At 36.7% G+C, this 124502-nt stretch overlaps 1 long non-coding RNA gene and 1 other non-coding gene across 2 annotated transcripts; both read right to left on the minus strand.

The window, feature by feature from the left end:
• Positions 1-45268: 45268 nt before the first annotated feature.
• LOC138820363 (U6 spliceosomal RNA) lies at positions 45269-45375 on the minus strand. Its single transcript, XR_011369847.1, has one exon. It is a non-coding gene; the product is annotated as a U6 spliceosomal RNA (small nuclear RNA).
• A 26627-nt stretch (positions 45376-72002) lies between these two features.
• Positions 72003-121081, minus strand: LOC138820361 (uncharacterized). Its single transcript, XR_011369845.1, has 3 exons — positions 120994-121081; positions 109446-109496; positions 72003-72174 (listed from the first exon to the last, which is right to left on the minus strand). It is a non-coding gene; the product is annotated as an uncharacterized lncRNA (long non-coding RNA).
• Between the last annotated feature and the right edge of the window lie 3421 nt (positions 121082-124502).

Consider the following 124502-nt stretch of genomic DNA (forward strand, 5'->3'; position numbering starts at 1 on the left):
GCCAAGTTCTTAAACTTATGAGCATAAAGGTTTGAGAAATATTCCCATATAATGTACTGAATCTTGGTTGTTTTTGTGGTATTGTTTCCATTCTCATCTCTGAGTTTATTTATTTGGGTGTGTTCTCATCTTTTTCTGATAAGATTTGCTAAGGGTCTGTTTATTTTGTTAATTTTTTCCAAGAACCAACTCTTTGTTTTGTTGATTCTTTCTATGGTCTTCTTGGATTGTAATTAATTTAATTTCTGATTTTATTTTATTTATTTTAATTAATTTAATTTTAATTAATATATTTTATTTTATTTCTTTCCATTTACTAGATTGGGGTTTATCTTGCTGCTCCATTGCAAGGAAGCTCAGATGTCTCATTAAATTGTTGGTTTCAGATCTCTCCAATTCGTTGATGTAGGCACTCAGACCTATACCTTGCCCTTGCTATATCACAGAGGAGCTGGTAATTTGTGTGTACATTTTTGTTGAATATAATGAATACTTGAATTTCATGTCTAATCACTTCCATGACCCACTGGTGGTCCAACAGTGTTGTTCAGCCTCCATGTGTTACAGGACTTTCTTTGGTGGATTTCGGTGTTGAGTTCTAATTTTCTTCCCCTTTTGTCTGAGAGAATGCAAGGTATAATTTCAGTGTTTCTGAATTTGGGCAAGTTGCTTTTGTGACCTAATATGTGGTCTATTTTGGGAAATGTTCCATATGCTGCTGAGAAAAACCTGTATTCTGATGCTGCTAGGTAAAATATTCGGTAGACGTCTGTGAAATCTAGTTGATCTATGCAGTTTTTTAGGTCTGTGGTTTCTTTGTTGAGTTTTTGCCGAGTTGATCTATCTAGTGGGGAGAGTGGTGTGTTAAAGACCCCAACAATTAATGTCTTTGGATCTATGTGGGATTTGAGGGAAAATAGTTTTCCTTGGATAAATTTGGGTGCTCCGTTGTTTGGAAAATAGATATTTAGAATTGTAATATCCTCCTGAAGGAGGGATCCCTTAATTAGTATATAGCGAGCTTCCTTATCTCTTCTCATTGATTTTAATTTGAAGTCTATTTTCTCTGATATGAGGCTTGCAACACCTGCCTGTTTATGGGGGCCGTTTGCTTGGTAGATTTTGTTCCAGCTTTTCACATTCAAAATGTGTTTGTTTTTATGGGCAAGATGTGACTCCTGAAGGCAGCAGATAGAAGGATCTTGTTTTTTAATCCAACTGGACAGTCTATGTTGCTTAATTGGAGAGTTAAGTCCGTTAATGTTAAGAGATAGGACTGAGAGGTATTTGGGAGTTCCTGCCATTTTATCCAACTTCATGGGAGCTATGCCAACTGGGTTCTTCCTATGGTTCTTGGATTCTCAGTTTGGGTGCAGTTTCTTGGCCTTTATTGTGGTCTTGTTGGTTTTCTATGTGTAGGACATCTTTAAGAAACTTTTGTAGAGCTGGTGTGGTGGATATGTATTGTTTCAATTTCTCTTTGCTATGGAAGGTTTTTATTTGACCTTCAGTTATGAAGTAGAGTTTAGCTGGGTACAGTATTCTTGGTTGATAGTTGTTTCCCTTTACGGCATGGCATACACCATCACAAGCTCTTCTTGCTTTAGTTGTCTGTGCTGAGAAATCTGAGGTGATTCTAACTGGTTTCCCTTTATAGGTGATTGATCTTTTCTCCTTGACAGCTTTAAGGATCTTTTCCTTGGTCTGAATTCATCCTTTGCAGATTATATTGTTTTGGTGAGATGTCCTGTTCTGGTCTGGCCTACTTGGACTTCTAAAAGCTTCTTGTATCTGAATAGGCCTATCTTTTTGCATGTTTGGGAAGTTCTCTGCTAGTATCCTGTTAATCAAATTTCCTAGACCATTAACTTTTCTCTCCATGTGTTCCTCTATACCCATTATCCTCAGATTAGGCCTTCTGATGATGTCTTCCAAATGTTGAATAGATCTGTCATATTTCTTGGATTTGTCTTGGATGGTTATATGTTCTTTCTCTATGATACCTGGGCTGTCTTCGATCCCTGAGATTTGATCTTCTGCATGATCTAACCTATTGTCAAGACTTTCTACTTTGTTTTTATTTCTTTTCCTTCTAATTGGTTGGTTTTGATGGCTTCAAATTCTGTGTTGGAGCTTTTTAAGATCTATGAACTTCTTTACTTCCTTAATTTGGTGTTTAGTGTATATTCTCAAATCACTTAGTTGATTGGTTATGCTTTCCTTGGACTCCCATTCCTTCTGTTGGGCTCCTTTCAGCATTCCCTTTGTGGTCTCCCTGATTTCTTTCAGCTCTCTGTTTATGGATTGCATGAATGCCTCTATTGATCTTAGTCTATTCTCATTCCGATCTCTCAGTTCCTATATTTGTCTTCGATTAGCTACCCCATGTTCACGCAATTTTTGTAGTTCTCTTTGAGTGTTCTCAGCCTGCTTATGTCGTTCCTTACTTCTCTTTATCTGTTCTCAGCTAGCTCACACAATTCCTATCTATCTCTTTGTCTGATCTAAACCTTCTCACGCAATTCCTATCTATCTCTTTTATCTCAACCTGCTCAGGCAATTCGTTTTTTTTTTTTTTCTCTTTAAGTGTCCTCAATCTGCTCACGAAATTCCTGTATCAATCTTTGAGTAGCTTCCTCACGCTCATGACACACATGTATTGATCTTTTTTTGCCTTCTCTCTATCCTTATCATGCTCACACTGAGACCTTTGCATGTTTTCACTCTATTCATTTACCCTGTTTACCTGAAGTGTTTGTAGAGCTTTTTGGGAACTCACCTCTGGATTATTTATTATCTGTTCTGTCCCCTGATTGTCATGAGTGGGAGTTGACATCCCCCGACTTGCCATTTTTCTTGTGTTTTTCTGGTTTGTTCTGCCTATTTGGCATGAGAGTAACACCAGTTTTGTGCTAGAACACTATTGTAAGGTATGCATCAACCAAAATCCGTAGTTGCACAGTCAAAAGTCTGCAGATACAATCTAGTTCAAGAGATACAATCTATTCAACATCAAACAACTATGTCTTAATTGCCTAAGAACAGCAAAGAAGCATTTTGCAACCAGAAATGATTAGGCTTAGCGAAAATGTGGGGAACAAAAGGATTAGAGGGATGTGAGAAGGTGAGGGAGTGTGGACTTAACCGAGTCCTGATCTCAAATAGGGAAATGGATTGGACAGAATGATAGCAGAGAGAGAAAAAAAGAAAAAAGAAAAAGAAAAGAATGAATAAATAAAAAAGTAGAAAAAGAAAAAAAGGAGAAGAAAAAATGGAAAACCCAAAATTTAAAATTAAAAAGTGAAACCCTTATAAGCTGCAAGTTTGAAGAAATAGTATTCAGAGAAGAAAGGTGATGGGATAAGAGGAGGGGAGGGATCAAAAGGAGAAATGAAAAACTAGAAAAATAAAAATGATTTTTTTTCTCCTTCACTCTAATCCTAACTATGGCTAGAATCCTAACCATGTCCAAGACACTAATGATATCCCAATTCTAAAATTTATGTAAAATTCTCTTTTTGTGTCATCCTTATTGAAATTCCACTTGTAATTCTTGAAATAAATTGCAGGTTTTCCTAAACACTACAGATTTTCTCACTCTTATCTCAGAATCTATCTTGTTCCTTAAGAGGAATCATATAAGCATTGATTTCAAATCCTGATATTATGAAATACATTGTACTTCTATTATCCTAGCTTTTTCTGAATTCCTAGAAACAGGAAATAAATTCAGCTTTACTTAACATTTAACACATTTCTTTCTTTTTGTCCGATATAAGGCTTGAACACTGGGCCTGGGCAAGATCCCTAAGCTCTAGGCATGGATATGATCCCTGAGTTCTTTAGCTCAAGGTGTGTGCTTTACCACTTGAGACACAGCACCACATTTGGGTTTTCTGGTATTTAATTGGAGATAAAATTCTCATGGACTTTCCTGCCCTGGCTGTCATTGAACTGCGATCCTCAGAAATCAGCTTCATGAGTAGCTAGGATAACAGGCACAATCCACTAGTTTAACCAATTTCTTTATCCTATTCTCAACACCCTTTAATCTGAAACCTAATCCTAATCACAATCTGATTTACATTAACCAAATGGTTCATGTAAGGATAACTATTCGATCAAACATTTTTTTTGGTTCTGCTTCTTATTGGAAAGCTAAATTTTACCCTAAAACTTATCCTTCCCTAACCTAAACCAGAACAAAAAGTAATTCACACTTTAAGCCAAATTATATCTGAATGTTTAAAGTAACACAGACACTGGTTTTCATTCATTTTAACCTTGATGCCATTCATTCTTCTTAAAATATGTTTCAGTTTTACACCCTTTTATATCTTAAACCTTATATACACCTTACTTATATACACCTTTTTATTTCTTACATCTTTTTCTCATCCTAACCCCAGCTCTAACTGGAACACCTTGCCTAATCCTAAGCCTACATATAAGCAAATCATAATGTTAATAGCAAGCCTCTATTGCACATTTATTCTCTTGCTCAGAGTGTAGGTCTAAATTTTACTTGCATTTTGAGACTAAATTTTTTAAGTATTTTTCTATTTCCTGTCAAGTTTTATTTTTCTTTGTTTTTGGTCGGTCGTGGGGCCTGAACTCTGGCCTTGGGCGCTGTCCCAACGTTATTCAGTTCAAGGCGAGTGCTCTACCACTTGAGCCACAATGCCACTTCAGGTTTTCTAGTGGTTTATGGGAGATAAGAGACTTAGGGACTTTCCTGCCCAGGCTGGCTTTGAGCCATTGTCCTCTGATATCAGCCTCCTGAGTAGCTAGGATTATGGGCATGAGCCACCAGCGCCCGTCTTCATTATTTTTTCAAATTTTATTTTATAGTAAAGATGCTTTAAATAAGGATTAGCTACATGTGTAAGGTAATGAGTACATTTGTTTTTGAGCATTGTTACCCCCTTCTTTGCTGTTCTCCTACTACCTCACCTCTCTTAGTCCTCCCTCCCCATGGTGTAAAGTTTATTTTCAACATAGGGTCTTTGAGTATCATTGTTGCAATGGGTCATCCTGTTTTAAACCTAAATTTTCTATTTCTCTAACCCTAATTCTAATTCTGTCTGGGATCCTAACCCTACTCATAATAATAATAATAGTTCAATTCAGAAGTTAACAAAAATATTCAAGTTTTTTCCATCCTGTTATTCCACTCTACATCTTGACTTAAGTTGCAGTTTAGCTTAAATCTATTTTTTCCAAATTAGATTATATGTGCATATATAAAGATGTAATTTCATGTGAAAAACAGATCTTTGGAAAAAAGGGTAATGAAAAGGAAATAGAGAGAGTATAACCAAATGATTTAAATATATTATGGAATTGCCACTTCTGACAATAAATTTTAACAAAATAAATAAAAGTTAATAAAGAATACACTGCCTTCTAGTGTTCTGTAAAAGAACCATGATTTGTCTTTGAAAAAAATATTTGTGTTACACAAACTTTGTTCATGAATATTTTATATTATCATTGGGCAGTTATTTAACTTAATGAATAAAAATATATTAAATAAGGTTCCATGATAAAAAAAATTATTACTTAGTAATTGAGAAAAAGTTATAGTCATGAGTTTTAAGAAACTAAATTTCTATTTTTCTACAAAGCAATGATTTAAGTTTACTAATTTAATATTTCTAGTAAGTTAGGGAACATAATTGGCATAAAAAACAACTAACTGTACATCTTGTTTCTTTAATGAATGATATTTTAAATATTGTCTCTTATTCAAATGAGTAATTAGGATTACTTTTCAAAATGAATGCAATTATATCTCCTTTCAGAACAAGCAATTATCCTGCAATTAAATGAATTATTATATTCAGATATTTAAAAGCTAAATTTTCTATGTTTGACACATAGTTTACATATTCAAAATGCCACAATTTTTTTATTCATAAATGTCTAATCTCTGGGATTTTTGCTTCATCAATATAAATTATCTCATGAGGTTGTTGAGAAGGCTCCAGTAACCAGTGTGGTCAAAAACATTTCCTGAATTCTAAATATTAAATCTAGTCATTTTTAGCCTTTGATTAAATCATTTATTGTCTCCTCAGAGCAATTAAGCTAAAATAAATACTACTGTTTAAACATTTCGCTCACATTGTAAATAATATTAACACAGTTCACACAGAGAATATTTCAGACTCATTATGTTTTTAAACTTAGTGTGAAGAAGGTTCTTATACTCAATAAATATTTTTGGTTAAATTAAGTTAAATCTTATATCTGGATATCTAATTTGGAGGTAAATCACATGGTAACAGGAAAATAATGTTTTTAAAAAATAATTACTTTGAGTCCATTTTTCTTCTTAAAATTATAAAGCAAAAATATCTCTAAGAAATATATCTGTGAAGAAAATGTTTCAACCCTTAGTAAAGTACTTTATACTTTAATATAAAGTTTATCTCAAAATAGAAATTCTGCAACTAATCTAATTTATGTTTTCATGCACAAAATTCTGTGACTTCTAAACTTGTTATGTGATTTTAATTATATTTTTTAATTGTGACATGATCCCTACTTACATTTATTACAAACTTCTGTAATTATACAAATCATGCCTGTACACAATAACTTATGTAAAAGAATATTCAAATAAAATTATCTTTTTTCCTGTCTCCAACAGGGAAGGATGATATGCTGAAGTACAATAAATGGAAACACTCTAACAAAGAGTCTTTATGGAATGGAAATTGGCTACATGAATATGGGAACATGAGGACTTTCTACTTGACTGAACAGGAATTTTTGTTTCTACAGTACTTTCTTACCTTTTAATAACACAGGGAAAGCCATAAAATTTGAAGTTCATATGAAGGAATTGCATTCCTAAAAGATGTGGCAACCTTTCTCAAAAGCTCTATCTTATCACTAGTTCATTGTGCTTGCTGGCTGATCTATTTCTCTATCATATGTTTCATATTATTAAGCATATTAGTAATTCATCAATGAGTACATTACAGGAGACTCCAGAAAATCACAACTATTGAGGTGTAATAATCAGAAGAGAGGAAAAAGATTATATTAATTTCCAATTCCTCCCTTTGGCCTTCAATATGCCAATTAATTTTCAAAACAATCATGTACAATGTTAGTTTATTTTTCTCTTTTTAATTAGATATTAAGCAAGTGTTTTTGCAGTAAAAAGAGATGAGAGTGGTATGAGAACTCTGCTATGAGCACCTTCTCCCTAACAAGTAATGCTCTATGGACTGTAAATATGGAAGGCACATTAAAATTCTCTACACCTCTCTCTCTCTCTCTCTCTCTCTCTCTCTCTCTCTCTCTCTCTCTCTCTCTCTCTCTCTTTCTCTCTCTCTCTCTGTCTCTCTTTCTCTCTCTCTCTTACACACACACACACACACACACACACACACACACACACACACAGCTGCCACCCAGACACATCAGAGATCAGTTGCATTCATCTGTAATGATTATTGATTGATGTTTGCTCCATTGCTTTATTTCGGCTTAAGATCTTGCCTGGACCTTTATCTTTCCCCAAGATCAAGTCCCTAGTTCTTAGTTTACTGTGGGTCTGAGTATTCATAATATGTTCCTGGCTGCTTCAGGCCAATTAACAATACCCTAAATACAGTATCCTCAAACTTGATATTCAAGTCAAACTCCATGAATTTATACTACTGTTCCAAAATACTAAAATTTATTGGATCTAGGAACCAAGAAAGCGCCCACCTTGATACTTTAGTAGCAATTGACATCATGAAAGTAGAAGAATAAAATGTAGAATACTGGATGTGTGTTACAGATAGAAAATCATCATCTATAGGCTCATTTATTGGAAAATTGTCATCCTATATTGAAAGCACAATTTACATATTCAGTTTTCCACTTACTTTGCTTACCTATCACTTCTGATCATGAATTTTTTTGAATTTAATTTTATTTTTTTTGAACATACTGTATAGAGGGGTTACAATTACATGGGCAGGATAATGCGTACATTTCTTATCAAGCGTTGCAGCCTCCTCCTTTGTTTACCCTTCACATCCCTTCTCAGCCTCCTCTCCAGCCCCCAACCCAACCCTTCCCCCCTCCCCCCCAACCGTACCACCTTTCATGAATTTTTATAGTATCTGAATAAATTGCACGATATGCATGTACTTATCCTCTGAAGGAAAGACAGTCTGCTTTTACATCTTTCATTCTATATGACAAACCCTTATTTTTTTTTTCACTGCTGAATAAATCTATTCCTGGAAACAGGATATTCACATCATTTCCATTTTTAAAATTTGAAATATAATATAAATTTTGTTGTGACTAGTCATTTTCTAAAAATGAGTGATATTCATGAACACCAATATTTTGGTGCCTTTAAGTAAATTGAGACTTTATGTGGTATGATAGTGCTTGTGTCTAATTGACTTAACCATTAGATTATTCATGTATAGATATGTGAATTGTGCTTTTAATGCAAATTCCCAAGGGTTTACATTAAAGTCATAAGGGAGGTTTTGTTTTCATGTTCCATATGTTATATTTATTTCAATAAAAGTACTAGAAATACATGTTTGCTGGAGCATTATAAAAGATGAGAACGTTTCTAAAGAGAATAGATGTATTGATTAAAACATAGAAAAGAGTAAAATACTCAGGTTTCTTGCTTGAGACTGCATAAATTTTATATGAATACAGCTCAAGATGAGACTCAGAGATAAATTCATATGAATATTATGGAAATTTCTATCACAATATAAGCAATATAGGTATTTTAAGGAATTGGTCATTCAAAGCCCTGGATACCTAATGGATGAAGAATGGTATTGAAAATAGCAGAGGAAAACAATTCAACATGCAGATATTATAATTTTATAATACTATTATGAAAGACATGGAGCTTTTGCCTTTCTGAAGAAGAAAGTTTAGCCACTAATTTCAATGTAAGGCATCAGTTGCAATGAGTCTAAAGTCTTTTCCTCCAAGATATCCAAGAGTACTATACTCATCCTCTGAACAGTAAGTAATTATTTTAATTAGCTTTGTTTAATATTAATTTACTTGTAGCAAATAGGTTAAAATGTCTGCTCTCTTTCTTTCAATGTACTAATATACATTTGTTGTACCTGGACTCGAGATCCCCTGAATACCACCAGAGATCATGACCAATTCAAATAACAAAGAAGTCGTTTATTTGCAAATTCGATGTTGGTCCTCCACACACTCAGTAACCGGTGACACTAAGAGGCCCTGAGCATAGAATCAGCACAGTTTTTATACTATTGAATAAACAACTTTAAGGAAGTTTTACATGAGAAATTACAGGATTGGTTAACATTTTAAGCAAACTAAGCTATACGTATGTGATTGGCTAATATCATTATTGAGTGTTATTGATGGGAATTCTCTGGCCACTGGGTCACCATGTCCTGCATGGCCACCCAGTGATTGGTCAATGCATCTGGAGAAAATTTCTGTGAATTTCCCAAGGATTATTTATATCTCAATTGTTCGGGAATTGTTTTTCTTTTTGTGTCATTTCTTGGTCAAACCCATGGTTATTTTAATAATTCATACCTCACAAGATGTTTGCTAGCTTGTGCTGGAGTTACTTAGGCCTTCTTTTTGCCTCTTTATGCTTTAGTCTCTTCATTTCCCCCTTTCTAACATGCACCTTAAGGGCCAATCATGGTCCTTACGGACCTGCACTATGTCTTTTGTCAGGAATCAGTTGATATTGTGTTCTTAATACCATCATCTGCATGGTGTTACACGTTGCTTAACAAACATCACTAGTCGATTTACAATGCAAGGCCCTACTGTGAACACAAGTACCAGAATGATAATGGGGCCCAACAGAGTGAATATTAAGGTGGTTATGCAAGGGGAATAATTAACCATGATTCAAACCATCCTACTTGTTATTCTCTTTCTCTTTTTCGTTTTGCTAGTGCCTCTCTTACTTTAGCTAAAGATTCTTTTACAACTCCGGAATGATTAGTGTACAAGCAGCATTCTTCCCCGAGGCCAGGACATAGACCTTCTTGTTGTAAGAAAATTAAGTGCAGCCCCTATCTGTTTTGCAACCCTACCTCGGCTAAAGAGTCCTGTGATTTTTGAAGGAAGCCTATAGAGCTTTCCAGGTTTTTGTTATCCTCATGTATAGCAGCACAAAGGCTAGTGTAAGATGTTCTCTGAGTAATTAGGGATGCCACCCCAGTTCCTAGTCCATCTAAGCATACTAGGGCCCCGTTGTTACTGCTGTTATTATTTCTCTTTTAGGTTTTCTGGGCCAATAGCTTGCTGCAGACATCTTTATCATCATGTCTACATGAGAATGGTAGAGCAGTCGAGGGATATGTTGTACCATGACACAAACACTGTTAGTCCTAAAATACTTCTAAGTGGACACAGGAAGTTAGGCCAGTTGAACATGCCCACCAAGCATCTTGGGGAGGTAATAGATATCCTTCCTCTGGAATCCATTCTTGGGTCTGATTACATAAGTGAGTAAAGATAGTTTGTACTCGTCCCACATATAACCCTTGTCCTATAACTGTCTGTAGAGTAAGTTTTGCTTCCTTTTGTTCCCACATAAATGATTTAGTTGTTTTTTACCATTTGTTACATTCTGTACCACTGCAATACCCTCATAAAATGGAAGTCTCATATCATAACACATCCAAGAAGAACTTGTAATATCAGGATCTGATTGATCACATTGTAAGTTTGAACCAACAGCTGCCATAGGGAATCCTCTGGCAAGATGTTCTCCCTAAGGGGGTCTCCCTTTTTCGGAGGAGATGGGGTCACTACAACCCAGAGCTCTTTCTTGTTGTCAACTTTGGATTTTACAGCAGAGACTGGTTTTAAAACTGTGTTGGTCCCATCGCTGAAGGGGAATAACTGGCTGTGGCAAATGCTTGTAGGTTTATGAGAATGCCATCATTGTCTCTCCCCTGTACAATCTTTGTCCCCAATTCTTTCCTAATTCCCATCCTAGGGCTTGTTTGCCGATGTCTGTGAACCGAAATATCAATCAGGCATCAGAATCCTGGAAGACCCTAATTTGTTTTGTACAGGCAGTCCATTAAACTGGATGGCTGCACATTCTGGTTTGGTAAACGTAACAAGGTCTCCTCACATTCCTTTCCATTTTCCTAAGGTACTTGTTTTGCAGTCCCAGCTCTTATAGTAAAAGTCCTCTTGTCCTCCAAATTTACTAGTCTTTTTTCCCCCTGGGCATATATACCAGTGTCTCCATCTACATTTCATAAGCCTAGGTCCTTCCCATACTCCATCAGCAAACTGTAAGAAGTTAAATGTGAGCTTGTCTGGGAACCATAATGATGATCCCTCTTTCATGGCCAAATGGACACATTTACCAGTTACCTGATTACTAACAATCCAAGTCCAACTTATGGGTGGGGGGATTGCCTGCACTTACTACTATGCTAATACAATTTCCAAGTAAGTTATACATCAATAACCAACTTGTGACTAAATCTTTTTACAACTGAATTTGAGCTTTAAAAGATTGTCTTTGGAGTGTGAGACTTGCCAATCTGGGTCTGCAACGAGATCCGCTATGGGATTTTCAGGCTTCGAATGTGAATGGTGGATCCAGGTAGCAATGCCGTCGACTTTGAGGGCTGCTGTCAGTGTCGTGAAGATGACCACATAAGGTTCTTTCTACCTCGGCTCTAGGTTTTCCTCTCAGTGTCTTTTCACCAGGACCCAGTCACCGGGGCAGAAGTGATATGGGATTGGTGGATGGCCCGACTTGTATAGCACCCTCAGTCTGGCCAGACATCAAGGTGGGCCCTCTGTAGGGCCCTGAGGGAGATCAAAAGTTCAGAGTCATCATCTTTTCTAAGCAACTGTGCGACAAGTTAGGAATTGTGGAAGAGGCACTCCAAATACAATTTCATAAGGGGAAAGACCAATTTTAAAGGGGAGTTGCATACCCTGTATAAGGCAAAGGGAAGGAGAGTTACTCAGTTGCCGCCAGTCTCCATGGTCAATTTGGTCAGGGACTCTTTTAGAGTTTTATGCAACATTTCCATCTTTCCTGAACTCTGGGGTCTATAAGCGCAAGAGTACTTGCAATTCCTTGACTTACCTTGGACATGAAAGCTGGTCCATTATCTGATCCTATCATAATAAGGAAGCCAAACCAGGGAATGATCTCTTCTATTAACTTCTTAGCCACTACCTGTGCAGTTTCGCGCTTTGTAGTAAAGGATTCTACCCATCTATGAAAACTAACAGATATTTATATCCATACTTGCCCAGTTAGAAGTCCACCTCCCAGTAAGTTCCTGGTATATCTCCTCTGATTTGACTGCCTGTTTCTGTTTGGTTCTTCCTTGCATTTGTCAGTTGACATGCCTTACAGTCCCTGACAATCTGTTTTATTTTAGCATGGTTATTTTTGATCCAAAGTCCAGTATTTCTCACCAGATCTTACATCTTCCTTGCACTTATGTGGGTGCTTCAATGCAACTTAAGCAGTACTTTACTCCCTAACTGCTCTGGTAAGATATTGTTGCTCCTAAAATCTCTCCACCAACCATTTAGGCATTGTGCCATCGGCAGTTGATCAATCCATTTCAAGTCCTCTGTGGTGTATATTGGAGTATCCTGAAGAGTTCTTGTACCAGGGTCTGGGTTTTCATCATCATTATAGAGTGGCTTTGTAATGGCACCTCCTGGGCTATTCTGTAGGCCAGTGTACTGCCTTTACTCACAGCATTTTTAGGTTTTTGATGTCTAGGGCAATGAACAATGGCTAACTTAGGCAGCCAAAGAGCAGTAATTAAAGCCAAGATTCCATCTTTATTTTTGATGGTTTTTCCTTCAGATGTCAGTAATCATCATTCTTTGTAAATAGCTCTGTGTACATGAGTCGTTGCAAATGCATATGGACTGTCAGTGTACACAGTAACACTTTTGTCTTTTCCCAGTGTTAGAGCTTGGGTCAGGGCTATTAACTTGGCTCTCTGGGTTGATATGGCTACTGGTAGAGGTTCAGCCCAGACCACTTCAGTTTCAGACACTACTGCCACTCCCGCATATATCTGCCCCTGATGAACAAAGTTGCTTTCATCTGTAAACCACACGAGTTCAGCGTCCAGCAATGGCTGGACCCTTAAGTCCTCTTGGATGTTATGGACTTGTGCCAGGATTTCTGAGCAGTTATGTAGTGGCATGTTTAGATCCTGATCTAGTAGGATGGAGAGCCGAGGGAGCCTGGAAATTGATTCTGAGAGGGTTGAGTAGCATTCCTTGGTAATGGGTTAGTTGGGTATTGCTGAGTCACCGATCTGTTGGTTGCTTTAACACACCCTCAATAGTGTGGAGGGTGGTCACATACAGTTCTTGTCCCATGGTTAATTTATCTGTGTATTTTACCATCAGAGCAGTAGCTGCTATCATTCTCAGACATGGTGTCCATCCTACTGTTACTGAGTATAATTTCTTTAACAAGTAGGCTACTGGTTTTCTTCATGGGCCCAAATATTGGGTTAGGACTCCTTTTGCTATTCCATTATGTTCATCAACATATTAGTTAAAGGGTTTACTGGCATCAGGGAGTTCCAACACTGGGGCTTATTATAAGGCAGTTTTTATCTGTTCAAAGGCTCATTCAGCTTCCTCTGTCCATTGAAATAGTTGCTTCTCCTCGTAAAGAGGTTTAGCCAGCTCTGCAAACCCTTGGATTCACAGATGGCAAAAGGTGGCAGAACCCAAAAACACCCTTACTTGGTGCTGTGACCGTGGTGTTGGAATAATTTTGAAGGACAGTTTCTGTTCTGTCTTTGGTGAGACATCGCTGCCCCCATTTCAATAAATATCCCAGGTAAGTTATCTCTGATTTGCAGGTTTACGCTTTCTTGACCCATGCTCATTAACCAAGGTTTCCCAATATCTGGGGTAAATCTTCTTTTCCATGGATGCATTCTCTTTCAGTTGCACCAGCAGTTAATAAGTCACCCACATATTGCAACAAAGTCAGACCAGGGTGGCTTCCCCTAAACTCACCCAAGTCCTCATGCAGATATTCATCAAAGAGTGTTGGTGAGTTTTTGAATCCTTGAATGAGACTTGTCCAGATCCATTGACACCTCCTTTGACATCTGTCCACTCAAAGGCAAAAGGAACTTGATTTTTGGGCACCAAGGGTAGGCTGAAAAAGGCATCTTTTAAATCTAATACAATGTACCACTGCCTATATTGATGCAGGGTGCTCAGGAGAGTGTAGGTGTTCGGTATGGTAGGGTGATTGTCCATTACCCTTTTATGGACTTCCCTGAAGTCCTGTACTGGCTTATATTCATTAGATTTGGGCTTGCAGACTGGTAGCAGGGGAGTGTTCCACTCTGACTGGCAGGGTTGCAATACACCCAGGTCTAGCAGACGCCTAATGTGGGGTGTAATTCCCCCTGTGCCTCCATGGACATAGCATACTGTCAAACTCTAACTGGGTCCACCCCTGATTTTACTTTGATGAAGAGAGCTGGTCTATGTTTCGCTAGTCCCACTCGCCAGTCTCTGCCCAAGCTTCTGGATACCTTTCCAGCCAATAGGTGATTTCTTGGTCAGGAGTCTAGGGTGGTTGGAGCAACCGGTCCTGATCTTCCAGGCCCTGAGTCAATACTTGTATTGGTCTGCCTTGAGCATCCTCCACCTGGGGACCTTCTGGATATAAGTGAATCTGTGCCCTGACCTTGGTTAACAAGTCTCTTCCCAATAAGGGATAAGGGCTTTCTGGAATAACGAAGAATGAGTGAGACACTCATCCCATCCCCAGGTCCACTGTTCTTTCAGTGGTCCATGAGTATTGTTTAATGCCCATTCCTTCTTGCACCCAAGAGGTGTTTTGTTGTTATTTGGGTTTTTTAACTGTATTTTTTGTCTTTTCTTTTTGGTACTGGGGATCGAACCCAGGACGTTGTACTTGCTAGGCAAGCGCTTTGCCACTGAGCTACATCCTAGCCCAACACCCAAGAGATTTTATTTGAGACTTTTCCTTGGGGCTTCATTAAAGCAGAGTACTAGATCCCGGTATCCACTAGAAATTTTACTGGAGTCCCATCCACTCTCAGTGCTACCCTGGGTTCAGGGAGGGGAATTGAACCTTGACATCTCTATTCATTATTAGCAGTACTATTAGCCATTAGTGTCGAGGTTCTATGGGGCTGCCACTGCTTTGTTCAGTTTCCCTTTCTTAGCACATTCTTTGACCTAATGCAATATTTCTTGGCAGTAAGTGCACTAAAGTCTGTGTAGACCTCGACTATTTAGGCATCATAGGGTTTCCTTCCCTGTACGACCATGTATACTTTAGCCAAATTGGTATGTTTGCAGGCTACTTCCCTGAGATCCACCATTAGAGTCTGGAGATAGACCCTTAATCTCCCCCTACGTTCTGCCGTGTTGTAGTCCCAACCATCATTTGGAGGCCTGGTTAATGGAAAAGATACATTGGTGAAAACAGGGTTAGCAGTAGGCTACCCGTCATCCCCCAGAACCAGTTTCCTAGCCTCCGTTTGAATCTTTTCTCTTTCTTCCGTGTGGAACAAGACCCGAAGTAACTCCTGGCAATCATCCCTGGTCAGCTGGCACATGAACATTACACTATCTAGGAGATAAATAAAATCCTTGGGGTTATCTGAAAAATTTGCATTTTGTGTTTTCCAATTATATAAGTCACTGGTGGAAAGGGCCAACACTGAAGTTGGGGGTCTCTGGTTTTGTCCAGTGGCCCAATTTCTCTGAACAGCACGATCATGGTGGTGTCAGGGAGTCTCAGGCTGGCAGCTCTCTGAACGCTACCACGAGTTCTTCCTGCTGGCCCGTCCAAGTTGCTGCTGGCTCCTTGCTCCTCATCTCTTGCTGCCTCCCCTTCCTCTATGAGGAGTGGAGGATGCTGCAGTGAAGTGTATGGGAGGAGATCAGAGGCTAATGAGAGAAGATCTTCACTCCCTTCCTGTAAAATGGTATATAAGGATGCTGAGGGGGTAGTTGACACAACCTTTTCTAATGCTAAAGTCTTGTTTTTATCGACAGAAAGGGGTGGAAAGGGCAACAGACACTTTGGAGGTTCCTGCACCAAATTCTGCCATACTAAAATATAGGGAATCTGATTGGGGTGCCCTGCACTTCCTGGGAGAAAAGCACTACATTTAACCTCCCAAATGGTGTTTAGATTAAAAGTTCCTTGGGGGCGGGCATCCAACCTCAAAAGTAGGTCACTCTGACTTGCACAAAGTAAGTAATTTTCCTTTTTTAACTTCAACACCAAAATTGTTAGCTCTTTCCTTAATATCTTTAAAAGTATCTGTCAGAAAGGTAAGAGGTGTACTTTGGTTCTGACTCATTTCAGCAAATATCAATCCACACACAAGACAAGAAAAAAGGAGGAAGGCAATTACAAATATCACAAAATTAAACAACTGGTGCTTTCGGGGATTTAGGATAAAACCACAACTCAGAGTGTCCCAAGGAGAAAATTGTGGATTCGCTGGCCTGTTTAAGATCCCAAAGAGGTAGACGGAGACACTTGGTGATGTTTCAGCAGTGTCATCCGGTAAAAGACTACTCGACCCTAGCTTTGCTGCAAGTGGGCCAACTTTCTAAGCCAAATTTCACCCTTCGAGGCAGAAGACAAGAGAGTCTGAAAGAGAAAGTAATTATTGTTGGACAAGAAACTGAACAAAGAATAACAATTTTACATGGAGGCAAACAGGCTTTCCAGGCATCTGTGTCAGGATGAATATGAAAGAGGTAATGTTCCACGAAAGCCACAATACAGACAGACACACAGATTTTAAGAGAAGACACATTAACAGCATGTGGGTGATAGACTGGGTGGTAGACTGTCAGACATTCCAAATGTCCGCACTAGTGGACAGTCTACCCTGTAAACTATCAAGCAGACAGTTCAGGACTACAGATGGGCCCAAATGTCCGCACTAGTGAATAGTTTACTTTCCCCGGGCATCTGGGGGAAATCTCCCACTGGTCCCATTGGCTGCCTTATAGCACGTCCGCAAGGTTTTCTTGCCAACTCCAAGACCCAAACTGAAAACTACACAAATATCACAGTTACAAAACTTACCGGCTGTTCTTTGCTACTGCCTGATCAGGTTTCTGGGTGAGCTTATGAGGGAGGTCCCAGATGAGCCCCTATTTGTTGTACCTGGACTTGAGAAACCCTGAAGACCATCAGAGACAACGACCAATGCAAATAACAAAGGAGTCGTTTATTTGCAAGCTCGAAGTTGATCCTCCACTCACTTGGTAACCGGTGATGCTAAGAAGCCCCGAGCATAGAATAAGCAGTTTTTTTTTTATAGTATTGAACAAACAACTTTAAGGAAGTTTTACATGAGAAATTACAGGATTGGTTAACATTTTAAGCAAACTATGCTATACATATGTGATTGGCTACTATTATTATGGATGTGATATTGATGAGAATTGTCTGGCCACTGGGTCACCATGTCCTGCATGGCCACCCAGTGTTTGGTCAATACATCTGGAGAAAATTCCTGTGGCTTTCCCAAGGATCATTTATGTCTCAGTTGTCCAGGAATTGTTTTTCTTTTTGTGTCATTTCTTGGTCAAACCCATGATTATTTTAGTAATTCATACCTCACAAGATGGTTGTTAGCCTGTAATGGAGTTACTTGGGGCTTCATTGTACCTCTTTAAGCCTTAGGCTCTTCACATTTCATATTATTACTGTCTCTTCATACAAGCCTGGAATCACTATTTCAAAGTAACACAAATATAAAAACAAAAATAATCTGATACAACCATCACAAATCATAAATTATGTGAAAAAAATCCACAATATAAATAAATATAACTTAGAAAGAGTTAAAAACAATGGCAGAATAACAACAGAAAATTACCCTAGCTCTCTCTAATGAAACAGATATTGAGAGTCCTAGAAGATATTCCAATTCTAGAGGTTCACACCAAGTGAGCTATAATTGTATATAGATATAAAATTCAGAGGTAGATTTTATACTGTCTTCACAAGAAAACAGAAATCTATGAAAAGTTACCCAGCCAGGCAGGTGACTGCTGTGACTGTGTTTGCCAACATATTCAAAAGCACAACTACAGTTTGGAAACAAAGGGCTACATGGGAAATAAATCATGAACAGAGACAGTCACATCTAAACACAGACTCAATTCACCTTACCACTGGACAGTCCGAACTGTCATTGTAAACACAAGTATTAACATGACAATATCTCACCACAACTGATCTCTTCTCCTACACTTAATGGTCTAGACAAAACCCTAAATCCAGAAAAAGAAATCACAACAGAAGATCAAATCCACACCTGGCAAAAGACGGATTATTTATAAAAGATATAGAGTCAGAATAAATACAGATTTCTTAGCTGATATGGTAAAAAGGAGAGCCTGGCATGATGTATGACAAACATTAAAGGCAAACAACTACCAACCGTGAATACGGTCCCAAGCCAAACTATCCTTTTTATTAAAAGGATATATAAAAATATTTCATGACAAAGAAAACTTGAAACAATGTATCTCCACCAAATCAGCAGGATAGAAGTTAATCAAATATATCTTACATAGAGAAGATCAAGAAGAACAGCAACTAGTCACATAGAATGCTCCCTACCAGAGAACAAGGTAAATATATTAAGAGTAGATGAGGCACAGCTCCTAACAACAGGTGCATAACACAGCAGGACTTATCAAATATTTCAAAGTCTTAACTCTCAATATCATTGGACTTAAATTTCCAAACAGAAGACATAGATTAGGTACTAGTATCAATAAACAAGATGCATCCCTCTAGTATCTACAAGAGACACATTTTATTGACAAAAACAAACACATACTCAAACTGAAAGGCTGGAAGGAAAAATTTCAAGCAAATGGACACCATAAACAGGCCACAGTAGAATTACTAACATAAGATAAAATAGAATTCAAATTAAAAATAGGAGGAAGTGACATTATATATTGATAAAAGCAACTCTCCATTAGGAGGATATAAAAAAGTCTAAACACCAATGCCCTGAATCCTGGAGCACCCCCACTTCATCAACCAAATACTACTTAACCTAAAAACACATCTCAACACATCATTGTTATCCTTGGATAGGTCATCCAGGAAAAACTCAACCAAGAAACTGCAGGCCTAAATAACTACATTGACAGCTTAGCCCTAACAGACATCTACAGAATATACATTCAGCATCAATAGAAACATTCTTCTCAACAGCTCTTAGAAGAGTCTTCAAAATAGAACATATCCTATGTTACATAGAAATTCTATCCAAAATGAAAGAAAAATAAATTGACTTGCCAAATCATGTCAGAGCACAACAGAATAAACTTAGAATTAAACAGCTAAAGCAAAAAAAAAATTCTCAAACACATGAAGACTGAACAACACATTACTGAATGACCAGTGGGGCACTGAATACATTATAATGAAAATCTGAAAGTTTCTGAAATTTAACAAATTGAACACACAAAATACCAATTCCTCTGGGACACAGTAAATGCAGTACACAGAGGAAAATGTATACCTCTGAGTGCCTACATCAAGCTCAAGTCTGTATTTTAATTATATACCTGAAACTTCCTGAAAAGAGGAACAATCCCAAACCCAAAGCAGTAGACAGAAACAAAAAAGAAGTAAATCAAAGACATGCACAGGTGGTGGCTCACGCCTGTAATCCTAGCTATTCAGGAGGCTGAGATCTGAGGATAGAGGGTCAAATCTAGCCCTGGCAGGAAAGTCCATGAGACTCTTATCTCCAATAAAACAATAGAAACCTGGAAGTGGCACTGTGGCTCAAATGGTAATGCTCTCGCCTTGAGATGAAGAGCACAGGGACAGTGCCCAAGATCAGAGTTCAAGCCCTACGATCTACCAAAAAAATTAAATCAGAAATACCTATAGACAAAATAAAACATAAAAAGATCAACAAAACTGAGTTGGTTCTTTCAATAAATTAACAGAATTGACCTACCCTTACCGAATCTGACTAAGAATAGAATTTATATAGATAGAAAGATAAATAGAAAGCCCACAGATTGGGAGAAGATCGTTACTTGCTCTGCAACAGACAATGGCCTCATATCTCAAATATATTTAGAGTCCCAAAAGTTAACCCCCCCAAAAAAACAAATAATCAAAAACCAACAACCTTCTTAATAAGTGGACTAAAGTTTGAAAGAGAGACCTCTCTGAAGAAGAAATATGAATAGCCAATATACACATGAAGAAATATGCAACACTTCTGGCCATAGAAATGCAAATCAAAGCAACATTGAGATTCCACCTCACCCCAGTTAGAATGACCAATATGAAGAAAATTAATAATAACAGATGCTAGGCTGGTGGGGATATGGGCAAAAAGGAACATTACTACACTATTGGTGGAAATGTAAACTTGCACAAATATTCCATAAAGAAGTGTACAGGTTTCTAAGAAGAGCTCCCCTATGACCCAGCAATCCCACTCCTGGTCATTTACCCAAAAGACCACAAACAAAGCCACACTAATGTTACTATCAAAACTATGTCCAATGTAGCATTATTTACCATAGCTAAGATATGAAACCAAAACAGATCCCCTCAGTAGATGAATCGGTCAAAAAATGTCCTATACACTCACAACAAAATTCTATGGTTCCTTTAGAAAGAATGGCATTGCCCCATTTGTAAGGAAAAGAAAAGACTTGGAAAACGTAATAAGTCAAAAGAGCCAGACACAAAAAATCATATGCTACATGTTTTCACTCATTTGGAAAAACTAGAATATACCTAGGATATTCTTAGAAAAGAGCACAATAGCTCAATAGCTATATGCATATCACCATAGAAAATGATGCTTATTGAAATGAGCTCCAAGAAATGGATACAAGATAATTGTATAGTGAACTGTTTTTGTTATTTCTATTTACTTTTTCCACTTTGGTTTATTCCCTGTAGTCACTGTTTTAGATTTCCATACCCTTTGTCTTATACATAAGTTAATCTGATTTGGGGAACGAAGGGAAATCACAGAAATGGTGGGAAAAAGATTAACCAAAGCCACAGTGATATACACTAGACGCTATGTTAGAAATGAACTTTATAACTTTGTGGGGATGGGATATCAAGGTTGGGGGTAATGTACTCATTACTTATTTTAATGAACCCCCCCTGTGTAACACCTTCATAATAAAAAACCCCTGAAAATACAATGAGAACTCACACAAATAGAGAAATTAGAGAAAAAATTAGGCATCACAACATAAATAAGCAAAATTGAGAATGTTATAAGAAAGTACTTTGAAAACCGTATGCCAGTCACCTGGAGAATTGTAGAGAAATTTATGCTTTCCTATACTCGAACTGAACCAGGAAGTAAACATAAGAAATAATGAAAATGAAATGTCAATAAACAATTTCCCATACCAGAAAAATCTAGGACTCAATGGATTTACCATGAAATTAAGGCCTGCAAAGAGCTTGGAATACTCAGATCAGATCTAACTCTTCAATGGAATAGAATGGGAAATGAAATTTTCAAACACATTCTATGAAGCTAGAATTAGACTCTTCCCCAAATCAGATAGGGACTCATCAAAGAAAGAGAACTATGAATTGAACTCTTGGTATGCATTGATACAGAACTTCTCAATAAAATTCTCACCAACCAATTTCAGCAACTAACAAAAAAATTGTATACTATAATCAAATAATATTCATTCTCGGATCCAATTGGATCCAATATACTTGTCAATAAACATTACATAAACCATCAGCAGAAGCAGGGACAAGAACCACATTATCATTTATACATAGATGTAAAAACAGCTTTTAACAAACTCCAATACCCCTTTATGATTAAAGGTCTGAGAAGCTAGGAATGCATAGAATATTCCTCAATAAAATACAGAGTATGTATATGACAAAGAGATAATAAACATGTACCTAATGGTGGAAGCATGAAGACATTAAAATCAGGAATGATAAAAGGATGTCCACTTTCTCTACTAATGTTCAATATAGTAGTGGAGTTCCTAGCAAGAGCAATAGGCAAGAGAAAAACATAACGGGGATCCAAATAGGGAAGAAGGAAAAGTATCCCTTTTTACAGATGAAATGATCCTGTATTTAAAGGACCCTAGAGCTTCCTCCCTCAAGTTAGTAAAGGTGATGCTAACCTTTAGCAACGTAGCAGGGAATAAAACCCACAAGAATCAGTAGTTGTTCTGTGTTACCAACAATGGGAAGATCCAGGCTGGAATCCAAAAAACAACCTCATATATATTACCTCAAAATCAAATCAAAACTAAACAGAAGAAAACAACAACGAAACTAGGAATTAATCAATTTAACTAAAAATGTGAAGGACCTCTACTGTAAAAACGTTAAAACTCTAAAATGGGTAATTGAAGGAGATTCAAGGAAATGTAAAGTCTTTCAATGCTCCTGGTTGGAAGAATTAACATTGTGAAAACTGCAATATTACCCCCAAACAATTGACAATGCAATACCCAGCAAAATCCCAACAATATTCTTCAATGCAGTAGGGAAAGCAATCAAAATTTCATATGAAATTACAAAATTACAGATGAAACAGAAAGCTTAGAAATGAACTCATGGGCCTAGAGTCATTTTACACACACAGGCACACAAAGACACACACACACACACACACACACACACACACACACAATGGAATTCTATTCACCCATCAGAAGAGATGACTTTTCACTAGTCTTAAGGAAAATGAAAGGCTTGGGGAAATTATACTAAGAGAAAGGAATGCACACTCAGAGCAATATAGGTTTCATGGATTCTTTCATTTATGGTAGCTAGAAGGTGCCTAGAAATCTACAATAACAAGACAGATTCTACCTCGTCCCAGTTAGGAGGGCCATTATCAAGAAAATTGACAATAGTAAATGCTGAGGTGGATGTAGCCAAATGGGAACTCTATTACACTGTTAGTAGGAAATTGAACTTGTTCAACCAGTCTGGAATGCAGTATGAACTTTCCTCAAAAGACTAAATATAGAACTCCCTATTACCCAGTAATTCCACTCAGGGGCAGTATTCCAAAAAATAACAAAGAAGTTCACATTAAAACTACCAGCATAACCATGTTCAAGGCCCAGACCCAGAGTTCAAGACTGGAAAAAAATTACATTGCTGGTATTTGTTTCCCCAAATATGAATCTTTTGACATAAGATTCCAAATCATTCTATTTGTAACAGCTACGATAGGACTTAAATGTAGTTGGTGATAAAATGGCTTCTTTATTGAATGTTAGGAAAAGCTGTAAGCAGTCCAAGAAATGGGAGATTATTTTGTTGTTGTTGTTGGTTGAGGGGCTTGATGTCTGGGCTTGGGCACTGGCCCTGAGCTCTTCAGCTCAAGGTAAGGGCTTTTTATCTTGAGCCACAGGGCCTGTTCTGGTTTTCTGGTGGTTAATTGGAGATAAGAGGCTCAGGGGCTTTCCTGCCCAGGCTGGCTTTTAACGGCAGTCCTCAGATCTCAGCTTCCTGAGTAGCTAGGATTACAACTATGAGCCTCTGGTAGCAAGCTAAAAATGGGGGGTTTTTATAAAAGAAAATCCTCCTCTTCACCTGTGTCTAAATATCAGATATCACTATTAGGACACGGCACCCTCAACTCATTTCATCAGACATTTGTAAATTTTCTCTTTTCCTTCATGTGGGAACACTGCAGTCAATATCAATTCAGCTGTGGGACTGGATCAATTGTATGTTAATTGCTAAGATGTAAATCAAGAACTGTTACATTAAAACAAATAAAACCCTCATTTGGAATAATTGTTTTCTCTTTTTATTACATATCTGTGTTTGATTACTTCCTACTGTGATATTGGACCTCCTAACAGAGTGATGACATTTTCTTTCTCTTCAGCAATTGGCCTTCTCCCACATGTGGTCAAATATTTAAGAATTCAAAGATTTCCATTGATAATTCATTCAGCTGATCTCTAAGAAAATGTTTATTTCTGGAATTGGTCTTATGTCTTGTTCTTACATGCACAAGTATTCTATGATTTATTTGTTCTACAAGGAATTCTATTATCCAATCTTTGTGTGATCAATTTTAGTCTCTGTGATCAGTCTTTCTGACCCTCTCTCGGGAATCTCATTTCAGTCTGCCTCATAAAAAATATATTAATTATTAGCTAACTGACTCTCAGCTTCTCTTTTTTGCCTGACTTCATGTAGGCTGTGATAGCAGCCCTGACTGGCTGTACTTACTGGAGTTTTCTGTTTGTTTGTGTGTTTTTTAGAGATCTAGGATTACTATTCAAGGTAGTAAATTCTCTGGGCCCGAGTGATCCCCTGGCCTAGAGTCAATGGCTTTTTTCCTAAAGATACAAAAACAACTGACTAAATTCCTGTTTTAATTGTCTCAAAATGAGGCAATCTGGATCTTTGCAAAGCCATCAATGAGCCTCTGTAATCACTTACAGAAATAGTCTATCAAGATGGCTTTTCAAGGTTGACTGTGAAAAATGTTCATTTCCAAGTGACCACCATAAAACAGATCACATCACTGGGAACGGACTTTTCTATGGAAGGTTGGCCTTTCTTCCTTGTTTTACGATAGATAAAAACATAATATTCTGTAGTTTGGGCCATCCTGCAGCACATTTTCCCAAGAATATTATCTATTGTAAAAGAGGACCAATTATCAAAATAAAGGTGAAAATACTTGTCTACTACAGACTGATTTATCTGGCTTATATCTATTGTTATTTTCATTACTTCAAACACATGGATAATTTATATTGCAATTAGACAAGTGGCAAAAGATTAATGGAATAAACATTTAGTTTACTTTCATATATCCAATATAATACACTTAACCCCTTATGTAATATTCATTCCAAGAATAGAAGCAACGTCAGGAATATAAAATGAACCTCAAGATGTGTAATCTGGCACATATACACCATCATCTACTCAAAAATTCAGTCTCTCTATAAATACGTATTTGGTACAAAATAATAAAAATTTAACTAATGAATATAACTTTTAAGAATCATCTGAAATGCTACTCATGTATCTAATTGCATATAACTGTGTAGATGTCACCTAGAAAGGAATTTAACATGAATGAAGAAATTAAATTTCCACAATTTAAGCTAGATGAGAGGAGTCATACCCTCATGTACTGTGTGGTGTGTTACCACAGTGCTGAACTCTTCCACCTAATACCAAGAGTCATGTGCAATAATTTATTATTTGATGTCAAGATGAGTGATAAGTGTAGAATACACTTTGAATTATTCCATTAATTCACATAAATGAAACAGTAATGATATATTATTTTTTAAATTCTAATTCTTGTCAATTTTACAATTCATGAAATGTATTATTAAAATTAGTTTCAATTTCTTCTTTTGTAAATTTTAAATTATATATTAAATTCAAATTTAATTTATATATTAAATTTAAATTATATATTAAATATTTAATATTAAGAAACCTGTTATTAAAATGATCTACTATTAAACTGTGATTTGAATTATAGTTCTAACAAATTGTGATGTAAAAAACTTTTTTGGGGGGGTCGGGTTGTGGGGCCTGAACTCTGTGAATGGACGCTGTCCCTCAGCTCTTCAGTTCAAGGCTAGTGCTCTACCACTTGAGCCACAGCGCCACTTCTGGCTTTTTTCTTTCTGCTTATGTGGTGCTGAGGAATCAAACCCAGGGCCTCATGCATGCAAGGCAAGCGCTCTTTACTGAGCCACCTTCCCAGCCCTGATGTAAAAAACTTTTAATAGAATTGTAGGTAATAATTTTTAAACTTACCAGCCTGTTATTTGTTTTCTAATTGTTTCATTTCTTATTCTTGGTCCAAGTCATCTCCTCACCTTAGTTATTTAGTTTTCTATTTTATCTCTATTCGTTTGCTGATTGTGCATTTTATTTTCCCTTTGTAGTGACTGACATGAGGCTGAAAATCTGTATGCTAGTTTATTACTTCCTATGTTAAAGCCAAACTACTGCTCCCAACAGCTGTTCTAATCTTCTTTGTATACTATTGTATTTCCCCCACTCGCATCTCCTGTATTTCTGCTCTCAAGTATTTTATTTCATTTTTTATTTAAATTGTATTGTCAAGGTAATGTACAGAGGGTTTATAGTTACATAAGTAAGGTAATGAATTCATTTATTTTATAACATTTTACCTTTCCCCCATTTTTCTCCCTCGTACCTCCCAACATTCCCCCCAAGATTATTTCCAACAAATTGTCTCGTGATTTTCACTTTTGCATAGGTTCCCCCTTTGTCCTTTGTCTCACCATTTTGTTTTTTCTCTTACCCTTCCCTAGTTCCCTAGTTGTGATAACCTGAGTATCAAAATCAAATACAGTGACTAGAGGGGATAAACCATATGTGGGGAAAACACAAAAGGATGAAAAGTACATAGTACATTAAGAACAACAACAAAGAACATGTCTTGGAGTTCATTTCACTTGGAATCACCTTTTATGGTCATATGTACATAGCTATTGAGTTATTCTGCTCATCTACTAAGATTATCCTTGATGTGCACAATAATGCTCCCCTATTATTCAGTAAACCCACTTCTGGGCATTTAACCATGTGACCACAAACAAGGCCACAATGAAGCTACCAGCACAATTATGTTTTTACAGTATTATTTACCATAGCTAAGGTATGGAATTAAGCCAGATGCCCCTCAGTAGATGAATAGATATAGAAAATGTCACACAGACACACAGACATACACACATACACATACATGGAATACTATGCTTCCATCAGAAACAATGATACCACCTCATCCGTAAGGAAATGAAAGATCTTGAAAAAACATCATACTAAGTGAAGTAAGCCAGACTTAAAGGAACATAGCTCCCCAGGTTTTCCTTATTTGTAATAATTAGGTTACATCAAGGAAAATCTCATGTATTTTAATTTGAAATTTTGTTCTATGTTAAACATACAACATTATTACTATATTGTTTGTTATTCTTTCTTTTTTTGAGGAGGGCTACTATTTATTTAACCATTAAAATGAAGTTTGTAGCCACTGTATAAGGTTTAATACAATGTATCTTCTTAATAAATTTTTATTGTGAAAATACCGTATGGAGGACTTACAATTACATGGCAAGGTAATGAGTATATTTCTTATCAAAAGTTGTTGCCTCCAACTTTGTTTCCCCTAACCATCAATTCCTATCCCTCCTGCCAACTCTTGTGCAAAGGTTGTAAAGTTCGATTTTAGACTTAAAGTCCTGTACATCTCATTGTTGCAATGAGTCCACCTATTTAAACAATTTTTTTTTTTTGCTTCACTTACACAAATTATACCTACATCAAATTCAGTGAAAGCAGGGGTTATACCATGGGGGAGGGACACACAAAGCAACAAAGAAATAACTTTTAAATATGTTAGAAACGATAGCAAGAAAGAAAAAAAAAGAGTCCTTATCTTGAGGTTCATTTCACCCAACATCAACTTATCTGACCGTTATATCTTGTCTCAGACATATACTAGTTATTGTACATAAGGGAAACCATGGGACGTATGTTTCTTTGCGCCTGGCTTACTTCACTTAATATAATTTTTTCCAAGTCTTTCCATTTCCGGACAAATGGGGCAAAAGGCAGATATACTTAAAGAATTATGTTCAGCTTATCCATTACTGAAGGAAGAACAATTAAAATAGCAATCCCCATTAGGAAGAAGAACTCCTGTTTACTTATCTTCATTCCTGTGTAAGCCAGTGTTGCCCCCTGTATCCTCATGTTGTACATTACAACTTTATACTTGATCATCAAGTATATCTACTGTCTTCTACATTGTGACCTAAATGCCCCAGGAATTCCACTTCGCTTTACTTTTTAAAAAAAAATTTCTCTCTAGTGAAGATGTTCTCCGAATCTGAGGGTTTTCTATTGATCTTGCTAGCTATGTCCTTTGCCATGCAGAAGCTCTGCAATTTCATGCAATCCCATTTGTCCAACGTTTCTTTGATTTGTTGTGTTTCTGGGTCTCTATTAAGAAAATCTGGACTATTCCAAGGAGACCCAAGGTTTCTTCTATTCCATCTTGTAATGTTTTTAGAGTGTCGGCTTTGACTCAGAGGTCTTTGAAGCATTTGGAGTTGATTCTGGTGTAGAGTGATATCTAAGGATCTAGCTTTAATTTTCTACAAGTAGTTAACCAATTTTGCCAGCACCATTTTCTGAAGAGGCTGTCTTTCTCTATTCAATGTTTTTTAGCTCCTTTATTGATGACTAGACATACAACGGAGAAGTGACTCATATCTAAAATATACCTGGAACTCAAAAAATTAAATCCATCAAAAACAAATCTTCAAAGAAACAATGCCCAATAAGTAAGTGGGCTAAAGACTTGAAGAGAAACTTCTCTGAAGAGGAAAGAAGCAGAGCCAATAGACACAGAAAGAAATGCTCAACCTCCCTAGCCATAAAAGAAATGCAAATCAAAACAACAATGACATACCACCTCATCCCAGTTAGAATGGCTATAATGAAGAACTCTAATAACAACAGATGCTGGAAGGGATGTGGACAGAAGGGAACCTTACTGCATTGGGAGTGTAAACTTGCTCAACCACTTTGGAAAGCAGTATGGAGGTTCCTCCAAAGACTCAACAAAGAGTTCCCCTATCACCCAGCAATCTGATTTTTGGGTATCTACCTAAATGATCACAAACAAGACCACACTAAAGCTACCAGCACGACTATGTTTATTGCAGCATTATGTACCATAGCTAAGATGCCCCTCAAGTGAGGAATGGATCAAGTAAATGGGGTATATATACACAATAGAATTCTATGCCTCCCTCAGAAAGAATGACATTGCCCCATTTGTTAGGAAGTGGAAAGACTTGGAAAAAATTATATTAAGTGAAGTAAGCCAGGCCCAAGGAAACATAGGTCCCATGGTTTCCTTCATTTGCAATAACTAGTATATGTCAGAGTCAAGCAGAAAAGGTCAGATAAGTTGATGTTAGGGAAATGAACCCTAAGATATGTATTCAAATGTTTATTTCTTTCATGCAATTGTATCTAAATATTTATAAGATTTTTTTTGTTGCTTTGTATGTCCCTTCCCCATGGTATAACCCCCACTTTCATGGTATTTTATGTTGGTATAATTTGTGGATGGTAAGACAAAAAAAATCATTTAAATACGGTTACAGGTGGACCCATTGCAACAATGACATGTAAAAGTCATTATTTTGAAAATGAACTTTACAACTTTGGGGGAGGAGGAGGATTGGGTGAGCGGGAGGATGGGAAGGAATGGGAATGGGAAACAAAGATGGAGGCTACAATGCTGGATAAGAATGAAGGGTTAAAGTAACACCATTTTTGAGGCAGTGACTATTTGTTTCTTGTTTATCTCAGCTAGCAGAGCAACACATGGTGGTAATCCAAACACCTGGTTGTTTGCCTTCATAAGCCCTGCAAATATTTAGCTCAGGGCTCTCCTCTTAGGCTCCACTGTGTGAGAGTGTAGGATGAGGCCTGAGCTGCAGCCCGTCTAAATAAAACTTTGCTTTTGCATTTCGGAACGTCTAACTCTAGTTGGTCTTCTTTGTGGGGGTCCTGCAAAATGGTCACTACATGTTAGTGAGGGCTCGTCCAGGATACCTCAAGAGACAGACCCACGAGACCTCAGACTCCGAAAGTAAAAAGTGCTGTCAAATTGTCTTGTCCTGTCATTACTCTCTTTATGTGTTTTACTTTCATTTTTGTTTGTGAGGACGGCCACTCCAATTCGTATTGTGTAAAGGGTTGTCATAGCGGACGCACTTGCATGACAACCCTGGAGGAACTGGGAGACATCCCAGATCCTCTTGTGAGGGGGATGGTCCTTGGATCCCTGCTATGAAAATTGTGGTGCCTAGTTTGGTTTGGTGTTGGGCCAGAACTGACCAAGAGGGCCTCCTAACTGAGTCCTGACTCACTCACTGTGGGTCTGCTCCTTCTGCTTCCCTATTACAGGGGTCAGCGGACCAATTCAGGAGATCTCCACTTTGTAAACTTATTTTTTAACTGTCAGGGCTGTGTATGTTTTGTTTGTACTGTTTATTGTTTTTTGGACTGTACGACTAATGGGACGGGAAATCATGGGCAACACTCCATTTAACCCCCTAGACTTACAAAAAGAAAAAAACTAAGAAAGGGGAAAAGATATTGTACCCTTCGGTTTTTCAGGGAGATAACGTGGAAAAAAATATTTCCTACCTCATACGCAGCTTCCCAGGTTCCTTTTGCAGAGCCTGAGGATCATCAAGAGGAGGAGGTAGCTATAGAACCAGCAGCCGAACCCTCGGCACCTGCCCTTAAGGTTTCTGAGGGGCCAGTCACTAGAGGAAGCCATGGGATCAGCCCCTCTCTCCCTTCTAATGCAGCTGTTTTTTTCCTTAAGCACAGTAGGTCCTGTGGATGCAAATGGTCAACAGCAATTCTAATATTGGCCATTTTCTACCAGTGATCTATACAATTGGCACACCCAAAATGCCTCCTTTTCTGAGAAACCCCAGGATTTAATTCGTTTGCTTGAAACCATTCTCATTACTCATCACCCACTTGAGATGATTTCAGTCAGCTTTTACAGGTCCTTTTTACCACTGAAGGGAGAGACTGTATCTGAGAGGTGGCCCGGAAACAAATCCCTGGCCACACAGGAGCGCCCATCACAGATCCTGACATGATCGCTGCCTATTTTCCTGAGATCTGACCAACATGGGACTGCAATATGGTTGAAGGTAGGGAGCGACTCCTCATCTATCACCAGGCTCTGTTTGTAGGTCTCAAGGTGGTGGCTCACCGACCAACTAATATGGCCAGAGTTTATGATGTTAGACAGGGAGGAAGTGAAAGTCCGGCAGGTTATCTTGAGCAGCTCATGGAAGCTTTTAGTCAATATACCCCGTATGATCTTGAGACCCAGGAGTCAGCTCAAATGATTATGTTTTCCTATATAAATCAATCTGCATCAGATATAAAGCAAATTTGCAGGCTCTAGAAAGACTTGGTGAAAAGTCTATTAGGGATCTAATAGCCGTGGTGGAAAAGGTTTACAGTAAGATAGAGACAGAGGAGCAAAGAAAGGAAAGGAAGGGCAAAGAACGTGAAATTGAGCATGAAAAGAGAGACCAGGCCAAGGAAAAGAGGCCAGACTTGTTGGACTTGTCACTCTCACACGCCGTGCATACCTGGTTCACAGATGGCAGCAGTTCCATTCGAGATGGAAAAAGGTATGTGGGCGCAGGAGTCACCATGGACACTGAGATAGTGTAGGCTGAAGCACTCCCCCAGGGAACATCTGCACAAAGAGCAGAACTAGTGGCACTAACAAAAGCCCTATGGATGGGGAAAGGGATGGGATTAAACATTTACATGGACAGTCGGTACGCTTTTGCTACCATGCATGTCCAGGGAGCCATTTACCAAGAGAGGGGTCTGCTGACAGCTGAAGGAAAGGCTATTAAAAACAAACAAGAAATTTTAAGCCTTGTCCAGGCCTTATGGGAACCAGCAAATATTGCCATTATGCACTGCCTTGGCCATCAAAAGGGAACTGATTCAACAACCAAAGGAAATAACTTGTACAATCAGGCATCTAATGAGGCGGCCCTGCATCCCAGAGGGGGAGTACTTACTCTAGTAGATGCAGGGCCTTGAGTTTTCCTCCTGAGCCTCAGTACTCCCAAGAAAACTTGGAGTGGATAAAGAAAATTCCCATGGCCTATAAACCCCCAGGCAGAGAAGAAAATAAAGACTGGTGTAGAACTGGTGAGGGGAAACTTATCTTGTCACAAAGATTGGGCAAGGGGATTCTTAAGAGAATGCATCAGGCCTCTCACATGGGAACCCAAAGAATGCAGGACTTGCTCCAACACTCAGAAGTAAAAATTAAGCAAGGAAATCAACTCAATGAGGACATTGTTAAAAATTATAAAGCCTGTCAGCTCACCAATGCCCCCAATCAACCGGTTAAAAAAGGAGCTTGCCTCCGTGGAGATAGGCCAGATGTGTATTGGGAATTAGACTTCACAGAAATTTAAAGTGGAAAAGTTGGAAATAAATATTTGCTAGTTTTTGTAGACACCTTTTCAGGATGGGTTGAAGCCTACCCAACAAAGCATGAGATCGTGAACTTCGCGGCTAAGAAGATCCTGGAAGAAATCCTACCCATATATGGCTTCCCATCCACCATCAGGTCGGAAAATGGACCGGCCTTGGTCTCAAAAGTAAGTCAGGGGATAGCTGTGGCACTGGGGACAGATTGGAAATTGCACCGTGCTTATAGACTCCAGAGTTCAGGGCATGTAGAAAGAATGAATCAGACTCTAAAAGAGACCTTAACTAAATTGGCTTTGGAGACTGGCACAGACTGGGTATCACTCCATCTTTTTGACCTGTTTAGAATAAGAAATTCACCCTATCACTTTGGGTGTACTCCTTTTGAAATAATGTATGGACATCCTCCACCTATTATCCCTAGCCTTCAGACTGGATTGCTTTCTCATTTGAGTGACACTGAATTTCTATGTAAACTTGACTATCTATAGCTTGTCCACAAAAGTGGGTGGCCCCAGCTTAGAACATTATATGATTCTGCTTCTATTCCTACCCCCCATTTGTTTAAACCAGGGGACTGTGTGTTTGTTCGAAGGTACAACTTGAGATTTTTGGAACCACAGTAGAAGGGACCTTACATGGTACCTCTGGTTATACCCACTGCCCTTAAGGTAGACAACATTGCTACTTAGATCCACTGCACCCATGAAAGACTGGCTGACCCCATTGCCATGGATGACCATGGGGAAACATGGGAAGACTCTAAGCATCCTACCCAACCACTCCATATATAACTCAAGAAAAGCAAAATGGACTGATTGTTATTGGTATTGTTTCAATTATCATTTGCAGAACTCCCGGGAGGTGCTCACTACAACAAGGGGAACTTTGTCCTGTCCTAGGAGAAGAGTGTTGTTTTCACATTGACCATTCAGGAATAGCAAAAGACAACATGAGTATGGTCATAGACGAACTAGTCAAGATCGAGAGCTGTTGGAGTGAAGTTTGGGGCCGGAGCCACAATATTGTGTCTCAGGACCATAAGTCAAGGGGGGAGGAAGCGTTAAAGTAACTCCATTTTTGAGGCAGTGATCATTAGTTGCTTGTTTATCTCAGCTAGCAGAGAACTCTTGGTGGTAATCCAAACACCTGGTTGTTTGCCTTTATAAGCCCTGCAAATCTTTATTTATCTCAGGGCTCTCCACCTAGGCTCCAGTGTGTGGGAGTGTAGGACGAGGCCCAAGCTGCAGCCATTCTAAATAAAACCTTGATTTTGCTTTTCAGAACGTCTGACTCTTGTTGGTCTTCTTTGTGGGGGTCAAGCAACGTGGGCACTACAAGAAATGTACTCATTATGTTGTCCATGTAATTGTAACCCCTTTGTATTGTATTTTCACAATAAAAAAATTCTTGGGAACAAAAAAATCATTTCTCTCTAAATCGTTGAGGTTGGTGTGTGTGTGTGTGTGTGTGTGTGTGTGTGTGTGTGTGTGTGTGTGTGTGTGTGTGTGTGTGTGTGTGTGTATGTGTGGTTTTACAAAGATCAGAAGACATTTTTTTCATTTAAAATACATCTTTCAGGTTATTGTAAATAGTGGCTACTGGGAAAAGACTCTTGCTATATTAAAGATGAAACAAAAATATATTGTGCATGCAACACAGTGCTTTATTAGTCTGTAGTTCAACCCTTAACTTCGATTTATATCTTGGCCGTTATTGTGAATAATGTGAATAGCAATGAACTATAGATATATTTATCAGTTACCGAAAGAGAAATAAACACATGATCGGTGGGTCAGATGATATTTCAACTTTACATTTCTCTAGAAAACCGCATACTACTTTCTACAACGAGAATATTAACCTGTATTTTGACTAAGAGTGTAGAAAATTTCTTCTTTTTGCTTATGTGGTGCTTAGGAATCAAACCCAGGGCCTCAGGCATGCAAGGCAAGCAGTCTACCACTGGGCCACCTTTCCAGCCCTAGAAAATTTCTTTTATCCACATTCTCACCAACATTATTACCTTTTTTTTAAGGGCAGGTTTGTACTATGTGCAGTAACCCAGACTGGCCTTAGAATAAAATCCTATTATTCCAACCTGCTAAATGTTTGGAATTACAAGCCTTTACCACCACACCAGGTTCCTTTGATTTTTTGGATAAGTGTTATAATAGTTATGAAGTAGTATCATAGTAATTTTGAATTGCATTTCTCTAATGACTTCTGTTCCAAAAGCATTAAGCCAACATAGAAGTTGTGTTAAACACGACTTTGTAAACCCACTGGCTACTTTCATGGCTATTTGGAAAACAGGTCTATTCCGAACTTTTGTCCAATTTTAATCATTTCTGTTTTTTAATGTGAAAATACTGTACAGAGGGGTTACAATTACATGCGAAAGATAAGTACATTCCTTATCAAGCATTGTAGCCTCCTCCTTTGTTTCCCATTCCCATCCCTTCCCATCCTCCCCGTGCCGCCCAGCCAATCTTCCTCCCCCTCTTCTCCCCTCATAAAAGTTTAAAGTTAGTTTTTCAACACAATAACTTGTAACTCTCATTGTTTCAATGGGTCCACCTGTATTCCTATTTAAACGATTTTTTTCTTCCTTCCCCTCCACAAATTATACCAACATCAAATACAATGAAAGCAGGGGTTATACCGTGGAGGAGGGACATAGAAAGCAAAAAAAAAATCTTATATATACTTTAGGAACAATTGCATGAAACAAAAAAAACATTTGAATACATATCTTAGGGTTCATTTCCCTAACATCACCTGATCTGACCTTTTCTGCATGACTTAGACATATACTAGTTATGGCTAATAAGGGAAACCATGGGACCTATGTTTTTTTGGGCCTGGCTTACTTCACTTAAAATAATTTTTTTCCAAGTCTTTCCAATTCCTAACAAATGGGGCAATATCCTTCCTTCTGATGGACGCATAAAATTCCATTGTGTATATATACCATATTTTCTTGATCCATTCATCAGTGGAGGGGCATCTGGTTTGGTTCCATATCTTTGCTAAGGTAAATAATTCGACAATAAACATAGTCGTGCTGGTAGTCTTGTTTGGGGTCATTTGAGTAAATGCCCAAAAGTAGGAATGCTGGGTCATAGGGGAGCTCTATGTGGAGCCTTTGGAGGAATCTCTATACTGCTTTTGAAAGTGGTTGAACAAATTTACACTCCCAACAACAATGCAGTAAGCTTTCCTTCTGTCCACATCCCCTCCGGCATCTGTTGCTATTAGAGTTCTTGATTATCGCCATTCTAACTGGGATGAGGTGGTATCACAATGTTGTTTTGATTTGCATTTCTTTTATGGCTAGGGAGGTTGAGCATTTCTTCATGTGTCTATTGGCCATGCTTCTTTCCTCTTCAGAGAAGTCTCTCCTTTTCTTTAGCCCACTTACTTATTGGGCTGTTGTTACTTTGAAGATTTGTTCTTGGGGAATTTATTTTTTTTGAGTTGCAGGTATATTTTAGATATGAGACCCTTGTCTGTTGTATGGCTAGTGAAGATCTTCTCCCAATCAGTCGGCTTTCGATTGATGTTGCTAGCTATGTCCTTTGCCATGCACAACCCCTACAATTTCATGCAATCCCACTCATCCAACCTTTCTTGATTTGTTGTGTTTCTGGGTCTCTATTAAGAAAACTTAGGCCTCTGCCAAGGAGACCTAAGGTTTCTCCTATTCCATTCTGTAATGTTTTCAGAATATCTGCTTTGACTCCAAGGTCTTTCATCCATTTGGAGTTGATTCTGGTGCATAGTGATATCTAACGATCTACCCTTAGTTCTCTTCAAGTAGTTAACCAATTTTGCCAGCACCATTTACAGAAAAGGCTGTCTTTCGTCCATTCTATATTTCAGCTCCCTTATTGAAAATTAGATGGCTATAGGTCTGTAGGTTCATTTCTGGGTTTTCAATTCTATTCCATTGGTCCTGAGGTCTGTTCTTGTGCCAGTTCCAAGCTGTTTTGATTATTATGCTTTGTAGTAGAGTTTGAAATTTGGTATTGACATTCCTCTAGCCCTGCGCTTTCTGTTAGGGATCATTTTCACTATTGGCATCTTTTATTGTTTCATATGACATTTTTGATTGCCGCTTCTATTTTCTTGAAGAAGGAGATTGGAATATTGATAAATATCGCATTGAATTTGTAGATAGTCTTGGGAAGTATTGCCATTTTCACGATGTTGATCTTTCCAATGCAAGACCATGGGAGTTTTTACCACTTTCTAAGTTCTGTTTTGATTTCCTTTTTCAGGTTTTTAAATTTTTCATCATAGACGTCGTTCACTTTTTGGTTAATTTAATTCCTAGTCATTTTTTTGGAGGCCTATTATGAATGGAATTGCTTTCCTAATTTCAGCCACTCTTTTCTTATTGTTGGTAAACAGAAAAGCCATTGATTGTTGAGGGTTAATTTTATACCGTGCTACTTTGCCAAACTTTTGTATCAACTTGAGAAATTTGGGAGTGGAGTCTGTGAGATTCTTTAAGTACAATAACATATCATTTGCAAAGAGGGAGAGTTTTACTTTTTCATTCCCTATTTGGATCCCCTTTATGTTTGTATCTTATGATTGTAGCTAGGCATTCTAATACTAGATTGAAGATAAGTGGAGATAGTGAATATCCTTGTCTCATTCTTGAGTTAAGAGGGAATGGCTTCAGTTTTTCACAATTAAGTATAATGCTCGCTGTAGGTTTGTTATATACAGCCTTTATTGTATTGAGGAATGATCCATGGATTCCTAATTTTTTCAGAACCTTCATTATAAAGGGGTTTTGGATCTTGTCAAATGTTTTTTCCGCATCTATTGAGATAACCATGCAGTTCTTATCCTTGCTTCAGTTGAGGTTATGAATTATATTAATTGATTTGTATATATTGAGCCAGCTTTGCATTCCTGAAATGAATCCTGTTTGAGCATGATGCATGATTTTTTTGATAAATTGTTGAAATCGATTGGCCAAAATTTTGTTGATATTTTTGCATCAATGTTCATCAATCAAATGGGTCTATAGTACTCTTTCTTTGCTGAGTCCTTCCCTGGTTTTGGGATGAGGGTTATGATGGCTTCATAGAATGAGCTCGGTAGTGAACTTTCTCTTCAAATTTCATTGAAGAGCTAAAGGATTATTGGTGTGAGCTCTGCTTTGAAGGCCTTGTAGAATTCCACTGTAAAACCACCTGGTCTTGGACTTTTCTTAGATGGGAGGTCTCTTATTGCTCTTTCTATTTCATTGCTTGAAACGGGCCTGTTCAGATGGTTTAACTCATCTTGGTTTATTAACAACATGTCAATATTTGGCAGGAAAAGTTCCTTCTTTGTGAAGTTCTCAAACTTATTACATAAAATTTTGAGGATTATTCCCTTATAATGTACTGAAGCTTGGTTGTTCCTGTGGTGATGTTAAAATTCTCATCTCTGAGTTTATTTGTATGTATTCTCCTCTTTTTCCTGATAAGATTTGCTAAGGGGCTATCAATTTTTTTAAATTTTTTTGTATAACCCACTCTTTGTTTTGTTGATTCTTTCGATGTTTTTTTGGATTCTAATTCATTTATTTCTGACTTAATTTTGTCATTTCTTTCCATCTACTGGATTGGGGTTTATCTTGCTGCTCTTTTTCAAGGAGCCTCAGATTTATCGTTAAATTGTTGGTTTCAGATCTCTTCAACTTGTTGATATAGCATCTCTGAGCTATAAACTTGCCTCTGAGTACTGCCTTTGCTGTGTCCCAGAAGACCTGGTAATATGTGTGTTCCTTTTTATTGAATAACATGAACATTTGAATTTCCTTTCTAATTTCTTCCAACTCCCACTCGTGAGTCAGCAGTGTGTTGTTCAGCCTCCATGAGTTACAGGACTTTCTTTGGTTGCTTTTGGTTTTGAGTTCTAATTTTATTCCCTTATGGTCTGAGAGAATGCAAGGTATAACTGCAATGTTTCTGAATTTGGGCAAGTTTGCTTTGTGACCTAAAAAGTGGTCTATTTTGGAAAATGTTCCATGTGCTGATGAGAAGAACGTGTATTCTGATGCTGCTGAGTGAAATATTCGGTAGATGTCTGTGAAATCTTGTTGATCTATGCAGTTTTTTAGGTCTGTGGTTTCTCTGTTGAGTTTTTGCCGAGTTCATCTATCTAGTGGGGAGAGTGGTGTGTCAAGTTCCCAACAATCAATGCCATTGGATCTATGTGGCATATGAGGGAAAGTAGTTTTTCTTAGATAAATTTGTGTGCTCTGTTGTTTGGAAAATAGATATTTAGAATTGTAATATCCTCCTGAAGGAGGGATCACTTAATTAGTATATAGCGAGCTTCCTTATCTCTTCTCATTGATTTTAATTTGAAGTCTATTTTCTCTGATATGAGGCTTGCAACACCTGCCTCTTTATGGGGGCCGTTTGCTTGGTAGATTTTGTTCCAGCATTTCACATTCAAAATTTGTTTGTTTTATGGGCAAGATGTGACTTCTGAAGGCAGCAGATAGAAGGATCTTGTTTTTTAATCCAATTAGGCAGTCTATGTTGCTTAATTGGCGAGTTCCTTCCGTTAATGTTGAGAGATAGGACTGAGAGGTATTTGGGAGTTCCTGCCATTTTATCCACCTTCTTGCGAGCTGTACCAACTGGGTTCTTCCTATGTTCTTGTATTCTCAGTTTGGGTGCAGTTTCATGGCCGTTATTGTGGTCTTGTTGGTTTTCTATGTGTAGGATATCTTTAAGAATCTTTTGTAGGCCTGGTTTGGCAGAGATATATTGTTTCAATTTTTCTTTGCTATGGTAGGTTTATATTTGACCTTCACTTATGGAGGAAAGTTTAGCTGTGTATAGTATTCTTGGTTTATAATTGTTTGTCTTTAGGGCATGGCATACCTTATCCCAGGCTCTTCTTGCTTTGGTTGTCTCTGCTGAGAAATCTGAGGTGACTCTAATTGGTTTCCCTTAATAGGTTATTGATCTTTTCTCCTTGAGAACTTTAAGGATCTTTTTCTTGGTCTGAATTGATCCTGTGTGGATTATTATGTGAAGGAGGGAAGTCCTGTTCTGGTCTGGTCTACTTGGAGTTCCAAAAGCTTCTTGTATCTGAATAGGCCTATCTTTTTGCATGTTTGGGAAGTTCTCTGCTAGGATCCTGTTAAACACATTTCCTAGACCATTAACTTCTCTCTCTAAGTGCTCCAATACACCCATTATCCTCAGATTAGGCCTTCTGATGGTGTCTTCTAAATGTTGAATAGATCTGTCATATTTCTTGGATTTGTCTTGATGTTTGTACGTTCTTTCTCTATAATATCTAAGCTGTCCTCAATCCCCAAGATTCGATCTTCTGCATGGTCTAACCTGCTTCTTTATTTTGGTGTTCAGTGTTTATTCTCAAATCACTTAGTTGATTGGTTATGGTTTCCTTGGACTCCCATTCCTTCTGTTGGGTTCCATTCAGCATTCCCTTTGTGAACTTCCTGACTTCTTTCAGCTCTCTATTTATGGATTCCCTAAATGCCTCTAAAGATCTTTGTCTATCTCATCCCGCTTTCTCAATTCCTGTATTAATCTTTGTTTAGCTTCCTCACGTTTATGCAATTCCTGACTTTCTCTTTGTCTATTCTCAGCCAGCTCACGCAATGCATGTCTATCTCTTTGACTGAACTCAGCCTGCTCATGCCATCCCCGTATTTCTCTTTGAGTGTTTTCAATCTGCTCAAGCAATTCCTGTGTCAATCTTTGAGTAAGTGTCTCAAGCTCATGATAGTCCTGTATTGACCTTTGGTTTGCCTCCTCTCTCTCCCTATCATGCTTAAGCTTAGTCCTTTGCAGGTTTTCAATTTTTTCATTTACCATGTTTACCAGTAGTGTTTGTATAGCTTTTGGGGCGCTCTCCCCTGGATTTTTATTATCTGTTCTGTCCGCTGATTATCATGAGTGGGAGTTGAGATACCCGGACTTGCCATTTTTCTTGTGTTTTTCTGCTTATTCTGCCGATTTGGGATGAACGTAACACCAGTTTTGTGCTAGAACACTATCTTAAGACAAGCATCATCCAAAGTCTGTAGTTGCACAGTCAAAAGTCTGCAGATACAATCTACTTCAACAGATCATTTTATTCAATATCAAACAACTATGTACTAATGGGCTATGAACAGCAAAGAATAATTTGACATACCAGAAATTATAAGGTTTAGGGAGAGTTGTGGGTAAAAAGAGATATAGAGGGATGTGGAAAGGTAAAAAGGAGAGTTAAATTAACTAAGTCCTAATCTCAATAAGGGAAATAGTTTGGATAGAATGATAGAAGAGAGAGAAAAAAAGAAGAAAAAATAAGAAAAAGAAAAAAAGAGACAAGAAAGAATAGAAAAACAAATATTAAAAGTTATTTATTGAAACACTTAAAATTTATGCAAATTTAACAACGTAATATTCATAGAAGAGGGATAGGATAAGAGAAGGGGAGGGATAGAAAGGAGATGTGAAAAAGTAAAAAAAATGTTGAAAATATTATACAGGTATAAAGAGGTAGTACTGCTATTAAGAAACTTCAATCAAAGAGGATTTGAGTTGAGTAATAAATTTCTGGATTGTGTACACAACGGGGGATAAGGTCTAATAATCAACTATTCGTATATCTGAGGATGAGCAGAACTTAATTAAGTCACGCAAAAAAGAACGAAAGAAGAAAAAAGTGAAAAGAATGAGAAAGAAAAAAAGGATCAAAGGTTAAGTAGAGCTAACACACACACACACACACACACACACACACACACACACACACACACACACACACACACACACATGCCCGCGCACAGATATTCTCCCAAAATAAAAATTATAAGAGGAAGAAAAAAAGGTTAACAGCAAACAATTTTTTAAAAGTAAAAATGAAAACAAAAAATTTAAACAAATTTTAAAAGGTACAAAAAATGAGTTCTTTGATTTTTTGGAGGGAGTGGGAAGATCCTGTATCTCCCTTGTGTCTGTAACCAATCTCTTGTTGGAGTCTCTGGTCTGATGGTGGTGTTTGATTTTCCTGTGGCTTGATTGGTTTCTTAAGTTAGTTTGTTTGAGCAGGAAGAAAAATGTTCTGCTTTAACCAGAATTTTGTGATCCTCCTCCCAGGCAAGTTCAATGGGAGGGAGATCTGCTTTGAGTATCACAAAAGAGGGAGATGGCTTTTTCTTCTAGTTTGGAGATGCTCTGTTGAGGCTTGGTTCTCGGTAGAGTGGAGGCCTTTCAGCAAGCAGTAGAGTTTCCCTGAGGGGCTAGCTTCTGAGACATTTACAGAGCCTAGCCTGGAGACATTCTCAGGGTTTATGTTTACTGAATTTCAGTTGATTGTCAAGACTGCTGTAGGGAGGGGCAGCCTCTGGCTCTGTTTAGCCTGTGAAGAAATCAACACTTGAGGAGGGCAGAGCTTTCTCTGCCTGGGCGGGATGACTTTTCCCTGGGTGGAGCTGAGCCTGGCAGGTGAGGTCAGGTTCCTGTGATCTGCTAAATGACTCTTGTTTTCTTCCAAGGCCTGAGTTGGAGCTAGCTGCTCAGCCAGGCCTTTATCAGTATAAAAGATGGAGATCTCCAGTAGTGGGGAGAAGAGGGGTTGCCTTTCCTCCTCTGCTCCCTTAGAAGGAGTGAGGATGTCAGGTTTCTACTCATGCCAGAGTCTTGGTTCCTGGGTCGTCTCTGATCTGCGATCTGCAGGATGAAGATGTCTGTTCCTTGTCAGTTCTTGCTGGTGTTGTGTAGAATCCCCTAGCCTGCTGATCTGGGGCCTTCGTCCCAGACTCTCTGTCTTTCATGTTTGATGGCTATGGCTGCTCCAGCACCCGCCACAACCGCAGCGGAGCCTGCTGGCAAGTGCACGGACCTGTCCCCTTGCCTGGATTTTCCCTCTCTGGCCAAACTCTCTGTACTGTGATGGCACCCTTGGTGTGATTCTTTTACTTAGGACTGTTCACTGGAATACTTAAACTGCTTTCTATGAGAGAGCCTGTTTAGACTCCACCTTCTCCCCTACCATCTTCCCAGAACTCTTTTGAATTTTAATCATTTCTTCTTAATCTCATCTTTAATCTCTTTATACAAAATCAATAATTAATTCAAGGGAGGAGAAAGGAAAAAATTAAGCAACTCTTTACATTTTCCAACTTTCTACAACATCATATTGCTTATGTCATTTTCTGTTTACGCTTTAGACTATATACTTCAATTTAGTTAGACCTTTCATAAAGCTATGTGTATTTTATTTATTTTATGTTAATTGTTCTTTCCAAAGCCTGTGTGTCTAATTTACCTTGGTTTCTTTCAGTGTCAAGTAGTTCAGATTTCAAATTGAAGAATAAATTGAAGGAAGCAAACAAAAGATACATTTCTTCTCATTTGATAATGCCTCAACAAGAATGAAGAAAGAGTTCAGCCTGCTAAGGACCTATGATAGGATATCAAAAAGAGAATTCATTGTTCAAGGTATTCCCTATCTTTGCAATGGAACTTAAATAATATAAAACACAATATACTGCTCAGGTACTTTTATGTTTTATCAGTTTTGCACATTATCCTATGGACTTTACCTCAGTCTACAACATTCCTTCATTATTCTGTCCTTGATACTTTTACACTACCAAGACATAAGATAACCAGTTTGATTTAAAGCATGACACGTTGTACACCTGGCTTCCTTGGAAGCAGAGCATGGTCAATAGATCACATTCCTTCTGGTTGCTCACTACCTGTAATGTTTTCTGTAATATTATTGCATTCTATTTAGTATTAAAAAATTTTGGCTAAACTCAAAGCTCATTCACAGAAGTTTATGTTAAGTATTTTGCAAGTTTTATTTCTCTCAATTCTTAAGATGACATTTGCTATAATGCTAATGTTATTATCATTTTAGCGTTGGGAAAAATTGTAATTAAAGGCAAGAAGTGCATGGCCCAAAGACACACACTGAGGAAGGAAATGAGTCACAGTCTCCAAAAGACTTTTAGCAATACAAAAAAAGGAGGTAAAATCTCTCCATTCTCTTACACTCTCAATTCAATATTCATATTGTCCTATAAATAATAGCATACCAAATATTGCCCATGGTGATTGTTTTCTGTTACATTTTGTCTCCAACACAGACTGTGTTGGTGACATTGGGTTATCATGCACAGAGCTGAGCTTATAAATTGAGGTCCAAAGATAATCAAATTTCTTTTGTCCCATCGCTCCTGTATCCTTTTTTAAAAAGTACTAAAACTTTTAAATACCAACACTTACTATCTTTTAAGAATCCGAAAACGAAGTAAGTTCACATATAATCACTCCAAAATGATTTAAAAGTAGGAGATGATAAAACAGGCCCCCATCAAGTAAACTTTCTTCTACCTTTAAAATTATTCTGAAATCCTTGTCGTGGCTGGTCACACCTTTAATCCTATCTACTCCGGATATCTACTTAGGAGCCTGAGATCTATGGATAACTGTTTGAAGCCACTCAGGGCAGAATAAATTCATGAGATTATTTTTCAGAAATTATAATGAACTAGCAAAGAGCCAGGAATGGAGATGTAGCTCATATATTAGCTCATCAATCAAGAGAGGAAAGGCCTAGCAAGACCTTGAAGCCCTGATTTCAAACTCTGAGCATGCCAATGCACAAGCATATGCATGTGTGCATGTGTGCATGCGTGTGTGTACACACACTCCCCCCACACACATTTATTCAAAATAACTTCAAATCAGCATATCAGTGTTCTGCATTAATTTCATTGTTAAAGATATTATCGGGTAAAATAGAGGAAATAAACTTCTATATCAGAACATTTTTATACGTTTTTGTTTTTTTAATGTGAAAATACTGTACAGAGGGGTTACAATTACATGGGCAAGATGAGTACATTTCTTTTTTTATTTAATTTTATTTTATTTGTGAACATAATGTACAGAGGAGTTACAATTACATGGGCAGGATAATGCGTACATTTCTTACCAAGCATTGCAGCCTCCTCCTTTGTTTAGCCTTCACATCCTGAGTACATTTCTTATCAAGCATTGTGGCATCCTCCTTTGTTTCCCCTTCCAATCCCTTCCCATCCTCCTAGCCCTCCCACCCAATCCTCCCCGCTCCCCCCACCAAAATTGTAAAGTTCGTTTTCAACATAATTCTCATTGTTGCAATGGGTCCACCTGTAAAAATAACTGTACAGAGGTGTCATATTTATATGAGCAAATAATGAGTACATTTCCTAACTATCATTGTTACCTCTTCCTTTCTTTTTCTTCCACCATCCTTTCCCTCCCACCTCCACAAATACACTCCCCTCCCCCTTCCCCTGCCTAAATTGTAAAGTTCATTTTTCAAGATAGTGTCTTGTGCATCTCAACCTGTATCCTTGTTTAAGAATTTTGTATTTCCCTTTCCCCTCCCCAAATTAGAGAAACGTATACACAGGGTGTAGGCGCACCAACTTCAAATACAGTGAAAACATGGATTAGAGCATAGGGGAGGAACATATAAAGGAACAAAAAAAAATCACATCACACATTATAAGTATCTTAGAAACAATAGCAAGTAACAAAAAAAAAACACTTGTCTGGTTCATTTCCTGTAATATCATCTTATCTGATATGCACATAGCTTCTGATCTATTCTGCTTATCCAGACATATATTAGCTGTGGAAAATAAGGGAAACCATGGGACGTATGTTTCTTTGGACTTGGCTTACTTCACTGAATAAATTTTGTTTTCCAAGTCTTTCCAATTCTTAACAAATTGGGCGATGTCATTCTTTCTCATGGAGGCATAGAATTTCATTGTGTATATATACCACATTTTCATGATCCATTCATCTTCTGTGGGCCATCGGGGTGGGCTCCATATGTTAGCTATTGTAAATAATGCTGCAGTAAACATAGTTGTTCTGGTAGTTTTAGTATGGTCTTCTTTGTGATCATTTGGGTAAATCCCCAAAAGTGTGATTGCTTGGTCATAGGGGAGCTTTATATGGAGTCTTTTGATGAGCCTCCAAACTTCTTTCCAAAGTGGTTGAACAAGTTAACACTCCAACCAAGAATCAAGTAAGGTTCCCTTGTGGCCACATCCTCTCCAGCATCTTTAGTTGTAAAAATATGGAATGATTCAAGAATTTGCATATCAACCTTGTGCAGGGGCCATGTTAATCTTCTCTGTACTGCTCCAATTTTAGTGTATGTGCTGCTGAATTGAGCACAGAGCACTTTTTATATAAAAAGTGTAATTGATTTTCTTAAACTAGACAATTCAAAGAAAAGTAAGTTTTGAAGAATTCTAGTGAAATTTTAGAACCATGTACTTCTTACATAAGCACACATTTAAGAATAGCCAAGATTGACACATCAAAAACAAAATAATCCCAGATATTGTTGTTCAAGAGATGTGTAAGATCGGGGGAGGGGGGTGGAATCAGGTGGGGGGGGGGCGGAGGAAGGCTGGGAAGGGATGTGAAGGGTAAACAAAGGAGGAGGCTGCAAGCTTGATAAGAAATGTACTCATTATCTTGCCCATGTAAATGTAACCCCTTTGTACAGTATGTTCACAAAAAATAAAAATTAAAAAAGAGATGTGTAGGAGGACGAATTCAATTATTCTGTATAAGGCACCTGTCATAATGAACACTGCGGCAAGTGTTAAGGGTTTTTAAAAGTTTTAATGTTTTAAATATATTTAATTTTGGGAATTTGCTTATATAGGCCAAAATTAGGATTGTTTGTCAGGTCATACAACTTTTCTATAAATATTTAAGATTTATGGTAGCAGACATATGCTACTAAAAACTACATTTCAGTTTAGAGAAAGATTACTAGTGAGATGTTGCAAAGTCTTAGTGTAAAGAAGCAGAGTGAAGAGTTAAGACTTTGTTAACTGCATAGTTTCTCTTAAAACTTTAGGGCTTCCTTACGTTATATGTTAGTGAGGAACAAATGATGATATAAGCCATATACATATACATATACAAATGATGAGATGAGTCATAAAAAGCAATCTTAGTGGGTAACTTTAAAAACTACACATAGACTAAAACTCTTGTTGAATATCATAATCTTATTCAGTGTTAAATGTACAGGAATGTGAGAATAGTAAAATCAAATATGTAAGTACACTTCAAATACTGAAAACACTGGTAATTCTTTGGTACTTTATTTTATTAATCATTAATATTTAGTTATTGTGTTTCTTTATTTGTAGTATTGTTTCCCTTGTAATATAATAAAACCTTTTGTTCTCTATCATCAGGAGGTACTTTGAGAAGGTTACTGGGATGGCCAAACCATTTTTTATAGTTGCATGTGAATTTACAAAAAGCAAAATTAAGAACAAAATATTGATTAAAAATTATCAAGTACAGTCAGAATAAGGAGGGATGATAAATGTCCACACTTAAAATCTTAGCCCTAGGCTGAAGCAGTGATATTACAGAGTTGAGGTCACAAAAGTGAGAGACTGTGTTTTGTTTTGTTTTTTACTTTGATTTTGTTGGCCATGGGGTTGAACTCTGGGGCCTGGTTGCTCTACCTCAGCTCAAGGCTAGTGCCACCACTTGAGCCACAGAACCACTTCCGTCCTTTTCTACTTATGTGATGCTGAGGAATCAAACCTAGGGCCTCATGCATGCAAGGCAGGCACTCTACAACAGCCACCATCCCAGCTCCTGATAGACTGGGTTTTAAAGATTCATCTAAACAACATTTTCTTTCTGCTTTGGGTTATATAATGAAATATATGAATATCTTTTCATATTTTTGTGTATTGTTATACTTCTAAATTTATACTAACCCCAGCCACTTTTTTCTTTTCAAAGTCATGAAATATCTCTGAGAGTTTGTTAATGTGAAAATTGTGTTAGCATTTTTAATTACTTCTGAGTCATTTTTAATTTTTATTAGAATCATTTTATATGTACATGTAGAGTCTAAAGATAACAGTATGAATATTCATGTACAGCTCTTTTTTATCTGTTATGCACTTTCAGTATCATGATATTTCTCCCTCTTTCACACTCTCTCATTTCCTCTCTTTCTCTTTCATGCTCCATGTCTGCTACATAGAATTTCTGCTGGTCTACTATTATCCTTGAGGATCCACTCGCTTTGTGGGAACATGATGGGGACTAACATCTTCCCTTGCATTCGTTAAGAATTTTGAGTGACGTGATATTATTCTTTGATATTCTAAATGGCAAAACAACAGGTCTAGGAATTCCTTTTCACATTTACTACTATTACAAATTTCATCTCATAGGAATCATTTGGATGGATATGATATTTTAACGTGGGATAGGAAGGGGGCTCAGTGATAGAGTGCTTGCCTTGCATGCATGAGGCCCTGGGTTCGATTCCTCAGCAGCACATAAGCAAAAAGAAAAAAAGCCAGAAGTGGCGCTGTGGCTCAAGTGATAGAGCGCTAGCCTTGAGCTGAAGAGCTGAGGGACAGTTCCCAGGCCCAGACTTCAGGCACCAAGACTGGACCCCCCCCCCAAAAAAAAGATATTTTAACCTGTGACCTAAAAGTTCTTTTTCTTTTACAAACAACCTTTGTCTTTGATTATCTGTTTGTAACTACATGTAATGAAAATAAAGCTCTCCTGTGGAAAATAGACAGAAGTTGTTCACAGGAATGAAAAAGAAGGTAATGGTGGAAATGAGTACAATAGAGCACAGGTCCTCAGAGCAGTTTATTATGAACACTTTGTGAGAATGACAATGTTCTGGGAACTATAGATTAAGTCACTGAACAAAGATATATATGCATATATATTTGTATATGTATATTTATTTATATATTCATATATGTGTGTATATGCCCTTATATTGTACACATATATGTTACTATACACACAAATTCACATATACATATACACATGAATACATGCACACATGGAGAAAGACACATAATTACAGCCAACGCAAGTTTCATTAGTTGCTGAAAATGCCTTAGATGGAGTGCTTGGAACAAAATATGTTCAAGATGTATTTGTCTCTAAGAGTTCTTTTACCACTCCTCTTATCTCTTAAAACTGGTAGGTTTTGACAGATTGGAATTGCAAAATGCAGTATACGTGATAGCAAGTTACTCGGAAATGTCAGTATGTAAAGATCATGTGGTATCTCCCTGATGCCCACGGAATGCTTGCTCTTATACACACTCTCAACAACCAAAGTAGCAGGAGAATATAATGGTAAAGAATAAAATTATAAGCCTTTAAATGGCATCCTTCTTTGAATTCTTTTCCAACAGCCAGCATCAATTCCTAAGCAGATTAGTGAGTCCGCATAAAACTGGACCTCAGGTCAACAGGTAACCAACTCATGTGAAAATTCCTATGAGAGAAATGCTGACTGAGGTCTTGCTGATATTCTGGCTAAGAAAATAAGAAACGAAGAGATTATTTTTAACATATTAAAGTTTGAGAATAATTTGTAACCTGTCAATAAATGTGTAGAACACAACTAAACCAACTGACAAAAAAGGTGTACATTTCATTTATATGCTCTTGGACTTGGTGACTGATTTTACTTGTGTCTACACAAGTAGAATCAGCATAAATCAAGCCAGCATTTCTTCATTTAATATACAAAGATAGGATTCAGGTTGACCCATTGTAATAATGAGATAATAATAATGTAATAATAAGACACTTTATCAGAGAATGAATGGAGGGATGAGTTGACGAGGTGTGAAGAGAAGGGATAGTAGGGGAAAACAAAGGATGGGGTAAAAATGCTCAATAAGAAATGGATTCATGCCAGGTGCCGGTGGCTCATGCCTGTAATCCTAACAACTCAGGAGGCTGAGGTCTGAGGATCGTGGTTCAAGGGCGGCCAGGGAAGGAAAGTCCGTAAAACTCTTATCTCCAATAAACCACCAGAGAACCGGAAGTGGCACTGTAGCTCAAGTGGTAGAGCGATAGCCTTGAGCTGAAGAGTTGAGGGACAGTGCTCAGGCATAGAGTTCAAGCCCATGACCAATAGTCAAAAAAAAAATTGTACTCATTACCTTACTTATGTAACTGTAACCCAGCTGTACAGTATCTTTACAATATAAATATCCATCCATCTATCTATCTATCTATCTATCTATCTATCTATCTATCTATCTATCTATCTATCTATATCTGTGTATATATATATATATATATATATATATATATATATATATATATAAAAGATACAAGGAAAATTTTTGTACTAATAGGAAGTTGTATTTGTCACTCAATATCAGTAAGGTATTGGTTTTAGGACCACCGGCATATTAAAACATCGGATACTCAAATACTCTACATGAACACAGTTATTATTTACATTAGAATCTGCCCACAACCTAGTGCAGTGTAATTGCTATTAAAATTTGTACTTCATTCTATGCTTGTAATAAAAATAAAAGTATATGCACTGTCAACAGATACAAATATTTTCAGATAATTTTTGTCTGCATTTTGTGGATGGAATTGGAAGCACAAATTTCATCACCAAGACTGGTCTGCAAAATGTAACAAAAAGCTGACACAGCATCATTGAATAGTACTGAAGTCCAAGGAGAAGTACTTGAATTGAGACTTTATCAGAAAGTGTAAACATGCAAGTACTTTTTAGAAATAGAGCTGCTAAATTTCTCATGGATAGCTTTCATAACACTTTGTGAAACACAAGCCACAACCTCACTGAAGTATAAAAGGTTTTCCCTCACCTTTCTGTCATGTCTATATACACAATGGAATTCTATGCCTCCATCAGAAAGAATGACATTTCCCCATTTGTTAGGAAATTGAGAGGCTTGGAAAAAATTATATTAAGTGAAGTAAGCCAAGCCCAAATACACAAAGGTCCCATGGTTTCCCTTGTTTGCAATATCTAGTATATGTATGATTCAAGCAGGAAAAGTCAGATAATGTGATGTTAGGAAAAAGAATACTTAGATAAGTATTTAACTGTTTTTCTTTCATTTATAAGATTATTTCTTTGTAGCTTTGTATGTACATCCCCCACAGTATAACCCCTACTTTCACTATATTTGATGTCAGTATAATTTGTGGAGGAGATGGGGAAAATCAAGTCGTGGACAGGGATCCAGGAACATGGCAAAGGAGAAGTGGAGGCATAACAGGGACGAAAGAGCCAGACTCGGAGGGCAAGCGGATTCAACTCAAGACCAGTAAGAACCAACAAGGAGCAGACATCTTCATCCTTCAGTTTGCAGACCAGAGACGACCCAGGAACCAAGACTCAGCATGAGTAGAAGCCGCACTTCCTCACTCCTTCTCAGGGAACAGAGGAGGGAAGGCCACCCCTCCCCCCCAGTACCGGAGATCTCCATCTTGGATACCAACAAAGCTCCGCGGAGTTGCTAGCTCCAACTCAGGCCTTAGAATAAAACTACGGTCATTTAACAGGTCACAATAACTTAACAACGTCGTGACCTGCCATACTCAGCTCTACTCAGGTAAAAGTCACCCAGTTCGGGCACCAGCCCTAGGAGTGGCTTTCTTCATCGGGTAATCAGAGCCAGAGGCTGCCCCTCCCTTTAGCAGCCTGGAAAATCAACTAAAATTCACTAAACAGAATCCCTGAGAGTAGCTCCAGGCTGTGCTCTGTGAGTTTCTCACAAACTATGCCCAGGGAAGGCTACTGTTTGCTGAAAGGTCTCAACTCTACCCAGAACATAACCTCATCACAGCATCTCCAAACTTGAGGAAAAAGCCATCTCCCTCTTTTGTGATACTCAAAGCACACCCCCCTCCCAATGAACTAACTTGTGAGGAGGATTGAAAAATCCTGGGTAAAGCAGAGCATTTTTCTGCCTGTCTAAACAAACTGACTTTAGAAACCAACCAAGCCACAGGACCACAAACAGACCAGAGACTCCAACCAGAGGCTGATTACAGGCACAAGGGAGATATAGGATTTTTCCCAACCCTCCCCCCAAAAAATCAAAGAACTTTTTTTTCCTTTTCTTTTTTTTAATATAACTTTTACAAATATTTTTTATTTTCTAAAACTTTTTTTAATTTTAAATTTTGACCTTTTTTGAAAAAAATTGTTTTCTAGTAACTTTTTTCCCCCTTATAATCTTTATTTTAGGGATACATGTGTGTGTGCGTTTTTCTTTGTCTTTTTTTTCTTCTTTTAAAAAAAATTTTTCTTTTTTTTTTGTTGCTTAGCTCGACTGAACTTCTGATCTTTTTGTTCTTTCTTCCTTATCCTTTTCACCTTTTCCTCTCTTTTGTTCCTCTTTATGGGACTTAATTGTTGTTCTGCACATCCTCATATAAACCCATATTTGACTATTAGACCCTATCCCCCATTGTGTACACACTTAATCCACAAATTTATCACTCAATTCAAAACTTCTGAGACTTAAATTCCTTAATAGCAGTAATACCTCTTTATACCTATATAATATTTTAAGTATTTTTATTTTAAATTTTTCACATCTCTCCCCTTCCCTCAACATATTCACGTTCTTTAAATAGATTGTTCTTGAATCTGCATATTATTAACTTTTATTTTTCTATTTTTTCTGGTGTCTTTTTTTTCCCTTTCCATTTCTTCTTGTTTTCTCTCTCTCTGCTTTCATCCTATCTAACCTATTTCCTGCTTTGAGACTAGGACTTAATTAATTCTCCCTGTACCTTCCCATATCACTCTATTCCTATTTTTTACCCACATCTCCCCCTAACCTAATAATTTCTGGTTTACCAAATTATTATTTGCGGTTCGTAGCCCATTAATATATAGTTGTTTGATGTTGAATAGAAGTATCTGTTGAACTAGATTGTATCTGCAGACTATTGATTGTGCAAATTCAGACTTTGGTTGATGCTTGCCTTAAGTTAGTGTTCTAGCACAAAACTGGTGTTACTTTCATCCCAAATGGGCAGAGTAAGCCGGAAAACCACAAGAAAAATGGAAAGTCAGGGTAACTCCACTCCCACTCATGATAATCAGGGGACAGAACAGATAATGAATAATCCAGAGGAGAGTTCCCAAATAGCTCTACAAACACTGATGGCAAACATGATTAATGAAAAGATTGAAAATATACAATGAACTCTGTATTAGCTTGATAGGGATAGAGAGGAGACAATCCAAAGCTTTATACAGGAATATCATGATCGTGAGGAAGCTACTCAAAAACTGATACAGGATTTGTGGGAACAGCTTGAAAATCCTCAAAGAGAAAGGCAGGAATGGCCTGAAGAGCATGAGAACACTCAAAGAAAACTACAAGAATAGCATGAACGGGAGGAAGCTAACCAAAGAGTAATACAAGAATTGAGAGAGCAAGATGAGAATACACAAAGATCATTAAGGGGATTCATGGAATCCATTAATAAAGAGCTGAAGGAAGTCAGGGAAACCACAAAGGGAATCCTGAATGTAAACCAACAGAAGGAATGGGAGCCCAAGAAAACCATAACCAATCAACTAAGTGATTTGAGAATAAACACTGAACACCAAATTAAGGAAGTAAAGAAGTCCATACAAGATCTAAAACAAAGCTTCAACAAAGAATTTGAAGTCATCAAAGCTGACCAATTAGAAGGAAAAGAACTAAAAAAACAAAGTAGAAAGTCTTGACAGCAGGTTAGACCATGCAGAAGATCGAATCTCGGGGATTAAATATAGCCTAGATATTATAGAGAAAGAACATACAACCATCTAAGACAAGTCAAAGAAATATGATAGATCTATCCAACACTTGGAAGACACCATCAGAAGGCCTAATCTAAGGATAATGGGTATAGAGGATCACCTAGAAAGAGAAGTTAATGGTCTAGGAATTTTTTTTAACAGGATCCTAGCAGAGAACCTCCCAAACAAACAAAAAGATAGTCCAGTAACATATGGAGGTTGAAGAACACACTGCTGAATCACGAGTGGGTCATGGAAGAGATTAGAAAGGAAATTCAAATGTTCATGCTATTCAACAAAAATGAGCACACAAATTACCAGCTCCTCTGGGACACAGCAAAGGCATTACTCAGAGGCAAGTTTATAGCTCTCAGCTCCTAAACCAACAAATTGGACAGATCTGAAACCAACAATTTAATGAGACATCTGAACCTCCTTGAAAAACAGCAGCAAGGTAAACCCCAATCCAGTAGACAGAAAGAAATAATTAAAATTAAATCAAAATTAAATGAATTAGAATCCAAAAAACTATCAAAAGAATCATCAAAACAAAGAGTTGGTTCTTCGAAAAACTTAACAAAATTGACAGCCCCTTAGCAAATCTTATCAGAAAAAGAAGAGAACACACCCAAATTAATAAAGTCAGAGATGAGAGTGGAAACAGAACCACAGAAAAAACCATGATTCAGAACATGATAAGGGAATATTTCTCAAAACTTTATGTTAATAAGTTTGAGAAATTGACAGAAATGGACCTTTTCCTAGCAAATATTGACATGTCAAACTAAACCAAGATGAGTTAAACCAGCTTAACAGGCCCATATCAAGCATTGAAATAGAAAGAGCAATAAGAGACCTCCCAGCTAAGAAAAGTCCAGGACCAGATGGTTTTACAGAATTCTACAAGTTCTTCAAAACCGAGCCCACACCAATACTCCTCCAACTCTTCAATGAAATTGAAAGAGAAAGTTCACTACCAAACACATTCTATGAAGCCACCATAACGCTCATCCCAAAACCAGGCAGGGACTCATCAAATAAAGAGGACTATAGACCCATTTCTTTGATGAACATTGATGCAAAACTTATCAAAAAAATTTTGGCCAATCGACTTCAACAATTCATCCAAAAAAATCATACACCACGATCAAACAGGATTCATTTCAGGGATGCAAAGCTAGTTCAATATACGCCAATCATTAATATCATTCATCACATCAACCGGAGCAAGATAAGAACCACATGGTTATGTCAATAGATGCAGAAAAAGCATTCGACAAGATCCAACACCCCTTTTTGATGAAGGTTTTAGAAAAATTAGGAATCCATGGAACATTCCTCAATACAATAAAGGCTGTATATTACAAACCTACAGCCAGCATTATACATGATGGTCAAAAACTAAAGCCATTTCCTCTTAACTCAGGAACAAGAAAAGGATGTCCACTCTCTCTACTTCTCTTCAATCTAGTATTAGAATGCCTAGCTACAGCAATAAGACAAGATCAAAAACATAAAGCAGATCCAAATAGGGACAGAAGAAATAAAACTCGCCCATTTGCAGATGACATGATCTTGTATTTAAAGAATCCCATGGACTCCACTCCCAAGTTACTCAAGCTGATTCAAAATTTTGGCAAAGTAGCAGGGTATAAAATTAACCCCCCCAAATCAATGGCTTTTCTGTATGCCAACAATGAGAAAAGTGTGGCTGAAATTAAGAAAGTAACTCCACTTGTCATAGCCCTTCAAAAAATAAAATACCTATTAATTAACTTAACCAAAGAAATGAAGGACTCTCTGATGAAAACTTTAAAATCTTGAAATAGGAAATCCAAACAAAACTTAGAAAATGGCAAAACATCCCATGCTCCTGAATTCGAATGATTAACATCGTGAAAATGGCTGTAGTTCCCAAGGCTATCTGCAAACTCAATGCGATACCTATCAAAATTCCAACTTCTTTCTTCAAGGAAATAGAAAAGGCAATCCAAAAATTCATATGGAACAATAGAAGACCCTGAATAGCAAAAACGCTCCTCAACGGAAAGAACACTGCTGGTGGAATATCCATGCAAAATTTCAAACTTTACTATAAAGCCATAGTAATCAAATGAGTTTGGTCCTGGCATAAGAACAGACCTCAGGACCAATGGAATAGAATTGAAAACCCAGAAATGAACCTACAGACCTATAGCTAACTAATCTTCGAAAAGGGAGCTAAAATAATAGAATGGAAGAAAGACAGCCTCTTCAGTAAATAGTGCTGGCAAAATTGGTTAACTACTTGAAGAAAACTAAAACTAGATGCTTATATATCACCCTGCACCAGAATCAACTCCAAATGGATCAAAGACATCGGAGTCAAAGCAGACACTCTGAAAACATTACAGGATGGAATAGGAGAAACCCTAGGCCTCTTTGGCTCAGGCCGAAATTTTCTGGGTAGAGACCCGAAAACACAACAAATCATAGAAAGGTTGGACAAATGGGATTGCATGAAGTTGCAGAGCTTCTGCATGGCAAAGGACATAGCTAGCAAGATCAATAGAAAGCCCACAGATTAGGAAAAGATCTTCACTAGCCATACAACGGACAAGGGTCTCATATCTAAAATATACTTAGAGCTCAAAAAATTAAATCCCCCAACAACAAATCCTCAAAGAATCAACTGCCCAATAAATAAGTCGGCTAAAGAGTTGAAGAGAAACTTCTATGAAGAAGAAAGAATGATGGCCAACATACACATGAAGAAATGCTCAACCTTCCTAGCCATAAAATAAATGCAAATCAAAACAACATTGAATTACTACCTCACCTCAGCTAGAATGTCTATAATCAAGAACTCTAACAACAACAGATGCTGGAGGAGATGTGGACAGAAGGGAACCTTACTTCATTGTTGGTGGGAGTGTAAACTTGTTCAACCAATTTGGAAAGCAGTATGGAGGTTCCTCAAAAGACTTCACATAGAGCTCCCCTATGACCCAGCAATCCCACTTTTGGGCATTTACCCAAATGTTTACAAACAAGACCACACTAAATCTAATAGCACAACTATGTTTATTCCCGCATAATTTACCATAGCTAAGATATGGAACCAACCCAGATGCCCCTCAGTAGATGAATGGATCAAGAAAATGTGATATATATACACAATGGAATTCTATGCCTCCATCAGAAAGAATGACATTGCCCCATTTGTTAGGAAATGGAAAGGCTTCGAAAAAAATATATCAAGTGAAGTAAGCCAGGCCCAAAGAAACATAGGTCCCACAGTTTCCCTTATTTGCCATATCTAGTATATGTCTGAGTCAAGCAGAAAAGTTCAGATCAGGTTATGTTAGGGAAATGAACCCTAAAATATGTATTCAAATGTTTTTTTTTCATGTGACTGTTTCTAACATATATATAAGATTATTTCTTTGTTGCTTTGCATGTCCCTCCCCCACAGTACAACCCCTGCTTTCACTATATTTGATGTCTGTATAATTTGTGGAGGAGATGGGGAAAAACAAGTCGTTTAAGGATACAGGTGGACCCCATGCAACTATGAGAAGTACAAGTCGTCATGTCAAAAACTAACTTTACAACTTTGGGGGGTGTGGGTTTGGGTGGGGGGCGAGGTGAGGCTGGGAAGGGATGTGAAGGGTAAACAAAGGAGCAGGCTGCAATTCTTGATAAGAAATGTACTCATTATCTTGCCCATGTACTTGTAACCCCTCTGTACATTATGTTCACAAAAAATAAAAATTTAAATTAAAAAAAAAAACAAGTCGTTTAAGGATACAGGTGGACCGGATCTAACTATGAGAAGTACAAGTTGTCATGTCAAAAACGGACTTTACAACTTTGGTCCGGGAGGGGGGGGAGGAATTGCTGGGGTGGGGGTGGGAGGCTGGGAAGGGATGTGAAGGGTAAACAAAGGAGGAGGCTGCAATGATTGATAAGAAATATATTCTTTGTCTTGCCCATGTAATTTTAACCCCTCTGTCCAGTATGTTCACAAAAAATAAAATTAAAATTAGAAAAAGAGAAAATGTTGATGGAGTGTTTATATGCAGAAAACCTGGGAAGGATAAATTTTTCCAATTAGCATAGTCAGTATTCTATGATCCCCCAGAGAGAAAACTGGGTAAGCATCCATTTACAACCGTCTGAATAATTCTGATTCTGCCCATATTAGTTATCTATCCATACCTGTGCCCGAGTGAGAGGATTTTAAATGACTTTAGTGCTTTAAAATTTAAATTTAAATTTGGAATGAAATTAGTTCCAGTGCATTACCTTAAGATATTTAAAAACAACTAAAGGTCTATAAGATTTTTTTATTTGAAGTGAAGGGATATTGGAATTTGGTTCTCTATAGTTTAAGCAATTTGCAAAAAGAATTGGCAAAGTAAAATTTACATTTGCAGCAGACTTGACACTTATCAAATTTTGTATATTGAAAAGAGCATAAGCCTCAACAATATGTCAATGCTATTCTGTTATTTATCTCTAAAGGTTTATGCTTCTGGTCTCTTAATATTAAAACCAATTTTTTTTCATCTTTAACTAGTTGTGCAAAGGGGTTTCACTCCATCATGTCAGTGTGGAATAGAGTGTATGTACATTTCATTGTACAACACATCTGGATCATTGTAAATCTTTCCACTTTTCTTCCTTCCCTTTCCCCAACCCCACCTATCCCTTCAAGTTTCCTACTTATATTCTCACATATGTACGTTGAGTGATATGACTGTATTAGTCCAACATTTCCCCCTCCATTCTTCTGTCCTACTCCCTTTAAGCCCAGCTCCTTATTTAAGACTTATTTCAACTTCATGGTATTTTGTAAAATATCTCTTACTTTGGCATTTGGCTTTGGGCTTGCCACATCCTCACTTCCATATTTGACCTACATAAATGAGGCTATTTCTCCACATTTTCAATCTGTGAATGCCTGAGATAGGTCTCCTTTATTATTCACCTTCTGTCCTAAATTTAGAATTGGACCTTCAGGGCCATCAAATAGAGCTTTCTCACTTTCTACACACTGAATTTGGAAGGAAAATAATTTCCATGCTCTCAATATTATGCTATCCATAATGAATGTCCATCACTTATCACTTCAACAGTCTAAATTTAAAGTTATGTTTTCTGCATTATATTCACACATTTTAAGAGAATATTCAGGACAATTTACCTAGTATTGGAAGTTTAGGGACGATTTTCAATTTCTGATGGTAGAAACAGGGGTCAGTTTTAATTATGCAGAATCCACTATGTAGTGAGTGCTGTAGTCTTCTAAATTTTCAATAAATTTCGAGTTACTTTTTATTAATAATTGAAAAAGTTTTATTTCAATATTTGAAATGCTGTCCCAATTATTTTAAAACTTTCACATTAAGTTAGAATGAAATCCCACCCCCCCATTTTCCCTACTAATTCAGGTTAAGTCTCCTTTGGCTTTATTGTTTGAGGGGATGAGGGTAAACAGATGAGGGTAAACAGAAAGATGATCATTGCTCAGATATCTACTTCCTCTTCTGTTTCTGCTATTCTTTTTTTAATTTTTATTTATTTTTATTGTGAAAATACTATACAGAGGGGTTACAATTACATGGGCAAGATAATGAGTACATTTCTTATCAAGCATTGTAGCCTCCTTCTTTGTTTCCCCTTCAGATCCCTTCCCAGCCTCCCTGTTTCTGCTATCCTTTTAGAAAGGAAGACTGGAGCAGGGAACAAGAGAAATACTTGGGCAAGGGAGCATTCCTGGCATATCAATTATTGTTTCTCAGAATCACTTAAACTGCTTACTCTTTCCTTGTCTCTAACAGTAACCTAACTGTGGCTTCCTTCCTGCAGGAATAAGCACACTAACAGGTTTTACACGTAAATTTGTATTTTATATCTCAGCTTACTACTACTCAAAATAGAAAGCTTTGGTTACATAAATGCAAGGGCACTATTGTTCAACAATACCTTGGTGAGGAATAGACAATTATACTCAGCTCCCCCCTCCTCTTCCATCCTTCCTTCCCCTTCCCTCCTATCACTTACCCTCGCTTCCCTTCTTCTTTCTTTATGTCTCTCTCCTCCATATTCATTTCTATCTTCTCTCTTTTTCTCTTCTAGTAGCAAGTGATTTGGTTTATCTGGCAATACATACGTAATTGAACAAATATGTTTTCTCCTCTTTTTGTGAATATTTATTATTAAGAAGTGAGTTCTAGCAGAGCACCAGTGGCTTACAGCTCCATACTAGGTGGGTTCAAGTTTGACAATTGTAATTCAAAGCTATTCCAAGTAGATAAACCTAAGAGATTCTTTTATCCACTTGTGGTAAAAGGAAGAAGTGAAAGTGGGTTTCAGGAGGTATAGAGTAACATTGAGAATTGCAGCCCAGATTGTTAGGTTTTTAAAGAGTGGTCTAGTAAGAACCACACAAACATGAGGTATTCAGGAAACGGATAAGTTTATTCATCATTCCCGCTGGCACCAGGCCATGTTGGCCCTCCATGTGGCTGGGAAAGTCCTGGGAAAGACCTGGAAAAGACCTGAGAAAGAGAGCAGCTAGGCCTTATCTAGGGTATGTGTGGAGAAAGGTGTGGCCACATCACTTTCAGATATAACCTCATCAGATGCAGTTGTGATATCTTCCAGGAGTGCCAGTTGCCTAGGTAACACAGGTACTCGGAGGAGACTTTGCTTGGAGGAGGGTGGAATCTGCTCGCTATCCTGAAGCAGACCTTATATTCCAGCCTTTTAATAATCATGAAATAGGGTGTTGATCCTCTCTGGCTAATTCCTGCTGACAAGGTGTGTCGAAATTAGGGGTAAAAGTCTGGAATTTGGTCCCATCCCAGAGAAGGCAGTGAGCTGCAGCTGTCCCTTGGTGAGTGTGAGTCCTTTGATAAAGTCTGGCAGAGGCAAGTCTCTTGGATGAAGTCTAGAGAAAGTCTCATGAGGCATTGAGGGCCTGGAAAAAATTATTAGATAGCAAATAAATGGCAAGTGGAAGGATTTGGGGCTGAAAAATGTTGGTAGAAATGTCCCTATCTGGTGATTAGGTAGAGGAGAATTCAGGTAACAAAGACAAGAATGTGAATTCCCATCCAGCTAAAAGGTAGACAGGTATGAACATTAGATGGTAGGCTTCTTACTTATATTCCGCGTGGCTCTGGTTAATTTTGAAAGGGCAGGCACAAAATGGCTGATATGACATCATCTCTTCTTACTCCTCTCCATGGTCCCTTGTTCCCCAGAATGGCTGAGTCTAGGTGCTCGTTTCTGGGATGACTTGTCTCAGTGAGTATTCATGGAGATTTGAACTCAAGGCCTGGGCACTGTGCCTGTGCACTTCTACTCAAGGCTAGTGCTCTACCATTTTGAGTTATAGTACCACTTCCAGTGTTTGGCTGGTTAGAGTTAAGAATCTTAAGCCATACTTCCAGCCTGGCTCTTTGCAGGTTAGTTGGGACATGGAGTCTTAGGGATTTTTTTAGCCCCTGTTGGCTTTGAATTGCAATCTTTGTCACGAAAACTCTATTATTTCCAATTAAATAACATGGAGATCAAATAGAATAAGTAGAGTTTACCTGGTCCTTACCAAGAATTGACCAAGTAATATCCTGAAATGAAATGACAAAACTCGTTAGATGTGAGAATCTTAGCACAGATATGCCCAATATTTTCGAATCACGTAGTCAGTACTAGAATACATAACACAACACCAAAAGGCAAAACTCAAAATCTAAATTTTTTTACATTAATATTTAGACATCTTTGCTAACAAATCACATCAGATAGTTGGGTCTCAGTTACCAGGGTCTGAGAAAAGAGCAAGTTGTTAGCAAGATACAATAGAATTGATGGATGGAGGAGTAGTATACTTGGTGGAAAGGTATGGGTCAGATAGGACCAAACCCTGAACCTACCATGTGGCCAAGATGGCAAACTCACGATGGTGAATTTCTGAAAGTATGCAAAGAAAGCCTGAACAAATAGATGAAGCCTAGATTGGCTAGTCTTTGATAGGGAAGCTAGAGGAGGTCCCCGGGACCCAACTCTCATTACACTCTTCAGGGCACAATCCAAAACGTTGTAGAAAAGAAAGGGAGAGATACACGAAGTTGGACATGATTAGCAGAGAGCAAAGAGATCCTGAAAATGAACAGACTTCTGACCGTTTAACATTGCAGAGGCAAAAATTGTCTAAATCTGAGAAGAAACTAAAAAATTAGGTGCTCTGGCTATCCAGGGAGTACAAGAGGCATTTCAGAGGGGTTTCAAGGCACTGGAGTTACACACAGTTCCCCATTAAGGGTGTAGGAGAGAAAAATAATCAGTGAGTGAAGGTGGGCTTATTGGAGGGAAGTGGTCCCACAACTTAACACTGAGCCCTCTAGGAGGGAGTGGCCAACCAACCAGAATCAAGTGTGCTCATCTCCAGACTTGACTGGGTTTCAGTTAAAGGCCTAGCAGGTTCTTCAGCGTGGAACCACATTTGGAGAGAGACTGAGGGACCGAGAAACCTTAGAGAGTAATTCACTCACCAAAATGTACAAGCATGGGGGTAGATGCAGAGTCCAGCAAGGAATTGATTCACTTTGTCCACAGCAGACAGACTGGTTCCCAAAAGGCCTTCAGAACTGTAGTATTCCTCAGAGCAAAAAAGGGAAAAACAAACAAAAGAAAGAAAAAAAAAAGGAGAGGAATCCCACCTCCTATCCTGACTTTAAGCCTTTCCCGGGTTCAAATGGCACCATTTATGTTAGGTTTTAAAAAGAGGTTGCTGAGTAAGAACCACACCACACATGTGGTATTAAGGTAAGCAGTAGGTTTATTCATCAATCCGGCTGGCACCAGGCCATGTTGGTCCACCACGCGGCTGGGAAAGGCCTGGGAAAAACTTGGGAAAGACCTGGGAAAGAGAACGTCTGGGCATGGGCTAGGCCTTGTCTAGGGGATGGGTGAAGATAGGTGTGGCCACATCAAATTCAGATGTGACCTCAGCAGATGCAGATGTGACATCTTCCAGGTGTGCCAGTTGCCTAGGTAACACAGTTATTGGGCGGAGACTTTACTGCAAGGAGGATAGAGTCTGCTCTCCATCCAGAAGCAGACCTTACACAGGTAGAGCGCAAGGCCAGGAGTTCAAACCCAAGTACCAGCACAATATAAAAAAAATGAGTCCTTTAATTTTGAAAAGAGATTTTTCTTCAAAAATTCATACCCAGGAAAATTTTCAAGGTCAAAGATTGTTTGAAAGGCTCTTTCACATCTTAAAATGATTTCTCTGTTTGATTCACATTATGGAAAATAGGAATCACACTTCACATTAAAAAGTGTGCACATTGTTGAACATTTTTAATGTTCAACAAAATGTAAAAATTGTTTGTATTTTCAATGTAAAGGAAGCATGGGAAAGGAATTCACCTCATTGGGTGAATTAGGTTTGACTCACTGACAGACTTTTGCAAGTAAATGAGGGTCTGTTTACATGTAAAGAAGTCTACACAGATGGATTTCTAGGAGGGAGAACAAGCTAGCTGCTGTCCAGGTTTGAATCAAAGTAATTTTATTCCTATGAAATGACAAAGAGTAGCTCATCTCATAGAATTCTATGCGAGCAGCAATTTCAAAAGGTTTAAAAGACTCATGTCTATGTTGTGAACAACCAAGTTTTCACAAACAAAAGTGTTTCCTGAGCCAAAAAAATATGTTAGAGCAAAAGAAACTATGTTAAATATAGTTAATGGCTGAGGGATATTTGTAAAAGAGTTCTGTAATAACAAATAAACTATAAATTTTCATCAAGTCCCTAACAAGAATCTCCAAGATAGGCCTTGCTAAATCTGTCATAGAGGACTGGGTTTATGCAATTGTCAGTTTTGTTTAGGGTCCAACATCTACAGTCGCTTTCTTTGCAAATCACTCACACCACATGCAGTGTCTGGAAAAACGTGCTGTCTTGCTAGGCACCTAAGGGATTTTTGTGCCACTGTGAATATTTATCGTTTTACTTCTTGTAATTATACCTGTCAATGTGAAGTCCTTTCGTGGAAAGAATAATAGCTTCTGGAAGTGGTACCGTGGCTCAAGTGGTAGAGCACTAGCCTTGAGCTGTGGAGCTGAGGTACAGCGCCCAGGCCCAGAGTTCAAGCCCCATGACCGACACACACACACACACACACACACACACACACACACACACACACACACACACACACACACACACACACACACACACACATACATATTTACCACTTTGACTCATGTTAGGTTCCTGACATTGGATATCGCACAATGATCTAATAATCAAACTTTCCTCCACAGACATAAAATACATTCATACTTCCACACAAACAAAAACACCAGATCATTCAAAATAATTACAATAATGAGCCATCTACTCCGTGATTTCATTCATTCATGACGATGCATTTTTCATATCATAATTAAAAATCTTTTTGAGTCTCTCTGATTAGTAGACAAAAGTATGTTATCATATAATAGAAACTGTAGGTAAAATTACATTTCCCAAGTTAATCTTTAATATATCATATCAAAGACTTCTCTTTCTTTCTTGCAGAGTCTGTTTCTGGCATTTTGCCCTAATGTCTAATATTAAATTACAAAGGATATGCCATATTCCTTAATTCATTTTTCCTAAAGGTTATGCTATAGAGTTGAATCTGATTTGTTTACTAATTCTAAATTAACTTTTCTCAGCAACTTGTATTATTGTTTATATTGCTCCTAAACCATTTGAAATGTCAAAAAGAACTGGATATTCACCTTAACAATGATTGTGAATGGCAGCAATGTTTGTGGGGAGATGAAGGACTTGAATTATCTGGAGTGCCTAAAAGATGGCAATGCTATCTAAAGGGCTGATCGTTTAGTTATCTTTTAAAGTGTGGTCTTCTTATTTCATCTAAAAAGATAAAAGTATGCTTTTCATCACATTCTGGCCTGTAAAACAGTGGAATCATTTCCTTCGTAAATCATATGCCCTGCTACTACTGTAGTGAAACCCACAAACAACTGCTCAGCTTTGTTAGCTGCTCTAGATTTTGAAATTTTCTTCCAGTAGCCCTCCCTAGTGATTCAAGCCCAGACTCATGAGATAGTCACATAATCCACAATTACAAAGCACCACAATATAAAAGACCACGTGCAAAATGAGGTTCATTTTTTTCTTTGTTTTTTCCTTTTTTTTAATGTACTGTCTTTTAAGGAGCGTGGGGCTGTTTATTTCTCATTATTGTTGGTATGACTTAAATAAATTTACCAGATTTTTGAAATAAAATACATATAAAAAGGCATATTTAGTCACAAAATAAAAGTAAACATTTGAGTGATTCTTTTCATTCTACTCCTGTTCACAGTTATTTTAAAATAACTTTGAGATGAGACAAGCATATATGTAAATTGCCACGCATCAAGCATACAGGACTCTGTAATCTTTGGGTTTTGATTTCTATATCAACTTCACCTAGAAAAGAAAATTATCACTTGCTTCATGTCTTAAATAATCTATTTAAAACAAGTTTTATTAATTTTATCAATACATCTCATAATCTATGGAATTGAGGCATTGCATAAGTATTTGATTTCTTATTTCCACTACATTAATATTACACTTATTGTAGTTTTTTGCAAAGAAATAATGACATTCTTGAGGATAAAACATTCCTGTTTTTCATTTTGGTTGCCGAAATGCAAGTATTAGAATTTTTGAGAATATAACTTTAAATCAAAACCTTCAAATTTCATAGGACTTCAATTGTGTTACTTACATCTTTAATGTTAGAATAAAAAGCATTATTAAATAGAAAGCAAAATTATGTTATCACTCCTCAATCTCTGAATTAATTTTATGATAAAAATAATTATATTTATATAATATATATACTGAAACAAAGTATGTGATATGGAAACAAAAAACTCCTTTTTTGTTTTGTGTTCATTGTTGTTGTTTATAGTTTGTGATGATTCTATAGTCTTTACCTCATGCCTGGTATATTCATTGTATGTCTTCAGGAAAGTATGGGTGGGCACAGAGCTTTAGTGAAAAATTGCAGCAGTGGAGTTCATTGAACATTGATAAAAGTGAACTATTTAACAAACGGGTAGGGACAGGAGGGTAGGACTGGGAACTAGTGAGGGAACTGAAGACATTTTATGAAAGGAAATGTACTCATTACCTGACTCATGTAATTGTAATCCCTCTATAAATCACCTTAATAATAACAGACTAAATTTATTTAAAGGCAAACAAAATATTGTTTCTTAGAATCCTAATAGTTTGCTTTGTTCAGTGGTTTGGGCTGGTTGAGTCTATCTCTGAAAATAGATACATTGACATTCATTGGGAGAAGTTGTGAGCTCATTGGGAGAAGTTGTCAGCTACTAGAAGATAAGTCAATTATGATTGTCTGTATGGTTTTTGAGACTCTGATTCATTTATTTCTTTATTCTAATTTGTGTTATTTCTGTCTACTGGTTTTTGGTTTGGCTTGTTCCTGTTTTTCAAGTACCTAATGCTGATTCAAGATTGTTCTAATTTGTTGATATACACACTCAAAGATATAAATTTTCCTTGAGTATTGCCTTTGCTGTTGTATCCCAGAGGAGGTAGCATTTTGTCTGTTTCGCTTCCACTGAATTCTATAAACGTTGGAACTTCCCTCCATATCTCATCAGTAACTCACTGATGATTTAGCAATGTGTTATTCAGTCTCTGTGTTTCAGAATTTTCTGTGATGCCTTTTGATGTCAAGATCTCATTTGGTCCCATCATGGGCTGACAGATTACAAGGAGTAATTTCATTTATTTTGAATTTTCACAGATTTTCCTTGTGATCTGAGATATGATCTATTTTGGAGAACGTTCTGTGGGCTGCTGAGAGGAATATATATTGTGACACTGCTAGATGAAATATTCTGTAGATATCTGTTAGGTATGGTTTGTCAATACAGTTATTTAGCACTGAAGTTATTTTGCTAAGTTTTTACCTGGCTGGCCTGTCCAGAGGTAAGAATGATGTGTTCAAGCAACCAACAATGTGTTTGGATGTATACATGTTTTTAGGGTAAGTAGTATTTGTCTGATAAATTTGGGAGCTCTAGGATTCAGGGCATTGATAGTTAGAATTGTTATATCCTCCTAATGGATAGTTTTCTTTACCAATATGTAATGTCTTTCTTTGTCTCGTTTTACCTTCATACCACTTTTAATTTAAAGCCTATTTTATACCTTCATACCACTTTTAATTTAAAGCCTATTTTATCTAATATTAGTATAGCTACTCTGGCCTGTTTATGAGGTCTATTTTTAATTTTTAAAGATGATGTACCGAAGGGTTACAATTACATTCGTCAGATAATGAGCACATTTCTTTTTGAAGTGTCATCTCTTCCTTAATGTTCTCCCAGTTTTTCCCTTCCAACCTCCTTCCCCTATAAGTTGTATAGTTCATTTTTAATGTAGTGTCTATTGAGTAGCACTGCTGCATTTGTTCACCCTTTGTCCCACCATTTCTGCTCCCACTTGCCCTTTGAAAACTTACATATAAGACCAAAGGTGCAGAAAAAAAACCCAGCATCAGAAGAAAGAAGGAAAAAGCAAACCAATAAAAAATCTTTCATTATCATTTATTGGAGATCATTTTGATGAACATTATTTTATATGATAATATTCATATAACTATTGAGCTTTTGTGATCCTCTCCAAAGGGCATCCTGCTTTGATCTCAGTGTATACATGTTTAAAATCCCATATAATTTATCATGTCCAAGTGTAATGTTTTCTCTTTTACCATCCAAGTGTGTTTACTTGTAGAATTAGGGGCACATTCTAATAAAACAAATGAGGGAAATCAGGCAACCTATATTTCTTTGAGTGTGTCTTTCTTCACTTAATATGTTTGTTCAAAGTCTTTCCATTTCCTTATTAATGGTGTAATAGTATTCTATCTGGATCAATAGAATTGCATCCAACTGAAGTGTTTCTTCATATCAAAGGAAAAGTTAGCAGGATATATAGAAAGAGAACAGAATGGAAGAAGAATTTTACTAGCTAATCATCAGACAAGGATTTTCATAACTAACCCATATTTAGAAATGAAAAAGTTAAACCCAACAACAATAAACCCTCAAATAAAGAAGAACGCAATTAATATATGGTTAAATACTTAAAGATAACTTCTAAGAAGAAGTAAGAATAACAAATAGACACATCTCTCTCCATAAAAGAAATGCAAATCCAAATAACACTGAGACTCATCTCAACCGTGTTACAATTTCATTATGAAAAAATGAACCATCACAGATACTGATATGGCGGTGGCCCAAAGGAAACTCTATTTTTCATTGTTGGTGAGACTGTAATCTTGTTCAATCACTTTGGAAAAAACTATGGAAGTTGCTTACAAAACTGAATAGAGAGCTACCTATTATCCAGCAATCCCACTTACGGGATGCAAGGAGGTACAAATGAATTATCTGAAATGTCATAGTCCATGGAGAGTGAAAATACTATAATTCTCTTAAAAGACTGTCAAAGCCCAGCAAAATAAATAGCAGTAAATGCGTACTGCAAGAGATGACATTGGGGGGCAATGTGAGAGGGGTAGGAAATTGAAGGGGAAAAGGATAGAATACAGACAACAATCCATTGTATAATTCCTAGAATTGAAATATACAAAAGAAGGGGTAGTGTGAAATGGGAGTGGAGATGTTGATGTGGTAACACAATTACAGGTGCATTGTACATATAAACTGCTTTGTTAAATGGCAAGTAATTCCATAACAAAATATTTAGATACTTAAGGATTGGGCTTGATTGGGAGGGGTGGATGAGAATGTTGAAAGGGGTGATATTGATCAAGATGCACTGTATCCCATATACTGTTTCAGTGAATGGCAACTCCTTTGTACAACTACTTAAAGATAAAAACTTTTTGAACTTAATTATGATAGTTGAATATAGTTGAACCTCAATTCAATTCCAATTTAAAAATATTTCTAACCTGGAGACTTGGTGAATAAAATTCAAATAATAAAATAGTATAAATATTTTTATCAAAATTTGTGATATTTAACTCCAAACTACTTTGCTTTTTGTTAGCCATTGGGCTTTTATGAGAGAATACTTCAAAGTAAGTGGCATAAAATCAAAAGCAGTATATTACCCATACTCTAGAAGCTTGAACATTGATTATAAAAATGGTTGTTCCAAGCAATTCTTTTTCTCATGGGGGTCCACTTTCTGGTTCATTATAATTATTTGCTGGACATTCATAAGGCAGAGTAATCATATTGGGCTTCCTTAATCAGGATCATTATTGCAGGGTCATCTCTAAATGGTTGATTCTAATGTCACCCGACAGGGGAATCAAATTTCAACATGTGTATCTGAAAGGAGTTACATCGTCCAATACACTTTGCAACATTTGCTTTAACTTAGGGTAGTATATCATTTGGATATTATTTTATGGAAGATAATAACTTAAGGACAAGCTTATATCATTTGATTTATGTGGATGATTCTTCTTAAAATGGGAATAATTATAGTGATGGCAAAGTGAAGTATGATAGTTTAATGACTTTTGAATCACATCATAGGTAACCATGTAAACATTGTACAGCCTTTCTAAGGCCATTCTGATGTATTTGAAGAATCTCTGATGAGTTAATTGCTTTCAGAAATATTCGTTTAAGCCAACAAATACAAATATGTTTTCATTTTAATTACTTTCTGCTATTAGGACTTTCACAGACACCAAAATCAGAGGATATTAATTTCTCTGATAAAATACATAATAAATTTTTTGTAATTAATATAACATGAAGACTGTAACGTTAATAGCACTAAAATAATAATATGCACATTATATAATACATTGACATTCATTGGTTACATCATTTTTAGATTATTTATAATTTTTAGAATATTTATAAGTGTAAATTGTTTGCAATGTATAGACAATGAGAGAAAGATTTGCATGCATATTACTACAGATGCAAACAGATTCACCTGGTTATTCATGATCCTCAATTCGTTAGTTTCATTCATGCATGGAGAACATGCAAAGAAGTGAAAATTGCAAACTTGAATTTACTAAAGGGTTAATTACATCGAGTTTCTGTTGGACTAATAGATTTTAGAAATTAGTTTTGTCTCTTCCTTTCACCCTCCTTTCCTTCCTTTGTTCATTCATTTCTTCCTTCCTTCCTTTTTTCATCCTTCCTTCTTTATTTCTTTCCTTTCTCCCTCCTTCCTTCCATCCCTACTCTCTCTTTTTCTTTCTTTCCTTCCTTCTTTTCTTCTTTTCTTCCTTCCTTCCTTTCTTTCTTTCTTTCTTTCTTTCTTTCTTTCTTTCTTTCTTTCTTTCTTTCTTTCTTTCTTTCTTTCTTTCTTTCTTTCTTTCTTTCCTTCTTTCTTTCTATCTTCCTTTCTTTCTTTTACTGAGAATATTTCTAATGGCTATAGAAAATATACCAACTGTTGTACTCCAAGGTATTATGATTAATTATAAATATAACTAGTTTAATATTAATTTAAATATCCTGTTATATTTTGACAAATTATACTAAAAACAATTTCACAAGCGTTGCAAGATATGTAACAAATATTACTTTTCATGATATGGTTATTTCTTCAAACTAAAATAAGAATTTAGACATAATAATTTGTATGTGTGTGTTGTTCTTGTGATTTTAACTCAAGACCTAAAACTTAGTTTCATTTTTCCCTCAAAGATATTTCTCTATCATTTTAGCCAGAATTCCGTTTTTGGCTTTGTGTGTGTATGTGTGTGTGTGTGTGTGTGTGTGTGTGTGTGTGTGTGTGTGTGTGTGTGTGTGTATGTGTGTTTTATGATTTGTGTGTGATATGTGTGTGGGTTGTGATGTGTTTGGGCTTTGAACCGCAGCTTCCTGAGTAGCGAGGATTACAAGCTTGAGACATCTACGCTTAGCACAGATTTAATATGTGTAAGAATAAATTAAATTTAATATTATTTGAATTTTAGAGGCTCCATTTAACAAATTAACGTTTAGATTATTATTATTTATTAAACTTGAACTTGCAATGTGAAAACTAGTTTTCATTTTTATGAAAAAATATACACTCAAAGGTTTAGATGACAGAATTTTTGGACAAATTGAAATATTCTATTATTCAAAAGAGAAAAAGAATAATTAATCAAATTTCTCATGTAAACTAAAAGCATCAGGCTCTGTCAGGCTGAATGAAGCAATTTTACATTACATTAAATATTATATACTTTGAACATTTAATTTTCTCTTCCTTTAAACATAAGCTATATTTGACAGAAAAAAGTAGATTCATAAATTTTGGGGTATATAAAAATCTCAGTTATTTGTCATGTATTTCTAAGGTTTGAATAACAAGTCATTTCAGAGAAACACTGAATTTCATGTATTATATGTCAATAGTGATTTTAGAAATGAATCAATCTCAATATGAGATAACTAAAGCACGATATTCCATCAGTTATCCAATTATTCCAACAGACTTTAATAGAACTTATTTTTGAATAGCTACTCTCTATAGAATAACTAAAAAATAAATGATCATGATAGTATTTATTTTTCCTTCAACTAGAAAGAAAGAACCTCACTATAGATGACACATACCTGAATGGAAATGCCATAAAATTATGAAAAATTCAAGTCATTATGAGTTAGATGAAATAGTCATTTTTGAAAGTCAAAAATGAAATCTCTTGAAGCTTCCTTATCTGTCAAATAAAAAGTATTTGTACTTCTAAATATTTCATTCATTTCTCCAGCAATGGTATAACCAAACCACCTTTATGCCAAATAGCTTCTCTGATTAAGTCATGTAAATATTTAGGAACAGAAGTTATCACAATTGTATAGATGTATCTATCCACCACGCAATAAATTAAATCTGAAATCAAAAAGGATTGGGATTAATAATTAGCTTTCACTATGTTGCAATAAAGAGCTGAACCCTTTCAAGTGGGCATAGTCATAAAGATTTGGTCACTGAGAACTTGTGATCAAAGAGGATGTTAAGATCAAAGTCCTTTCTTCCTCTTCCTTCTTTTAATTCTCTTTCTCCTTCTCCTTTTCCTTCTCCCTCTCCCTCTTCCCCTGCTCCTCTTTCTCCCTTCCCCCACTCCTATTCCACCTCTTCTTTACTTCCTTGCTTCCATGAATACAAATAATCCATCACATATTCCTGACATGGGGTACTGTGCCACCAGCAATCCAAAGCAATGAGGATAAGAAACATACAATGAAATGTATACAATCAGAAGTCAAGATTTATCTTTCCTCCTTTTAAGTTAATTTTATAATGCATTTTGTTATATTAATAGGATACTGAAACACATGTTCTCATTTATGGTAAGCGATAAGATTTACTGGAGAAAAATCAGACCAACATCGCCATAATGAAATGATTGATTAAATTAATATTATATTAGGACAAATCTACTTTAAAATATTAGATATAATTGAATAAGAGGCAAAACATCACCTCTATGATTTCTCATGAAAAGACAGCAAAATACGATCTGTTAACAAAAATGGGTCCCATGGAACAATGGGAAACAAAATCTACACCTACAGATTGTGATATAGCTAGAAATTAGTTTTCACTATCCTAAGTCTTTGACATTTTAGGTTTGTTTACACAGCTACTGTCATCTCTTAGGAAATGACTTTATTAATACTCAAATGTTCGCAGCTTATAACCCAGCAACAAATAATTCTTCTAAATGTAAAAAGGCAGGGAGGTCTAGTTCAAAGCCTTGGCTTGGTGCCAGCTTAGTAAGGTATAGCTGCACCAGGGAAGATGAGTAAATCAGGGGTGGTTATAAAAAAAAAAGCACTGGTCTGAAGCCTCAAAATAAGGACCCCATTCTGTGTGGACCAAACAGTCTCTAACATGAGGTTCTTTTTAAATTAACAAGCACGATTTTAGATTTTTGCAGAGTGAGAGGATGCATAGTTACAGACGAAGTCTGATATGTCAGGTAATGCAGTCTGCTCTTTCACATGTTACCCAATAGCCATGTTTCAACACATATGACTACAATGAGATTGTCCAAATTATACTGTGACTTTTACCTCTCATGAATCAAAATTCTAATAATGTCTGTCTTCCAGATGTTTTCACAACATTTCTCATGATCTTTTCTACTATGTTGTCTTCATTATTGATGCTCATACTACTTTTTTGTTGTTGTCTTTTGTGTATATGCCATTTTTAGTTCTTGAACACAATGTTTAATGGTCTCCCTTGTATTTTTTGCTCATGGCTGATGACACGCTATTCCTTGAGCCACATCTTCACCTTCTGCCTCCTGCTGGATAATTGGAGAAAACTTTTCACATTTTTGTCTGTTTGGACTGATATTGAGCTAAAATATTCAGGTGTTAGCTTCCTGAGTTTCTATGATTCTACACAAGAACAACTAACACCAAGCTTTGCTATACTATTATTTTAATTATGTCTTAGAAGAAAGTGAAGTCTATTTGTATTAAGTGTGCAATTTTCAAATACAAGTTTGAATCTACTTGATATAATGTAACTGTTATAAATTTTAACAGTTAAATCAATGAATGCTACATATTCCCAAAGAAATATAATTGAAAAAATGCATAATTATTTTCTTTAAACAAGGAACTATGAATTTCTTTCACTTTACAATTCATGTTTTATATAACTTTAATTAGCAAACTTCCATGACTAAAAGTAAATATATTAATTTTATACTACAAGAAGCAAAGTGATTATACTTAAGAATAGATATTTCATCACAGTCAGAAGATAAGTTTTTGAGCATTCTCCCCATAAAGAAAAGTTACATGCAGAAATTAATGGATATGATGTGGCTTGATCATTAAACAACATATAAATGAATGGGAATATCACTCCATATTTCATAAATGTGTAAAAAATAATTCTGTTGCTAGGCTCCAATGGCTCATCCTTGTAACGCTATTTACTAAGGAGGCTGAGAGGTGAGAATCATGGTTCAAAGTTAGCCTAGGCAGGAAAGACCATAAGACTCTTATCTCCAATGACCCACCAGAAAACTGGCTATGGCTCAAGTGGTAGATCAATAGTCTTGAGCTGAAGACCTTACCGACATCGTCCAGGTCAGGATTTCAATCTCCATGACTGACAAAAATTAAAAATAAAGTTACAAATAAACTAATATTTTGGTATAAATGTTAAAATATGTATTATAAAAAATCTTTAAATTCTCACTAGATATACTAGTTTATATAAACGTAGAGAAGTGAACTCTGGTTTTAAATGTCATTGAATCAATTGTGTAAATCACACATTTCTCACTCAATTCATATTTGTATGTTTATATACTTATATGCCATAAGTATATTTAACTGATATGTGATAGGCAGTGTGTTTTTAGGAATCTCCCTTGGCTTTCTAACATTAAACCTTCTACCGTAAAATAAATAGTCTCTCCAACCTTGTAAGAGGTTTCATCTCAATGAAGCAGAAAAATATAAACCATAATCATTTTTTGGAAGACCTGAAACATTTTACATGCATTTCACTTAGTTTAAGAACCAAAACATTCAAGTCATCTTAACTGTACAAGTAATAACACAATGTCTTCTGAGCTTTTCAGTCTCTTAAGAGATGAAAACCTTTAATTATATATCTATTTTTTTCTGCCTAACATCCTATTCCTTAGGAAGATCTTTTGTGTAACCTTGTGTTCCTGATTAGAAGACAGGAACAAAGGCAATAATGAAAATAGCTAAGGAAAATATTTGAAACAATTATAAAACAATCGCCTACACTCCTGTATTCACTGGTTTCAATGAGAATATACGTTAAAGTATCACGTTTTTGTTATCATTTAAAGAGGAATAAATGAACTTCAATTAACAGTGAAGAAGGAAAAAGAAAACTGAAGACAGCTAGACTTTGAACAATCCAACATAAGTAAAATGGATTTATCTTTTTTTTCTATGTAGTTGCCAAAATAATAGAGAGCAGCACCCAAAGGCAAGAAAACAACTAAGCCAAAGCAGTAAACGTTTGTCTATAAAATATGGTGAGGGTCTGACTCTTTCAAAGTCAGGCTTGCAAAGAGGAAAAGTGTATTTGCTTTAATGTGAACGATAAAAAATATAAAAATCCTTTATTGAAAATTTACATATCTAGACTAGGACTTCTTGTGTTGGAGAAGAGGAAAGATATGAAAAAGTTCAAGATTGTTTGACTATTCCCCAAGATCATTCTACTTTATCAGCTATAGCAATGCAAGTAGCCTTGGTTACTCTTAGTATCATGCTTGTTTACATTTAGAAGCATTATTTGTTGCTGGGTTATAAGCTGCAAACCCTTGAGTATTAATGTAGTCATTTCCTAAGAGATGAAAGTAGCTAAAATGTCAAAGACTTAGTATAGGGCAAAGTATTTTCTAGCTATATCACAATCTGTAGGTGTAGTTTTTTTTTTTTTTTTTTTTTTTACCATTGTTCCATGGGACCCATTTTTGTTAACTTCTTTTTCAACATCTGGTGATCCTATAACATCCTATACCATCCTGGGATTGCTTATCTTTACTGGATTCTCTAATTTCTGTTGGAAAGTTAAGAAGGAGAAAAGATTGAGTTACTGTTTCGGTTTTACCTTAATTTTATTACCTTAGAAACTGTAAATCAAAATAACATAAATTATCTTTATAATAACAGGAGACAGATTTCATTTCTATATTCTTAACCTAACCTTCTACATAACTTTGGTACTTAGTGATCCCCAAATATGAAAATGAAGATAGGGAGCTTCTTGTTTAAATATTATTTAGGAATTCAAGACTTCATTAATTCCAAGCCCTTAGTAGTATGTACATCATACATGTGTAAAAAGCTGGTGGCAACTTTTTCTTATTCTCAGAAACTAGGATTCGTGGTATCCTTGTAGTTGCATCAAGAAAAGGCTTGGTTGATTTAGCTTACTACACCAAATCTGCTGTAAAATATTTTTACAAGATAAATGTATTGAATAATCCGTATTTACCATTTACATTTCTAAAGGACAGAAATCTAAAATAAGTCTCACTAGATTAAAATAGAGCCTCCTACAGAGCTAAAATATTTTTCAGGTGAATCTAGTGGAAAAGGCATTTACTTCCTGTTCTGATTTCCAGAAACTTCAGTATGTTTGTTCTTGTCTTTTCCTTAATCTTCTAATGTAGCATCTTTACATCTTTCTGATGATTCTTACCTAATGATGTCCCGTTCGAACTACAGCTGGGACTTTTGAGTATTTTTGCCCATCTGATAATTATTCAAATTAGTGTTCCTTGGGTAATGAAAGGTGATTATTTTACAAACATATATAAAATATAAATCTACATTTGATTGATTAGATATTTCGGGACTATAGGTATTTTGGGAAGGTATTTTACTGCCTACCACAATGAGTGTGTAAGCATTCTTTCTACCTGTTACCCTTTCATTAATTTTGAACAACATATTTCTTCAATAAAATATAACTAGAAAAAATTTGGTTCCTGAAAGCATTTAATCCTGATTAAAAATTGTCATTTACTAGAAATCTTAAATATCAGACAGCAGCTGCTGAAGCAGTTCTGGCACTTTCACTTTTTGTATATTCTGCTTACAATCTTCTCTTTTCAAGAGCATTTGATTATTATTTTGGAATTATGGTTAATAGTTATTTGACTGCTATTTTTAAAGAATGCACCACCAATATTAGTTCTCATCTTTTAACTTGTTTATGTATAATATATTTCTGAAAGAAACACAGCTATTTGAATTACATGAACTGCTTATTGAAGTGTGGAGAGGAAAAGAAGAAAAAAGACGTCCCTGTGTTTCATGTTGAAAATTTACCTAAAAGCTATTTTCTTAACATCATATATTTTTCATTTTGTTTGGATTCTGATAAAATTTAGCCTCTCAACTCACACAATGTTAATGCAGTCTTATTTCATGCTTACTAAAAGCAAACATCAAATTACTACATATTTTAAATTTTTTAATTGTCAAAATTATTATTTATTAAAAAACAATATTTTTTAAAAATTAGCCAAGGAATATTGTTTATTAGATGTTTAGAGTAGTGTTCAGTCTCTATTGTTGAAGCCAGAAAGGGAAAAACCATGCTTTTCTTCTTCCTTGAGCCACTCTGATTTATTTCATCTATTTCTGAAAGAATAAAATTCTGGCTTTGAAGCCTTTTGCTTGATATCCACAATGTGTTATTCTTTCTTTATTAATAGGAGAATTTGGAGAAAGGCTGAGAATTCTCACTAGAAAAAGGAGAAGAGGAAAAGAGAAGCGAGAAATCTAGGTATTTCTTTCTCATCTCAATCAGAAGTTCTTGATAATGATTGTGGATGTTAGATACAGTACTCTAGAGTGATTAAACACATTTATAGAAAGAGTTAACCCCACGTGATCACATAGAGAATGCTTATTTATTTAAAAAATGTAATAGCATCAAACAGGAAGTGTTATCTATTTGTTTAGTGCTTGTTTAGTATTTGTTAAATTCTGATGTGCTGTATTCATACAAGAATGGTAAGAAACTAACATATTAATATCACATACTAATATTCGCTTAATTCTTGCTGTGTTTGAGTTTTGCTTCAATTTTACATGCCATATTCTTCCAGTATATAAGTTGAAAAAAGTTTCCCTCTAGAAATATGCTATTTTTATCGGTAAGGGTAAAGAAGTTAGATCTTAGACACAGACAACGGGATAGAAATCTTCCTCTAGAAATAGCCTTTGACCACTTCTGGTTCATTTTTGTAAGCCGAAGTAAGTCACATGACCCATCTTGACATTGCAGAGTAGAGGTAAATCTCACCTACAGTAAGCTGATACAGGACAGACTAATATGCCAAGATATGCAATACTTGAGATAAAGAGGAAAAAGAAGAGAACTATAATACAATCAGTCATACTTGCCATCACATATCTCTGCAGGAAGGAAACTATTATGTACTTTTGTTTCTAAAACTACTGAGATCTTCAAATCATGTCTTTTATGCTTCCATGTTACTGGAATTAGAGAACATCTTAATACTGTGAGAGCATAAAATCTCAAAGAAAGCTGCACTAATTATTTCAATGATACATTTTGTTCTGCTAGGACATGAAACGATTTTATAGACAATACTTTATACTGGTAACTTCTTTTTCCAGAACTGTATTTTGTTAATATATGTGACTATCCACCAGAATAAATGTCTTCATTTTCTGCATTTTGTGCAGACAGTATATTAAAGTAGATGTGGAGTTCGTCAGCAGCACTTTGTAAAAGTGCAAAAAATGTGGACTAAGAGCCAATATACATATTTTTCCAACTTCACCTTCTACATTCTCCTTCTTCCTTCCTAGGAAATACACCCAATCAATAAAAAGGTTTAGATTTTTGGCTCTTGAACTTAAAAGTGTAAGTATAATGTTGTGTATGTCAGGGATGAATTTTTGTTTTTTTATATAATAATGTAACATGCAACATCCCTATGAGTCCTGCAGGTCTTAACACTGTACTTCTTTAGGGTGATAGGAATGTTAGCCTTACTGGACTTAGTATTGTTTTCCACTTCCTTTTCTACCACCTAGCCTAAATTATAATACATAGTAATGGAATGAAAAAGTAATGCCATATTAAGAAAGTCATTTAGGGCTCTGGGAATGTGGCTTCATGGTACAGTGATTGCTTAGAATGCAAGAAATCCTGGGTTCAATTCCTCAGTACCACATAAACAGAAAAGGAAGTGGTGCTGTGCCTCAAGTGGTAGAGTGCAAGCCTTAAGCAAAAAAGAAAAGAAAAGAAAAGAAACATCTCAGGAAGTGTTCCCTGGACCTGAGTTCAAGCCCCAGGACTGGCAAAAAATCTTTAGCTAGTAAATGCCAAATAAAGAACCTATATTTGAATATATAATTGCTCTTTCCAATAATGACTTAATCATAGTTCTTAATTCATGTACTTTACCTATATTAGAAGGCTGTGTTGAGAAAAAAAAACATTTTGTTAGTAAGTCACGGCAATTAATGTCCGGAATGTGCTTAGATATCAAGTGAAGATTAATCCTGGAAATTCAAAGATTCCAAGATTTTGAGTGGTCACTGCTAATCACAATGAGAAGGGTCGTCTAAGTGAGAATTGGAAATCTTTTTGGTCAGCATGGCACCAAAAAGGCACCAGCTAATTAATAGTTGTGATAGAAGTGAAGGAATAAATCCAGATGGATGAAATAAATGAGAATTGTTAGTTTTTTTAAAAAAAAGAGATAGCCGAGCAAGAACAGCACCATGCACGTGGTATTCAGACAAGTAGTAGGTGTATTCTTCGTTCCAGCTGGCACCAGGCCATCTTGGTCCTCCACGTGGTGGGGAAAGGCCTGGGAAAGATTGCTGGGAGATCTGGGAAAGAGAAACAGCTGGGAAAGAGAGAGCTGGGAAAGAGAAAAGAGCTAGAAAAGAGAGAAAAGAGCTAGAAAAGAGAGTATCTGGGAAAGAGGTGGGAAAGGGAGAGCTAGGAAAAAGTGAAGAGAGCTGGGAAAGAGAAGAGAAGGAAAGAGCTGAGAAAGATCTAGAAAAGAGCAGAGAGAGGGCATCTGGGCCTGGGGTAGGCCTTATTTAGGGTATGGTTGCAGAAAGGTGTGGCCACATCAAATTCAGATTGACCTCAGCGGATGCAGATGTGACCTCTTCCAGGTGTCCTAGATGCCTAGTTAACACAGGTACTGGGTGGAGACTTTGCTGAGAGGAGGGTAGAGTCTGCTAGCCATCCAGGAGCAGACCTCACAATAATAATAACTAAATTATACCAGAAATTCTTCTAGGGAACCATATTTGATTATTGAAGAACTAGCTATGAACCAAGCTTACTCCTCATTACCTTTAGCATTCTATATCACTTAGGCTAGTTCTTAATCTCTGTGTGATAAATTGAATGCCATTCTTTGTTATTCTTTCCTATCTGATTTCCATTGCTTTCTAAAAATCTCAGTCTTTCTATATTTCTCTACTAACAATTATTTATACTAAGTCCACCGCCACAGACATCAGAAGATGCTAAAGTAAGAGTCCAATAGCTCATGAGTCTTTAATGTAACAACATGGAAAAGGAGGACATATTTATTGCTACCTCAAATTTTCTGAAAAGCTGAAATGTCATCATTTGATTCAAATTTCCATTATTTGTCTACAGTGTCATTAAGTGCACAAATATGAGCCGGGTGCTGGTGGCTCACAGCTGTCATCTTGGCTACTCAAGAGGTTGAGACCAGAGGATTGTGGTTCAAAGCTAGCATGGTCAGGAAGGTACATGGGACGCTTATCTTCAATTAGCCATCAGAAATCAGGAAGTGGTGCTGTATCTAAACTGGTAGAGCACTCAATTTGAGCTCAAGAGCTGAGGAACAATGCCCAGGATCAGAGTTCAAGCCCCACAACCAACAAAATAGTCAAATATCCTTTAAGCTTTCCCAAAAGGAACTACGAAGTGAATAGTAATCTTCCCAAGCAGAAAATTTTTTCCAATATGATTCAGTACACCTACTTTTGCTGAATTATTTAAGTTATGGCTTCTTTGCTGGATGTATTCTCTTCTTTTAAAAATGGTCAAATATTACCTTTATAATAATCTTAATCTAATATTTCTTGGTTCCAAAGAGAAGTCCATACAGTTGATGTCACTTAGCTTTCTTACTATCTCAGTTCAAAGCCAACCCAGGCAGGAGAATCTGTCAAATTCTTATCTCTAATTAAACACCAAAAAATCCGGAAGTGGACTTTTGGCTCAAGCAGTAGTGTACTAGCTTTGGGGGCAGGTGGGCAGGAAAGACAATTGTTCAGGGACAGGGTCCAGGCTCTGAGTTCAAGCCCCAGAAGCAGCACAAAGTAAAGAAACAAAAAAAGCAAACAAAGAACCCCACATATTTCTTTGGAACCATCCTTAAAGCACTGGTTTGAAAAGATGCTCCTTTTGCTGATCATACTCACTGTATCCTGCTTTATGGAATCCTTATGGATATGGCAAACTCAGGACCAGAAGAAAGGAATGATATCTGACTTTTACAACAAGAGAATCATCTCAGGACTTAAACATCCATGCATAAGTCATTTTAAAACCTCCGTGTCTTTGTTTCTTGGCAGTAGAACATTGTACAGCAATGTTATTTCCATTTTTTCTATGCTGGCCTTCAAATGGCATATTGTTTCCTTTTGTAATACTCTCAACTAGAAGTCTACAGAAAGTTTTATGAATAAAGAGCAAACTCGAAAAAGTCAGGGACAGAGTTTCCTTCAAGCCTTGGATTATTTTCTTGTACAGTAAAAGGACAACACAAATTAACTTGAAATTTGTCATTTCTCTATGTTCAATTTCTCTCCTGGATTCAGTTTCTACTTCCTGTAAAAGTTCCTTCCAATTACTTCAGTAACAATCTACGGTGCTTCTCCAGGCAAAGTGAATGTTTTCTGGCTTCATTGAAATAGCACAAAGACATCTTTGGGCATGAGGTAACACGTGTTTCAGAGACAACTTAGTAACAAGAAAATATGGAATTTACATGGCTTATAAAACATTATCCATGTACATATGGCCATGTAATAATATGTTAAGTGAAATGAGCCCCAAAATAGGGACACAACTTGTGTTTTTTTTTTCTTTTTTAATATTGTTTTTAATGTATCTAACATATATTATGTGGCTTTTTTTGTTTCTCTTCTATTTTCTTCCTCCATGATATAACCCATTTCCACTGTTTGATGTTGGTGACCTTGCACATACGTTTTTCTAATGTAGGGAGGGGAAGGGAAATAAAATAGTGAAACAAGGATACAGTATGACCTGTTGTAACAATGAGACGAACAAAACACTACGTTGAAAACGAACTTTACAACTTGGGGATAGGAGGGGAAAGTTGGGGTGGTGGGGAGAAAAGGCATGGCAGGGGGCTGGGAAGGTGGCCCAGTGGTAGAGTGCTTGCCTTGCATGCATGAGGCCCTGGGTTCGATTCCTCAGCACCACATAAGCAAAAAGCCAGAAGTGGCACTGTGGCTCAAGTGGTAGAGCGCTAGCCTTGACCTTAAGAGCTGAGGGACAGCGCCCAGGCCCAGAGTTCAGGCCCCACAACCGGACCCCCCCCCCAAAAAAAAAGAAAAAAAAAGAAAAGGCATGGCAGGGGAAAGACAAAAGTGGAGGTAACAATGCTCGTTAGATAATGTAGTCATTAACTTACTTATGTAACTCTAACCCTTCTGTCCACCATTTTCACAATAAAAAACATGAAAAAGTAAAACATTATCCTGGAGTACATTAAGTTCAAATTTCCTAAGTGCTCTGTAAATTAAGACCTATTTTAAGTGGGAAGAAGGTTCTCAGAAACATTTTTTGTCAGTGTGTTGTGCATTATTATCCAAGTGTACATAAGTTAACAGAAGGAGAAAAAATAGGAATAGGAGAAAGAGAAGTTCTGTATTTAAGTATAATGGTTCAATACTCTATAGAAGACTCTGAAAATAAGACAACTTTCAAATAATAAAGCCAACGCCAGTATGTAGATCTATGGGAGTGACATAGACAAAGCATTACTACTAAGTGGAACACGAAGGATGAGACCAGTCTCCTTCTTCTACTAGCTCTAAATCATGATAGCTAATCATTCAAATTTGTGAAAAATAGAATGAAAGAATAATTTTGGTTCTAAGCAATTCAGATATAAGACCATGGACTTAACTGGAAAAAAGGCCATGTCAAGAGCAGGAATTATACTAGCAATGAACTAGTGGCTAAGATTACATTTCTTTTTCTTTTTCTTTTCTTTCTTTCTTTCTTTCTTGTTTTTTGATGGTAGTGGGGCCTGAATTCCGGGCCTGGTCACTGTCCCTCTATTCTTCAGCTCAAAACTTTTTCTCTACCTTTGAACCCCACACCACTTCCAGTTTTCTGGTGGTTAATTAGAGATAAATGCCTCAGAAACTTTCCTACTCATGCTGGATTTGAACTGCAATCCTCAGATCTCAGCCTCCTAATTACCTAGGATTACAGTTATGAACCACTTGAACCCTGCTTAGGATCACATTTCTATCAGTGTATACTCAGCATATGTAATGTGTAGGTTCATCTATCTTTATATGAACTCGATTTAAAAATATGGGAAACAGCTTAGATTTTACACTCACAAAAATGGTTGCAGTTCAAAAGTTGATACCCCTGGAGAAATAAAACTTAAGAATGTAAAGGAGACTGGGAAGTTCAGTTTGCAACAAGCTTGGGCAAAACACTATAATTAACCAGCCAAAAGATGCATTAGAATAATGTCTCAAGTGATGGAATGCTAGTTATGAGCAAGATTGCTGAAGAAGAGCTTGAGGTTTTTTTTTTTTGGGGGGGGGGGTTCCCGTAGTGGGTCCTGAACTCTGGGCCTGGGCGCTGTCCCTCAGTTCTTCAGCTCAAGGCTAGCGCTCTACCACTTGAGCCACAGCGCCACTTCCAGCTTTTTTTTTTTTGCTTATGTGGTGCTGAGGAATTGAACCCAGGGCCTCATGCATGCAAGGCAAGCACTCTATCACTGAGCCACCTTCCCAGCCAGAGGTTGAGGTTTTTGCATACATATATACATACAAATGCGCACATACACACAGATGCACTTATATGTTCAAACACACGTATGGAACAACTCTCAGATTCTGTAGAAAAGTTAGAAAATATGTCCTGAATAAAAAGAAAATCAAGTGATAATTTTTAATATTTGAAAGTCCTCAAGTGAAATTTCCCCAAAAAGCTTGAGAATATTACATAGGTGGGAACGGAGATAGTAAGAAAGTTAAGTCATCATTAATAAAGGGATTGGATCCAGAGTGGAATGAATCAGAGACCCCTTCAGTGCACCTGAAAATATTCATATCCTGTGCCAAATGTTAGAACATCTTTGAAAATAGTACATAAACAGCCTCAGCCATCATTCTAGTGGAAAATATTATTGGAGAAGTTCAGAATTGCTAGTCTGTATCTAGATTAAATAAATCAAAAAACTATGGTAGGACAATGTGATATAAGCCAGGAATTCTAGCACTCAGACTAAGACAGGTGATTAGAGAGTGGAATGACATAGTGATACTTTCAGTGGAATAGGTAGTATAATTTTGTCTCAATAAAACAAACCAAGAAAGGAATAAAAAATAAGCCAGAAAGGAATAGACAGTTGGAAGTATGGGCTAATTTTGTCAATATGTTTTGAGAAGTCAAGTTTCCTATTGAAATGCAACTCATATATAATCCTCAGTTGTGTTTAAATGTCGTCTTCATTACAGAACATTACTAGATGCAAAAGACCTCATGATTCCCAACCAAGAATTTGAAAAAGCAACCATCATTCTGTTAGATTCCAAAGAAATGATGAAGGATTTCAAAAGCTTAAGTCTAGAGAAATAGGAAAGTTCATTTAAAGTAGGACTTTGTAGACCTGGCTAAATAATAATTTAGATTTAAAATAAATATTTTTGTTTGTAATTTAATATTCTATAGGTTACTATAAAATTGTTTTTAAGTAGAAGATTTAATTTACAAATTCACAAATGATTCTGGCATTCTATTTGCCTAAAATATTCTTTCATGTAAGCTATAATTAGAACTTAGTTAACAGTTAATTTCAACAGTTCATAAGTAACATGATAATGTGAATAATCTAGATAAAGTTGACAACAAATTGATGCTATTAATTTATAAATTTACCAAAAGAGCAACTTTTTGAGACTTTGGTGTAACATGGTATGAAGAGAGTAATTGTGTGACATCTTAACTTCTAGGCCTGGGCACTGTCCCTGAGCCTGTTTTTGCTCAAGGTTATTGCTCTACCACTTGAACCTCAGTGCCACTTGTGTCAGGCTTTTCGTGAGCAGTTTATTGGAGGTAAGAATCTAAGGAACCGTCCTCCCAGAGTCTTCAGATCTTAATATTCAGACATTCAGATCTCCTGAATATCTATGATAGATAAAATATATAACTGTAAATAATATTTGCAAGTGTTCTGATCTCAAGGATAACACTGGGTGGAAAATGATGCAGCAAGTTTAGTGTAGTGTTCTTTCAAGAATACGAAGGGCATCACATTAGCAGAAATGTAGTATTTTTTTACAATAGTTATATGCTTGTCATGTTGTGAATTTAAGGAATTTTAAGGTGCACATTACAAGTTGGAAATTTTGGGGCTAGGATGACTTTATGGCATAAAAACTTGGGATTGATGGTTATAGAAATGATGGCTTACTTTGATGGACAAATTTTTACTCTTGAGGAATTAATATAGATACTTCATAGTTTTACCTTCTACCAGACTGTGGCTATTTTTTCTGTTGAATTTAAATATGTAAGGCTCCATTGAAAACTGCACTTATTGCAGAATTAAATAAAATGCAAACAGGTACTGTTTTGAATGTCTCTAGTGTGGCATGTTCAGAATTTGAAAATGAGTAGTTAGTAGTCATAGGAATGTTGAAAAACATATATACTCTGTCCTCTTAACAATTATTCCGTTTTAAAAGTTAGGAGTTTCAACAGAATTGAACTTTTTTTGTTTTAGTATGAGACAATACTAAAACAATCTTTTTTTTCAAAATACTGAAAATATTGTATAGTTTGATAATATTCAAGTTGATGACCCTCTGATAAAGGGGTAATTAATTCAAATTAGCAGCCAAAAATGTTCATTTCTTTAAAAGGTAATACACATAGAATAATATTTACTATACCAATAGAGTAATATTATATTTTATACAGCTAATTTTTAATTTAATTATATCGTCAAGGTGATATATAGAAGGGGTTGCAGTAATTATAAGGTAGTGAATACATAACATGTGTAACTTTTTACCCCCTCCCTCATTTTTCTCACAGTTTTCCTTCAGCCCAATACCCCTCATAGTTGTAATGTAAATTTCCAACATGTTCTTTTGTGAGTATTGCTATTGCATTGGTTTGCCCTTTGTTCTTAGTCTTGCCATTTCGTTGTTCCTCTTCCCTTGCCAAATTAAGATAAATGTATATACAATACACAGGATATTGAAATCAAATATAACAGGGATAAACCAAAGGAAAAACACAAAAGAAAAAAGAAATCACATAGTACATTAAAAACAACCACAAACAGAAAATTCTGTTCCCATATCCAGGATTCCATTTTTCTCATCATCATCTTATATGGTCATACATATATAGTTATTGAGCAATTCTGCTCAACTGCTATTACTATCCTAGACATTTCCTACTTATTAAAAATGAGCAAACCACGGAATCTGTTTCTTTGTGTCTTGGTTATTTTACTTCGTGGGATTTTTCCAAGACTTTCCAGCTCCGTATGAATTTGAAGTATAGAATTCCACCGTGCATACATAAATCCATTTTGTAAATTCTTTCATCTACTGAGTGGCATATTGGTTCAAAACATGACTGCATGTAAGTATCACTTAGGGTCATTCAAAAATGAGAGATGCCACTTCCCCAGACATTCTAAAAGCATGATTTCTAAGTAAGATAGGATTTTATGGTGGTACGATTTTTGAGAAATCTGGATGAGTCTTATGTATATCTTGCACTGAATTAGGCAGGAAGCTATCCAATATCATAGAGGATAAAATGGTAGTGTCAAAAATATTTCCCTTGAGAAAGATATAGGAGGCTGCCAGAAGTATAAAGTAGTTCAGATAATTTTGAAGAATTTAGAAATGCAAGCTTAAGTATGTCTCTTTAAATAATAATTATGTAAGTAGAAGGACAAAAGAAGGGGACAGGAAGAAAATAACTGACAGCAGATCATTGTCCCAAGATAGAGTAAAAAAGACATAGTCTATAACTATCAAAGAGAGACCAGTAGAATACATGCCATTTAATTTAGGTACATGCAAAATAATTACTTGGCTTTTTCCTACTTTAATGCTCCAAAACAATTGAAAACTTATAAGAAAAGTTATGTGATTGCCATTGCTTCAACCTGAATACTAACTGTGATGAGCCCTTTTTTTTCTCACTTTGCAGGTGGAAAATATCCCTAGTTGATGATGATGTGGCTGAGTAGAGTCAGAGTTATGGGCTTGTTCTTGTACATTTATCCCAGAAGAGGTTAAAGCAGTTGCCCCCCCCCCAAGATATCCTAGTACATTGTCTGAATCTGTACTTTGAACACACCCTCACACCTGAGCACATTATTTGAAAATATACTTCAGCATGTGGCACATTCTACCTTGTGCCCTTGTCTTCTTTGCACATTCCTTTTGAGTTCATCGTTGTTCTATTACCATCTCATCTGTAAAAACTGCTAAGAAAATTGTTCAACTACCACTTCTTCTTTGACATGCCCAGTCTATGTATGAATGTATATTGTCCATATTAAGCAGTAGGGTAGTGCTCACTCTCTGAAGAGAAAAGTTCCATAATATGACCCTGTGTCCACATTAGAGTGTGTAGAATTTAAAGCATTTTAAGACAAACTGTGATATTAGAATTGAAAGGCTCCTTATGGACATTATCTGGGAGCTCATTAGTTTTCCCAAGAAAAACATAAATATCCGAAAATCTGGATTAATATTTTTAATGTTACCACTGTGCATGCATCCATATTAAAGATTTGCACAAATAAATAAACAAAAAAAAACTAAACCATAACAGGTAGATTGACTATGTGCTTATAACAAATTATGGAATAGATTTTGGATGTATTGCAAATTCCTAACCAGAATGAATTAACTTCCTCTCTCCCCACCACTACACACAAATATTTAAGAGTGTGAACAGAATTATTTCAAGTAACATACTGTAAATATTACTGCAATATCATGTGTATATCTAAAATTCCCTTGAAAGTAATAGATTCTACATTCTATTGAAATATTAGTTATTTTATTCTACGAAACATTTGGAACAATAGACTGTATATCTTTGAAATGAAAAAAGTCAAAAAATAGTAGCATAAAAGTTTTAGAGGAAGTCTGTCTTCAGCAATATATATATATATATATATATATATATATATATATATTATATGAAGAAAGACATACAGTTTAGAGATTATTTGTCATCAGAAATATATACATATATATGAATTTATGTGTAGAACGATGTACATTATAGTGAAACAAAAATCTTAAAACATAATTAAAATTAAAAAAATACATCAACCAAGTGCCAGTGACTCACGCCTGTAATTTGAGCTATTCTGCTTAATGAGATCTTAGAATTGTGTTCGAAACTAGCCCAGACAGGAAAATACTTTTTAGGGGGCTGGGAAGGTGACTTAGTGGTAGAGCGCTTGCCTTGCATGCATGAGGCCCTGGGTTCGATTCCTCAGCACCACATAAGCAAACAGAAAAAAGCTGGAAGTGGCACTGTGTCTCAAGTGGTCGAGATCTAGCCTTGAGCTGAAGAGCTGAGGGACAGTGCCCAGGCCAGAGTTCAGGCCCCATGACTGGACCCTCCTCCCCCTGCAAAAAAGTATTTGTTAGATTCTTATCTCCATTTAACCACTAAAAACAGGAGTTACCTCTGTGCCTCAAGTTGTAAAATGCTGGCTTTGAGCATAAAAAGTCTTAGGGATAATGCCCAGGCCTTGCAAACAACAACAATATATATCACATTAATTTCAAAAAAGCACCTTTTAACTGCTGTGAACATTTCTTAGAAACAAGAATACAAGCCCCTGGAAAATGTTAAGTAAAAACTATAGAATATTAAGTTTATGTTAAAGACATGACTATTTAATTTAAGATATTTAGGTAATGATTAGGAATTAAGAATAATGATAATATATTGGGACTGGTCTTTTATTTTATTTTACTATAGTAATAAAATGATATTTGTAATGATTGTATAAAAATAATCTTGTTTGGTATTTGAGCTATAATAAATAATAAACATTTTTAATTGATTTCCATAGGAAAAAATCATTTTCTTAATGGTATCAATTCTTTTGATTTTTTTTTCTTTTTTTCTTTTCTTTTTTTCCTTTTTTTTTTCCTTTGACTCGCTTTTTTTTAAATTTTATTTTTTATTGTGAACATACTGTACAGAGGAGTTACAATTACATGGGCAAGATAATGAGTACATTTCTTATCAAGCATTGCAGCTTCCTCCTTTTTTTACCCCTCACATCCCTTCCCAGGGGATCAATTCTTTTGTAATGTCAAAACAATTAAAAAAATTATTCCAAGGCTGGTTTGCTCTAAGACTATATTTGTTTTCTTGTTCTAGTTTTTATATGTTGGTAGAAATTAACATTCCAAAAATTCAATGGATATTGATATTCAGGAACATCTTCATAGGTACTAATATTGGAGTCGCTTAAGTGGAATTGTTTTATTTAATTTGTTATTTTCACAAATAAATTAAAATGATTATGTATTTTGTTTCTTTTCACTGCTATTGGCTCTTACATTAAGAATAGTTTTTTTTTTTTCCTAACAAAGTAGAGAATACAATTGGATTGAGGAAGTAACATATGACTTTCATAGAATGCAGATGCATAGATTTGGGTCATCTGTCATTTGCTAAAAGTTTCTTCCAGAAAAGGTTATCAATTACTTATAAGTGATGCATTATTCCTAGATATTACAGTTATCGCATACACTTTTTGATTGAGTTATCTCTGTATAAACTCAAAAAAAACACCGGATCAAAAAAACTCAAAGTACACAGAAATCACATCTTTGTTTTAAACGCTGTAGTTTAACAAGGAATTTTTAGCCAACACTGAAAACATCTTTTTAGGTATTCTGCAATTTGTGTGAAGTGTTTTTAACAATAGTTTTCTTTTTTTGCTGACATGAAATTCACATCAATAAATAATCTCCTTTTATTGTATACATTTTAGTGCTTTGGAAGTAAATTGTACAATAATAGGTTTTCCAAGCATAATTTTCACAAACTTGCATTTCTTCAAATAGAAATGCTGTAAATTTTAGAACCGACATTAAAATTGATATAAAATTCACTTACAGGAATTTTCCAGCATACATCCTCTATAGTGTGTCTTTTCACATTTGTTTTTGGGGATTATTTCCAGGGTCTCACACATATTATTCAAGTGCACTGTCAATAAACTACATTCCCTGTCCAAACAAGTTTTTTACTTCTCTTTAATACATACATAGAAGTGTAATGGCTGGATAATATACAATTCTCTTTGACCTTTTGAAGACTTGCAATTTGCTTGCTAAAATGATCACAGTATTATACAAATCATTCTCCTATGTAGAGTTTATCATTTTCTCCACAAATACATTACTATATTTTGTGTCATCTTTTTATATTAGGGTCATACTAGTGAGTTTTCTTTGTCTTTTTTCTTAGAAACTAAAGAAGAACTTATTTCATATGATCCTCCTATTGACTATTAATTTATATATGTTCTTCAAAGAAATATCCTATTCAGGTAAAATTTATATAGAATTAGAAGATATAAAAATACTTAAGATTCAGAAATATTGTAGCATTAACAAATATGTTCCCTGTATCTGTTGGATATGTTTTCACTTCGGTTATAGTATCCTTTGGATTATGAAAAGCTATCACTTGATATTATCCAGTTTATTCTTGTTTTTCTTTAGCCACTAATGATTTCCATGTCAAATTTTTAGAAATCCTTAGTGATGCAATGTCATGAAATTTTACATTTATGGTTTATAGGTTTTCACATCTCACATTTAGTTTGATAATCATTTTTATTTTAATTTTTTGTATAAGGATGGAGGTAGGACGGGTGCCTGAGGCTCATATCTGTAACCCTAGTTACTGAAGAGTCTGAGATCTGAGGATCACAGTTTAAAGCCATCCCGGGCATAAACGTCCATGAGAATCTTATATCCAATAAACTTCTAGAAAACCAGATCTGGTTCTGTGACTCAAGCGGTAGGGCACTCACATTGAGCGGAAGAGCACACAGACAGCGCCTAAGCCCAGAGTTCAAGCCCCATGAATGACAAAAATACAAAACAAAACAAAAAAGGTTTGAGGTAGTAGTCTAAGATCATTCTTTAAATCTCGAGAGAAAATAGTGAGAATACACCCATTTAAGATTTTATTTTTATTTCATAAAGTCATAGGATAGTTTTCAATATCTATTGATCATAAAACTAAGAATTTATTTTTGCAAATCTGTTACATTCTTCTATGTATCTGCTCTTATAGTAGAACTATTTTATCTTTACTACTAAACGTGGTAATAAGATTCAAAACTAGTTTGAAGGCTGAAGCTACACCCATTTTACAAGAATGTTCTGACTGACCTGTATTCCTTGAATTTACATACAAGTTTGTTGAGCAGGTGGACCAATATTCTACACAGATATCTAGATGTTTGTTAGTCACTCATATTTTGTACCTTGGAAAAACACAAGACCCCAGATATTATACATAGAGAAATGTCTTTAGAGAATACTGGAAACAACTAAAATTAATTTAGGAATGAGTTAAGATTTAGATAATGCTGTAGCATAATAAATCTGAATGATAACAACTTGAGCTTTACAACAGAGGAGAGTGAGAGGGGAAAGAATGATGGACCACATAGGAGCTATATGTCATTGCTATTGTGTTTCAAAACACAGAAAGACTTCAGAGAAGAGAAGGAGAAAAGTAAAGTGTCCTGAGTCAAGTTTCTTTTTAATCCATCTAATAGTTTGGACCAAAAGTCAGTGAAAAATGGGAAAAAATAGAAAATAAAGCATTGTATAATCCTGTTACAATGTAAGGAAATTTAGTAGGAATATGATAATTAATTCCCAAAGAAATAAAAGAAAGAATAGCTAAACTATAAAGGGAGAAAGAATGAAGAGAGAAAAAAAGCAAAGTAAAACCTTTATCAATAACAAACACAAGAGTTTGGAAGTGGAGAGGCAGTGGGAATATTCTAAATAACAATAAAAATTGCTAGCGTGGATAGAATATGGATCACATTTTATCATATATAATTTTGAAAAAACATACTAGGAATGAAAGTTTCAAAGTCATGATTTAAAACAATATTTGGACTATAGGCAGTATAGCCCAGTGGTAAAACATTGGCCTAGCATGTGTGAAGCAATGGTGTGATCTCTCAAACATTACAAAGTACACACAAAGCACACACACACAAAAACCACATAAACACACACATACACACCACATACACACATTTGGAATATTGATATTATCATATTAAATGGAGGAAATTATCACAAATAGGAAAAGTATGTTATATATGAAATCTTAATATTGCTCGTACAATTTAAAAGTTTAGTAGAAATAAAATAATCACAATATACTTGGATTTTATAGATTAAGTAAATTGAAAATTATTAGAAGACATGAGAATCTTTGCAAATAAGTTTCAATAAAAAACATTTTTAAATATGTGTCCTTTTATTTTGACAAAAGATTGATGTTACTGGTGTTTTAACTCAAGATTTAGTATATGATAGCGAGGTGCCCTATATAACACTAGCGATGGCTGTATCCCTAATCATTTCATTCTGAATAGTTTTATAATAAGGTCACAGAGTTTCTCAGTATCTCTCGAATTACAAACCCTATTTACACTTTCCACCATAGCGAGGAAATGGATGCCACAAATCACAATGCGGAGATCAAACTTTTTTTTTAATTCAAGTAAAAATATTTCCAAAGAGTGACCAAGTAATGAAGCCTTTCTTAATAAAGTATGTGCTTCTTGAAAATACAGTACGTATTTGTTACCTGGACAAATATGTTTATAAGTATAAGAAAATAAATTTATTTAAAATCAATAGCCATATAAGAATTAAGAAAATAATTTAAAATAGTCACATGTTAAATATTATAAAAGCAAAATACATGTGTCTGAATAGTTTACATGTGTAAAAACATTGCAAAAATAAATTAACTAATCGTACAACTCTGAAAAAATGAATTAACCTAAAGAAACAAATCATTTAAGCCCAAAATTTGAAATTTAGAAAATAAAATGAAGTGTACTCTTTAGTTTACTTACGTGTAAACCCTCTGTATATCGATTTTATAATAAAAGTGCATTAACAAAGAAAGCAAAAGTACCCATGGAACAATAGCAACTGCAAAAGCATCAGTAGTTCTCCTTTTGAGTGTACAAAAAATTGATGGAAGAGATAACAATGTTCCCTCCCTATGAAATGTACTCATTACTTTATTTATGTAACTGTAACCTCTGCGTACACTACCATTGAAATAAAATTAAATTGAAATTAAAAATAAACCAAATGATATACCAATTAAGAATTCTTAGAATCCATTGGTTAAAAACTTTGTAAAAAACTGCCATAAATACCCAAGGAATATACTTTGATGATACTATTTAAATACTTCAACTTCAGCAGAAAAGCAAAAAGTTTAAAAACAGTTACAAAGTAAAGTAACAAATCAGAATATATTACTATTAATGATAATCATAAGATGAATTTATAGTGGTAGTCAAATATGTAAGAAATGATGCAATTTGCCAATAATTTGCACTTAATAAGTGAGAAAGAATTTTTAAATTATCATAAGATTAATGAAGAAACTGTTCTGTCACATCATATGATAATCAGATGAAGCTGATATTAGAGCAAAGAAGAGATTTTACTAAGTTTTTGAATGTTCATGTATATACTTACTTTGGTTGTGGGAAATTGTGGGTATTTCAACTTGGGGGTATATTTTTCTTGCTAGGCCGGCGTCATATCAGTGGTTAATTTTAGGATAGGGGTTTCCTTTCCACAAGAACATGCACCTGATCTGTCCTTTTAGCTTTCTCATCATCAGTGGCATCTGAGATAAACACCAACTTTTCCAACCTGCTACCTTGACTGCCCTGGATCCACAGGCCTTCCAATCGTAGTAACTAGGTAGTGAAGGATAGTGGAAATGATCCAATGCATGCAGCTATAGATTGAGAAGTAATTCCACTAAACTTTTGGCCTGGGTTCTGTTCTCAAGCCTCCTAAGTAGTTAAGAGTTCAGATAGGAGCGCCTGGTGCCAAGCAGTAACAGTACTTTTAAAGCAATTAGGCATATATATGACTTAGGCTTGTGATTACCTCAGGAAATGAATAAAAGAGCAGTGAAGCATAAAGGACAGGCAGAATTTTAACTAGGGACTCAGAGGCTGAATAAGCTTAACTAGCTACTCGGGAGTCTGAAATCTCATGACCACTTCAAAGCCAGTCCAATCATGAAAATACAAGTGATTATCTAAAAAACAAAAAACAAAAAAAACACAGAAGTGGCTGAAGTGGTAGACCACAGAAGCTGAGGAATAGTTCTCTAGCACTATCAAGCCTCAAGAATGATGAATGCATGCATGAGCACATGCACATGTGTGTTTCCATACTCGTATGCGCATAAACACACACACACACACGAATGAGTATTTTATTGTGAAGTTCTTTATTTTTTTACCTTGCTGTACTTTATTTCCCTGTATTAGGTCACAAATTAACAAAATCAGCTAAGGACCTATTTACATAAAATTCATCATGTTTCTCTAAAATCTACACTCTTTTTGTATGCCTGCTTTTATTTGACCCAAAAGTAAATTATTCAGGAAGTCAATTCATCACTTTCAAGTCTGTAGTATTAGATGATAGCTTAGGTTCTTCCTAGCAATATGATTTTGTGAAATCCTGCATCAAGCAATATATTTCTTTCACTAGAAGGGAAGCCTCTGTCACACAATTAATAATAGGTTTTTATACTCCTGGCATGCATCTGTAGTTATATTATCTTCATATATTTCATGATCTGTGTATGACAAAGACTACTGTGAAAGTAAAAACACCCTTCTCAGCGCTTAACATTTGTATACCATTCATAGATATGAAGGTGTTTAAATGTTACTGAAATTGCTTTGGAATGAATAATGTTCACCCTGACTATCTTGAGAAAGAAGAATTCGTTTCTCAGCACTTTAGGTAAGAATATCAGGGAAAGAAACAAATGGAAAAGTGAGGAACAACTCAACACATTCATTCAAATGAAACAAAACAAGACAAGAAAACACAAATTAATTCAGTACTCAAGAACCTGCAGGAAATGCAAAGATTTTTTAAAAAATAAGCTATGACAAGCTTATGAAAATCCTGACTACATGGGAGTGCACTGATGTGAGAACAGTGGCTAACGCCGAGACTAGACAGAAAAAAATTATAAATAATACCATGCACTTGTTATTCTAAATTCCAGGAAGAATAACATAAAGTGGACTGAGGCCAAGATCTTACACATGTAGGAAGCCAGTTTCTATCTGAAAAATTGTCAGGATAATTTAGGGCTGGGCACATGACAAAATGGAAAGAACACCCATTTAGGGGACACAAGACACTGAATTCAAACTGTAATATTAAGGGTATTAAAGAAAAAAGGTATGATTTTAAATAATTGGAATAATTGTAACACTTGAGTATTTTAGTGGAGAAAAATCCATTAGAGAGATAGAATGAACCCACGTTCCGATGCTACTTTAGTGATAGTGCTTAGTGGTACTTCAGACAAAACAGATTTACCTTGCGAATGAGCATGGATGTGCATTTGGGTGATGGAAATACTCTACTTACACAGGTGTAAATTAAATAGATTTTTTTGGGTAGATTGTAGTTATTGAACTAAGAACCTGGGTGATGTCCCTGAGCTTTTTCTCTCAAGGCTACCACTCTATTACTTTGAGCCACAGTTCCAATTCTTATTTTCTGTTGGTTGTTTGGAGATAAGAGGCTTATGGACTTTCCTGCCCAGGATGGCTTTAAACGATGTTCATCAGATCTCAGGCTCCCGAGTAACCAGGATTCCAGGCATGAACCATCGATGTTTTTAATAATTTAGTAAATTGTATAGTTACAGAAGTTATAAATTATCATTGTAACCTGTGTAATATATGTATGTATGTATATATCAATACATATGGATAGAAATAGTTTAACATATTTTTGTATCTACAGTACATATATGAAATCATCCTTCATTATAAAATAAAATGGAAACAAAAGTTAGTAAGTAGCAAAACAAAGGGAATTGTTACAAGTTTCTTTTTGTTGAATGAAATATGTATCAGTTTTGAAAAAAAACATCTCTATTTTAACAAAATGGATAATTGCTATTAATTCCAATCCATCTATTTGCCCATATTGTGCATCCTCACACATGAGTGTCAAAATCAAACCAAAATTTTTATCTGTAACTCACCTGTTATAATTTAGGGGATAGATGAAGTAATCAAATAAAGATTAAAATAATAGTAAGTTAGGCTATGAGTTAGAGCTGAAAAAAGATTTTAAATATGATAATAGCTAATTAAAATATATATTTCTTACTTTTACTCTGTTGTTATGTCTCTTATTCCCACATTAGGAAAGTACATAGAAAGTTCTCACTAAATTTATGTAAGTATTAAAAATTTATTGAAAGAATATGGGCATAGTGTGGTTTTTGCTTATTGAGACATGTATGGTAGAGTGTATTTTTGAGGACTTGCAATATCTTGTGATAGAGATGAAAGGAAGGATGTGCTTATTTTAGAAAACTGGCTAAAGGATTGCTCCCAGAAAGATAGTGATGAATTCTTCCAAAAGGTTACAGTAAAATCACTTTCACAACCTTGTTCATTACTGCACTATTCACCACAGCCAAGTTATGGAAACAGCCAAGATGCCTTTTGGCAGAGGATGGTTGGAGAAATTGTGTCATATATACACCATTGGATTGTACCAATCCATTATGAGCACTGTTACATTATTTGCAAAGAAAGGGATAGATCTAAAAATATGTTAAGTAAAAGAAGTCAGAGCCAGACACACAAAGGACCCATGTTCTGTCGCCTATTTGGAAGCCAGAATTTTATGCAAGTTAAACAAGAATATTAACCAAAGTTTTCATTTTTCAGAGCAGTATTTAAAAGGTGTAATTTCTTATAAAATTGAACTTTTAATTCAACAAAATGAATACCAGGAAACTATCACTTGGAAGATGTGAGGGGAAGTCAAAGGGAAGAAATAAAGAGAGTTATGGAGTAAGAGTGAAGACATTATATTCAATGCAAATAATATGAAACTAGAAAAAATTAAAGGGGTGAGGTTTGGAAGGGTAGGGAAAAGTTATATAAAGAACCATTATACTTAAAAACTCATTTATTGAATGGAAATTCCCGTGTACACCTAGTTAAGATAATAAAAATATGATTAAAAACAATGGAGACATTTGATCTTCAACTGTGTTCTCTTAAACCATGAGTCAATAAAATAGTTTCCTCCTCAGAAATTTCCTTTGCTGGTATTTTCCTCAGAGTGACAGAAAACTGATCCATGCAATGAATATCAATACATCACATTGCACATATAAAATCACGGTAAAAATATTAGAATTCATCACATGATAAAATAACAGGTAGAATGTGCCAAATGCTAATTGATTATTGTTCCAAGTACTTTACCTATGGTATATAATTTAATCCTCACAATAATTGCATAAAGTGGAACTCCTTACATTTTTAATTCTCAGATGATGATATTGAAGTCTTCAGAGTTGAAATTACTAGTACAACATTGCACACATGGTAAGTGTGAGCCTGAGGATCATCTCCCACTGTATCAATTAACCTCATTCTATTTTATGACTAAAATACCAGCACTTAGTCTACAAATTCTAGGAAAATTTCCCAGAATTATTGTTTTCACTTTCACAATATTTCACTTTATCTTTGTTAGAAAACAGGGAACTATAATATGAATCTCAAAGTTCATAATCAATGCATACCTCCCTGGTGAAAGGAGCTGTTAAAGAATAATATTCTTGATTTCTAGCTCAAAATAGTAGAAATCATATTTTATGCCTTCACTCAACACTGCACTGCCTGGGGACCCTATCTCTGTTTAACACTGTCTTATTGAAATAATGACCTCCCAATTCCTGATGGAAACAGACTGCAGGTCTTATGGACCAATCATTTCCATATTGTAGCTCAACGAAGTTGTTTACCATTCGAAGTATTTTGATTACTTTTTATACCCAACATTTTGAGAGAAAGGAACTACTTTAAAATGCTATTAAAGCAAGACTGCTATAAAAATCACCTTTGACCCCCAGATAAATATTTTACCTTTCCTATACTCAAAAATGCACTCTGACCTATCATTAATGTTAGGAATGAGAGGATAAAAAATCATAGACACCAAGATCTAAGTATGAATTAAAGACTCTCCAACTTGTGAATACTATTGGTTTAAAAAGACATGAAGGGCTGGGAAGTTGGCTTAGTGGTAGAGTGTTTGCCTTGCATGCATGAAGCCCTGGGTTCGATTCCTTAGCACCAAACAAGCATAAAGAAAAAAGCTGGAAGTGACGCTGTGGCTCAAGTGGTAGAGTGCTAGACTTGAGCTGAAATGCTGAGGGACAGCGCCCAGAGTTCAAGCTCCACCACTGAACCCCTACCCCCAAAAATGAAGACATCAATACTACCAATTTTTTTCAAAATTTCTTATGATACTGAAGATTCAATTATAAATTATTAACACTTGAAAATAACTCATTTTCATGGGAGTAGAACACAAAACACAAAATTAATCCTAATCATATTAAAAGACATTTATTTTTACTACAAATTCACTCTTATAACTACAAAAATTCTAAAAATAACTGAAGCACAGTGATACAAAAATAATTTAACTGCATCATCTACATTCAAAGGACTGTGCTAATAGAAAACAAAATTATACTAATAATTAAGTTACCCAATTCACTTACATTCTTTTATTCTATTTCTTTTAGTTTCAAAAAAACTGGCTTTTCATAAAATGATCCATAAAAAATCCTATATACCCACTTACATTTTCAGATCTTAACAATATTTATTTCAGAAATGTCTTTAGCTGTATAATCAATGAACTAAAATATTACTAAAATATTTAAATGGTTTTCTGAAATTGCAAGACACGGTCTGGAATGTTATTTATATTGCAAAAGATATTAGAAAAGCCTTATTTGTTAAAGTTGTGATAGTTACTCCCACAAAAGAACTATTAATGAAGAAACCTTTGTATGTACAAAACAACTTCAAATGCATCCACAATCTAGAGATGACACATGTTTTTGTTTCTTTAAATATATATCTAACAAGCATAGCAACAATACTGATTTTCAGTCAATATGATGTGATATTCAAACCTTAAAAATACGGGGTTTATTATCTTAGTGTGAATAGATACGATCTTACAAAGAATGTTATTTTCAACAGAAATCCGGAAAGAGTTTATCCAACTTGTGTTTCACAGAAATAACCAGAGAGTAATACCTATTTGGTCAAGTTGGTCAAAATCACTCCATGAATATTTCTTAAAAATATAACCAATTTAAGAAGTCAAGTACATATTTTGTACTGACAGTCTTCTTACAGCAATAACTTACTACCTAATTATATGTGTATCTTTTTACCTAACATATATTAAGAACTGAAAATGATCTCTTTTATATAACTTATGTTGTAAATGCTTTGATTATGATGATGTTATTAGCAAATAAAATGTACAGAAGGGTGGTTCCACTGAAATGACAGGACAGAACACTGATAAATAAAAAGAAACTTTGCAATACAGTTCTTTTTAGCCTCACCCTGTTCATGTTGGCAAGCAACATTACAACAGCACACACACATACACACACACACACACACACACACATAAACACATATGTGTGCACACGTATACACACATATACATGCATGCCAAATTCAGGGTTTATTGTACAAAAAAGCTCAAATAAAATATTAGTGATTATGACAAATGATAATTTGCCTTATTACAAAATAATACATAATTCAGTCATCATTGTAGTTACATTTTTTCTGCCCCTCCACATGTGAACACTTCATTTATTTTAGGTAATTCTTTAACTAATTCATTCCTTCATTAGTTAAATACTAATACTAGAGCTTGAACTCAGGGCCTAGCTCTGTCCCAAAATTTATTATTTTTTTGTTTTAGTTTTCTCAAGGCTAGCATTTTATTGCTTGTACCACAGCTCCATTTCTAGCTTTTGCTGGTTACTTTCAAACCAGAATCTAATAGATTTTTTTCTTCATCTGGTTTCAAACCACAATCATCAGATTTCATCTTTCTGCTTATCTAGGAATAAAGACATGAGCCACCAGTGTGGCTCTTACTTTTTCCTATACTTATCTATTGCACATACTTAGATAGCAATTTAATATTGACAGTATAGAAGCAAGATGTATAGTGATTACATTGTTCTGTCAGAAATTCAAGTTAGTAATGTAAATTTCTTCTTAAGACCATACACAAAAAATACTTAAGAAGAAATCTGATGATGATGATGATGATGATGATGATGTGTGTGTGTGTGTGTGTGTGTGTGTGTGTGTGTGTGTGTGTGTGTGTGTGTGTGTGTGTGTACTGTTGCAATATGTTTCACATATAAGCACTGTGCAGGGGTGTCCAGACATTCACAGTAATTGCGTGAATATCTGCCTTGAGCTACCAACTCGTGGACATTGTCTAAGTGTCCACTAGGCTTCCCGATGAAGAGGGGTATACTCATCCTTATCCCTAGTATTCATAGGGTGGCCTTTTTGGAAAGTAGTCTCCGCACTGTAATAAGTGGCAAGAAAAGCACTCTACCACTAGCCACTTTCCTAGCCCAAGGATTAAGATTCTTGTTTGTAATTTGTTCAAAGCTATGTCTCTTTATGTAGGCTACTAAAAATGTATTTACTAATTTCAAGTAAATATATAAATTCTATTTCCATCTCTTTTAACAAATGAAAAATAAAATTGTTTGCTTTGTAAATGGATCAGAAGCATGGATTTTTTGGCTAGCTAGGTCATTGCACATCTGTATCTCTCTTCCTCTCTCCCTTTCATGAGTCTCATAGACAATATGGTTGCTCCATAATTATCCTAATTTATTTTGCTTTTATATTTTTGGTTGCATCATTTCACTTTCTGCTCTGCCATTTCCCAAATCAGCACCACATAAACAGAACCACAGAAGTGGTTCTGTGGCTCAAGTGGTAGAGCGCTTGCCTTGATTTGAAGAGCTCAAGGACGGTGCAAAAGCCCAGAGTTCAGGCTCCACAACTAATTTTTTTTTAAACGAATCTAAATCCTTGATAATTCTAGGAACCGATCTGACTGAAATCAGTTGACTCACACTTTTCCTGCAAAATGAAAGAAAAGGTCCAGGCTAGGAAAGCAGCTAGAGAAGGCAGGCAGATTGTATCTGTGACAAAACATTGTGGAAAATGGTATAGAGGATTACCTACTGGAGATCCATTTGCACTGGAAGCATGATGTTGAACTATTGCTTGCTGATTCTGAACTATTGCTTTGATCATTATATTCTCCAAGAAGGAAAAATGAAATTTAATTGATATCAAAGGACGACTAATACATTTTGACTTCTCATTAAACATCTTCAATCATCAAAATCACCTGAAGACAATAGATAGGCCTACTTTTTTTTTTTTTTTGGTCCTTTCCTGGGGCCTGAACTCTGGCCTGGGCGCTGTCCCTCAGCTCTTCAGCTCAAGGCTAGTGCTCTAGCACTTGAGCCACAGCGCCACTTCCGGCTTTTTTCTTTTTGCTTATGTGGTGCTGAGGAATTGTGTCTACACAGGATGGCAAACAATCCTAGCTTCCTGCCTGATGGATACAGATGCGGCCCAGTGAGGACAGCCCTGTATCCTTCAAGGAATCGGCCACCAGTTGAGGAAAAAGAAATCCCCACTGCCCACTTAGGGGCAGGTTAAAAAGTTGACTGGAGAAGGACAAAAGGTGTTACAATGCAATGGTAAACCTGTCCCAGCTGAGAACTTGTTCCTGGCCATGTGTGCCCTGCTTACTATAAACTCTGTCCATGCTAATGCTAATTTAAGTTATTAGGCCTTTATTCCTAATCCTCGTTATTGGAACCTGTTATTTGGGGAGACATGGATATAACCGTCTATACTGTTCCTGCTGTTTTATCTCCTCCTTGGAATAATTTCACATTTTGCAATAAGGATGATGGTAGCTTTTTAAATTTTACTTACTATACTCATTCCTTGCCTGTTTGACTGGGGCCTCCTCCATGTTTAGTAATGAATTGGCAACATTGGGTTTTACCTGGGAAACGCACTTCCAATTCTAAAACACAGCTGCAGCGAATAACTACTTGGCCATTAATAGTAGCTGGGAAAGTGTCACTGATGGCACGTTATCCTTACCTATGTGCCCTGATTTACTTATATTGATTTAAAATATCAGCCTTTTGTGTGGCAAGAGTGTAGAGGAATATTTGGAAAAATGTTCAATAATTTTATTAATTGAGGACCTTTTGGGCAGTTTATTAACACATGTTCAGAATGGAATATTACCAGATGTGATTTATCAAATGTTACTAGGATGCCGGAAGCCATTAATGGATCGCATACTGGAGCTCGATTGATGGCCTGGAGAGTTGGAGGCATTGCTGATGCTCTATGGGCTTTCATGGCTGCACCCACTGCTGTTCAGACTCATCTTTGGAAGGTCGCAGCGGCGCTGAAACCCGTGATGCTATCAAATGGATAGTTTTCAAGGACAGTGAACTCTGCATCGACTTATAATTTTACTTTGTACAAATCTTATGATGCAACTGCTTGTGTACCTCTGCCTTATGCATTTTTCGTGGGAAATTTTACATTTTATCCTACTATTTCTTGTTTTAATTGTCACCTGTGTTCTTGCATAATTCCTCTCTTAATTTTAGTGACAGTGATAGTATTATGATATTACCAGAAAGAACTCATATTTGGCTACCTGCTAAATTAGGAAGAGAGTGGTCCCAAAATCCTTTGGAGAGTGTTGTTATTGAATTTTTTACCAAACTACTAAAACGTACAAAGCGTATGATTGGAGCCATTGGAGCTTAATTGCTTAATTGCTTAATCTTAAGCTTAATTGCTATTACCACTGTTGCTGCGGTGTCTGGAATTGCCCTACACACTTCCTTACAAATTAGCACTTTGTGGAAGAATGGCACCGGGATTCACATGAATTGTGGGTCTCACAGGTAGAAATTGATGCTCTATTACAAACACATTAATATTCTTAAACAGACAGTGGAATGGTTAGGAAACAAGTTATTGGTTGTGGAAAAACAGTTATTGTTAAAATGTAATTGGAATTTTACTACCTTTTGCATTACTAATATAAAATATAATAAATCCATACATGATTAGAATGTAATACAGCAGTATTTATCTGGAAATTCTACTGCTGCTCAATTGATTGCTCAGTTACAATTTAATGTACATGAGATTTTTGGTAAACAATTTACAAATGATGATGCTTCTAATATTGCTAATGCATTCATTAAACAATTGGAAGGGTTAGATCCGAAAGAAATACTACAAAGCATTTCACATACTGCTAGTGGTATGGAAATTATGATTGTTATTATTTTGTCTGCACTTGTACTGTTATATTTGATTTTTATTAAACCAATGCAAGCATCTATGATAACTGTGGAAAGCTTTACTTTTAAAACAAAAGAAAAAAGAAGGAAATTGTGAAGACTCAGGGTCTATGTTGAGGGGGCCGAATGATGCAGGCTTCGCCTCAGGATTATCTGAAGAATGTATTTGAGTATTAGCAAAGCTCTTGGCATGCCGGGCTAGAGAGGGAAAATGTTCTCTCTCCCTATCTAAAAACACATGTCACAGACTCCTGAGAGCTGAGGAAGTAGCTCTTCTTCTTGCTTAAGCATAGATGAACAGCTGGTCAAGCATTTTCCTGATTGGTTTGAGCTTGCTCTAAAATAGTTTATATAATTATACACCAAGACATTGTCTCATAGGTCAAGTAAAAATGTATCTGTTGAAATTTTTGTGTCAATGTCTTCTGACCAAATCTTGGCAAGATCAAGCTTGCTTGTCATTAAATACCACTAACAATAAAGCACAGCATGCAGTGACAATTGCTGTTTGCACTCTGCATCCCCAGTGTCCTGGTGATTTCATTACCCTTACCCAGGGACCCCAATGCACTAGAGGTTGACAAAAGCCCACCCAGGCAGGAATGTTCTCTAGATTCTTATCTCCAATAAACTTCTTCTTTTTTTTTAATTGTATTTTATTTTATTTGGGAACATACTGTACAGAGGGGCTACAATTACATGGGCAGGATAATGCATACTTTTCTTACCAAGCATTGCAGCCTCCTCCTTTGTTTACCCTTCACTTCCCTTCCCCGCCTCCCCCCTCCCCCCACCCAATTTTACCCCCCTCCCCCCACCCAATGATACCCCCCTCCCCCCCCCACCGACATTGTAAAGCTGGTTTTGACATGACATTTTTTACTTCTCATTGTTGCAACAGGTCCACCTGAATCCTTAAACGACTTGTTTGTCCCCATCTCCTCCACATGTTATACTGACATCAAATATAATGAAAGCGGGGGTTACACTGTGGGGGATGGACATACAAAGCAACAAAGAAATAATCTTGTAAATGCGTTAGAAACACATGCATGAAAGAAACGAAAACATTAAAATACATATTTAAGGGTTCATTTTCCTAACATCACATTATCTGACCTTTTCCGCTTGACTCATACCTATACTAGATATTGCAAATAAGGGAAACCATGGGACCTATGCTTCTTTGGGCCTGGCTTACTTCACTTAATATAATTTTTTCCAAGCCTTTCCATTTCCTAACAAATGGGGAAATGTCATTCTTTCTGATGGAGGCATAGAATTACATTGTGTATATATACCACATTTTCTTGATCCATTCATCTACTGAGGGGCATCTGGGTTGGTTCCATATCTTAGCTATGGTAAATAATGCTGCAATAAACATAGTTGTGCTGGTAGCTTTAGTGTGGTCTTGTTTGTAAACATTTGGGTAAATGCCCAAAAGTGGGATTGATGGATCATAGGGGAGATCTATGTGAAGTCTTTTGAGGAACCTCCATACTGCTTTCCAAAGTGGTTGAACAAGTTTACATTCCCACCAACAATGAAGTAAGGTTCCTTTCTGTCCACATCCCCTCCAGCATCTGTTGTTGTTAGAGTTCTTGATTTTTGCTGTTCTAACTGGAGTGAGGTGATATCTCAATGTTGTTTTGATTTGCATTTCTTTTATGGCTAGGGATGTTGAACATTTCTTCATGTGTCTATTGGCCATCCTTCTTTCTTCTACAGAGAAGCTTCTCTTTAAGTCTTTCGCCCACTTATTTATTGGGCAGTTGTTTCTTTGAGGATTTGTTGTTGGGTGGTTTAATTTTTTGAGTTCCAAGTATATTTTAGATATGAGACCCTTGTCCGTTGTATGGCTAGTAAAGATCTTCTCCCAATCGGTGGGCTTTCTATTGATCTTGCCAGCTATGTCATTTGCCCTGCAGAAGCTCTGCAATCTTATGCAATCCCATTTTTCCAACCTTTCTTTGATTTGTTGTGCTTCCGGGTCTCTATTCAGAAAATTTCTTCCTGAGCCAAGGAGACCTAGGGTTTCTCCTATTCCATCCTGTAATGTTTTCAGAGTGTCTGCTTTGAGTTCAAGGTCTTTGATCCATTTGGAGTTGATTCTGGTGCAGGGTGATATATAAGGATCTAGCTTTAGTTTTCTACATGTAGTTAACCAATTTTGCCAGCACCATTTACTGAAGAGGCTGTCTTTCTTCCATTCTATTGTTTTAGCTTCCTTATCGAAGATTAGATGGCTATAGGTCAGTAGGTTCATTTCTGGGTTTTCAATTCTATTCCATTGGTCCTGAGGTCTGTTCTTATGACAATACCAAGCTGTTTTGATTACTATGGCTTTATAGTAGAGTTTGAAATTTGGTATTGATATTCCTCCAGCAGTGTTCTTTCCGTTGAGGAGCGTTTTTGCTATTCGGGGTCTTTTATTGTTCCATATGAATTTTTGGATTGCCTCCTCTATTTCCTTGAAGAATGAGGGTGGAATTTTGATAGGTATCGCGTTGAATTTGTAGATAGCCTTGGGAAGTATTGCCATTTTCACGATGTTAATCTTGCCAATCCAGGAGCATGGGAGGTTTTGCCATTTTTTAAGTTCTGTGTTGATTTCCTTTTTCAAGATTTTAAAGTTTTCATCATAGAGGTCCTTCACTTCTTTGGTTAAGTTAATTCCTAGGTATTTTATTTTTTGTGGGGCTATCACAAATGGAGTTGCTTTCCTAATTTCAGCCACACTTTTCTCATTGTTGGCATATAGAAAAGCCATTGATTTTTGGGGATTAATTTTACAACCTGCTACTTTGCCAAAGTTTTGAATCAGCTTGAGTAATTTGGGAGTGGAGTCTATGGGATTCTTTAAATACAAGATCATGTCATCTGCAAAGAGGGAGAGTTTTATTTCTTCTTTCCCTATTTGGATCCCCTTTATGTCTGCATCTTGTCTTATTGCTGTAGCTAGGCATTCTAATACTAGATTGAAGAGAAGTGGAGAGAGTCGGCATCCTTGTCTTGTTCCTGAGTTAAGAGGAAATGGCTTTAGTTTTTCAGCATTGAGTATAATGCTGGCTGTAGGTTTGTCATATACAGCCTTTATTGTATTGAGGAATGTTCCATGGATTCCTAATTTTTCCAAAACCTTCATCATAAAGGGGTGTTGGATCTTGTCAAATGCTTTTTCTGCATCTATTGAGATAACCATGTGGTTCTTATTCTTGCTCCTGTTGATGTGATGAATAATATTAATTGATTTGCGTATATTGAACCAGCTTTGCATCCCTGAAATGAATCCTGTTTGATCATGGTGTATGATTTTTTGGATGAATTGTTGAAGTCGATTGGCCAAAATTTTCTTGAGAAGTTTTGCATCAATGTTCATCAAAGAAATGGGTCTGTAGTTCTCTTTCTTTGATGAGTCCCTGCCTGGTTTTGGGATAAGGGTTATGATGGCTTCATAGAATGTGTTCGGTAGTGAGCTTTCTCTTTCAATTTCATTGAAGAGTTGGAGGAGTATTGGTGTGAGCTCTGCTTTGAAGGCCTTGTAAAATTCCGCTGTAAAACCATCTGGTCCTGGACTTTTCTTAGCTGGGAGGTCTCTTATTGCTGTTTCTATTTCAATGCTTGATATGGGCCTGTTAAGCTGGTTTAACTCATCTTGGTTTAGTTTTGGCATGTCAATATTTGCTAGGAAAAGGTCCATTTCTGTCAAGTTCTCAAACTTATTAGCATAAAGTTTTGAGAAGTATTCCCTTATAATGTTCTGAATCTTGGTTGTTTCCGTGGTGATGTTTCCATTCTCATCTCTGAGTTTATTAATTTGGGTGTGTTCTCTCCTTTTTCTGATAAGGTTTGCTAAGGGTCTGTCAATTTTGTTAAGTTTTTTGAAGAACCAACTCTTTGTTTTGTTGATTCTTTCTATAGTTTTTTTGGATTCTAATTCATTTAATTCTGATTTAATTTTTATTATTTCTTTCCGTCTACTGGATTGGGGTTTATCTTGCTGCTCTTTTTCAAGGAGGTTTAGATGTGTCATTAAATTGTTAGTTTCCGATCTCTCCAATTTGTTGATGTAGGAGCTCAGAGCTATAAACTTGCCTCTGAGTACTGCCTTTGCTGTGTCCCAGAGGAGCTGGTAATTTGTGTGTTCATTTTTGTTGAATAGCATGAACATTTGAATTTCCTTTCTAATCTCTTCCATGACCCACTCATGATTCAGCAGTGTGTTGTTCAGCCTCCATGTGATACTGGACTTTCTTTGGTGGCTTTTGGTGTTGAGATCTAATTTTATTCCCTTGTGGTCAGAGAGAATGCAAGGTATAACTTCAATGTTTCTGAATTTAGACAAGTTTGCTTTGTGGCCTAAAATGTGGTCTATTTTAGAAAACGTTCCATGTGCTCCTGAGAAGAACGTGTATTCTGTTGCTGCTGGGTGAAATGTTCTGTAAATGTCTGTTAAGTCTAGTTGATCTATGCAGCTGTTTAGATCTGCGGTTTCTCTGTTGAGTTTTTGCCGGGTTGATTTATCTAGTGGGGAGAGTGGTGTGTTAAAATCCCCAACAATTAATGTCTTTGGATCTATATGGGATTTGAGGGAAAGTAGTGTTTCTTTGATAAATTTGGGTGCTCCATTGTTTGGCGAATAGATATTTAGAATTGTAATATCCTCCTGAAGGAGAGATCCTTTAATTAGTATGTAGCGACCTTCTTTATCTCTTCTCACGAATTTTAGTTTGAAGTCTATTTTATCTGATATTAGGATTGCAACTCCCGCCTGTTTATGAGGGCCGTTTGCTTGGTTGATGGTTGCCTTAAGATAGGGTTATGGCACAAATCTGGTGCAATCTTTATCTCAAATGGGCCGAGTAAGCCGGAAAAACACAAGAAAAATGGCAAATTCGGGTATCTCAATTCCCAACCTTGATAATCAGGGATTAGAACAGATAAAGAATAATCCAGAGGAGAGTTCCCAAATAGCTCTACAAACACTAATAGCAAACATGATAAATGAGAAGTTTGACAATGTACAAAGGACTCTGTATGAGCGTGATAGGGAGAGAGAGGAGGCATCCCAGAAGTTTATACAGGAATATCATAAGCGTGAGGAAGCTTCTCAAAAACTGATACAGGATTTGCGTGAACAACTTGAGAATACCCAAAGAGAAAGGGAGGAATGGCGTGAGCAGGCAGAGAACACTCAAAGAGAACTGCAGGAATCCCACAGAAGGGAGGAAACTAATCAAAGAGTAATTCACGAATTAAGAGACCAGGTAGAGAATACACAAAGATCACTAAAGGCATTCATGGAATCCATTAACAAAGAGCTGAAGGAAGTCAGGGAGACCACAAAGGGAATGCTGAATGGAACCCAACAGAAGGAATGGGAGTCCAAAGAAACCATAACCAATCAACTAAGTGATTTGAGAACAAACACTGAACACCAAATTAAGGAAGTAAAGAAATTCATACAAGACCTAAAACAGAGCTTCAACAAAGAACTTGAAGCCATCAAAGCTGACCAATTAGAAGGAAAAGAGATAAAAAACAAAGTAGAGAGTCTTGACAGCAGGTTAGACCATGCAGAAGATCGAATCTCAGGGATTGAAGACAGCCTAGATATTATAGAGAAAGAACATACAACCATCCAAGACAAGTGCAAGAAATATGATAGGTCTATCCAACACCTGGAAGACACCATCAGAAGGCCCAATCTAAGGATAATGGGTGTAGAGGAGCACCTAGAAACAGAAGTTAATGGTCTAGGAAATTTGTTTAACAGGATCCTAGCAGAGAACTTCCCAAACATACAAAAAGATAGGCCTATTCAGATACAAGAAGCTTTTAGAACCCCAAATAGACCAGACCAGAAAAGGACATCCCACTGTCACATTATAATCCACACAGGATCAACCCAGACCAAGGAAAAGATCCTTAAAGCTGTCAAGGAGAAAAGGTTAATCACCTATAAAGGGAAACCAATCAGAATTACCTCAGATTTCTCAGCAGAGACAATCAAAGCAAGAAGAGCCTGGAATAACGTATGCCATGCCCTAAAAACAAACAACTATCAACCAAGAATACTGTACCCAGCTAAACTCTCCTTCATAACTGAAGGCCAAATAAAAACCTTCCATAGCAAAGAAAAATTGAAACAATACATCTCCACCAAACCAGCCCTGCAAAAGATTCTTAAAGATATCCTACACATAGAAAACCAACAAGAACACAACAAAGGCCAAGAAACTGCACCCAAACTGAGAATCCAAGAACCTTAGGAAGAACCCAGTTTTCACAGCCCCCAAGAAGGTGGATAACATGGCAGGCACCCCCAAATATCTCTCAGTCCTATCTCTTAACGTTAACGGACTGAACTCTCCAATTAAGCGACATAGACTATCTAGTTGGATTAAAAAACAAGACCCTTCTATCTGCTGCCTGCAGGAGTCACATCTTGCCCGTAAAATCTGCAATAAACTTCTTAACAAAAGCCAGCCACAAGTGAGCTGAGGTTGGAAGTGGTAGGACACGGGCCTTGAGCATAAACAGGCTCAGAGACAGTGTCCCGGTCCCTGAGTTCAAGCCTAGGACAAACCAATAAAACAAAAACGAAAATAAAAGAAATCCCAAATTTAGCATTTTTCTCACTGTATATAGATACACGTAATTAAGGAAATTGCTGCCTGTATTACATACAGGTAGAAGAAAGAAGCTGTCACACAATTAGTCTCTTCATACCATGTTATACCAAAGCCTCAGAAAATCGCCCTTTTTCTAAATTTATAAATTAATATCATCCATTTGTTGCCAACTCTGTCGACATTATTCACATTATCATTTTATACATGAAGTGTTGGTATATCTATTAACAGTTCTAATTATAACTCTCATGAAAGAAACTTCTAGGCAAATAGAATTCCAGAAACATTTGTAAATTTGTCAATTAAACCCTCTATTTAAAAAGAATTTTGTAGTATCCTATAGAATATGAAATTACAAACAAAACCAAAACATTTATTTTAAATCTAAACTCTAATTTAGCAAGATCTACATAGTGCTACATTAGATTAACTTTGCTATTTTTTCAGTCTTAAGCTTTTGAAATCCTTCATCCTATCCTTGGAATATATCAGAATGATGATTACTTACTTTTTCAAATTTTGGATGGGAATCATGAGCCATTTTGCATCTAAGAATGTTCTGTAATGAAGAGAACATTTAAAACACAACTGAGGATTACATATGAGCTGCATTTCAATAGGAAACTTGACTTCTCAAAACATAATGACAAAATTAGCCCATGCTTCCAACTTTTTATTCCTTTCTTGTTTGGTTTGTTTTATTAAGACAAAATTATACTACCTGGTCCAGGGAAGGTATCACTGTGTAATTCCACTATCTAATCTCCTTTCTTAGTCTGAGTGCTAGAATTCTAGCCTTGTATCACATTGCCCCTCCATAGTTTCTTGGTTTATTTAATCTAGATACAGACTAGCAATTCTGAATTTCTCCAATAATATTATCCACTATCCTGCTCAGAGTGTTCATGTACTCTTTTCAAAGATGTTCTAACATTTGACACAGGATATGAACATTTTCAGATGCACCTGCAGGAGTCTCTGATTCATTCCTCCATGGACCGGTTCCCATTAATAATCATTACTTGACTCTCTTACTATCTCTGGTCCTTATCTATGTAAGTAATATTCTTAAAATTTTTTGAAGAAGGTTCTCTTGAGGACTTTCTAACATTAAAAATTATCACTTGGTTCTAGTCTTACTCAGGACATATTTTCTATTGTTTTCCAACTTTTCCACATATTCTGAGAGTTGCTTCATATGTGTATTTGTGTGTGCATATAAGTGTCTCTGTATATATGTGTATGATTGTATGTATGTATGCAAAAGCGTCAAGATCTTATTCAGCAATCTTGCTCATGACTGGTATTCCAATACTTGAGCCATGTTTCCAATCCAGCTTTTGGTTGGTTAATTATAGCTTCTCAAAGACTGTTCTGCCCAGGCTGGATGCAAACTGAACTTCCCAAACACCTTTATATTCTTAGGTTTTACTCCTCCAGTAGTATCAACTTTTAAATTACAAACATTTTTGTGAGTGAAAAAGCTAAGTTGTAGCCTATATTTTTAACTTACGAATTTATATAAAGATAGATGAACATGCACATTATATATGCTGTGTGTTCACTGTTAGAAGTGTGATCCTAAGCTGGGTGGTGATGAGATCTTCGGATAGGGTTCAAAGCCAGGCCGGGCAGGAAAGTCCTGGAGATTCTTTTTCCAATTAACTACAAGAAAACTGAAAGTGGCACTGTGGCTCAAGTATAGAGCATTAGCCTTGAGCTGAATAGCAGAGGGACAGCTCCCAGGCCCAGTGTTCAAGTGCCAAGACCACCACCAACAAAAAATACATAAGTAAAAGAAAGAAAATAAATGTGATCTTCTCCACCAGTTAATGGCTAGTATAATCCCTGCTCTCTCAGGATGGACTTTTTTTCCAATTAAGTCCATGCTCTTATATCTGAGTTGCATTGGAAAGAGAATTATGCTTCCATTCTACTGTCTACAAAGTTGCGTGATTAGCAAGCGTGATTAAGAAAGGGAGTGGCCTCATACTTCCTGTTCCACGTGGGAGTAATGCTTTCTCTATATCACTCTCAAATCTACATACTGGACATAGCTTTATTGTTTCAACGTCGCCTTATTTGTAGAATCTTCTATAGTGTATTGAACCCTTATACTTAAACACAAAACTTCTCTTTCTCCTATTATTGCTATTGTTTCCTTACTGTTAACTCATGAACAGTTGGGAAATAATGCGCAGCACATACACTCACAAAAAAATGATCTGAGAACCTTCTTCCCATTTAAAATTCACCTTACTTTATAGAGAACTTACAAAGTTTGAACTCAATATTCTCATGGAAAATGTATTTAAGAGCAATATAAATTTCATATTTTCTCTTTACTAAGTTGTCTCTGAAACACGTGTAACCTCAGATCAGGGGGTCTTTGTGTTATTTCCATGAAGCAAGAAAGCATTCATTATATCTCAGGCAGCACCGTAGATTGTTCCTGGAAGTAACTGCTACTGGATGTGGAAACTGATCCCAGGAGAGGAATGGAACATAGAGGATTGACAAAGTTCAAGTTAACTTGTGCTTTCCTTTTTACTGTACAAGAAAATCAGAAGGCTTGAAAGAAACTCTGTCCCCGACTTTTTCGTGTGTGTTTTTACTCATATATAGCTTTTCTGTAAACTTCTAATTGAGAGTATTACAAAAAGAAATAATGTGCCATTTGACGGCCAGCATAGAACAAAAAGAAATAACATTGTTTTAAACATGTTCTACTGCAGGGACTGGGAAATTGCCTCAGTGGTAGAGCGCTTGCCTTTCATGCATGAGGCCCAGGTTCGGTTCGTCAGCATTATATAAGCAAAAATTAAGCCAGAAGTGGTGCTGTGGCTCAAGTTGTAGAGCACTAGCCTTGAGTTGAAGAGCTGAGGGACAGCGCTCAGGCCCAGAGTTCAAGCCCACGACTGGACCCCCCAAAACAGTTCTACTACCAAGAAACAATGACACGGAGGTTTTAAAGTGTCTTACCGCTGGTATTTCCTCCCCTGAGATGATTCTCTTGTTTCAGGAGTCAGTTATCAATTCCTTTAGTTTGGTCCTGAATTCTCCAGAGCAATAGGGATTCCAAAAAAGCATCCAGTGAGTATGATCAGCAAAAAGGCACCTCTTCTCAGACCAGTACTCCTTTAAGCAGGGTCCCAATGAAATATCTGGGGTTTTTTTGTTTGCTTTTTTTTTTTTTTTTTAGTTTGTGTTGGTTATGGGGCTTGAACTCATAGGCTGGATCCTGTCCCTGAACAGTTTTATTTCCTGATAATCTGCCCCCAAAGCTAGTACTATACTGCTTGAACCAAAAGTCCACTTGTGGCTTTTCTGCTGTGTAATTAGAGATAAGAGTTTGAGAGACTCTCCTGCCAGGGTTGGATTCGAACTAAGATAGTAAGAAAGCCAAGTGACATCGACTGTATAGACGTCACTCTTCAAAGAAGAAATATTAGATGTTTATTGTGAAGCTAATATTTTACATTTTTTCTTTTTTTATTGTAGGAATACCTTACAGAGGAGTTACAATTACACGGGCAAGATAACGTGTACATTTCTTATCAAGCATTGTTGCCTCTTCGTTGTTTCTGCTTCCCATTCCTTCCCATACTCCCCCTCTCCAAAGATGTAAAGTTCGTTTTTTGACATAACGACATGGACATCTCATTGTTGCAATGGGTCCACCTGTATCCCTAAACAATTTGTTTTTAGAGAATATGTCCAGCACAGATTCCATAACATAACTCACCAAAAGTAGGTGCACTGAATAATTTTGGAATTAATTTTTTTGGAATTAATTTTTTTGCTTGGGAAGATTATTGATCTTGTCGTTCCTTCTGGGGAAACTTAAAGTCATATTTCACCTTTTTTGTTGTTTGTGGGGTTTGAATTCTGATCCTGGGCACTGTCCCTCCACGTTTCAGTTCAAGTTGTGCACATTACCACTTTAGCTACAGCACCACTTCCGGGTTTCTGGTGGTTAATTGAAGATTAGTGTCTCATGGACTTTCCTGACAAGGCTAGCTTTGAACCACAATCCCCTGGTCTCAACCTCCTTAGTAGCTAGGATTACAGTTGTAAACCACCAGCACCAATTTCATATTTGCATTTAGGTGGACTGAATGACACTGTGTAAACAAAGAATTGAATTTTAACCAAATGATGACATTGCAGCATTTCAGAAAAATTGAGGTAGCAGTAAATATGTCTCCTTTTCCATTTTGTTACATTAATGACTCAAGAGCTATGGGACCCTTATATTAGCATCCTGTGACATCTTTATAGGTGTATTTACTATCAGGAAATGTTCATAGGGAAATATAGAAAGACTGAGATTTTTAGAAAACAAAGGAGATAAGGTATGAAACAACAGCATAGAAGGTGGTACATTTTGGGAGTTCCGGGAAGATGGCAGAGGAGAAGCTGGAGGCAAAACAAGCTCTCCCATAGAAAGCAGTTTTAGAGTTCCAGTGAAGAGTCCTAAGCCAGAGAATCACACCAAGTGTGCCATCACAGGACAGAGAGTTAGGCCAGAGAGGGAAAATCCAGGCAAGGAGACAGATCTGAGCTCTTGCCAGAAACTGCTGCTGCTGCTGTGGCAGCAGTGGTGGCGGCGGGGGCGGTACCGCCATACCTGAAACAGAGAGAGTCTGGGGACTAAAAGAGCCAGATGCGGCAAGCAAGCAGAAACTACTCAACACCAGGAAGAACCAACAAGGAGCAGACATCTTCATCCTGCATTTCGCAGACTGGAGACGACCCAGGAACCAAGACTCAGCGTGAGTAGAAGCCTGACTTCCTCACTCCTTCTCAGGTAGCAGAGGAGGGAAGGCCACCCCTTCCCCCCCCCCCCAGTACCAGAGATCTCCATCTTGGATACTGACAAAGCTCCGCAGAGCTGCTAGCTCCAACTCAGGCCTTGGAATAAAAATAGGGTCATTTAGCAGGTCACAAGAACTTAACGGCATGACCTGCCAGACTCAGCTCCACCCAGGGAAAAGTCACCCAGTTCGGGCACCAGCCCTGGGAGTGGCTTTCTTCATTGGGTAATCAGAGCCACAGACTGCCCCTCCCTTTAGTAGCCTCGATATCAGTAAACAGAAACCCTGCGAGTGGCTCCAGGCTGGCCTCTGTGAGTTTCTCACAAACTAGCCCCAGGGAAAAGCTACTGTTTGCTGAGAGGCCTCAACTCTACCCAGAACATAGCCTCATCACAGCATTTCCAAACTTGAGGAAAAAGCCATCTCCCTCTTTTGTAATACTCAAAGCACACCCCCATCTCATTGAACTAACTTGGGAGGAGGATCGAAAAATCCTGGGTAAAGCAGAAAATTTTTTCTGCCTGTCCAAACAAACTGACTTAAGAAACCAACCAAGCCACAGGACCACAAGCAGACCGGAGACTACAACCAGAGGCTGATTACAGACACAAGGGAGGTACAGGATTTTTCCCAACCCTCCCTAAAAAATCAAAGAACTATTTTTGTCCCTCTTCTTATTTTTTATTACAACTTTAAATTTTTTTTATTTTCTAAAACTTTTTAAAATCAATTTTTACCTTTTTTGAAAAAAAATGTTTTCTAGTAACTTTTTTTCCACCTATAATCTTTATTTTAGGGATACATGCATGTGTGCGTTTTTCTTTCTTTTTTTTTCTTCTTTTAAAAATTTTTTTCTTTTTGTGTTTTGCTTAGCTCGACTGAATTTCTGATCTTTTTTTTCCTTTCTTTCTTATGCTTCTCACCTTTTCCTCTCTTTTGTTCCTCTTTATGGGACTTAATTGTTGTTCTGCACATCCTCAGATAAACCCATAGGTGACTATTAGCCTCTATCCCCCATTGTGTACACACTTAATCCACAAATTTATTACTCAATTCAAAACTTCTGAGAATTAAATTCCTTAATAGCAGTACTACCTCTTTATACCTATATAACACTTTAAGTATTTTTATTTTTAAATTTTTCACATCTCCTTTATATCCCTCCCCTTCTTTCAATATATTCCCGTTCTTTGAATAGTTTGTTCTCAAATCTGCATATTACTAATTTTTAATTTTCTACTTTTTCTGGTCTCTTTTTTCCCTTTCTCTTTCTTCTTGTTTTCTCCCTACTTCCATCCTATCTAACCTATTTCCCGCTTTGAGACTAGGACTTAGTTAACTCTCCCTGTACCTTCCCACATCACTCCATTCCTAACACTAATAATTTCCCTAACACTAATAATTTCTGGTTTACCAAATTCTTCTTAGCGGTTCATAGCCCATTAATATATAGTTGTTTGATGTTGAATAGAGATATCTGTTGAACTAGATTGTATCTACAGACTATTGACTATGCAAATTCAGACTTTGGTTGATGCTTGCCTAAAGTTAGTGTTCTTGCACAAAACTGCTGTTACTTTCATCCCAAATGGGCAGAGTAAGCCGGAAAACCACAAGAAAAATGGCAGGTCCGGGTATCTCCACTCCCACTCATGATAATCAGAGGACAGAACAGATAATGTATAATTCAGAGGAGAGTTCCCAAATAGCTCTACAAACACTGCTGGCAAACATGATAAATGAAAAGATTGAAAACATACAAAGAACTCTGTATGAGCGTGATAGGGAGAGAGAGGAGGCAAACAATAGGTCAATGCAGGAAAAGATTGAAAACCTACAAAGGACTCTGTATGAGTGAGAGAGGGAGTGAGAGGAGGCAATCCAAATGTCTATACAGGAATATCATGAGTGTGAGGAAGCTACTCAAAAACTGATACAGGATTTGCGTGAGCAGTTTCTTGAGAATAATCAAAGAGAAAGGTAGGAATGGCGTGAACAGGAGGAAGATAAGCAAGGAGTAATACAGGAATTGAGAAAGCAGGAAGAGAATACAGAAAGTTCACTAAAGGCATTCATGGGATCCATTAACAAAGAGCTGAAGGAAGTCAGGGAGACCACAAAGGGAATGCTGAATGGAACCCCACAAAAGGAATGGGAATCCAAGGAAACCATAACCAATTAACTAAGTGATTTGACAATAAACACTGAACACCAAATTAAGGAAGTAAAGAACTCCTTACAAGATCTAAAAGAAAGCTTCAATAAAGAAATTGAAGCCATCAAAGCTGAATAATTAGAAGCAAAAGAAATAAAAAACAAAGAAGAAAGTCTTGACAGTAGTTTAGACCATGCAGAAGATCGAATCTCGGGGATTGAAGATAGCCTAGATATTATAGAGAAAGAACATACAACCATGCAAGACAAATCCAAGAAATATTATAGATCTATCCAATACTTAGAAGACACCATCAGAAGGGCTAATCTAAGGATAATGGGTATAGAGGAGCACCTAGTAACAGAAGTAAATGGTCTAGGAAATTTGTTTAACAGGATCATAGCAGAGAACTTCCCAAACATGTAAAAAGATAGGCCTATTTAGATACAAGAAGCTTTTAGAACTCCTAATAGACCAGATCAGAATAGGACATCCCAGTGTCACATTATTATACACACAGGATCAACTCAGACCAAGGAAAAGATCTTTAAAGCTGTCAAGGCGAAAAGATTAATCACCTATAAAGGGAAACCAATTAGAATCACCTCAGATTTCTCAGCAGAGACAATCAAAGCAAGAAGAGCCTGGAATGATGTATGACAAGCCCTAAAAACAAACATCTATCAACCAAGAATACTGTACCCAGCTAAACTCTCCTTCATAACTGAAGACCAAATAAAAACCTTCCATAGCAAAGAAAAATTGAAACAATACATCTCCACCAAACCAGGCCTACAAAAGATTCTTTTTTTTTTTTTTTTGGGGGGGGGTCCGGTCGTGGGGCCTGAACTCTGGGCCTGGGCGCTGTCCCTCAGCTCCATTCCCACATTACTCAAGCTGAATCAAAACTTTGGCAAAGTAGTAGTGTATAAAATTAACCCCAAAAAATCAATGGCTTTTCTGTATGCCAACAATGAGAAAAGTGTGGATGAAATTAGGAAAGTAACTCCATTTGTAATAGCACCTCAAAAAATAAAATACCTAGGAATTAACTTCACCAAAGAAGTGAAGGACCGGTATGATAAAAACTTTAAAATCTTGAAAAATGAAATCAAAACAGAACTTAGAAAATGGCAAAATCTCCCATGCTCCTGGATTGGAAAGACTAATATTGTGAAAATGGCAATACTTCCCAAGGCTATGTACAAATTCAATGTGATACCTATCAAAATTCCAACCTCATTCTTAGAAAAATTCATATGGAAGAATAAAATCCCCAAATAGCAAAAACGCTCCTCAATGGAAAGAACACTTCTGGTGGAATATCAATACCAAATTTCAAACTCTACTATAAAGCCATAGTAATCAAAACAGCTTGGTACTGGCAAAAGAACGGACTTCAGACCAATGGAATAGAATTGAAAATCCAGAAATGAACCTATAGACCTATACCCAATTAATCCTTGATAAGGGAGCTAAAATAATAGAATGGAAGAAAGACAGCCTCTTTAGTAAATGGTGCTGGCAAAATTGGTTAAAAACTTGTAGAAAACTAAAATTAGGTCCTTATATAACACCCTACACAAGAATAAGCTCCAAATGGATCAAACACCTCGGAGTCAAAGCAGACACTCTGAAAACATTACAGGATGGAATAGGAGAAACCCTAGGTCTCCTGGCACAGGCCAAAATTTTCTTAATAGAGACCCGGAAATACAACAAATCAAAGAAAGGTTGGACAAATGGGATTGCATGAAGTTGCAGAGCTTCAGCATGGCAAAGGACCTAGCTAGCAAGATCAATAGAAAGCCCACGGATTGGGAGAAGATCTTCACTAGCCATACAACGGATAAGGGTCTCATATCTCAAATATACTTGGAACTAAAAAAATTATATCCCCCAACAACATGTCCTCAAAGAAACAGCTGCCCAATAAATAAATGGCCTAAAGACTTAAAGAGAAACTTCTCTGAAGAAGAAAGAAGGATGGCCAATACACACATGAGGAAATGCTCAAACTCCCTAGCCATAAAAGAAATGCAAATCAAAACAATATTGAGATACTACCTCACACCATTTAGAATGGCTATAATCAAGAACTCTAACAACAACAGATGTTGGAGGGAATGTCGACAGAAGGGAACCTTACTTCATTGTTGGTGGGAGTGTAAACTTGTTCAACCACTTTGGAAAGCAGTCTGGAGATTCCTGAAGACTTCACATAGAGCTCCCCTATGACCCAGCAATCGCTCTTTTGGGCATTTACCCAAATGTTCACAAACAAGACCACACTAAAGCTACCAGTACAACTATGTTTTTTGCAGCATTAGTTACCATAGCTAAGATATGGAACCACCCCAGATGCCCCTCAGTAAATGAATGGATCAAGAAAATGTGGTATATATACACAATGGAATTCTATGCCTCCATCAGAAAGAATGACATTTCCCCATTTGTTAGGTAATGGAAAGGCTTGGAAAAAATTATATTAAGTGAAGTAAGCCAAGCCCAAGGAAACAAAGGTCCCATGGTTTCCCTTATTTGCAATATTTAGTATATGTATGAGTAAAGCAGTAAAGGTCAGATAATGTGATCTTAGGAAAATGAACCCTTGATATGTATTTAAATGTTTTTTTCTTTCATGCCTTTGTTTCTAACTCATTTATGAGATTATATTTTTGTTGCTTTGTATGACCCTCCCCCACATTACAATCCCTGCTTTCACTCTATTTGATGTCGGTATAATTTGTGGAGGAGATGTGGAAAAACAAGTCGTTTACGGGTACAGATGGACCTGATGCAACTATGAGAAGTACAAGTTGTCATGTCAAAAACGAATTTTACAACTTTGGTGGGGGTGGGGGTGTTGGTGTTTGGGGATGGGGAGAGGCTGGGAAGGGATGTGAAGGGTAAACAAAGGAGGAGGCTGCAATGATTGATAAATGTACTCATTATCTTGTCCCTGTAATTGTAACCCCTCTGTACAGTATGTTCACAAAAAATTAAAATTAAAATTAAAAGAATAAAAAATTTAAAAAAGAAAAAAGAGGAAAAAATGCACACAAGTAAAAAAAAAAGAGCGAAACATTTATCACGCAGAGATTAAGAACTAGCCTAAGAGATTTAGAATGATAAAGGCAATGAGCAAAAGCCTAGTTGACAACGAGTTCTTCAATAACCAAAAATGGTTCTCTAGACCAGTTTCTGGTATACGTTATTTACTATCATTTTTTCCTTCCATCTGGAGTTATTCCTTATTTTCTGTCACAACTAGTAATTAGCCTCTGCCTTTTTGATGCCAAAACTGATCCAAAAGATTTCAAAATCACACTTAGACTACTTTTCACTTTGTGATTAGCAGTGATTACACAAAATCCTTGAATCCTTGAATTTCCAGAATTAATCTTCAGCTGACATCTAAGCACATTCCTAGCATTAATTGCTGTGACTTAAAGAACAAAACTTTTTTCAACACAGTATCCTAACTTAAGTAAAATACATGAATTAGGGGCTATTATCAGGTATCAGTATGGAAATAGCAATAATGTATTTCAAGTATGGGTCCTTTATTTTCCATTTACTAAATTTTGCCAGTCCTGGGGCTTAAAATCAGGGGTAGGGAATTATTCCTGAGCTTTTTTTTCTCAAGGCTAGCACTCTACCACTTGAGGCATAGCATTCCTTCAAGTCTTTTTCTTTTTTTCTGTGTTACTGAGGAATTGAACCCAGGTTTTCATGCATGCTAGACAATCACCATACCATGAAGGCACATTCTCAGAGCCCTCAATGACTTTCTTAAGAAGGCATTATATTTTCACTCCATAACTATGTATCATAAGTTTGGCCAGGTGCTAGAAAATGATGTAGAAAGCAATACAATTCAATAAGTCCAGTAAGGCTGGATGGACAATGAATTTCATGGTCTAGCCAGGGAACAGTGGGGCTTACCTCAGGGAGCTGTTTCAACAGGCTGAGCGAGACAGCTCCTGACCCACAGCCCACCTCCAGAATGAGAGGGTCACCTTGGATTCCAGCCACATGGGGATGCTGGACCCCCTTCTCCAGCACCAATTCAACCAGTTTTTGTAAAAGAGAGAGAGAAGTCAGAATTAAAATGAAGTTGAGTGCCAGTGGCTCAGAACTCTAATCCTAACTACACTGGAGGCTGAAATATGAGGATCATGGTTCATAGCCAGCCCCCGCATTAACGTCTTTGAGCCTTTTATTTCCAAAGAACCATCAGAAAACCAGAAGTGGTGCTGTGGGCTCAAGTGGTAGAGCACTAGCATTTTGCTGAGGAGCTCAGGAACAGTGCCCATGCCTATGGTTCAAACCCCACAACTGACAAGAAGTGTACTTCCTACCACAAGAAGTGGATTGAATAGCACCCATTGTCCTAGGGAGCATGGTAGTGAAGTCAGGCTGAGCTTCCTGTGAAGTTGAAGTCATAAGGAGGTCACCTGACTTCTCTGTGCCTCGGTTTCCCCAGATGCAAAATTCAACACAGTGAAGGATCCCCTTCCTCATGGGGATAGGGTAATGATGAAAGAGAGCCATGGTTTGTTTCAAAATCCCCAGCTGTTGCATGATTAATAACTGGCCCAACCTGAGCCCTTTGTGGGTATCTTCCTGTCATTTGCTCACAGAATTGCAGAGAACCTTCTCTGAATGCCACTCCCTCCATGCCAAGTCATGCTCCAGAGATTCCCTCTCTATAAATCCCTTGTTTCCTCAAAACTGTCCTGTGAGGAGAATGAGGTCTGATGGTTGTGGCCCTACTCAGAGCTTCACTTGTGGTCAAGAATCGGCTGCTGTGGATTAAAAGTTTGGGATAATCCATCTAAATCGATGACTGAGCATGATGCTACGTGTTTACCATCCCAACTACAGAGGACCAATCCTGGTGGAGCATACCTGTCCCAGATAGGAGGACCTCAATCCAGTCCAACTAGAACATATAATGAGTTTCTGTTTCAGAAATGCCCAAGACAGAAAGGTTGCTCCTCAGATCCAAGAAAGTGGTCATGGTGCCCCCAGAGGGGTGTCTGATCCCAGGTAGTGGTGATTTGGGGGCAGCCACTCACCTGTGCTGCTGGGAAAAGCTGCTGGAGGTTGCTCCAGGTGGGGCAAGCAGCAATGGCAGCGGCATTGCAAACACATGGGCCACGAGCAGAGAACCAGGGCCAGGGACCAGGTCATGGCTTTATGCGGGCTGGCTGTGCACCATTGCCTGAGGTTTGAAATCCTACAACTTGGAAAGGTGAGGAGGGAGCAAGGTGCGGGCAGGCTTCTCAATTTCCTACTATACTCCAAAGTTGCTTGAGTCTCTTCCTCTCCACTCAGCCACCTCTACCTTCCTCAACTGCTGGTAGTGTTGTAAACTAACAGAGGGAATCCGGGGTGCTACTAGGCAGCATGGAATGTGGGCGTGGTCACCGTTCTTGTATCTCATTGGTCAGAAATAACCATGAAAGAATGGGGGTGTGGCCAGAATTCTGTGATGCAAGCAGCATGGGCGGAGTCAAGAAGATAGGAGCTCCCCCAGCCCTTTTCTCAGGGAACAATGTCCAATTCATTTGGAGATGAGATGGTGACCTGCTTTAGCTGGATGGCTGCACAGATTGTTCTGTATGTCTGTTTGTTGCCAGACCCGGACCGTGAACTCAGGATCTGGGCACAGTCTGTGCACTGCTTTTGCTCAAGGCTCGCCCTCCACACTGGAGCCCTGGGCTTCTGGCTTTGTTGGCACTGAAGTTGGACAGAGGTCTCAAGGACTTTCCTAACTAGGATGACTTTGACCATGATCCTCCCATCACAGCCTTGTAAGTATCAAGGTGGACTGCTGAGAGCCACTGGTGCCTGTCTAATCACTGGTCTTGCTGATATTCTTGGACAGCCCGGTGAGTAGCCTATCCCCAGGTTGAAGTGGTGGGAGCTGGAGCTCACATTTGGAATCCTGGTCCTGCCACCTCCAAATGGCTGGAGATCCTAAGGAACTCATTCCTATCCATATGAATACCAATGGAATGTGATGTATGTCATGGTTGGGAAGTACTTGAATGATTCTAGGATAAAATTATACACAATTATATTATAGGACACTGATCGATTTTAGTTAATTCTTTATTAAGCAGTTAAACAATCACATTCATAAAATGGAGGCATAATGAAAGGCTTAAGAATTGGGCCTCCCATACTGCAAAGGTACCATTTTTCTGCCAGGACTGGGATTGAAACTCAATGTCTTGGTAACTCTGTTGCACTGTGTGGGAATGGGAAGCTGGCCTACTTAAAGTCAAGAAATTCAGGTCTGTTCCTTATGCCTAAAATAGATCTCCAACACTAGAAAACATCCTATTCATGTACAATTTACATATATGATTTATATTTATATACCTATGTTGACTCCATATTGCATTCAGTGTAGTTATTTTATTTTGTTGTTTTATTCATGTATTGACAATTTATTTTATTGACTATTATGGAACATAAAACATTGATTACATTGATTACACAGGATATAGGTCTGCATATGTATTCCACTTCATACCTGACACCCAGGACTTTCATAGAAAAGGAAAACATGTGTCATCATCATCTTCTTACTCCACGATTCATTTTTGGGAGTGCTGGCATCTGAACTCAAGACCTACAAGCCTATAAGGCCCAATTCATGAATGGGTGAGTGCTAGCATGCCATCCTGGGGCAAATTGAGCTGACAGGCTGTTCCCAGGACCTCAGATCAAGCCCCAGGGGTGACCAAAATAAGAAAAGATTGACATGCAGATGGCAGTACGCTAATAAATATATATATTTATAGAGTGTTAGATATGACTATACATTATTCAGTTATATAGACTACATTCCTTCCAATTCCTGGGTATTAATTATGCCTCCATGTAATTAATGTAATTAATGTAATGTTATTAATTGTTTTCATCCTTAAACTATTAATGAAATCAGTGTCCTGAAATTATTGCGTTCCTTTAATTAATAATATTCCTTCAATGCTTCATAAATATTAAATAAAATACATCAACCTCCTAAAATGATGCTGTTTAATTTTATAGGAGCATCACTCATGATCAATTCATTCAACCATGACATTGACAACATTCCATTGTTAATCCTATGGATGGGAACCATTTCTTTAATAGCTCCTGCCATTGGTTGGTGTCAGGACAGGGATTCGAAATCAGAGCCTATGTTGCCACGTGGGCCTATGGCATCCCTGATAGTCTGGCAGCCTTCAGCAATGCAAGATGAAGTACCCTTTGCAACAGTGTCATTCAGACCCATGAGGGTCACCATGCAATGAAGAAAACATAAAATGGCCATAATTTTTCTGTGCATTGCTTTCCTTGCAAGGCCTGAGGGTCTAGGATCCTAGGAGGAGCTGTAGATCTAGTGGCTGCAACCCAGCCTAGGGTGATCAAAGCTGAGGCAGAGTTGCCACGACCTGACTTCAAGCGCCGTATTGAGAAAAGTAAAATAAAAAAAAATTAGCTCCCTGGCTTGCAATTCACGCTGTTTATTCTTCCAGGCTTTGGATTTGAACTCAGGATCTGAGTAAATCTGCAGCAATGTGGATGAAGGAGAAGATCACTGTATTTGAAGATAGGAAAGTTAGGCCTGTTCACTAGTCCTGTATTCAAGCCCTAGCCCTGGAAACATACTATTTATATACATTGTAAAGATAGGAGTTATACTTACTTATAGATGTTCAGTCCATACATGTTTGGTGTGGTTGTTCTTGTATTTTTTGTTTTATTCATTTATTTACCATTGATTGTACTAAGATGAAACACCTTAAATTTATTACATTGATGACATCCTATCACAGAGCATCTAGATTTATAGAAATGTTCTCCATCATGCCAGGATTCTCAGGATTACCCAGGATATTCAGAGAAAAGGAAAATAAGTTTCACACTTGGCTTCTTACTCCACGATACACTTGTTGGTAATGCTGGGATCTTAACTCAGGTCCTAGTAGGACCAATTGGCCAATAAGTCAAGGTGAACACACTAACCTGTGAGCAACTAATGAGCTAGGCCATTCCCAGGATCTGATATTGATTGCCAGGGTGGTCCACTATAGTCATGAATTCATAATTTAAACATACGATCTATATTGACATACATGTTTGTACAGCATCTTGTGTTCGGTGAACTTCTTATTTTGTCTCTATTTCATGGAGCTATTCTGTATTTTACTAAATATGGTGACAGGTATAACTTTGCTGACATGGATGACAACCTGTTCCTATGGTTATGGGGTTGCTTATGAATTCCTATTCTTGGATGAGACTCAGGACTTTCACAGGAGAGGAAAACATGTGCAACAACTGGCTTCTGACATCAGGATGAATCTTTTGTGAGCGCTGGGATTTGAATTCAGGTTTGGATAGCTCTGTTGCACTGAGGGGGAAGGGGAAGCTCACCATCTTTGAAGACTAGAATGTCAGGCCTGGTTTAGGGCCTGATTTGAAGCCCTAGCACAGGACAAAATAGCAAGCCCACCTTTTTAAAACATAGGATCTCTCTTAACCTACAGGTGTGGTATGCATCTTGCATTCAGTGTAGTTACAC

Source organism: Dipodomys merriami, unplaced genomic scaffold, assembly GCF_024711535.1.
Source record: "Dipodomys merriami isolate MVZ:Mamm:240054 unplaced genomic scaffold, mDipMer1.0.p SCAF_868, whole genome shotgun sequence".
Classification (NCBI taxonomy): Eukaryota; Metazoa; Chordata; class Mammalia; order Rodentia; family Heteromyidae; genus Dipodomys; species Dipodomys merriami.